At 48.3% G+C, this 140,848-nt stretch overlaps 5 protein-coding genes, 2 non-coding genes and 1 pseudogene across 14 annotated transcripts; 6 read left to right on the top strand and 2 right to left on the bottom strand.

Moving 5' to 3' along the window:
• Positions 1-20,037: 20,037 nt before the first annotated feature.
• Positions 20,038-31,766, bottom strand: Ramp3 (receptor activity modifying protein 3). Its single transcript, XM_090332268.1, has 3 exons — positions 31,686-31,766; positions 23,317-23,449; positions 20,038-21,726 (listed from the first exon to the last, which is right to left on the bottom strand). Exons 1-3 carry the CDS (start codon positions 31,738-31,740, stop codon positions 21,471-21,473), a joined length of 444 nt encoding a protein of 147 aa, XP_090188394.1. The 5' UTR covers positions 31,741-31,766; the 3' UTR covers positions 20,038-21,470.
• Positions 31,767-60,103: 28,337 nt separating this feature from the next.
• Fastkd4 (FASTK mitochondrial RNA regulator 4) lies at positions 60,104-71,143 on the top strand. The gene is made up of 11 exons (XM_090332526.1): positions 60,104-60,274; positions 62,905-63,373; positions 65,994-66,314; positions 66,897-67,068; positions 67,327-67,484; positions 67,921-68,031; positions 68,570-68,714; positions 68,945-69,190; positions 69,289-69,400; positions 69,520-69,634; positions 70,181-71,143. The coding sequence occupies exons 2-11, from the start codon at positions 62,960-62,962 to the stop codon at positions 70,280-70,282; spliced, it is 1,896 nt and encodes a 631-aa protein (XP_090188652.1). The 5' UTR covers positions 60,104-60,274; positions 62,905-62,959; the 3' UTR covers positions 70,283-71,143.
• Positions 66,578-66,712, top strand: LOC150062713 (small nucleolar RNA SNORA5). Its single transcript, XR_016535752.1, has one exon. It is a non-coding gene; the product is annotated as a small nucleolar RNA SNORA5 (small nucleolar RNA).
• Positions 67,103-67,236, top strand: LOC150062712 (small nucleolar RNA SNORA5). Its single transcript, XR_016535751.1, has one exon. It is a non-coding gene; the product is annotated as a small nucleolar RNA SNORA5 (small nucleolar RNA).
• Positions 71,144-76,776: 5,633 nt separating the features above from the next.
• Nacad (NAC alpha domain containing) lies at positions 76,777-84,906 on the top strand. 5 transcript variants are annotated; one of them, XM_090332525.1, is made up of 10 exons: positions 76,777-76,873; positions 77,025-77,201; positions 80,287-80,370; positions 80,722-83,511; positions 83,632-83,744; positions 83,829-83,897; positions 84,087-84,233; positions 84,322-84,465; positions 84,554-84,676; positions 84,804-84,906. In XM_090332525.1, exons 2-10 carry the CDS (start codon positions 77,135-77,137, stop codon positions 84,816-84,818), a joined length of 3,552 nt encoding a protein of 1,183 aa, XP_090188651.1. In that variant the 5' UTR covers positions 76,777-76,873; positions 77,025-77,134; the 3' UTR covers positions 84,819-84,906. The 5 variants fall into 5 exon arrangements, with proteins under 5 accessions (XP_090188651.1, XP_090188650.1, XP_090188648.1 ...); XM_090332524.1 differs by having other exon boundaries at positions 80,287-80,580; XM_090332522.1 differs by having other exon boundaries at positions 80,287-83,511; positions 83,632-83,726.
• A 1,281-nt stretch (positions 84,907-86,187) lies between these two features.
• Ccm2 (CCM2 scaffold protein) lies at positions 86,188-136,987 on the bottom strand. Of its 4 annotated transcripts, none has more exons than XM_090332518.1 (10): positions 136,838-136,987; positions 115,864-116,037; positions 94,541-94,624; positions 93,972-94,155; positions 93,275-93,411; positions 91,681-91,816; positions 89,711-89,768; positions 89,139-89,277; positions 88,157-88,295; positions 86,188-86,779 (listed from the first exon to the last, which is right to left on the bottom strand). In XM_090332518.1, the coding sequence occupies exons 1-10, from the start codon at positions 136,877-136,879 to the stop codon at positions 86,499-86,501; spliced, it is 1,374 nt and encodes a 457-aa protein (XP_090188644.1). In that variant the 5' UTR covers positions 136,880-136,987; the 3' UTR covers positions 86,188-86,498. The 4 variants fall into 4 exon arrangements, with proteins under 4 accessions (XP_090188644.1, XP_090188645.1, XP_090188643.1 ...); XM_090332519.1 differs by lacking the exon at positions 136,838-136,987 and adding an exon at positions 136,368-136,471; XM_090332517.1 differs by lacking the exon at positions 136,838-136,987 and adding an exon at positions 120,827-120,937.
• Positions 98,328-101,806, top strand: LOC150062709 (golgin subfamily A member 2-like). The gene is given in 5 exon segments (XM_090332267.1): positions 98,328-98,857; positions 98,860-98,895; positions 98,898-99,379; positions 99,381-100,200; positions 100,203-101,806. Coding segments are annotated over 5 exon segments (2,694 nt in total). The 5' UTR covers positions 98,328-98,415; the 3' UTR covers positions 101,117-101,806.
• Positions 122,922-123,101, top strand: LOC150062708 (small nucleolar RNA U3; annotated as a pseudogene).
• Positions 136,988-140,848: the final 3,861 nt, after the last annotated feature.

The following is a 140,848-nucleotide window of genomic DNA, read 5'->3' as shown; positions in this document are numbered from 1 at the left end:
GTTCAGGCTTCTGCCAGCCTGTCTCAGAACCATCTGTTGCCATTTCCCCACAATCAATCATGTCTTCAGCTCCCCCTCAGGCCTAAGTAAAACAGGAGGTGTGGCACTGAGACACCCCTGTCCTTACACCATTAAACCTAGCCAGGATGTTTGACACTCAAAGCCAAGCAATGCCTTGCTCACTTGTTTGCTATTCTGACACAGCCACTACCAACCTTCACCCCACAGCCCTCCTATCATGTAGCTTGTTGGGCCTACCAGATTTTCCATGGAGGGGAGGAGCTCAGAATTGAAAAACAGGATGTTGTTAATTAGGTCAGCAAGAAAGGGACAGTGCCGGTGACTCAGGACTGGTTGTTCCTCAATGTCCCCGCTGTACCAAGGAATGGCCCTCAGGTGTCAGGGTTTCTGCTCATTCAAAAGGCTGATGCTGAGTGTCTCAGGATGTGACGGTAGACACGCAAAACAAATTTTTAGACTGTGACGTTCAGGCTTACTGCAGTGGCATTCAATTCAGAAAACATTTAGGCCTCAGGGCTGAGGCAGGGCCAAAAGGCCAGGTCAGAGTGTCATCCCACTTTTCCCTCTGACCTGGTGCCCTCAGCAGGGATGACACACCAGTTGTGTCATCCACAGGCATGCTCCAAAGATGGTCGCTCCCAGGGGACAATGGAGGAAACCCAGTCCCAGTGACCTTCCTCTATGCCAAATCCTAGATAGTACCAGGCATGGGAGGGGCTTTCCGGGCGTCATCCTTTAACCTTAGGGTAAAGCACATGCACTGTAGTCCCAAAGGCAGGCAGAGGAAATCCTGCCAGATATTCTTTGCTGTGTTTTTATACTTCCTGCATCTATTTGGAACTCCAATATCCAAGAGAAGGTCAAGGAGTAGCTACAATTGACCAGCACACTTCATTTCAGAAACACCCTAGACAAAAGGCCAATCATTTCTTGAAAGTCACCAGTCATGCTGGGAGTTTGGCCTAGTGGTTAAAGTGCTTGCCTAGCATGCATGAAGACCCGGGTTCGATTCCTTGGTACCACATACATAGAAAAAAGCCGGAAGTGGTGCTGAGGCTCAAGTGGTAGAGCTCTAGCCTTGAGAAAGTCCAAGGACAGTGCTCAGGCCCTGAGCTCAAGCCCAGGACTGGCAAAAAAAAAAAAGAAGGTCACCAGTCAATTCAAGAATATGACATGAACATTTAACTCCGGGATTTTAGTGCTTTCAATCTCTCTCCTGAGCTCCAGATTCAGGTAAGTATGCTCCATGCGCCCCAAACATAACATGGCTAGAGCTGTACTCATACCGATAGAAGTCAGGAAGACTTCACAGAGAGAACGTCCTTAGATTGGGGTTTGTGTGAGTAAGAGGTGGAAGTAGAAACAAGGAGGGAGAGGAGGTGGGAACCTTTGAGAACAATCTAGATGGTACAATCAATACAGCAGAAATGTCATGATGGAAAGAGATATGACAGAGGAATTCAGTAATACACACATTTTTTTGTATAAATTATCTTGGTCAGGTGCTAGTGGGGAATGCCCTGAACAAAAAAAGATAAGGATATATCAACAGCTCAAAAAATTGAATCACTCCAAAACTAATCTCCAAAGAAACAACCATCCCAAAAAAGATGGGCCTAAAACTTAGAGTCTTCTCTGAAGAAGAAATAAGAATGGCCTATAGACAGGGCCGGGAGTTTGGCCTAGTGGTAGAGTGCTTGCCTAGCATGCACGAAGACCCGGGTTCAATTCCTCGGTACCACATGCATAGAAAAAAGCTGGAAGTGGTGCTGAGGCTCAGGTGGTAGAGCTCTAGCCTTGAGAAAGTCCAAGGACAGTGCTCAGGCCCTGAGCTGAAGCCCAGGACTGGCAAATAAATAAATAAATAAATAAATAATAAATAAATAAATAAATAAAAGAATGGCCTATAGACACATGAAGAAATGCTCAACATCTCTGGCCATAAAAGAAATGCAAATCAAAACAACTCTAAGATTCCACCTCACTCCAGTTAGAATGGCCATGATCAAGAAATCTAATAACAACAGATGCTGGAGGGGATGTGGCCAGGAGGGATCCCTACTACACTGTTGGTGGGAGTGCAAACTCGTTCAATCACTATGGAAAGCAGTATGGCAGTGCCTCAAAAGACTAAACATAGAGCTCCCCTATGACGCAGCAATTCCACTACTTGGCATTTACCCAACTGTCCAGAAACAAGGACATATAAATCCACTAGCACAACGATGTTCATTGCAGCACTATTTGTAACCCTTCTATTGATTACAATAAAAATATTTTTTTTAAAAAAGCTAAGGGACTGAACTCAGGTCCTGTGTTCAAGCACCAGTATCAAAACACACACACGCACACGCACACACATACACATTGATAATTAATTCAAAGACCACAATAGAATATAATATGAAAAAATGAGGCACCTGTCTCACTCACAGCTCTGCACCTGAGATGTCAGGAGAATACACACATTTAATTTGTTTTCAAGCATTTGCTGTTGCAAGTACTGTTGCAAATTTTCAAGAATATTAGGGAGGTCATTTGTAAGGAAATGGAAAGACTTGGAAAAAATCATATTAAGTGAAGTAAGCCAGACACAAAGGAACATAGGCTCAGTGGTTTTCTTCATTTGTAACAATTAGTGGGCATCTAGGATTCTCCTGGCAGAGGATCACAATGGTTCAAAAGCTATGTACATAGGGTCATACAGGGTGAGACTAAACGAAATGAACTCCAGGAGAGGGAAACGAGGTATATCCTTGTGATTGTTGTTCTTAATGTGTTACGTGAACTTATTTCTTTTCTCTTTTTTTCCCCTTATGATTTATCTTATGTTGTTCCTGTATCTGCCTTTGGTGCCTTGTATATTGTATATCTGCTTACTTGTTTATTTGAAATAGGGAAGAGAAGGGGAAAAACAAGATGATTGGGAGGGGGTGGGGAGAGGAAAACTGGGAGAAAAATATGGGAAAGGGTATCAATGTTCAAGAAATAATAAACCCACTACCTGATAACTATAACTATAACTATACATCACCCTGACAATAAAATACAATTTAAAAAAAAAAAAAAGAAATCAAGGAGGTCAGTTTCCTCATGTGAAATTGGTAAGTAAAAGTGACATGTATTTCCAATATTGGCAAGTTGTCCTCTATAAAGACTATTCCAATTCACATCCTAGCAGCAATATCTTTTCATAGTATCTTTTTTATATATTTGTATTATAATTAATAGAAGGGTTACATTATATTCTGTTGGGGGCCAAGTAACGCCATGTCTAATAACTTTCTGCTGAGGCTTGTAGTAGGGATAAAACACGTGGATCTCTTTGTCCTGTCCATCTTGTATACTGATAGGCTCCCTCACCCAATGTAAGAAGGAGGGATTTAGGGAATAGAAAGAGAGAGAGATCTTCCTGCCTTGATGAAGCTGCCTGGCATCTCTGTTCTTCTGTTCGTGCTCCAGGGTAAGAAGGCTGGGTGCGTGAGGACATTGGACCCCTTCCTCTCTCGGCTTGGCCTGGTCGGGGTGTGTTTTCCCCACCCCCCTACTGGTAGAGGGGGACCGGGGACGAAGGATCCCGACAATATTCACCACATTATATTCACATTGATACCCTTTCTCATGTCTTTGTCCCCATTTCCCTCCCTGCACCCCCGCCCCTCCTCTTGTTTTCCCCCCTTCCCTGTCCTATTTCAAATAAACAAATAAGCATATATATCAGATAATAAGGTGAATTACTGTAACAATATGAGATGACCAAGGGACAACAAAAGAGATGAGAGACAACATAGTACATTAAGGACAACAATCACTCATTATATGGCTTTTGTTTCTATATCCTGGAGGTAATTTCATTTAGCATCATACTATATGGCCTTATGTATCAAGGTTTTGCTCTATTGTAAATCTCTGCTAAGAGAGCCCAAGGTTTCTACTGATTATGACAAATGAGGGAAACCACTGAGCCTTTGAGTCTGGCTTACTTCACTTAATATGATTTTTTCTGTGTTTCTATTTCCTTACAAATGGGGCGATGTCATTCTTTCTGACAGCAGCATAGAATTCCATTGTGTATAAATACCATATCTTGTTGATCCACTCATCAACTGAGGGATATCTGGGTTGGTTCCATATCTTTGTTATGGTAAATAGTGCTGCAATGAACATCGTTGTGCTAGTGGATTTAGTATGTCCTTGTTTCTGGACGATTGGGTAAATGCCAAATAGTGGAATTGCTGCGTCATAGGGGAGCTCTATGTTTAGTCTTTTGAGGAACTGCCATACTGCTTTCCATAGTGTTGAACAAGTTTGCACTCCCACCAATAGTGTAGTAGTGATCCCTCCTGGCCACAACCCCTCCAGCATCTGTTATTAGATTTCTTGATCATGGCCATTCTAACTGGAGTGAGATGGAATCTTAGAGTAGTTTTGATTTGCATTTCTTTTATGACATTTCTCCATGTATCTATAGGCCATTCTTATTTCTTCTTCAGAAAAGACTCCCTTTAAGTCTTTGGCCCATCTTTTAATGGGATGGTTGTTTCTTTGGAGATAAGTTTTGGAGTGATTCAATTTTTTGAGCTGTTGATATATTTTAAATATGAGGCCTTTGTCCGTTGTGTGGTTAGTGAAGATCTCCCACTCTGTAGGCTTTCTAGTTAATTTGCTAGCTATGTCCTTCACCATATAAAAGTTCTGAAGTCTAATGCAGTCCCTCTTATCCAGCCTTTCTCTGATTTGTTGTATTTCTGGGTCCTTATTAAGAAAGTTTCGACCTGTGCCGAGAAGACCTAGTTTATCTCCTATTCCTTCTTGTAAAGTTTTCAGTGTATCTGCTTTTACCTCGAGGTCTTTGATCCATTTGGAGTTAAGAAGGATCCAACTTTAGTTTTCTTCAGGTGCTTAACCGATTCTGCCAGCGCCACTGGCAAAGGCCCAGCAGCAATATCTTTTTTTTTTTTTTTTTTTTTTTTTTTTGCCAGTCCTGGGCTTGAGCTCAGGGCCTGAGCACTGTCCTTGGACTTTCTCAAGGCTAGAGCTCTACCACTTGAGCCTCAGTACCACTTCCAGTATTCTGGTAGTTAATTGGAGGTAGGAATCTCACATACTTTCCTACTTGTACTAGCTTTGAACTGTGATTCCCAGATCTTGGCCTTCTCAGTTGCTATGATTACAAGTGTGAATCTCCCCGCCATCATTTGGACTTTTTACCAACCTGGTCAGAGAAGAATGATGGCTTCTTCATATAGTATAATATATATATATGTACATATATATCAAAAGGTATTTTAGAAGGTCCATTTCTTTCATATGCATCAAAGTCATTTTGATGACAGAAAGAAAAGATAAACCAGAACTACTTCTGCTTCTGCCGTAGTCAGTGTGGTGGATAAATGTACCATCTTCTCAATACACAAGAAGAAAGTTCCTTAGTAGAGATATGAGGGACTCGAGAAGAAGAAATTTTAATAATCCACACAAGAAACTACAGTGATTTAAACTATTCCAATAACAGAGGAAGGAGTAAAGCTGTGGAATAAATGAGTGGTTCCAAAACAACGTGGTACCTATATATGATGGAATTTCACACAGCCATTAGAATCATTTGTAGGGAAATGGATGAAACTAGAATAAATCATGTTAAATTAGCAAGCCAAACTCAGAAAAACGAAGCATTTCTGCTCTGCAGAAATTAGATCTAAAAGACAGTGGAATATGATAACTTATGCAGGATTCTAGATACCCACACACAATAAGACCAAAAGAGAATACTCAGGAGAGAAACAAAAAGGTGCAATGTCTACAAGGCTCGTCATATAAATAAGTAAACTCTGGGATATGGAAATAAGAGATCTCTCTTTGTTTTGATTTTGATTTTTTATTTTGGGGGATTCTGTCTTCTTACCTTTCTGTTAGGTATAGGGCTTGAATTCAGAGCCTTTGTGCTGTCCCTGAGCCTCTCTCTGTTCAAGGCTAGAACTCTATCACTCGAGTCACAGTGCCGCTTCTGATTTTTTAGTAGTTTATTGGAGATAAGAATCTCACAGCAACTTTTCTGCCTGGGCTGACATCAAACCATGATCCTGAGTCACTAGGTGTGAGCTACCAACACCTGGCTTGCCTTCTTTTATTGATGTATGGTGAATCCAAGTGTACATCTTCAGAAGGGCTGGGGTAAAGGGCACAGAACTCAAGGGAGAAAGGCAGAAAATATGCAGCAGTGGAGCTCACTGGTCCTAGGTGAAAGTAAGTTATACAACCCATGGGTGAAGATGAGAGGGAGGGACTGGAAGAGATCAAGGGAATAGAAGACACTACATGAAAGGAAATAGACTCATTACCTGACTCACAGGACTAGAGTACCTCTATACATGACCTTTATAGTATAGTCCAGTATATTCTGGAAGTTATGTTCCAGAGACCCCCATGATAGGGAAAATCTACAAAGTAACAGCATTATAGTACATATACGTGTATATAATTTTGTATATATTTTAATATTTTATATTTATAATACAGAAATTTATATATAATTTTTATATATATAAGCCCTTCTTATTTTCCTATAAACCTTTCCCACATGCTTATTCACCTTTCCCACATTCTTTTAAACACTTCATATACTCTTAAACACTTTCCACATAATTTTAACAACATGTGAAATAGATCTATATGGGTTGTCACCACTAAAGTGTACTACAACCTGAACAACGAAGATCATGAATTATGTAGCTGTACAGTGCTGATGGTGATGAAGATGATGCCGATGAAAGAGCATCGCAGCTCTTCTGAAGGCAGCATTTCACCGGCGCTTCATCAGATGGGGCATCCTGGTCTATTAACGTCTATTTGCGCTAAAGGCGTAAGGGTAACGGATCTCTTCCCCTGGTGAAGAACGTAGTTACAGGCACTTGCTGGCGCTGCCTTTTCTTCTGAGTGAGGAGGTCTTAATAAACCTATGAAGTGCAACTAATGAAGCATCTGAGGGTCCCCTTCTTCAGCCACGGGCTGAGGTCCTCCAGCCATTCTGCCCATGGTTGCAAGATGATCCAGTGTTAGGCCAACCTCCTCCTCTTCTCCAACCCATAGCTCATCTTTTTCCTCCTCCTCTTTTTCACTTGCTGACTTCATCTCATTCATGTTAAAAAAGAAATGTCTTCAGGCTTATAGCTCCCTTCTTCAGTGATGGAGTTGAACATGTTCACGTTCTCCTGGGCTCCAACTTGATCCACAGAGGAAGTCTCTCCATGCAGAGAATGCTCTTGAGGCCAAGAAATTTGTCAAACCAGCTCATGCTGGCATGAAAGGAGTTAGGCTGGTGGAAGAAACTACCTGATGGTGCTGCTTCTGTGTCATTATCCTCATCTTCCTCCTCATCACTGCTGCGAATATCCATGCTTTCTGCAAAACTATCATAAAATTGCATTTCCTTCCTTCTTTTTTTTGCCAGTCCTAGGACTTGAACTCAAGGCCTGAGCACTGTCCTTGAATTTTCTCAAGACTAGAGCTTTACCACTTGAGCCACAGCACCACTTCCTGCTTTTTCTATGTATGTGGTACTGAGGAGTCCAACCCGGGTCTTCATGTGTGCTGGGCAAGCACTCTACCCTATCATCCAGACAGGGCTGGTGTCCAGCAAGCATTTATCCACAGAGCCAATGCAGACTCCATCCTCACAATACCCTTATTGCGGGAAGTGACCACCCTCGTTGCAGTCTTGTTAAACGTCACCATAGGCTTAGTAGCCTTCTCGTCTGTGTTTTTGCAGTGATTAGGTGAACTGGTAATGCCCCCCTACAGCTGTGTAGCTTGTGCCTTCCTTTCACGTGTTGAGCAGTTCCACCTTTCCTTTGACGGTAAGCATCTTCTTCTGGTACTTAGGTTCACTGCCAGAAGCCTTAGAAGGCACAAAACATTTGGGCAGCATCGTAAGGCTTGAAATAAACTCATGCTGTGATGAAAATTTTACAGCAACACCACAGAACAACAACGCTACGTGCAGCAAGCAGAGATCCATGTGAAGTGCACAAAGAGAGAGGCTGAATGTTCGGGCACACTGCAGAATAGCAAACAGACTGAATCTGTGGTCACCAAGCTAATCAGCACCCAGGAGGCAGAACCCAGTGCTGTGGTTGGTCTCCTTCCATTCCGTCAGCCAAGAGTGTGCTGTGTACAATCTTAGATGGCAAACTTGCGCACGCAGTTGTGACGTGCTGCGTTTCCACTGTGTACAGTGTGGTATTCATCCGCTGATGAAATGCATACAGTGTTTTATTTCAATTTAATATTCTCTTCACGTGTTTAAATTCGTTTTTTATATTTTCATATGGTTCCAGATGTTTAAGCAAAAATAATTAAAATCATAAGGATTATATAAACACCTATGGACCACAAAAATCTCATGATATAGTGAAAACTGATACAAAATTAGATTTTTTTTTTGTCAGTCATGGGCCTTGAACTCCGCACCTGGGTACTATCCCTGAGCTCTTCAGCTCAAGTTTAGCACCCAAGCACTTTGAGTCACAGCACCACTGCCAGTGTTCTGGTGGTTCATTGGAGATACAAGTCTCATGGACTTTTGTACCCTAGTTGGCTTTGAACCATAATCCTTAAGATCTGAGCCTCCTAAGTAGCTTGGATTACAGGCATGAGCCACCACGCCCAGCTTTAGATATACATTTTTTTAACATGTGATATAGTGAAGCTGCAATAAATGAACCCCAATATAGCAAGGAACTACTGTAACAATAAAGTAAATTCTTTTTTTTTTTTTTTTTGCCAGTCCTGGGCTGGGCACAGGGCCTGAGCATTGTCCTTAGACTTTCTCAAGGCTAGAGCTCTGCCACTTGAGCCTCAGCACCACTTCCGGCTTTTTTCTATGTATGTGGTGCCAAGGAATCGAACCCAGGTCTTCATGCATGCTAGGCAAGCACTCTACCACTAGGCCAAACTCCTGGTCCTGTGTAAATTCATTTTTTTAAGATGCAAGCTGCCCAGTAAATACTGGGAAGATCTGCAGAGCCTGTCTCAAGTAGCACTCTTCTGGAGTCTGCAGCAGTGCTCACTGCATGCATGATCAGAAAAAATTGCATCTGGCACTCCCATCACCAAGGTACCCCAAAGCTGGTAGCAGTGCTTGTGCCCACAGGCAAACTAGAAGATCTCTTAATTCAACTGATTGAGTAAAGTGCTCACAATGGTTCTAACTGCAGTAATGAGAAGTAATGAACCCTAGACTACTACTGTTTAAAGACCAGCCTTTAAACATCCATCTCCAAGAACAAGACGCATAAATATATGAATTCAATTGGGTGCCAGTGGCTCATGCCTGTAATCTAAACACTCAGAAAGCTAATACACGGCAGACCTCAGCTCAATGACAGTCCTGTAAGAAAAGTTCATGAGCTTGAACTCTGGACCTGGGCACTGTCCCTGAGCTCTTCAGCTCAAGGTTACCACCCTACCCTTGAGCCACAGTGCCACTTCCAGTTTACCGATGATTAATTAGAGATAAGAGTCTCAGGGACTTTTTAGGTGCCTGGGCTAGCTTTGAACTGCAATCCTCAGATCTCAGCCTCCGGGGTGGCTAGAATCACTGGCTTTTGTGTAAGAATTTCTACTGATTAACAGTTCCTATTTTACCCCAGCCATTAAAGTCCTGGTGTAACCAGACCCAGTGCAACCTTTCTGGGTTGGCTTAGGGATTTTGCCCGGGAGCATGCCCCAATAAACTTTCCTCTACTTGCAAAGAGGGAGAGAGAGAAAGAGAGAGAGAGAGAGAGAGAGCGAGAGAGAGAGAGAGAGAGAGAGAGAGAGAGAGGAGGGAGGGAGGGAGGGAGGAGAGAGAGGAGAGAGAGAGAGAGAGAATAAGAAAAAGTTTATGAGACTTCATCTCCAATCAATATGAGGCTGTCTAAAATCTCATAGACATTTGGAGTCAAAACCAAGTCATTTTTTTGGTTTTTGGTTTTTTTGGGGTGTGTATGTGTCTGTGTGTCTGTGTGTGTGTGTGTATGTGCGCGCAACACGAGCGCCCACGTTCCAGTCCTGGGACTTAAACTCAGGGCCTGAACACTGTCCTTAGGTTTTCTCAAAGCTAAAGTTCTACCACTAGAGCCACAGCACCACTTTTGGATTTTTCTAAGTATGTGGTACCAAGGAATTGGCTAGGCAAGCACTCTACCATTAGGCCAAACTCACAGCCCAAATCCAAGCTGCTTAAGGGTTCTCCACCATGAACTGTTCTTAGTCTTTTCTTCAAAACAACAGGGGGAAAAATATACATCCATGCCTGGAATCCTAGCTAGTCAGAAGGTCGAGATGTGAGGATTTCAGTTCAAAGCCAGCCCGAGCATGAAAGTCCTTGAAACTCGTTTTTCCAGTTAACTACCAGAAAACCGGAAGAGGCGTTCTGGCTGAAGTGGTAGAGCTCTAGCCTTGAATTGAAGGGCACAGGGACAGCGCCCAGGTCCAGAGTTCAAGCCCCATAACTGACAAAAAATAAAAATAAAAAAACTTGTATCCACCTCAGAGTATATGAGATTACAGGATGTTAGGCTCTTAAGGAGGCAAACACTCCGGAAGACCTTACTATTGTCCACTCCAGGAAGCCAGGACTTTGGTAGCTTTGTTGTCAGGAAAACTCTTCATTTCTGGCTAGAAGAGTGAGTTCTGCCAAGATCAAGTTCCCACAACCAGCTCTACCATACACACACACACTTTTGTCTTTCCTTCTCTGCAGGTCTATGGCTCGATCGGGTCCCTCTCTTAAGTCTCCCCTTTTCCTCCACGTAGGAGAGCTTCTGTGAAAAGCTATCTGCCCAACCCCTTTCCTGATGTCTCTCAAACTCCAATGATTGCACTTTTAAGAAAAGAGCAGAGGCCGGGAGTTTGGCCTAGTGGTGAAAGTGCTTGCCTAGCATGCATGAAGACCCGGGTTCAATTCCTTGGTACCACATACATAGAAAAAGCCGGAAGTGGTGCTGAGGCTCAAGTGGTAGAGCTCTAGCCTTGAGAAAGTCCAAGGACAGTGCTCAGGCCCTGAGCTCAAGCCCAGGACTGGCAAAAAAAAAGAAAAAGAAAGAAAGAAAGGAACAGAGCTAGGCACGGTGGTTCAGGCCTGTAATCCTGGCTACTCAGGAGGCTGAGATCTGAGGATCAAGGTTCAAAACCAGCCTGGGCACTAAAGACCATGAGACTCTTATCTCCAATTAATCACCAGAAATGGTGAATTGGGGCTGAGGCTCCAGGGATAGGACCATATGTAGCCTTAAGCTGAAGAGCTCAGGGACAGCACCCAGGCCCAGAGTTCAAGCGCCATGACTGACAGGAAGAAAGAAAGAAAGAAAGAAAGAAAGAAAGAAAGAAAGAAAGAAAGAAAGAAAGAAAGAAAGAAAGAAAGAAAGAAAGAAAGAAAGAAAGAAAGAAAGAAAGAAAGAAAGAAAGAAACAAAGAAAGAAACAAAGAAAGAAACAAAGAAAGAAACAAAGAAAGAAAGAAAGAAACAAAGAAAGAAACAAAGAAAAAACGAATGAAACAAAGAAAAAACGAATGAAACAAAGAAAAAAAAAAGCAGAGGGGCCTGTAGTGTAGCTTAGTGGTAGAGTGCTTGCCTAGCATACAGGAAGCCCTAGATTCAATTCCTTGGTACCACATTCACAGAAAAAGCCAAAAGCGATGCTGTGGCTCAAGGGTAGAGAAAGGGTTGAGAAAGCTCAAGGACAATGCCTAGGCCCTGAGTTCAAGCCCCAAGACAGACTTAGTAATTAATTAAGTAAATGAAAGGAGCAGAAAGGGATAAGAGGAAGTTTCCAACTCAGCATTTCCTCTACTGCCTAGCATCTCCATCCCCGGCTCCTGAGACCCTTGCAGGGTGTTCTTCTCACCAGGTGGCATCACCTGAAGCTGAACTGGGACTGGAGGAGCCCAGCCACCATTGACCTTATTTCTAACCAATGTGGCAGGTGCTTAGATGTCAGAATTCACTACTGTCCACTCTAGTCTCCAACTATACTTTCTATTTTATTCATTTTCTCTTTCTTAGTTAAAATAATGTTATGAATGTCAGTCTTCTTGCAGCTCCTGAAATTGATCTTCATTGGTTGAGAGGTTCCTATGTTCTCCACAAGCCACCAGGAATAGGGGACATCTCTACAGTTTCAGGGCTCATTACTCCTAGACTTCATTTCCAGCCTCTCTTGCAGCTAGAGCTGGTCTGGTCATGTGACACAGCGTGGCAATCCTTGTAGGAAGCCCTGGACTTCTGGAGGCAAAGGTAGAAACCTAAGAAGAAAATGCTGGGCTAGTGGTAGAGTGCTTGCTTAGCATGCACGAAGACCCAGGTTCGATTCCTTGGTACCACATACATAGCAAAAAGCCAGAAGTGGTGCTGTGGCTCAAGTGGTAGAGCCCTCACCTTGAGAAAAAATCCAGGAACAGTGCACAGGCCCTGAGCCCAAGCCCAGGACTGGCAAAAAAAAAAAAAAAAAAAAAAAGTCCGACAGTCTTAGGCCCTGAGTTCAAGCCCCGGGACTTGTGAAAAAAACAAACAAAAAAAAAATGCTGGGAAGAGAGCAAAAGAATGGGGTGATATTGTCCAAAAACAAATATACTTTTACCTGACTTACCTAGACTATAACCCTCTGTACATCACCTTTATAATAATAATAAAATTATTCAACCTTAAAAACAAAAAAGAAAATGCTTTTGATCATCACTCACCACTCTTTTTCTTCATGCCTAGATGGAAACAGAATGCTTCAGGTGCTAGAGGGACTGGCACACTCAGGAAGTATTGATCACCTTTGAAAATCAAAGTGGTTCAACACTGTAGGGATGTCAAATCTGTACCGGCTACCTAGACTGTTAACTGGCCCTAACTTATCAGTGCTTGGAATTGCCCACAGGGTATCCTCCAATTTAAGATTACAAAGGAGGAGCGGTTATCTTGTTTTAAAAGTAAAAATTGGGCAGGCAAGGCAGCTCACGCCTGTAATCCTAGCTACTCAGGGGGCTAAGATCTGAGGATCTTGGTTCAAAGCCTGCCCAGGCACTAAAGAACATGAGACTTTTATCTCAAATTAACTACTAGAAAACTGGAAGTGGTGCTGTGGCTCAAGGGATAGGGCAGTAGCCTTGAGCTGAAGAGCTCAAGGACAGCGTCCAGGCCCAGAGTTCAAGGCCCATGACCCACAAAAAAAAAAAAAATTGAAGAAGTTTCCAGGGTTTTTTCCTTATGGTTATCATTCTTTCCACTCTTCCTATTCATCTTTGGTCATTTCTTCCTTTCTTTCTCTCTTTCTCTATTTCTTTCTTTCTTTCTTTTTTTGTCAGTCATGAGAGAACTCTGGGTCTGGGCACTCTCCCTGAGCTCTTCAGCTCAAGGCTACTTCTCTACCTCCTTGAGCATCAGCGCCACTTCCAGTTTTCTGATGGTTAATTGGAGATGAGTCTCTCAGACTTATGTGCCGGGGATGGCTTTGAACTGCAATCCTCAGATCTCAGCCTCTTGAGTAGCTAGGATTATAGGCATGAGCCACAGGTTTCATAATTTCTGAATTCTGTTCTTTGGGGGGAATTTCTTTGCTATTTTTAGTAGCCTTTTGCATTGAATGTCTTAATTTTATTTTAGATTTTCATATCTCCCTCTACCAGAGAGAAAGAGAGAGAGAGAATGCATCTAAGGTTAGACCTCATGGAGGGTTTTCAGGAAAGTTCTCCCAAACAGCAACCCCAGCATTTCCTTTGTGTAGCTCACTGGGCTTGGCAATCACAGTCAGTAATAGATAGGGGAATGTCTAAGTGGTTTGTACCAACTTTAAGTCATACAACCCCATATCAGTCATGTGTCTTTAAGTATATCTCAATGTATTTTTGATGTATGGAAGATGTTTACTATTATTCATTTGTAAATAGTTTTTTCCATCTTTACTTCCTCTCAACTCAAAATTATGTCAATGTTTTTCTGCAACTTCCAAGTTAAAAAAATTATTTTACAGGGTTGGGAGTTTGGCCTAGTGGTAGAGTGCTTGCCTAGCATGCACGAAGACCCAGATTCAATTCCTCAGTCCCACATACATAGAAAAAAAAAAAAAAGCCAGAAGTGGTGCTGTGGCTCAAGTGGTAGAGCTCTGGCCTTGAGAAAGCCCAAGGATAGTGCTCAGGCCTTAAGCTCAAGCCCAGGACTGGCAAAAAAAAAAGTTATTTCAGCTGGGTGCCAGTGGCTCACACCAATAATCCTAATCAAGAGGCTGAGATCTGAGGATTAAAGTTTAAAGCCAACTCAGGCAGGAAAGTCCAGAAGGCTCTTATTTATTTATTTATTTATGTGTTTATTTGTGTATTTATTTATTTTTGTAGGTCATAGGGCTTGAACTCAGAGCCTGGGCACTATCCCTGAGCTTTTTTACTCAAGGCTAATACTCTACCACTTTGAGCCACAGCGCCACTTCCCATCTTGGTGGTCCTGGATTTGAACTCATGGCCTTGGGCTCACTAGACAGGCATTCAACTGTTTGAGTCACACCTCCAGTTCAGATCTTTATCTTTAATTAACCATCAAAATGACAGTAGTAGAGTTGTGGCTCAAGTGGCAGAGTAACAAGCTTTAGCACAAAAAGTTCAAGGACAGTGCCCAGGTCCTGAGTTCAAGCCCCAGGATCCACACAAAAATAACAAATAAATTTTATTTACCTTCTAGTCCAAAAAAGGAGCCATTTAGTTTTTATTAATTTCCCACAGATATTGAAAAAGAACAAATATTTTCTCTACAGGAAAGGTAAGTAGGGGGCTGGGAGTTTGGCCTAGTGGTAGAGTGCTTGCCTTGCATGCAGGAAGACCCGGGTTCGATTCCTCAGTACCACATACATAGAAAAAAAAGCTGGAAGTGGTGCTGAAGCTCAAGTGGTAGAGCTCTAGCCTTGAGAAAGTCCAAGGACAGTGCTCAGGCCCTGAGCTGAAGCCCAGGACTGGCAAAAAAAATAAAAAGGAAATAGATAGATAGACAGGGAGACAGACACAGATTCTATCAAGCTGATTAACTTATTCATGATTATTAATCTGCACTTTCCTGCTTTTAGTTGATCTCTTGATTTCTGGAATAGATTTGCTCCAATCTTGCACAGTGATTCTGAACTAGCTGATTTCTCTTTACAGCTAGGGCAATTCAGTTTTGCACCTTCTGAAACATCGATTGTTACATGCAGTGGGGTCCCTGTATATTTAAATCCCATCCATCAACCAAACCCTGGCTGAAACACTACTTGGTCTGGTGCTGAAGTCCAGCCCTCTCCTCTTCACAATCTGCGGACCCCAAATCTCATCCTCAAGGATCCAAGAGGGAAGCCTTGAGAATAAAGATGCTATTGCAGACTCTGTTTAATTAAGGACAGGTAACTGAAAGAACGTCTACTTTTTTGATACCTTTTTTGCCGATACCTTACATTTACTTGGTGTTGATCCATTGACTGAGAACGCAGTGTTCCAAGAGCAGAGCATATGCCATGACAAAGCAGCCTCCATGAATGCACTACAGTGTAAGCAGAGCATGCAAGCACACTGCGGCAATGACACTGCACTTGTTGCATCCTGTTGTGATTGTCTCCACCAGAAATGGGTGCAGCTGTGGAACAAAGGCCCTTTTACAGCCTTCTGGGGTAAAGTACTTGGAAAGAAAACATGGAACACAGAAAAAACAGCTTTCTCCACAATTGGATCCATCCAACATTTACTCATGTTTGACTGGAGGATTTTCTGGAGGGTTTGCTGAAGAGGGGAACTTGTGGGAGAAGCTTAATGCAAGTAAATGCGTGTAAAGTTCTTAGCTGGGTATCTGGCTGGACAGGTAGCTCAGTAGATTTCAGCAGAAATATCCTGAGGAATATGGTAGAGCAATCACCAAGCTTATTTAAGCCCCAGGATCTGATGATGATGATGATGATGATGATGATGATGATGATGATGATGATGATGAAAGACTGATAGACAGACAGACAGATGACAGACAATAAATGACACATACATACATACATACATAATAGATAACAGTAAATAAATGGATAGCTAGATGATAAATAAATGGGCAGATGATAGAGAGAGAGATAATGACAAATGATAGATACATACATGCATATATAGTTAAGATATATATATTACATACATACATACATGTATGACAGATAAAAGTAGATGGATGGATTGACAGGTGCTAGAGATAATGGCAAAAGAGGGAGAGAGGGAATATCCCAGAATGGGGATTCACTTCACTCATTGAAGGACCCAAAAAAAGGTTCTAATCAGCCTAGGACTGGCAGCACCAAATATGAGGTGCATATTGTACAAGCCAAACCATTACCTCCAGGGGGGAGCAGGGCCTAACTCACTTCCCATCCTTGATTCTGAAACCCAAGTTTTGTCTTAGCTAAGGGCAGAAAATATCAAAATGAGGAACGCTGAGTGTGGACATGCCTATGTTCCTGGCTCCTGCCACCCAGAGGTCACCTCTGCCCATGAGCACTGTTTGAGGATATGGCAGCTTCTTGGCAAAGCTTTGTGCTGGTAGCCCACGCCTGTAATCCTAGATATCCATGAGGCTGAATAGCTAGACCTGAGGATCTTGGTTCAAAGCCAACTAAGGCCAGAAAGTCTGTGATGAGAAAACCGGAAGTGGTGCTGTGGCTCAGAATGGGAAAGCACTAGCCTTGAGCAGAAGAGCTCAAAATCCAGGCAAAATAAGGGTGTCCTCTGAGAAAGAATAGCAAGAAAAGCAGTACCCAGGGTCATTTAAGTCCATAAGAGTTACTGTTCAATCAGATGCTAAAGCAAAGCCCAGGCTTGGCCCCCTTAAAGCAGGCACCTTCAGGGGGTTCCAGTGGGCGCTCAGCATGGCGTCATATTACCCAGCTGGTCCTTGTTTAACACTGGAACCCTCCAGAAGGCTTTTCCCAAGAGCCTCTCCTCCCCGTGCCAGCTCACTGAATTCTTTCAGCTACATTTCAATGACTGAAGCCAATTTTAACCTGAATTGTATTTTCAAATAAAAGAACAAGAAGGTGTGTTGAACCATTGACACGCTTCAACCTTGCTTCCTTGGCCACCACCACTGAGGAGGCACCCCTCCAATGTTCCTGCGTATATTGAAGTGCACTCATCTCAAAGCAGCCCTTACCTTACTGTTTTTTTATTTATTTATTTGCCAATTCTCAGGGCCTGGGCACTATCTTGGGCTTTCTCAAGGCTAGAGCTCTACCACTTGAGCCACAGCACCACTTGTGGCATTTTTTTCTAGGTATGTGGGACTGAGGAATGGAACCTGGGTCTTCGTGCATGCTAGGCAAGCACTCTACCACTAGGCCACACTCCCGGCCCCCCTCACTCTACATTTGTGTCCAGTGCCAGGTCTTTTCCACTCTCAGGGATAGCAGCTCCTGTGGAGTCTCAGCGCTAGCAGCCAAGGCACCAGACAATGTCTACCATGCTCAGAGTGAAAAGGTCTCTAGCCAGGAAAGAGATTGGCATCACGGGAGGCACTACCTCTGTGACGCTGAACGTCGCAGAGGAAACCAGAACTGCCCGTGTGGCAGAGGTGGGTAACCACAGGCTTTGGGGTCTGCTAGGAAGGGGTCCTCTCTCCCCAGCCAGCTAACTCTTTCCTTATCAGTGATTCCTGCAGGACCCAGGGGAACCCGCTCTAGAGAATGTCCTCATCCCTGTCCCCTTGCCCTGCTGCCTGTGGTTGAGACAGAGCTGGGCTTCCTTCTGCCTCTGCCCACATGGCCCCTTCATGCCATCTGTACCCTGGGCCCCATGTTTCCAGGATTACCCACTGATTTCTGTTAAGTGTCCTGAGCAGCCTTCACCCTACTCTTCTGCACCCTCCAAGCAGGCCCTGCCACCCCCTCCCCCAGCTGCCCAGCTCATGTCTCCTATGCCTCAGCTCTCATTCTTTCTGGAACTTTCTTTGGGCCTCAGTGGGGCCACAGCTCATCCCCTGTGGTCATGGTCAAGCATCTCCCTCTTGACACCTCAATTCCGCGGGGACATTGGTCAGTGCAACACAGACCTAAGGTAGAGGTTTAGCAGCACTGGAACCCCCGCCCTCCAAAGGAGACAGCTTATCCATTCATGACAGGCACGCCATTAGGAGATGGGGAGTGGAGCCCTTGATTTCCGGGACCAAGTGCTTATGCAGATTTATTCTATTTGCTTTCATAAATATTTCATTTATTGTGTGGCCTAAGGATAATTTCCAGAGACTTTCATCGGTTTAACACATTCACTTATTTATTTAGTTTTATGATTTGCACAAGTTACAACAGGTCAGTCCACAGTGTTTTTTACATCTATTGGAGAAATAGGTCCTTCCATTGTTTTATAGGTCTACAATTTCATTTCCCCGTATACCAGAAGCCGGTTTTTGGCCAAATGGCAAAGAAATTCCATCTGTTGCAAAGTTAAAATTTATTTTATCCATCAGTACTTCCCATCCCGAGCAAGGACTTCAGTGACACCTAGGAGAGCATCAGAGACCATGGCTCCAGCTCGGCCTTAGTGTGGGTTCAAAGCCTGGTCAGAGCCACTGGGACTTCAGAAAGAGGCGAACAGGAGCTGGTGATTTCCTCCTCATTTCACAAAGCTAACGCTTCAGGTACAAGTCTGAGGTCACATTTCCAGCCACTACATAGCCACTTGGCCTGCTGTGCCCCATAATGGCTCCAGAAGCCACCAGCACCTCCCAGAGCGTGCACAGTGTTAGCACAGAGCTTCTGGAATCCAACTGGGGGCTGGAAGAACAGACTTCTCTGGGTGGGTACCAGTGGCTCACACCTGTCATCCATGCTCCTTGGGAGGCTGAGATCTGAGAATCCAGATTTGAAGCCAGCCAGGGCATACAAGGCCAAGTAACTGTTATCGACAATTAACCAGCAAAAAGCCAGAAGCAGACACATGGCTCAAGTGGTAGAGCACAAGCCTTGGTCCAAACAAAAAAAAAAAATCCAATCAAAAGCACCAGGCACCACCAGCCCACAGAAAAGACCTGCCGTTGGTGACCTGTATAATGTGCATTTACGGAGATCTCATCCACAAGCCACCCTGCTCCCTCCTCAAATCCCTCCCTGCCACACTTCCATCCACACTGCCCAAGCTCCCCACACACCACACCTTGCACGTTACCTCTGGGCTTTAGCTCACTGTGCTCCTCTGCACTGGACAACTCCTATTCACCCTTGGAGACTCCACTTCAAAATTTCCCTCCAGACTTTCCTCATTGAAGCTTCCTGAAAGTCCTCAGGCAAAAATCCCCCTCCCCCTCTTCACTGTGCGTTGCATGCTGCACTTGGGGCCAGCGTATCTGGCTCCCTGACGAGCAAAGGGTTGGGGATCTGGACCTCATGCATTCTCCATAGCTCTCAAGGCAGCAGAATATACTGCCTATGTGAAGTAATAGAAAACACATGACCACCACAACAAAATGTAAGAGGTTTTTAGACAAGAAAAATTCCCAGACTGCAAAGCCAGGGGGAGAAAAATGACAAGACTAGAATGGCCCCGTGTCCAGCCCCCACGCGGCCAGCCATGCTTTGTCCCAATAAGGCAGCAGCCCCGGGCCTATCCCAGGGTGCCATGTCCCTCCGGCTTGTCTGCCTAAGTATGATTTTTGTATGCTGTCCTCCATCCCAATATCCTGCCCCTTCTCAGCAGACTCCCACAGGATGTCTCTCTGAGCTTGGATGGTGACTCTGGCTTCTTTCTGAGGCAATTTTGCTGCTGGCAGTGGAGAAGAAGCAGGCTGATCAAAAGGCAGTGCCTGGGAATTTAGAGAAAGTACATCCAAGCTCACCCTCCCCTAGGATGTTGTCAGGAGCCCTCTGTGGAACCCAGAAGGTGACTGCCCACCACCCCACCTGTCCAGGGATGCTGCAATGGTGTGGGCCGTGCCCACACCAGCTGCGTGCACGTGTGTATACATGTGCGCATGCGCACACGTGCACATGGGTACACATGTGTGCGCACACACACACACACACACAATCTCAGGACAGGCAGCCAGCTCCGGTGTTTGGCTCTGTATAAACCAATCTGACCCGGAAGGTGTCTGACCTCTCAAATCCCGCCACAGGACCGTATGAGCCTGCAAATACTATCCATCTCAGAGGTGACCAGCTAAGGCTCCAGTGGCAGGAGATGCCAGGAGGGACCCGGCTGGTTCATGTTCAGATCATGATCTCCCAAATCCTGGCCTCCTTTGAGAAGGAGGGGGTAGCCTTGGATTCTGCCCCCATACTACCCCAGGGCACAGGCTCAGCTGGCCACCCAAACCTTCAATCCTGGGATGCCCACCTCCTGCCTGGCCATGGCTGGCTAAAAGCTTCCAAGGTGTAAGAGCTTAGGGGTCTTCCAACCTCAACCCACAGAATGCTGGAGTCAGCATCCTTGCAGGTCCTCACAGCCTGGACATGAAGCACCATGATCTGCTGTTCAGATGCTCAGGACCAACATCTGCTCCAAATCCCCACAGCCAGGGCCCTGGCAAGCCCAGAGCAGGCTGGAGAGAAAATAGGAAAGCAAAGCGCCTGGTGGACAGCAAGCCTCTCTCCTGTGTGACTGCAGTCCCCTGTGCTGCGGCTCTGAACTCCTGGGCCCTGACATCTTGGGTTAGGGGGGCAACAGAGGCTCTCAGTCTGTCAAATGGGTAAATAAGACTCAGTAGTCCTACGAGCCTGCAACTCACTATGGGGATATCTGGAAATGGAGCAAATATCAGAATGCAGGGAGAATCTTTACTCAGAGGGAGGAAAGACTATCACAGGCAAATCACTTATCAACAGATGCCTGGTCCCCAGGGGGCTCCCTGAGGGAGCAGGACCACATGTCCCCTGCACAGCCTGTCCCTGGGCACGGCTGGCCTGCCTCCACACATACCCTCCAGCCCTAGGAGTTTCAGAATCCTGACAAAGCAGACAGACAAGTCACATGTGACTCCTGTGACCCCCCCCAACTTTTCCCATAATGGATGTCTGGTCTCCCCACCAAAAAGGCTTAGGGTTGCACTACACATCCCACCTCACTTGCCTTCTCCACCTATGTGTGGGGAGGGCCAGCATGGGGCAGGAGATAGAATTGGATTGGAGCTGGAGATAGGTCAAAGCCTGGGCTGGACAAAGAAATAGCTAGACAATAAGAGGCCCAGCTTTAGGGGCGTGATGGGCTCAGTAGTAGGCGCTTTCTTCATTTCTCCCACTGGCCCAAAGGAAGAACAAAAAGCTTGGGTTTGTACAATGAGTCCAAGCCAGGGGGCAGGGGTCACAAAAACCTGGGCAGGGAGAGTATGCCAGGACCAGATGGAATGTGCCAAAAGCAGGCCTGATGGTGGCAACATCTACCAGTTCTCATAGCCCCAGGAAACATTCTTTCAGCCTGCCAGGTTTGGCCTTCCACCAGACAGGTCCTTACAGCAGCTGGTCAGTGCGTTTGCTGCGCCACACCACCAGGCCAGCCATAGCCACGGTCAGCAGGACGGGCACTGCTATGAGTGGGATAAGCACCTCGTCCGGGGGGTCCTCCCAGTGGGGCCTGTCCACGGTGCAATTGGCAAAGAACTGCCGATGGATGCCAGTAATGAAGCCCTGGGCCAGTGGGTTGGGCCAGTAGCAACCCACGATGTTGGTCTCCACTTCAGTGCAATTGGTGAAGCTCTCGTAGTACCTGCAGAGGCAGAAGTGAGACTATGACTCTTTCCCAGGTGCCCTCACACCTTCTCCCATCCCAGGCAGATCTGGAGTCAAAGAGTTCATCTACGCCCAGTCCCATTCAGCCACCTACCCAGAAACACAGTGTTGGATGTCACGTCTATACTTCCTGCCACGTGAGAAATCTGTACCTGTGTGTGACCACTTGTCTGAGTTCCCAGCCTACATCTATGGCTTCAATCTGATCCCCGGGACCCAGGTCTCGGCTCAGTCACCAACCCCAGCAGTATTGCCCAGATCTTGTCTGGAAGTCATGCCAAGTAACAGCAATAGGAACCTGCTAGGAACTCATCCTCCAGATTCAGGATGGCTCGAGAGGCCCTTTATGCCTTGATCTGTGTTCATGGGCCAGCCCAGTGCACCTCCTCCCCCGCTCACTGCCTCGTCTCCCTCTGAGAAGCTGTCTTTCTCTGTCCCATCTGGTGGGATACATGGGGGACTCTGTGTGATCAAATATGGGAAGTGCTCTCAACATCCCACCTGTGATGGGCCTTGTAGGCAATGGATGGTTCTCGAAGCCGGTCAATGGCTACAGCTACCAGGACAACCTGATGTGTATGACAATCTTCCTCTAGCTAACAGGCCAGGACTCGTGGAGCAGCTTCTGAAGACAGTGCTGCCATGGTCTGTGAGTCTGAGGTCCAAAGCCACCCCTCTAAGATGATCTACAGGAAAGCAGGTGACACCTGACATGGCTCCGCAGCTCACACAGAGCTGGCCTTTCCCAAGCCTGTGGTACGGATGCAGGAAAGACACTAGAAGGATCTCCTTCCTTGTGGGGGCAGGCAGGGACCCACAGCCTGCTTCCTGTGCTAAATCCCACAGGAAGTCCCGGCTCATCAACAGGAAGGCCATTCTTCCTCTAAGAAGCATCCTGCACAAAACATCATCTCAATCTGGGATCCCCTACGTAGGATTAAGGACAGGAAATGTGAGGGGATAATCCAAAGCTTTCCTGTGTCAACTGTTCCTGGGCAGGATCAGACACTCAGAAAGGCTCTTAATGCATCCCAGGTCAACCTGCATGATGCTGAAACACAGGGCACATACCTGTGCCCTACCAGTCAGGGAGAGCAAAGGAATCCCGGAAAGCTGTCCGTCATGTGCCTCATCTCTGATGCAGCCCTCGATGTACTCAGGCTTAGGGACCAGCTCAACAGCCGTGTGCATGGGCAAACCCTCTCTTCCCCTACCTGCTTGCCCTGTGCTTCCCCTACCAATCCTTGCCTGACCTGTTGATCTCAGAATCATCTAACACTTTAAAATCCATGTAGGACCAGAAGCACATACTGTAACCTTGACCCCTTGAGCCTCCCAAGCCTTCCAGTAGCCAGAGCCACTACCCATAACTGTCCTCAAGTCTCAGTGTTGCTGAGCCAGAAACCCTTGGACGGATTCATGGAGCTGGGTATGGACAGACAGGTGGAACTATAGGTGGGCTGCAGGTGGGTGTGGGCAGGGTCGTGAGCCAAAAACATGTCTAGGATAGGCTATCTGCAGTGTGGCATCTCTAAGATCAGGTCACAGGGCCCAGAAGGACACTCACACGATGAACTCTGACAGGTTGCACCACTTCCAGACGTCCACCTTGTGCATCATGTCAGCAAAGGCCTTCCCACACATGGGCAACCTCTCCAGCATTCGGGTCTCATTGCAGCCACACACCCGGGCACACCCGCCTGGAGAGAGACCACCATGAGAAGGAATTCAACTGGCTCACCCCAGATGTGCTTCGGGGACTTTGGTAAGCACAGCGCTCTCAGTACTTCCTGTACCCACTGTATCAGAGGGCAGATCTTTGTGAAGTATTTGGTGCACATATTAACTGCTCACTGCTTTCCCCCATGTGAAGGGGAGGCAGTGGCACACATGCCAGGGCGCTGCCATTTGCAGAATATAGTGCCTAGATTCAAGTGATCTATTTAGTACCTGCTCAGTGTCAGGGATACAATAAATCACCTGAATAAGAAAATGAGGAGCTCAGAACTGATTATATTTTAGTACAGGACCCTGTCCTACCCCCTTCAAATTGGTAGTCTTAGTTTAAAAGTTTAAAAGCTTAATGCTAGGTGTCAGTGGCTTTTTTTTTTTCTTCTTTTTTATCAGTCATGGGGCTTGAACTCAGTGCCTGGGCACGGTCTCTGAACTCTTGCTCAAAGCTAGCTCTACCACTTTCAGTTGCAGCACCTCTTCTGGTTTTTCTGGTGGGTAATTGGAGATAAGAGTCTCCCGGACTTTCCTGTCTGAACCGTGATCCTCAGATCCTCTTGAGTAGCTAGGATTATAGGCACAAGCCATCAGCACCAGGCAAGAAAGCAAGCCTGGGCAGCAAAGTCCAATTAATTACCCAAAAAAGCCAGAAGTGTGGGGCCGGGAGTTTGGCCTAGTGGTAGAGTGCTTGCCTAGCATGCACAAAGACCCGGGTTCGATTCCTCAGTACCACATACATAGCAAAAAAAGCCAGAAGTGGTGCTGAGGCTCAAGTGGTAGAGTGCTAGCCTTGAGAAAGGCCAAGGACAGTGCTCAAGCCCAGGACTGGCAAAAAAAAAAAAAAAAAAAGCCAGGGTGGCTTTGAACCGAGATCCTCAGATCTCAGCCTCCTGAGTAGCCAGGATTACAGGAGTGAGCCACCACACCCGGCTTTAGAATGCTAGCTTTAAGTATAAAAGCAGGCCCTGAGTTCAAGCACCAGTACTGGCACACTTACATATACACATAAGCATACACACACACACACACACACACACACACACACACACTTCAGTAGATTGGGGTTCCCTGGAGAGGCCTGGCCCAGTAGAGATCAGACTTCAAATAATACAAAAAATTTTCCAAAAGAAGTCCCAGAAGAAAACAGAACATCTGCCTTCACTTTTTCCTAGTTCCATATCCTAAAATTCTAGTTTCCTCCCCATGTTCCTGGGGCTAGACGCTCTTCTGTGGATGTGATTGGGAATTACAAGTAGTTTAACACCAGATTGTCTATGACTCAACCACTCAGAAGTCACCTTCCAAAACATCTCATTACCATAAGGAGTAAACCACCTCCAAAGCTATGATGCCACAGGTCTTCTCTAATTGGCTAGTTGTACTATGCCTCATTTGCTTAGGGAATAACCAATCAGAATGCAGCCCGGAGTATAAAAACTCCTAAACTCAGCTACATGGGGCAGAGCAACCATGAACTTTGGCTTAGAAACTTTTCTCCTGAATAAAATTCTTCCAATTCACCCTGTGCAACCACTGTTGTCCACGTATTTAAAGAAAGTGGCAACAGCTGGCAGTAAAACTGAGACACTAGAAATCACTACCAGCTGTGGAGTCAGAAGGTTATAATATGAACTCAGCACAAACTCAGCAGAAAAAAATGGTATCACCACCAGACCACATCCACTCCCCCCACCCCCAGTCACCATGGGCTCTCCAGATCCTCATCCAGAAAAGTCCCTGGGAGCCCTGGGTTCACAAACAGGGTCCTGAGGCAACAGCAAGAGTTGAGATGTTGGGTTAATTGTGTTCTAGAAAACAGAGTGCTCATCCTACAGCCCTCCTGGGCATGAACCCTGAAGGCCTGGTTCAGGGAGAGGCCAAGCAGACTCACTCCCCCCACATGTGCAGCTCCAAGAGCAAAATTGTGCTCTCAGGATGTGTTGCTGTCATCTGCAGTTAGTCCTGCAAGGATTCCTGGGTCCAGGCAATGAAGAGCCACGTGGCATGGCCTCTTACCACTTTTTAGTGGCCTTTACCATTTACAGAGAGCTGCGCTACCTTCCTCTGCTCCCACCAGAGACAGGTAACACCAACAAAATGCTGGAAGCAGAGATATGGCTCAAGCAATAGAATGCCAGCCTTGAGAAAAAAAAAAAAAGCCAAATGAGAATGGGTGGCCTTCAGTAAAAAAAAAAAAACCTCTCCAAGTGACTCTAGTATATAACCCAGGCTGAGAACAAGAGATGGGTAACAGACTCCACTCAGACCCACAGGTCCAGCACTCAGAAAACACATGGAGTACAGGCTCAGCTCCAGCACGCCTGCCTGAACTGGCCCCAAGACAAAAACCTCCAACAAACTCCAAGCTACCCCATGCCTGTAGGCCCAAGAACCCTTACTAAGGATAAGGGTAGAAAGGATGGAAGCAGCTGGGCAGTCCCATACAGTTACCTGGACTCCAGAAATTGGCCTTTGTGCACTTGCTCGGGTCTCTCAGCCTCCATGTCTTCACTGGACATGGGACTAGAAAGCCCACATGTTTGTTTCTGTCACCCTTCATCCCTTCCTCAGCACTGGCCAGTTTCCCTCCGTGCCCATTCCAAGTGTGGTCCAACTTTCAGGTGCACAATTGGCCCTGACAAAGCCAGGCACAGTGGCTCACGCCTGTAATCCTAGCTACTCAGGAGACTGAGATCTGAGGATCTCAGCTCAAAGCCAGCCAGGACACTAAAGTCTGTGAGACTCTAATCTCTAGTTAACCACTGGAAAACCGGAAGTGGTGCTGTGGCTAAAGGGGTAGGGCAGTAGCCTTGAGCTGAAGAGCTCAGGGACAGCGCCCAGACCCTGAGTTCTAGCCCCACAATCAACAACAACAACAACAACACTCACCCTCAGGTAACTATCACTGCCTCTGAGCCCTTGGTCACCTCTTACCCCCAGGAAAGCTGATCACAAACAGCACTGACTTCCCTATAACCTAAGCTAAGAAACGCTAGACAGAACATGCATTACCCAGCCCCTCCTCAAGGGCCCCACAAACCTCAGGCAATTGCACCTAGCAACCTAAGAACACATGCTGCCTCACAGCTCTGTCCCGAATCTCTGTACCCGAGTACCTCTTCAAACCCTAATATCTCTATACTCCCAGACATTCCAGACACCCCGAAATCTCCGCACCTGTCCCAGAACCTCTACATAACCCAAAAGCTCTGTGTAGCCCAGAATCTGTGCCTGCTCCCAAATCTCTGGGCACTCTTGTATGTGTATATGGGGACTAGGATTTGAACTCTGGCCCATGAGTTCTCTCTTGGCTTTTTCACAAAAATGCTGGTGCTCTACTACTTGAACCATACCTCTACTTCCAACTTCTTGCTGATTAATTGGAGATAAGAGTCTCACGGGCATATCTGCCCAGGCTGGCTTCGAACTGTGATCCTCAGATGCACTAAACAGGTACTTGTGAAACTCCAAGTGTTCCGCCACAGGAAGTTGGGTCTGAAAATGCTGGGAGCATTTTCAGTGCACAAAAAACTTAAGAGACTCTCAGCAAATCTCACAACCCACCCAGTGTAATAGCAATGGGTTAAAGACACGGATGCCTGGAATACCACAAAAAGTGTGTCACTGCCAATCAAGGCCTGGTTACATTAATAGAACAGTCAGGAACTGAAACAGAAACACATTTTGGTTAGTTCAATCAGAGAGCCAAGAAACATGCTGGCCCATACATCTTTGGTCTCAAGACTTCCAGCTGCTGGGAAATGGTAGTCAAACAAATGAATTTCTCAGAAAAAGACCTTTATGACCAGCTATTTGGGAATGAAATCCAGTGTCCTCGTTCCTCCTCTGGGGAATAATAACCAGACCACACAACAAAGACTATGGTCTCAGGGGGATGTGGTTTCTGGACAGTTCTCCCCCAGCCCCTGTGGTCTCAGCAATTCCCCCACCACACACACACACACACACACACACACACACACACACACACACACACACACACCTCAATTTCCTTATCTGTAAAAGAAAAGGTAGGTCAAGCCAGGCACCAGTGGCTCATGCCTATAATCCTAGCTACTCAGGAGGCTGAGATCTGAGGATCTCAGTTTGAAGCCAGCTCAGGCAGGAAAGTCTGTGAGACTCTTATCTTCCATAAATTACTCAAAAATGGTGCTATGGCTCAAGTGGTAGAGCACTAGCCTTGAGCACAAAAAGTTTCAGTGATAGAGCCAGGCACAGTAGCTCAAGCCTGCAATCCTAGCTATTCAGGAGGCTGAGATCTGAGGATCACAGTTCAAAGCCAGCCGGGCACTAAAGCCCAATTAACCACTTGAAAACTGGAAGTGTCAGTGTGGCTCCAGGGGTAGGACTGTAACCTTGAGCTGAAGAGCTCAGGGGCAGTGCCCAGGCCCAGCGTTCATGTCCCAGGACCGGCCAAAAAAAAAAAAAAGAGTTTTAGTGATAATAGCCAGGCCCTGAGTTCAAGACCCAGGACCAGCAAAATTAAAAAAAAAAATGGGGGGAGAGAGTTTGGCCTAGTGGTAGAGTGCTTGCCTAGCATGTACCAAGACCCAAGTTCAATTCCCTGGTGCCATGTACATAGAAAAAAAACAGAAGTGGTGCTGTGACTCAAAAGTGGTAGAGCACTAGTCTTGAGAAAGCCCAAGGACAGTGCTCAGGCCCTGAATTCAATCTCTAGGACTGGCAAAAAGAAAAAGAAAAAAGAAAGAAAGTCAGATGACCTCCATTGCTAACATCTATGGCCTGTGATTGAAAAACCATCTCCTGCCTAGGAAAATTTGGGAGTCTGACTTTGGGTCCCCTTGCCTCCGCAGAATCACAAGACAACAGGTAATTTATTAGTGCCACTCATGATAAAAATTGTGGCACCCTATTCACACACAGAGCACAGACACAAGCTAGGGTATCTCAGTGTTTAGTTGCTATAATGGAGTCATGAGGCACGGGTATCAGCCAGTCCCCTGGCAGTATGAAGCCGTTAACACCACAGCTTTATGTCTTACACAAGGTAACACTGATTTTTTTTAATTGACATCAATTAGTTGCTTCAGGGAATTTCATTTTAACAAATCCATATATGGACACAATGCTTCTGCACATAACCATCCCTCTTCCATTCTCAACTTCCTTGATCTTCCCAAACCAGTCTTAATGGGTTTCTTTGAGCCATTTCACACATATTATGTCTCTATTTGCCCTCCTTCCCTCTCCCCTTTTGTCTTTCCCTTTCCACTGATGCCCACAGCCCAGACAATTACCATATTTCAACTTCCTAATGTGTGTGTGTGTGTGTGTGTGTGTGTGTGTGTGTGTGTGTGTGTGTCCTGGTACTGGGGCTTGAGCTCAGGGCCCTGCCCTCTCACTTGGCTTTTTCACTCAATATTTGTGTTCTACCACTTGAGCCACACCATCTTTTCTGACTTTTTTGCTGGTTAATGGGAAATGAGTCTCACAGACTTTTCTGCCTGGGCTGGCTTTGAACCAGGATGGACAGATTTCAGCCTCCTGAGTAGCTAGGATGACAGATGTGAGTCACCAGCTCCTATCTTCTGACTACTCTTTTCTGTTAAAGTACCTGTTAATTATCCAAAGAGAGTTTCATCATAGCATCTCACACATGCAGACACCATGCTTTAGTCAGGTTGCATTTATACTCACACACATATGATCCCGCATATATGCATACATATATATATATATCTTTATAACATTTACACATGAGAGAAAACATGTGAGCTTTGTGTGAATTTGGCTTATTTCCCTTAAGAGGATGAACCAAATCTAATCTAATGGGCATTCACAGCAGCCCTCTGCAGACTGCTATAACTGCATCAGTGGGGTAGTTGAGGAAACTGAGGTTAAGAGCCAATAAGTGACTTATGATCCTAAGTTTATGATGAATGATTCTCCCCCACACGTCCAAGCACACGTCAGGAAACGCAGCAGCTTACTGTCCAGTGGGCACCATTAGACTCCCTCCTTCGTCAAGGCTCTGAGCAGAGCCAAATGCTTTCTGAATAATGCTTTAGAATTCTCAAAGAACTCCTGTAAGATAGCACCTTTCATATTTACAAACTTCCAGTCCTGGGGCTTGAACTCAGGGCCTGGGTGTTGTCCCTGAGACTCTTTACGCTCGAAGCTAGTACCTTGCCGACTCTGCTCCCTATGGCAGCCATGCCACTCTGTGAAACTTCCAGACACAGCTTAAGGGCAGCTGAGGACAGGGGAGCTTTACCCTGCATAGCTGGTCATCCCTAGGAGCTGGGAAGCCCTGCTCCTTCCTTCCAGAAGGTTGACTGGGCTCAGACTGTCCTGCCCCCCCCTCTGATAAACTGCATGTAGCCAAAAACAGATTTTCCTTGTCTCTGATTCTTGCTATGGCCAGACTAACACTAGTCTGTATAAAGCTAAATGTATCCCCTCCCTCACTGGGAAGCCTGGCTGGGGCTGAGAGGGGGTAGGAGCAGTGAGGAACACCAAACCTGGACAAGGAGGAGGCCCCACAGAGAACCAGGAGAACTCAGGGATGTTGATGAGAATCTTTGTGCAGCTTCTGCCTGTGGTTTTTCTCAGTTCCCTGATGAAGGCTGTCAGAGGGCCTCAGCTTCCTTTGAAATGAACTCAGAACTTTCCTTCCACTCAAAAGACCAAAATTTCCATCACAGAGGCCTTGTTTTGGGGACTTGCAGAAATCCCAAGTCATTATACTGATTTGCCACCATGCAACCTAGCTCATCAGCACAAAAATTCACTGAGCCAGGCCCTGACAGCTCACACCTGTAATCCTGGTTACTCTGGAGGCCTAGAGACCTAAGGCCCAGGAGACTTAGGGATCCTGGTTCAAAGCCAGATCAGAAAGATAAATCTGAAAGACTCCTATCTTCAATTAACCAACCAAAAGCCAGAAAGAGTGCTCAAATGGTAGGTTTGAGCTAAAAAGCTAAGGGACAGAGCCGAGAGAAAGAAAGAAAGAAAGAAAGAAAGAAAGAAAGAAAGAAAGAAAGAAAGAAAGAAAGAAAGAAAGAAAGAAAGGAAAGAAAGAAAGAAAGAAAGAAAGAAAGAAAGAAAGAGAAAGGAGGAAAAGAGGGAGGGAGGAAGATCCACCCAAAGGCTGAGCCTCTAACATCACTCTGCACATTGAGACCTCTTCAAGAATGGAAGTCACCAAGGAAGCTAGTTCATGGTTTTCTCATTTCCTTTATTGAATGGTCCCTAATCATGCAAACAAGCCCAATTCATCTTCCAGCCAGGAGGAGAAATGAAACACCCTAAAGGATCCCAGAAGTTCGCATCCCTGGAGTGTAGACTCTGAGTCTCTGATTCTGGACCCAGCACAGGATTTGCCTGCGAAGCTTCCAGCTCTGGGCAAGCACTCCTCCCCAGAGCCCTGACAGCCACACAGGAGTACAAGCACACCCATGCACTCGGACCCCTCTGCAAGCACCTCTCACTTGGTCTCAGATAATCCTCTTAGTTGAGATGTTTCTGTACTGAGTGTGCCAGGGTTTGAACACAGGACCTAGGCACTGTCTCATAGCTTTTTTGCTCAAAGCTAGTGCTCTACCTCTTGAGCGACAGCTTCACTTTGGGGTTGTTGTTGGTTCACAGACTGTTGGAACTAGCTTGGAACAGTGATCCTTGTAGCTAGGATTACAGGTGGTGGTGTGAGCCACCAGCGCCTAGCTCTGTTTTAGCTAAGATTTTTTTTTTAATCATGCTTTTCATTGAATCCACTGTCCATTTTGTGAGCAGCGCTTCATTCTGAATGCTGCTTTCTCACTGTTAGGGGATTACTGAGAGGAGGGCTCAGGAAGATCCGTTCCACTGAGTCTCAAGGCAGCCACCCGCCCTCGGTGCCATTTGCACGGACTCAAGGCCCAGATGGTGGGGCTCTGCCTCTCTGGAGACCTCTCCCCACGGAAAGAGCCGGGACCTCAGCCCCCGGACGTCGTAGTCGTGCAGGAGACGCTGCACCTCCCTCCCCGTTGCGCCCAGGAATTCGCCCCCCTCTGCACCGCCCGGCCGGCCGGGTCAGGGGAGCCCGCGCGCAGCCCCCGGCCACGGCGCGGCGGAGCCCGGCGCGGCGGAGCCCGGCACAGCGGAGCCCAGCGAGGGGAGGTAGGGACCTGATGGGTCCCGAGGCCCCGAGGGGTGGGGACGCCCCGGTGCCCGACGCCCCCTTACCGCAGAGCAGCAGCAGCAGCGGCAGCAGATGCGGCGGCCGCGCTCGCGTCTCCATGGCCAGCTTGGCTGTGCAGAGCTGGTGGCACCCGCACCGCCGCAGAGGAGCCCCAGCGGGAGTGGGGCGGGGCCTGGGCGGGGCGTCGCGGTGGGCGGGGCGTCGTCGGGTCCCGCCCCCGGCACGTCGATCTCCTCGGATCTGGAGATGACGAATCCTGGAACCCGCCTGCAGCCACCATCCCTCCGTGGACTGCAATCCTGGAGACAGGCGTGAGCGGGAAATGCAGCAGTGGTACTCACTGGACACATTTGGAAAATGAACTATACAACTGTGGGTGGGCACGGCGGGGAAAAGAAGGAGAGGGAGAGAAAGAGAGGACATTGTCCAAAAAGAAATGGGCTCCACCGCACTGTTGGTGGGAGTGCAAACTCGTTCAACCACCATGGAAAGCAGTATGGCAGTGCCTCAAAAGACTAAACACGAGCTCCCCTATGACCCAGCAATTCCACTACTTGGCATTTACCCAACCACCCAGAAACAAGGACAGACTAAATCCACTAGCACAACAATGTTCATTGCAGCACTATTCACCATAGCAAAGATATGGAACCAACCCAGATGTCCCTCAGTTGATGAGTGGATCAACAAGTTGTGGTATTTGTACACAATGGAATTCTATGCGGCTGTCAGAAAGAATGACATGGCACCAGGAAATGACATCCCCTAAAGAAATAGAAAGACTTGGAAAAAATCATATTACATGAAGTAAGCCAGACCCAAAGGAACATAGGCTCCATGGTGTCCCTCATTTGTCATAATTAGTACACACCTAGGACTCTCCTAGCAGAGGTTTACAATAGCTCAAAACCTAGGTCATAAGGCCATATAGGATGAGACTAAATGAAAGGATCTCTAGGACATGGAAACAAGAGCTTTATCTGTATGATTGTTGTTCTTAATGTACTATGCTTTTTCTCTTCTCTTTTTTTGACCTTTGCTTACCTGGTATATTGTATATACATTTAATAGTAACTGTAAACCCTTTATACATTACCCCAACAAAAAAATTAAATTAAATTTTAAAAGAAGAAAGAAATAGAATAGAACCTCTATATATTAGGTCCTTCTCAGATGTCTAGGGGGGGAGTAAAATGGTAACGGAGCCCACAAATAATCCCGGGAACACAGACTCTGGAGACCAGACTCTCAGTGGCAATCGAACTTTATTTTAGAAAACGTGCTCACTAAAATACATATTGAGCATACCAGCAGCATTTGTTGGGTCTCTCTCGAATGCGACTGTTAGTCAATGGTGTCCTGAGACACTCCCTACTTGCCGGGAGTATCCCGGAGCTCCTGCTCGAGGCCGGAGGGGCCAGGCGCCCTCTGGCTCTGGACTGCTTGTGTCACTGACTGTGCATTCGTGCCTTCGGGCATGGAGTCACGGAAGCACAGGTGGCAACCTGGGCTCCTACACCACTAGCTAGGAGTCCCCACAGTTGCCCCTTCTTCTTTATTTATGGACACTCATAACGGAATGTAGGATAGGGCCCAAAATGGTGCACAAAGACATTAGCATCCAGGCAAGCCTGGATGCTAAACTCAATCAACTTAGCTAAAGCAAATATGGGTCCTGCTGCTGTGGAAATGAGCTTGGTGGGACAAAGAGGACTAGGGCTAGGTGGGTTTCAGATGGGATTGGGGTAAACAGGAATCATAATACCCTGTTAAAGGCACAGTCCCCGTGTCCTCCCCAGCATGCTTTGAGGGAAGATAATCGGGTTGCAGTTCTTATGATTGTATTGTTCATAATCATATCACGGTCCCCTGCTTGGGAGTCAAGTTTATTATTCTGGGCCCCCACACTTCCTGTTTCTTCTGGTTCCCATGCCGGGGTAGACACGGACCATGAGGTAGCTTTGAGGAGAGTGTGGAGACAGTATCTGTGGCATCCATATCAGGCAGAGCATATCCGGGGTGGTTTTTCTGGATAGGTTGGTGTCCGAGGCCATACTGGTGAGGTCGCAAAGGTCGAGGCAGAACTCAGGCCAGCTGGCTGCGGCTGGCAGCGGTGTTGCTGAGAGGCCATTTCATGGTGGCAAGAACTTGTAGATTGCCTGCTCCTGAAATTTCCACCCCTTCTGACGGGCAGTGGCAGGCGCCAGCTCAGCCAGGTGCAGTTCCAAGACCAGGAGGTGAGCACTAGGCCATGAGTTAGGCCTCCTTTTCTACAGCATAGGTTTCCATTTCCCTGATGTGATGAGCTCCACATCTCCCCCTTTTTTGTTTCATTAGCGGGTGCTCGCCTTACTCGAGGGTGTGCCTGTCTTAGGTTGTCCCCCTCTGGGGATCTTACCCGTCACTGACTACCACCCTAGCTCTTCAGGCAATTCACCTGCAGGGTTGGCAGACCCACATGGAGATTTTAAGTAGGGGAGACGGCCGACATCCACAAAGGAAACCCTTCTATCCTCTGGTCTACACCTGTACATCCTGGTGAGGGCCGGGACCAGCCTCATAGGATTCTCAGAACACATCTCGTAGCACATCTCGGACCACCATTAGCTGAAGAGCTTTACCTGATCTCTAAGAACCTGAAGGAGCTTATTGATCACACAAGGTCCTAGTGTGAATATAATGCCCAGTATTTGGTCCTTTTGGGGCCTGTAGGACCAGGGTTTTAAAATCCTTCCAGGTAATCTGACGGGCTTTTTCCTGGCATCCTCGTCATCCAGGGCTGTCCTCAAGATAAGCTCGTTGATGCTTTATTTACATTGAATTTCTAAAATTTCCCTGGGCTGTGTGGGGATGTATATATCGGCCAGAAACCCAGATAGGCTTTTCTGCTCCATCTGGGAAAACACAAGCGAACTCTCACCCCATTGTTAACAGGGGGGGCTGGCTCCTGCCAGGTGTTAGTGATCAGGCCCTTCCATCGGACAAGGGGCAGGGGGGTTGGGTGAGGTAGCATGGTGCCCCAATGCTTATAAGCAGGGGAGAATCCTTTAGAATGGAAATTTAAAAAATTCAATGTAAATAAGGCATCAACGAGCTTATCTTGTTATTTCTCATCTCTTTTTTTTTTGACCTTTGCTTACCTGGTATATTGTATATACATTTATTTGAAATAGGAAAGGAGAAACAAGATGATTGGGAGGGGTAGGGAAGGGAAATAAGGACAAAAACATGAGAAAGGGTATCAAAGTGTGGGAAGAAATGCACCTACTATCTGATGAATGTAACTGTAAACCCTCTATACATTACCCCAACAATAAAAATTAAATTAAATTTTAAAAGAGGAAAGAGAGTAGAACCTCTATAGAAAAAATAATAGAAAGACTATCGTACTGAGACTATTTCGTGAAAAATAAAATGTGAGTGAATAAATCAGTTTGCTTTAAAAGAAAATGTACTCATTACCTAGCTTATGAAACTATAACCCCTGTAACAATTTAAAAATTAAATAGAAAAAAAGAGTGGGGTGCCCGCTGCAGAAAGAAATTAGGGGGTGGGGGTGGGAAATGGGGACAAAAACATGAGAAGGGGGTAGCAATGATTGTTAAGTAATCCACCTTCTATCTGACGAATATAATGTAACCCTTCTATTAATTACAATAAAAAATTATACATCAAAAAAAAGAAATTAGAGAAGGATGCAGGTCAGGCTGGGGGAATAGACTGAGAGGTGGGGTGAGGACTGGTGGAAGGTCGGAAGAGACCGGGGTCCTCAGGCTGAGGGGCGGACAGAGGATAGACTGGGAAGTTTGACTTGGGGGTGCAAGGAGAAGGCCGGCATCAAGTTTGGGGTGAGGCCTCTGGTAGGGAGGGACTGGAGCAGAGACAGATGTGGGGGCTGAGAGTGGGCAGGGATGTGTCATCTTGTGAGCCTGAGATTGTGTGCTTTGGGTGAGTGTGTGAGAGAAGGAGGGGGCGGGTGGGGGCAGGTGTGCACCCTTGAAGGCCCACGCCAAACCAGTCACGGTGCCTCACACCTGTAATCCTAGCCACTCAAGAGGCTGAGATTTGGGGCCGCTTCCTCTGGCACTCTACCACTTGAGCCAGCTTTTTTGCTGGTTAATTGGAGATGAGTCTCTCACATTTTTCTACCTGGCCTGGCTTTGAGCCACAATCCTCATATCTCAAGCTTTTATGTAGGGTAGTGTTACAGGTATGATCCAGTGGCACCTAGCTTGTTTCAGGATTTTCTGTGAGTTACATCATTTATAATTACCTAAAATTAAAAATAATAACTAATATGGACATGATAATGGAAATATAAACATAACTATATAGATATAAAAACCTATGACTCTATAGACATAATGTTTTATTTTCTAAAATTAATATGTTTCTATGACATACAAACCCTTAGCCTAATTTTGATTAAGTTCTAAATACTAAGTCCCAGTGATTGTAAATAGAGATTCTCTTCTTGAACACTCGTTGGTTAAACTTGTCATTTAAAATATGATGTAAAAATCAACGTTAATAAAGAAAAATAATAATAATAATAATAACTAAAAAAATAAGCTGACTCAGCCAGGGGTTTGGCCTAGTGGTAGAGTTGCTTGCATAGCATGCATGAAGAATTGAGTTCAATTCCTTGGTACCATATACATAGAAAAAGCCAGAAGAAAAAAAAAAAGCCAGAAGTGGTGCTGTGGTTCAAGTGGGAGAGTTTTAGCCTTGAGAAAAAGCTCGAGGACAGGGCTCAGGCCCTGAGTTCAAGCTCCAAGACTGGCAAAATAAATAAATAAACTGACTCATCAATCAGTCAGCCTGTCTTCTACACAACAGCATGAGAAGCAGGTTCAGGAACGACTATCAGTGAGATGTTTCTCCAATAAAAATCCAGAAGTAGAGCCAGGGAAGGGGTTACATTGTCAAAAAAAAAAATGTAGTCTTTAGCTTACTGCAGTGGCTCACACCTGTAATCCTAGCTATTCAGGAGGCTGAGATCTGAGGATAGCAGTTCAAAGCCAGCCTGGACTCTAAAGTCCATGAGACTCTTATCTCCAATTAACCACCAGATAACTAGAGGTGGTGCTATGGCTTAAGTGGTGGGGTGACAGCCTTGAGCTAAAGAGCTCAGGGAGAGTACCCAGGCCCAGAGTTCAACTCCATGACTGACAAAAAAAAGAAAAGAAATGTAGTCTTTATCTGGCTTATGTAACTGTAATCCCTCTGTTTAACACCTTTATCATAACAGTTTTAAAATGTTTTAAAGAAACAATTTTAAAACAGTAAACAATAAAAACTTAACAAAAGCCAGGAGTGGAACTGTAGGTCAAGTAGCAGAGCACTAGCTTTAAACAAAAGAAACCCAGGGACAGTGCCCAAGTGCCCAGGCCCTGACTTCAAGTCTAGCACCAAAATAAGAAAAAAGAAAAACAGGAGAAAAAGAAGATGTGGTATAGAAATAGATAAACAGATCAAAATTTTACCCATCTGTCAGAAAGAATGTCATTTGCAGTGAAATAAATGAAGGAATTGAGTAACTCAGGCTTAGAGAGACAAATGGAACATGTTTTCTCTCATATGTGGAAATTGGATCTAAATGATAAACATACCTGAAGCTGGGTGCAGATGGCTCACATTTGTAATCCTGGCTACTCAGGAGGCTGAGAGCTGAGGGTCTCGCGGTTCAAAGCCAGCCAGCCTGGGCACAAAAGTTCATGAGACCCTTATCTCCAATTAACCTCCAGAAAACCAGAAGTGGTGCTATGGCTTAAGTGGTAGAACTCTAGCATTGAGCTCATGGACAGCATACAAGCTCAGAATTCAAGCCAAAAAAAAAAAAAATTTTTTTTTTTCCGCAGTCATGATACTTGAACTCTGGGCCTGGGCTTTGACCCTGAGCTCTTCAGCTCAAGGCTACTGCCCTACCCTTTGAGCAACAGCACCACTTCCGGTTTTCTGGTGGCTAATTGGAAATAAGCAGCTCATGGACTTTAGTGCCTAAGCTGGTTTTGAACCATGATCCTCAGAGCTTAGCCTCCTGAGTAGCTAGGATGACAGGCATAAGTCACTGTGCCAGGCATGAAATTTTTTTTCAAATATTTTTTGCCAGGTACCAGTGGCTCATGCCTGTCTTCCTAGCTACTGAGATTCTTGGCTGAGAACTGAAGATCATGATTTGAAGCCAATCTGGGCAGAAAAGTTCATGAGACTCATCTCCAAATTAATCAACAAAAAGCTGAAATGGAGCTATGTTCATGTGATAATCACCATGGGGAAAAAAAGTCAGGGACAGCACCCATGCCATGAGTTAAAGATCCAGGTCTCTCTCTCTCTCTCTCTCTCTCTCTCTCTCTCTCTCTCTCTCTCTCTCTCTCTCTCTCTCTCTCTCTCTCTGTCTCTGTCTCTCTCTCTCTCTCTCTCTCTCTCTCTCTCTCTCTCACACACACACACACACACACACACACACACACACACACACACACACACACACACACACACACACATATATATGTAGGCGCTTGGCTCCCCCTGGCTGTGAGCTCTTGAATATGGCAGAAATACCAAGGCTAGGACTTAAAGAGTCTGACAGCCCAGTTATTCCTGCTCGGGATTCTAAGGAGCTGACTTCTCCCTAGACAACCAGAGGTCATGAGCAGTGACCTTGGGAATGAGAACTCACCTGTTTTTCCAGCCCCAGCAAGGTCCTGGCCAAGTCCAATATAGGACAACCTCAGCCGGGCCTACTCCATCTTAGGTCAGGACAAGCTCTGGGGTGGGTGGGGAAATCCTGAACTCCACAGGACAGGAAGAACTTTGCAGATTTACTATTTAAGCTACTAGGTTTAAAGGGTGTGTTGACCTCAGGAACAGTCCCAACCATTTGATGACTTGAGAGGGCAAGGTGAGGCAAGAAGGCAGGTGACTGTAACTCTCAGCTTCCTGGGGTGAGGTCCTCCTGCATGTGCCTTCCTGTGTTCTTTAGAGTTCTCTCTACTCCATATGGTTCATAATTGTTTAGACCGTACATTCCAATTCAAGCCACTTCTCAATTCAATCAAATCTTCCTCTTAAATAGATTTTAAAGCCAGGCTCTGGGGACTTGTTTCTTGTAATCAAGAAACTGAGATCCCACAGAAATGGTGATAGAGGGGGCTGAGAATATAGCTTGGTGGTAGAGTGCTTGCCTAGCATGCATGAAATCCTAGGTTCCATGTCTCAGTACCATATACAGAGAAAAAGCCAGGAATGGCACTGTGGCTCCAGTGGTAGAGTGCTAGCCTTGAGCAAAAGGAGCTTAGGGATAGCACCCAGGCCTAGAGTTCAAGGTCTAGAACCAGCAAAAAACATACAAATAAAAAACCTTTTTTTCTTCATCCAACCTCTTCCTTAGGACAGAACCTAGTGACTAAATAATCTCTGGTTTCTATCTTAGAGATACACGCAGCATCTCAGCATGAATGTTCTTTTTTCTACACACATCTGCTGTTCATCCAAACATCCTCACCTCAGCATCAAGGCTGCTGGGGTCTCAAGGAGGCTCTGCTTTTTCTGGGAATAGAATTTGGGAAGGTCTGGCCTGACAGCCACAGCAAGGAATCTGTACCTGGAGTCTTGGCGCCCCCTGGTGGAATGACTGTTAAATAATTACAGTACATCTTGCCATCGCCATCACTCGCTAGCTAAGCCACGACCCAGCAGAGGAGAATATGCCTCCAAAAAGGAGGAGACAGAAGAGATTTCCAGAAGGGGTGTCCTTGATACTCTATGTTTGCCACCCACTCCCACCTCAATGCCTGCTTACCTACTTTTTTAGGATACTCAGGACCTCACCCCGCTACTGAGCTTTTTTTGCTTCTTTCTGTAGGTCATGGGGCTTGAGCTCTAGGCCTGAGCATTGTCCCTGAGCTCTTCAGCTCAAGGCTACTACCCTATCCCTTGAGCCATTTTCCGGTTTTCTGATAGTTAATTGGAGATGAGAGTCTCATGGACTTTGGAGCCTCGGCCGCCTTTGAACCGCCATCCTCAGATCTCAGCCTCCTGAGTAGATATGATTACAGCCAAGAGCCACTGTACCTGCTGCTACCTGCAGTAGCAGCAGCAGCTTTCCTCTCCTCCTTCTCCTTCTCCTTCTCCTTCTTCTTATTCTTTTTTCGGCTTGAACTCAGGCTCTGGCCTTCTCCATGGGCTTTCCTCATGGAGTCAGAACACCACTTGTGGCTTTTTCTATGTACGTGGTACCAAGGAATCAAACTCTGGTCTTCATGCATGCTAGGCAAGCACTCTACCACTAAGCCAAACTCCCAGGCCCATGTGTACTCAGCTTCTTATTTAGCTTTTTTGCTCACGGTTGATGATCTTGTACCACTTGAGCCACACCTCCACTTTTTGCTTGTTACTTGGAGGTAACTCTCAGACTTTTGTGCCTAGGCTAGCTTCAAACCACTATCCTCAAAACTCACCCTCCTGAACAGCTAGTATTCCAGGCTGGAGCTACCTAGTTTAAATACATTTTAACTGATACATAATTATTGCACCTATTTTTAGGTAAATGTATCATGATCAAACTAGAGCAAATGATGAATCCATCGCTTCAGACATTTAATTTCCTTGTGTTTAGAAAATACAAAGTCCCTTTTCTGAGCTGCTTGAAATAGTGAATTCATTATTGTCAATTTTAGACTTCCTGACATGTTATAAAATATTAAAAAGGGGCTGGGATGCAGCTCAGTGGTAAAGCACTTGCCTCCAAGTTCAATCCCCACTACCAAAAAAGAAAAGACAAAAAAATACATATTAGGAAATTTTTCATCTCAACTTCACCCTAGTACAATAATCTTGTAACAATGTACAAACCTTTTAACATTCATCTCTGCTATCTACTATTCTAGTCTCTACTTTTTTTTTCTTTTCTTTTTCTTGCCAGTCCTGGGAATTGAACTCAGGATGTGAGCACTGTCCTTGGGTTTTCTCAAGGCTAGAGCTCTACCACTTGAGCCACAGCACCACTTCTGACTTTTTTTCTATGTATGTGGTATTGAGTAATCAAACCCTGGTCTTCTTCGTGCATGCTAGGCAAGCACTCTACCACCACCAGGCCAAACCCTGGCCCTATTCTCTACTTTTTTTTCTTTTTTTCTTTTCTCTCTCTCTCTCTCTGTATTTGGCTTGAATTCATGGTTGCACTTTTGCTTAGCTTTTTCACATCCCCACTTCCAAATTTTACTGGTTAATTGGAAATAAGTCTCAGACTTACCTGCCCATGTTAGCTTTGAACCTGGATCCTCAGATCCCAGCTCCTTGAGTAGCTAGTATTACAGTCATGAGCCACAAACAACCAGCTTGTTGTCTACTTTTTTCACACCCCTGTTTTAGAGACCACATCGTATTTATTTTTCTGTGCAAGACATAGTTCATTTAATGTATTTTCCTATTCCATGTTACCGCAGTTGAAAATACTTCATTCCTTTTTGCTGAATAATATTCTGCAATGTATGTGTGCCACATTCTCTGTACACATTCATCTGTCAGCAGACATTTAGATCACTTCCATCTCTTGATTGTAGTGAACAGAGCTGCAGGATTTCTTCAGTATACCGATTTCAACCCTTTTGGATTTTTTCTTTTTTTGTCACTTGTGGGGCTTGAACTCTGGGCCTGGGTGCTGTCCCTGAGCTTTTCAGCTCAAGGATACTGCCCTACCCCTTGAGCCACAGCTCCTCTTCTTGTTTTCTGGTGATTACTTGTAGATAATAGTCTCACAGTCCAGACTGGCTTTGAACCTCAATCCTCAGATCTCAGCCTCCTGAGTAGCTACAATTATAGGCATGAGCCACCACACCTGGCTCCCTTTTGGATTTGTATCTAGTAGTGGAATTGCTGGGTCATATGGTAGTTCTGGCTCTAGGTTTTTGGGAAGTGGGGTATTGTTTGAAATATTGGAATTTGAACTCAGGTCTTCCTAGACAGGTACTATACCACTTGAGCCATACCCCTAGCCCTTTTGCCTTTTTCTACCAGTCCTGGAGCTTGAATACTGTTCCTGAGCTTTTTATACTACTTGAGACACAACTCCACTTCCAGCTTCTTATGGTTAATTGAAGAGTCTCATGGACTTTTCTGCCTGGGATGGATTCAAACCATGATCCCAGCTCTAGCCTCCTGCATAGCTAAGATCACAGACATGAGCTACCTGCACCAAGCGGCTTTCATTATCTTTCTTTTTTTCTCTTTCTTTTTTGTGGGTCACGGGGCTTGAATTCTGGGTCTGGGCACTGTCCCTGAGTTCTTCAGCTCAAGGCTACTGCCCTATCCATTGAGCCAAGCCCCACTTCCAGTTTTCTAGAAGTTAATTGGAGAGAAGAGTCTCAGGTCCTCTTGTGCCCGGGCTGGCTTTGAACCTTGATCCTCAGATCTCATCCTCCTGAGTAGCTAGAGTTACAGGCATGAGCCACTGCAACCCACCAGCTTTTGTTATTTATCTAATAGACTCTGTTTTCCTGAACCAGCCTTGATCCATTCATATATTCATATTTCCTGCATAGCTAAGATAACAGTTGACCACCACAGTGTACAACTCTTCTTTCGTTGAAATAGGGGCTCTCCTTTTTTTTGGGGGGGGTGGGTCATGGGGCTTGAACTCTGGGCCTGGGCGCTGTCCCTGAGCTCTTCAGTTCCAGGCTACCTCTTACCCCTATAGCCACAGCCTCAACGTCCATTTTCTAGTCATTAATTGGAGATAAGAGTCTCATGGTCTTCAGTGTCTGGGCTGACTTTGAACCGGGTCTCTCCCTTTTTTGCCCCAGTTCTCCTTAAAGCATAATCCTTCTAATCTCAGCCTCCCTACTAGCCAGGACTATAAATATGAAACCATCATGCCTGTAGTCTATTTCTATTATGAGGAGCCATCACATTGTTTTTCATAATGGCTGTACTCTTTTTTTGTATGTGTGTAGCTGTGCTGGGGCTTGAACTCAGGGCCTAGGCACTATCACCAGCACTCAGCCTATTTGACAGTTTTGTAACTAGTGCATGAGAATTCCTCTCTTCATATCTTCATAAGCATTTGTTCATTTTTGTCCCCATTTATTGAGGGGCAGAAAGAGAGAGGCAGGAACCCCTTTCCTACTTGACACCAGAGCAAGAAAGCTATTTGCTGAGGTCCTGGGCCCCTGATATTATTCCTATGGACTTTCTTGGGAGCAACCAAAAAAAAAAAAAAGCACTTATCTGGGAAAGCTCAGTCTATAGACACTCATTGCTGGTTTGATTTGATGTCATGAGTCATTGAGGAAAACATGAAGCTGTTACCAGAAACCACTGGCTCAATGCCTGTAATCGTAACTATTCAGGAGTGTGAGATCTGAGGATTAAGGCTCAAAGCCAGCCTTGGTAGGAAAGTGCATAAAAGCCTTTTCTCCAGTTAACCAGGAAACAAGCTGAAAGTGGAGATTGACTCCAGTGGAAGAGTGCTAGTCTTGAACAAAAATGCTCAGGGACTAGTTCCTGAGTTCAAGCCATAGTACCCACACAAAGACAAAGAAGAAGAAATGATTAAATTTAGCTAGGTGCTGGTGATTCTGACCTATAATTCTAGCTACTCAGGAGGCTGAGATCTGAGAATCAATGTTCAAAGCCAGCCCTAACAGACACCCCAAGAGACCCCCATGTCCAGTTTAGCCAGCAAATTTTGAGACTGGAGGCATGGTTCAAATGGTAGAGCAACAGCCAAGCAAGCAAGCCAGGTAAGAATGCGCTGCTCTGAATTCAAACCCTCATGTTGAAAAAAATTAAGGTTTGTATCCCCACAAAGAAAAAAACTGTAACTTCTCACATGGATTCTGCTAACCTAAAACAACTGCCTTCCCTCCCTAAGCCCTTCTCATTCAGACTAGTCATTTTCTTTACAACAAATACCAGAGAACAAGGCTGGTAGTTGGGAGCGGGGTCTCTATCTATGGCAGGAGTACAACTGGAGAGGGCTGTGAGGGCAGAAGAGGATGGAGGAAGGCCCACTTGTTCATGGATCAAGATGGAGAAGGCTCCACTGGCTACACCTGCAGGTCTATACTCTGCTCTCCACCCACACTCAGAAGCAACCAAGTTCTTGTCTTCAGCTTCATTGATTAATGAAGCAGGACACAATGGAAGGACAAGACAGCCCTTCCCACCGTGCTCCTGTCCCTGCTTCTCTGGGCATGGGAGTGACATGGGCAGACTTTATGCTAACCACCGCACACAAATATGCTTTGTTCAAAGTCGGCCCAGGCAGGAAAGGTCAGTGAGGTTGTTATTGCCAGTTAACCGCCAAAAAGCCAGCAATGGGGCGTGACTCAAGTGGTAAAAACTCAGGGACAGAATCACACTCTGAATTCAAGCTGCAGGACCGCACAAAAAGGAAGGAAGGAAGGAAGGAAGGAAGGAAGGAAGGAAGGAAGGAAGGAAGGAAGGAAGGAAGGAAGGAAGGAGATGGAAAGGGAAAGGAAGGAAAGGAAAGGAAAAAAGAGAAAAAGTGTAGGAAACTGGGTGCTGGTGGCTCACACCTGTAATCCTAGCCACTCAGGATGCTGAATTTCTAAGGATGGTGGTCAAGCCAGTCCAAAGAAAAGTCTCTGGGTCTCTTATCACCAGAAAGTAGAGCTGGGTTCAAGTGGTAGAGAGTCAGCCTTGAGTGTAAAAGCCAAGGGACAGCCCAGGCCCTGAAATCAAGCCCCAGTGTGCACAGGTGCACACGAACACACACACACACACACACACACACACACACACACACACACACACACACACATACCCCATGTCTTTTGATTATTGAGCAGGGTGAGTAAATAGCATCACCACAGGATATAGAGATCAGACATTCTAACCATCCAGCCCTCTGGATGGTTACACCTCTCCAGACTCCCCAAAACTCCAGCACCCCTGGTACTGCAGAGCATAGCCAGTTTGTAACAACACACCCACAAGTCCAGGGCAATGGGCTCGCAGGTCACCTCTAAAGACTTATTCTGTAGGAGCCTTCTCCACACCGCCAGGCCCCAAGCCCTTTGGTATGCGGAGTTCCAGGAGAGGATGGGGCACTGTAGGCCAGCGGAGGAAAGCTGGCAAGAGGCTAAGTATTGGGAATAGAGAAGATCCAGAGCAGGGGTAAAGGACTCAGGAGGGGAGGGAGGCATGGACCCCCAGGGGGCAGGGGTAAGGGAGTGACCTCTGCCACCACCAACTGGAGCCTCTATACTTGGGAACCAGACAGGAGAATGTTGAGAGGCCTGAGGCCCAGAACAGGGGAACCCAGGAATCAAGGCAAGATGGAGATGAGCCTGGGTGGGGTTCAGAGGCAGCTCCCAGGGCAAGGAGCACATGGACAGACATATACAGTTCCCTCAAAAAAGGTAGGGTAAGGCCGGGCACAGTTGCTAGTTAATTAGAGCTGAGACTCTTGTCACCGGGCATGGTGGCTCATGCCTATAGTCCTAGCTACTCAGGAGGCTGAGATCTAAGGATCATGGTTCAACGCTAGCCAGTGCACTAAAACCGGTGAGGCTCTTTTCTCCAATTAACCACCAGAAAACCAGAAGTAGCACTGTAGCTCAAAGGTTAGAGCGGTAGCCTTGAGCTGAAGAGCTCAGGGACAGCACCGAGGCCCAGAGATCAAGTCTCACAACCAATGGGGGAAAAAAAAAGGTGGGGTAGGGCCGGGAGTTTGGCCTAGTGGTTAAAGTGCTTGCCTAGCATGCACGAAGACCCGGGTTCGATTCCTTGGTACCACATACATAGAAAAAAGCCGGAAGTGGTGCTGAGGCTCAAGTGGTAGAGTTCTAGCTTTGAGAAAGTCCAAGGACAGTGCTCAGGCCCTGAGCTCAAGCCCAGGACTGGCAAAAAAAAAAAAAAAAAAAAAAAGGTGGGGTATACAAGCACTGGAAAGTCCAAGTGCTGCTTAACACCAATGCAAATCTTTGTGTGTGTTTTCCAACAAGTATAGAAGTGAACCACATCATTAAGAGGAAAAATAGCAAATGAAACAGATGCAAATCAACATTGCTTGCAAAGCTATGTTACCAAAATATTTTAATAATTTGCAAAACATGTTTTTGTGTCTCTAAAGGAGTTTCATGTGACATAAGACCTGCTGGGTTTTTTCTACTTCGTTATGATCATTTGGAGAGATGTTAATGTTTTCTATTCAGTTTGTTATGATCATTTTTATAAAAACCTTTTCAAAGTCCATGGTGATTGAAACCAAGAAGCCAAAAATAGCTAGATGCTGGCTCACACCTGTAATGCCAGCTACTCAAGAGACAGAGAATTGAGGCTCACAATTCAAAGCCAAAGCCAGACCAGGCAGGGAAGTCCACTAACTTTTTTTTGCCAATCCTGGGGCTTGAACTCAGGGACTGGGCACTGTCCTTGAACACTTTTTGCTCAAGGCTATCCTTCTGCCACTTGAGCCACAATGCCACTTCCGGCTTTTTCTGTGTATATGGTACTGGACAATTGAACCTAGGATTTTGTGCAAGCTAGGCCATGCTCCCAGCCCAAAGTCTACTAACTCTTGTTCCCAATAAACAGCCAAAAAAAGCTGGAAGTGTCAGTGTGGTTCAAGTAGTAGAGCACCAGTCTTGACCAAAAATCCAAATAAGAATGTGAGACCCTGAGTTTACCTTCCAGTGTGGGCACAAAAAACAGACAGACAGACAGACAGATAGACAGATATTACATCAGAACAAGTCTCATTCAGATCACACATAGAACTGACCCATAGCCTATAGCAACCTATAGCCCAAAATGCAAGTCATCTCTGCAAGAATCAGACCAAATAACTGACAGCTTCCAGAAGGTTGTATCCAGTCCAACTGAATCTGGGTCTTAGGACCAACCAGAGAAAGCCAAATACCCTTCTCTAACCACTCACATTACAGGCCCCACTTCCAGCTTCCCCAGACTCCAGCCATCGCAGTAAGGAGACCTGTCCCCTTGGTGTGGTGGCTCAGGACAAGCACCTGTCCTCACTTGGGTGGGCTTTGTTTATCCTCATACTAGAAAGCTAGACTTCCATGGAAAATCTCCCACTGAAGTCTTTTCCTTTTTCTTTAGGGGCAGGGGGCTGGAGTCATGGGGCTTGAACTCTGGGCCTGGGTGCTGTCCCTGAGCTCTTCAGCTCAAGGCTACCACCCTACTACTGAGCCATAGCACCACTTCTGGTTTTCTAGTGATTAATTGGAGATAAGAGTCTCTTGTTCTTTAGTGCCTGGCTGGCTTTGAACCGTCATCCTCAGATCTCAGCCTCCTGAGTGACTAGGATTACAGGTATGAACCACTGCACCTGGCCCACTGAAGTCTTTTAAAGTCAGCAAAGAAAGTAAGATTTTAAAGTGTCTTGGGCAGTAAGTGGCAGTAAGCGTTATGTCTGAGAATGGTGGGAGCCACTGGCATGCTTTTAGCAGACTGTAGCACTCAGCTGAGTCTCTTCTGCCCCGATGCCTACTCGACCTGCGTGGACCACTGCACCACGTGAGTCAGTTCAGCCCTCTCTCTCTTCAATCAGGAGGAAACTGATTTCTCCCAAGGACCCATGTGCTCTGGCTGCCACCATGGTCTTTTTGACCCCTGAACTCTCTAGCTGCTCTTACCCTTTATAGACAATGCACTCGTGTGTGTGTGTGTGTGTGTGTGTGTGTGTGTGTGTGTGTGTGTGTGTGTGTGTGTGTGTGTGCCAGCACTGGAGCTTGAACTGGGGTCTTACATTCTTGCTTCACTTTTTCACTCAAGGCTAATGCTCTAACACTTGAGCCACACTTCCAATTCTTGCTTTCTGTTAGTTAACTGAAGATAAGAGTCTCTTGGATGTATCTGCCTGTGTTGGCTTCAAACCTCAATCCTCAGACCTCAGCCTCCTGAGAAGCTAGGATTCTAATAGGCCACCAGTACCCAGCTTAGCCGGCTCTTTTGAATGCTTGGGGGCAGCTCCCTCTCAGAATTCTCATAGCTGGTGAAGGGGTCACTGTGGTGGCACACCTGGATTCTTATTCTGTCTACCTGTGCCCCAACATAGAGAAGCATGTGCCAAAGAACCACAAAGGCCACATTCAGCAATACTTCTGCTCCTGTCCCTACGATAGCCCAGGCTAACCTAGTGCCAGCAGCTGGAGGGTCCAAACCTCTTGGAAGTAGTCCAGGGATCATAGAGCCTTTGAAGCAGCAGGTAAGAAGGGGGGAAAGAGCAGTGTCACCCCTGTGGAGCCCAGGAACAAAAGGAGTAGGTGTGTGCAGGAATATGACTTGTGACATGGGGGAAGTGGTGAAACCCTAGAGCAAACCAAGTCTAAAGGTAGGACTTACATGCAAGGAGGTAACAAGAATGAGCCCAGGGAGTTGAAGGCAGGGCTCAAGTGGTAGAGCACCAGCCAATGTGCAAGTGTCAGATACCAAGTTCAAGTCCCAGTCTCAGACAAAAAGAGGAGGGAGGGAAGAGGAGGAGGAGGGGAGAAGGGGGGAGGAAGAGGAGGGGAGGAGGAGGGAGGAGGGGAAGGGGAAGGAAGGGGGCGGGGGAGGAGAAAGGCAGGAAGGAGGGAGGGCATGGGCTGACACCTAGGCTCACAGCCCCAATAACAAGAAGCAGACCCTCAAGCAGAGGTCATTAGCACAAGAACTAGGCATGGAGGTGATGTGGACCAAGGGTCATGACGCTCACAAGAAACAGGAGTACACGTGGCCCAGCCTGAACGCTGCCATCTGCGAGTTTTACAGGAAACTCCAGTCTGCTGGCTCCTGAGACAAGGACCTGGGGCCTCAGTTTCTCCATAGGAGGCACACAGCTGCTGCTGATGGGGCATGGACGTGCCTATACAACTTGGAAAAACATGAGCCAGAACCAGGAAAGCCAGGAAGCAATAAACATCCTATGAGGCACAGAACCCCGTGACCCTCACCATACGGAACTGGCAAGCCTAGAGGAATCTTTCCATTCCCAGAACCTTCTGGCTGATGGCCGCTTTCCCTGCAGGGTCTGAGGGCATCGGTGTGCCTACCCCGAACTTCATATCCAGCCAACAACTCTCAGTCTTCCCTGTATACCCCAGCCTCTCCTGGATGAAACCATCGCTAGACCCCAGGGCCTTGACCTCCCTCAGGTAGTTAAAGCAGGCCTCCATGCTCCCCTCCAATCAGATAGAAACCAGACAGAAGTTCTGCTCCATGTGACACAGTTGCAGGGGGAAGTCGATTTTTCTAGAAACTGAGGAAATGGTTACAGGGTGTTAGCTTGTTATCTGTTCTCAGATCACTGGCAACAGTATTTTCCAGAAATCTCCATGGCACAGAATGTGCTCAGAATATAAACTGACTGCAAACAGAAGTGCAGCCCTGCTCTAACAACACAGGGTTGCCCATATATATGTGCATGTGTGTGGCAAGACATATATAGAAGCTAGGCGCTGGTGGCTCATGCCTGTAATCCTAGCTACTCAGAAGGTTGAGATATGAGGATCAGAGCTCAAAGCCAGCCCAGGCAGGAAAGTCTATGAGACTCTTACCTCCAATTAACCACTAGAAACCCAACGTGGCACTGTGGTTCCGTGGTAGAGCACTAGTTTTGAGCTAAAGAGCTCAGGTATAGCACCTAAGCCCAGAGTTCAAGCCCCACACAACCAACCAAAAAAAGAGTGTGTGTGTGTGTGTATGTGTGTGTGTGTGTGTGTGTGTGTGTGTGTGTGTGTGTGTGTAGGAGTCAAGACATTGCAAGGTATTTCTGAAATACAAATCATGTATTCAAGCCAGGCGCAGGTAACTCATACTTGTAATCCTAGCTACTCGGGAGGCTGAGATCTGAGCACCAGCTTTGAGCTAAAGAGCTCAGGGATAGTGCCCAGGCCCAGAGTTCAAGCCCCACAGCGGAGAAAGGGTGGGGAGCACATGTATTTGTTTGCTTTCCCCTCCATGCTTTTCTAAGTTACTTGGGTTGTGTACAACTTGGACATCTTGTTTTTCTAGTTAGAAAAACTAAAGTAATTAATTGTGTGTGTATGTGTGTGTGTCTGAGGATTCACTGCTATCTCCATATATGCTAACTGCTAGGCAAGTGTTCATACCATTAAGCTACAGCCCAAGCCAAAGATTATCTAATAATCTAAATGCAATGGAAGAAAGCCTTCTAGATCTGAAGATGATTATCAACCACCTCATTTAACCCTCACACCAGCCCAGTGTGATATACTGTTGCTGCATCCAACAGATGGGAGAGCTGAGGCTGTGTAGAAGAAAATGGCTTCTACGAGGCAAAGTGAGAATGAAGGCTAATTCCCAGGGCACTTGGCTTAGGGGACATTGGGAGAGCAGAGAGGCCCCCACATACACGCAAGGAGGGGAAGAGGCAGGGCAGGGAAGCAGTGGCAAACGTCAGACCACAGGAGAAAATGCACATTCCCAGGGAGGGCCAGAACCCTGGCGAAGAAAGGAGGAGGATGGCTCACTCATGAGTGGAAGAAACAGCAGTGAAAGTCATTTTACCTGAAGAATAATTCCAGATCAGGAAATGACCTGGGTTTTCCAAACTCATACAAAAGTATTTGAGGGTTGTCTGGGTGCTGGTGGCTCACACCTGGAATCCTAGATACTGAGGAAGCTGAGATATGAGGATCGTAGTTCAAACCCAACCCAATTCAGGCAGACAAATCCAGGAGACTCTGGTATTCAATTAACCAGCAAAAACCTGAGCTTCGATTAAAAAAAAAAAAAAACCTGACCCAACAGTTCATTTCTGAACTCAAACCCTGCAGAGGCCCTGTCTTCATACACAAAGCCAGATCATCTTTGTAAGCAGACTCAAACACGGCCTAAAATATCCACAAACAAGAAACCAGGACACCCATAAACCCATAAACTCAGTGGAGACCCACCGAGTCATCCAGCCACACACATCCACGTGTCATTAGAAACCAGTCAGCAAGATATCAATTGTGGGAAAGAAAAAGGGTTTAGGGACAATATCTGTGAGTAAAAGAGAATCAACCTGCACACCTGTGCTAGAACATGCTTAAATTACTCTGAAAAGAGGAGGAAACCAAGCTCTAGGAATGCAAACACAGGCTGAGGCCAAAGGGAAACCACTGCCCTTGCAGACTGTGGTTTTCCTCAGAAACAATAGCAATGGAAGTGGGAAAAGGAAGGCCCGGCTTAACAGAAGTTCCCAACACACACACACACACACACACACACACACACACACACACACACACACACACACACACAAACACACACCAGGAGAGAAGCTGTCCCCTGAACCCAGGGAACAGCTGAACATGGAGGGGTTTGCACTGCCTTACTGTTGGCTCACCCTCCTCTAAGATGGGACACTTTGTTTACTGTTGAAAGTGAGGAATGAGGAGCCCTGAGTGTGAGGCAGATCGTGAAAAAGCCCCAAAATGAGAAAGGCTTGCATGACAGACACATTTGAAGGTATTCCCTGGCCAGGCAGAAGGCAGGTAAGGGAAAAAGGAATAGGGCAGGAGCGCCTAGGAGGTCTGAGGACAGAAACATAGACCAAGAGATGCCAAGACAGCCAGAGGGAGCAGGGAGGCTGTAGCAGGTTCTGACAGGGACAGCAGGCCTGACAGGAAGGTCCAGGAGCAAAGAAATTCTGAGAGCCACAGGCACAGCCAAGACAGCCCTAAGATGAAGGCTCTGGGGAGTCTGCTGACATCACACCAGCAATCTGCACTGTCACGTGGGTGTCACCAGATGCCAGCAGTTCCTACCCATAATCCTAGCTGCTCAGGAGGCTTGAATCTGAGGATCAGAATTCAAAGCCAACAAAAAAGTACATGAGACTCATAACCAATTAATCACCAAAAAGCTGGAAGTGGAACAGTGACTCAAGTTATAGAGTACCAACCGTAAGGGAAAAGGCTCAGCAATAGCACCACGCCTTGAGTTCAAGCCCCAGGACTGGGACCAAAAATGCATGCATGCATGCATACATACATACATACATACATACATACATACATACATACATACGACTTCAATCAGCATCTTAAAGAGCTTGACATTTTCGCCTTTGAACTTGTGTCTGAAGTGAGGTCTGACAGGACCAACCAACAGACAAAACAAGATGGAAACAAATGCATGTGAACAGATCCAAGTGCCAGTGACTCATTCCTGTATTCCTAGCTACTCAGGAAGTTGAGATATGAGGATTACAGCAGGAAAGTCCATGAGACTCTTAAATCTAATTGCCCACTAAAAAAGTAGAAGAGGAGCTATGGTTCTAGTGGTAGAGCACTAGCCTTGTGCACAAATGCTCAGAGACAGTGCTCAGGCCCTGAGTTCAAGCTACAATACAGGCACACACACACAAAAAATCCTAGTACAGGGCCAGGAGTTTGGCCTAGTGGTAGAGTGCTTGCCTAGCATGCATGAAGACCCGGGCTCGATTCCTTGGTACCACAGACATAGAAAAAGCTGGAAATGGGGCTGTGACATCAAGTGGTTGAGTTGTAGCCTTGAGAAAGCCCAAGAATGGCACTCAGGCCCTGAATTCACACCCCAGGACTGGCAAAAAAAAAATCCTAGTATACCCATCGGCTTGTTTTCCCCCATTGTTGAACAAAGATCCTTGAGATGTCTAACTAGCCCAACAGAAGCCATGACAAATCGGGACTGCTGGGACAAGGCTAGGGTTGCAGGGCTTTTGGCAGCTGTGGTGGAGAGGCCATGGTCCTGGCACAGGTCAGTTGTGGCATATGTCCTGGTCAGGACCTGTCACTGAGTAATGGTGAACTGCCACCTGTCCCTTCTTTTCCCGAACTCAGCTGCTCCCTGATCTGTTGTAGTCACTTTCCAGGGAGGGTAAATAGCCTGACGGGAACCATCTTGTAGGCATTAAGCCCTGGAGAAGCTCAGAGAGGGGGCCAGTCACCATGGCCAGGAAATCCACACTTGCGCTTTAAAAGCTCACACTGGCCACCTCACAAGGCATGGGTGGAGGGTCACACACAGCCCCATAGTGCACTGGGCATACATTGGAGTGCAGTTCAGAAGAGTATTCTGGGCTGGACTCTCCATGTTTGGTTGCAGGGCCTAACGGCCCCAGGGGATGTTCTCAAGTGGCTCTGCATACAAAGCTGAGAGATCCTAGGCCAACTACAAAGGTCCCTGGCCAGGCAGAGAAGTGTAGCCCATGCCAGGAGCCAACTGGCTGTGATGGAGCACCTGCCACCCTCAGTTCACACACTCCCTTTCTGGCCCAGAGATCAGGGAAGACGGATCCAGGAAACAGCCTCGCAGCAGAAGTGAGACCCTGATGGGCACCCTGCCAACATACCTGAACCTCCTGCTCCTTTGGCACAGAAGAAAGCCCTTCTGTGAAGAAACTTTATTTTGTGTCCTCTGCACAGACAGCCTCTCCTTTGACCCAATGTCCTACATTCTTCACAAGGAAAAAGCAGCTTGTTCCTGTAGAAAATTCAGAAATCACAAAGCCCAAGAAAAATAAGTCACTCTAAGACAGCCCTACTTCCTATTTTGTTTCCGAAGGGACTTCATACAAATCTATCATTTTTTTGTCCCTGAAGGGTCCCCAACATGACTATTTAAGACATCTGTGTAACATCTGTTACCAGACCCTATTTTTTCATTTTTCATACCCCTTATTCTCAGATTAAACATGTATTGCTTTTAAAGATAGGGGAGGAAATGATGAACTTTACAAGAGACTTTTTTGTCTTCAAATCATGATCCCTTTAGTGCTCAGTCATGAGCCAAGCATAGTAGTTTGTGCATGTAATTCCAATCTCATAGGAGACTGAAGTAGGAGGATCTCAAGTTCAAGATCAGCCTGGACAACATAATGAGATCTTGTCTCAAAAAACTCAACTGAAAGCCAGGTGCCATAGCTCACACCTGTAATCCTATTCAGGAGGCTGAGATCTGAGGATGGTGGTTCAAAGCCAGCCCAGGCACTAAAGAACCTGAGACTGTTATCTCCAATTAACCACTAGAAAACGGGAAGTGGGGCTGTGTCTCAGGGGTAAGGTGAGCATTGAGTTTAAGAGCTCCTGGACAGCGCCCAGGCCCAGGGATAGGTCAGTAGACTTGACCTGAAGAGCTCAGGGATAGTGCCCAGCCCCAGAGTTCAAGCCCCATGACCCTCCCACCCCCCCTAAAAAAAAAAAAAACCCTCAACTGAAGTAAAATTAATTTATTCACTAAATAAAATTTTCTGTGGCAGTCATTCCTCCCAGACTGTCCAAGAAGGAAGTACTTCAGTCCAATTGGGGTTGGGCCAGCTTGGGGTCCCCCCACAGTCTTCCTCCTGCTGGTCCTTTAAATTCGCCTGATGTTCAAGGCCACCATCAGTCAGCTGCTTGCCACTGCCACCATGCGCTGCGTCCTTAGCCTTGCCCTTGGCCTGCTCGCCCTGGAGGCTGTCCTCGCTCAGGACCCCAATGCCACTCCAGGTAGGCCTCAGGGGTCCACCCATTCCAGGAAAGGCCTAGGAGGGTCCACAGACTCATCTCTGCTCCTCCGGGGACCTACAGGGCCTAGAGCACTGATGGAGCCCTAAAGCTTGCTTCCTCATTTTAACAGCTGATTTCTTGTGCTTTGACCTGTTCTATCTCAGTTTTAGTAGATTTTTTTTTCCCTCCTCTAAGAAATGGCACTTAGAGACAAGTGTGGTAGTACATGTCTGTAATCCCAAGTACTCAGGAGAAAGAAGTAAAAGGATCATGGTTTGAGCTGGCTCAGGCAAAAAACCAAGACCTACCTAATCTGAAAGAGGGAAACAGAGAGAAAATTAGGAGGCGAGGTGCTAAGGGCTCACACTTGTAATCCTAGCTACTCAGGAGGCTGAGATCTGAGTACTAAGGTTCAAAGCCAGCTTTAGCAGGAAAATATGTGATATTTGTATCTCCAATTAACCACCAGAAAAGTAGAAGTGGTGCTGTGGCTTAAAGTGGTAGACTATTAGCCTTGAGCAAAAGAGCTCAAGGACAACACCCAGGCCCTGAGTTCAAGCCCCACAACTACCCAAAAAGAAAAGTTAGGGGCACAAAGCCCTGAATCCAAATCCCAATCAACTAAAACTAAAAGTAACAAGAACAAAGTAAGAAATGGCATCTTGGGCTATAGAGAATGAGACACCCTGTAGCTTCTATCTGCATCTCCACCTAGCCTTTCTGAAGGGCCCTAGAGGTGAGGATGGGCCTGGGCCTGCACTCACCTGCCTGTCCCCTGTGCAGCTCTGTACTCCTGCCCTGCCATCAACCCAGCAGAAGAAATCCCCTGCACAAGAAGCTGCAACAATAATAATGACTGCATGGAGAACACCATTTGCTGTCCTAGTGTCTGTGGCCGCACCTGTAAAGCTGCAGTCAAAGGTACGTGGGGGGCGGGATGAGAGGAGGCAGGAATAGCATTAGAAAGATTCTGCCAACATGTTCCTATCCATGGGGTCTGTGCGCGCCAGTCATCTGCCAGCCCCATCTCATCCTCTCCCTGGTCCTGAAGATCCCCAGCAACCATGTTTAAGATGGGGCAGGGGGAGTTCAGGAAGCCAGTAAGCTGGGTTCAGCAAGGCAATGTTTATAAAAGAGTTTCAGGTACCAGGGGCTCATGCCTGAAACCCTAGCAATTCAGGAGGCTAAAATCAAAGGATTGTGGTTCAAAGCCAGCCTAAGTAAGGAACTCCGTGGGATTCTTACCTTTAATTAGCTACCAAAAAGCTGAAAGTGGAGCTGTGGCTCAAGTGGTAGAGCACTAACATTGCAGGAAAAAATTAAAGGAGAGCACTTTGGCCCTGAGTTCAAGCCCTTGTACTGACATACACACACACCAAAAAGAAAGAGGAAAGAAAGGCAGGTGTTGGGAATGTGCTTAGTGGTAGAATACTTGCCTAGTATGCATGAAGCCCTGGGTTTGATTACTTCAGTGCCACACAAACAGAAAAAGCTAGAAGTGGCAATGTGACTCTAGTGGTTTAATGCTAGCCTTAAACAAGAGAAGCTCAGGAACAGTGACCAGGCCAGGTTCAAGGAAGGAAGGAAAGAAGCCAGGCACTGATGGCTCATGCCTATAATCCCAGGTATGCAGGAGGTTGAGATCTGAGGATCACATTTCAAAGCCAGCCCAGGCATAAAAGTCTATGACAGTCTTGGAGCCAGGAGTTTGGCCTAGTGGTAGAGTGCTTGCCTAGCATGCATGAAGACCGGGTTCGATTCCTCAGTACCACATACATAGAAAAAAGTGGTGCTGAGGCTCAAGTAGTAGAGCTCTAGCCTTGAGAAAGTCCAAGGACAGGGCTCATGCCCTGAGCTCAAGCCCAGGACTGGCAAAAAAAAAAAAAAAGTCTATGACAGTCTTATCTTTAATTAACCACCAGAAACACTGGAAGTGGCACTACTGCTCAAGTGGTAGAGCACTAGCCTTGAGCTGAAGAGCTCAGGGACAGCATACAGGCCCAGAGTTCATGGCCCCATGACTAACGAGACAGGGAGGAGGGAGTGCAAAGGAAGAAAGAATAAAGGAGAGAGGGAAGGACAGAAGATGAGGAGAGGAGAGGGAAGGGGGAAAGAAAAGAAAACACACAAAGGAAGAAAGGAGAGAGAGGAGGGGGAGAGGGAAGAGAAGAAAGGGCTTCAAGTGATTACAGACTGGCCTTTCTTTCCCCCATTAGTTGAAGTCAAGGCTGGCAGCTGCCCCTGGATATCAGAAATCTCAACCCCTGAACAGTGCCTGATGGAGAACCAGTGTGCCAGGGACGCTGACTGTTCAGGCAACCAAAAGTGCTGCAAAAGAGGATGTGCCATGATGTGTCTGAACCCTGTCCTAGGTACTCTTGGCACCTTCCGTTGGGCCCCTTTCCTCACTTAGCTTCCTCTAGCCAGCCCCATGGTTCTGCAGCCTCAGGGACAAGAGCAGCATGGGGACAGGGCTCCAATGCGCCATCTGCAGGCTTCCCTGGGCACTGGCTGTGAAGGCTTCACAGAGGGCTTGGGGAAGCAAGGAGAGACTGACTGGGCCAGAAACTGGTGGGACTTGGCCCTAGCAGGTCTTTTTATCAGCATGGGCCTTTGCTACTCAAGTCCGGGGGGGGGGGGGGGGGGGGGGAAGGGGAGTAAAGAGAAGAGCTTCAAATCAGGAGCCAACTGGGTGCCAGTGGCTCATGCCTGTCATCCTAGCTACTCAGGAGTCTGAGATTTAGGATCACAGTTTAAAGCCAGCCTGGACAGAAAAGTCTATGACTCTTACCTCCTATTAACCATAAAAATGCCAGAAATGGAACTACAGCTCAAATGGTAGCGTGTTAGCTGAGCTGAAGCCCCAGGACTGACATTTTTAAAAAAAAAGAAGCAGAAGAAAGAAAAGGGGCCCAGGAGTTTGGCCTAATGGTAGAGTGCTTGCCTAGCATGCACAAAGTCCTGGGTTCGACTCCTCGGTACCACATACATAGAAAAAGCCAGAAATGGTGCTAAGGTTCAAGTGGTGGAGCTCTAGCCCTGAGAAAGCCCAAGGAAAGTGCTGAGGTCCTGAGCTCAAGCCCAGGACTGGCCAAAAAAAAAGGCAGGAAGCTGTGTAAGGCAGGTCTAACTCTCCATGCCCACTGGATAATCTGGCTGGCTCGCCAGCACTGAAAGAGAAGTACCTACCCACCAGTTCTGGGGACTGATGTGATGGATACTCATGAAGAGGTGAACAGGTGAACCAAGGCAGAAGTGACCTTTTTCTCTCATCCCCACACGTGTCCCCCTGCAGAAAACAACCATCAGTCAGTAGCCTGTTCCGGGTCCTCTGACTGCTAGGAGTGACCGACCCAAATCTGCTCAGCAAAAGCCTTCCCTCCTGGATCCAGAGTGTGTGACACCTCCTATCTGCTGCTAATAAAAAGAAAAAAAAATCTATTTGGCTTTGTGTCTCTTTATCTGTCCTGGGCTTCTGGAGGAGGGACAAAGCAAATACAGAATTGCCAGAGAAGCTTTGTGGGTCACACAGCGTCACCACAGTAGCAAAAGACCCTCCTAGCACTTAGAAAACAGGGAGAGCAGGGAGATCCCGCCCTCAAACTTTGCTTTACTTTGGCTGAATGGAGATGGAACTAAGGAAGGCTTCTCATGCTCTGCCAGGTGTCAGAGTTGTAACTGTAGTGACTTTCAATGCTCTACAAGACCAGAGCATGGGCTGGAAGGACACAGAAGGCCATCCCAAGGCCTCCAGGTGGCAGGCCCCACTGTGATGTGATGTGATCCCCAATATCTACTTGGTCTTTTCCCCTACAGTGTCTCACACAAAGCCCTTAAAATCACTGGCACAGAGTTCATCTAAACCCACTTGGTATTTGAGGTTCCCAGGCTCTTGAGAAAGACATTCCTAGGTCTTAATTTTTTTTTTTTTTGCCAGTCCTGGGCTTGGGCTCAGGGCCTGAGCACTGTTTGGACTTTCTCAAGGCTAGCACTCTACCACTTGAGCCTCAGCACCATTTTCGGCTTTTTTTTTCTATGTATGTGGTACCGAGGAATCGAACCCGGGTCTTTGTGCCTGCTAGGCAAGCACTCTACCACTAGGCCAAACTCCCGGCCCCTTAATTATTTATTAGTTTACATGAGTTATAAAGAGGGATTATGGACCGGTGCCCAAAAGGTTTTTTGTTGTTGCTGTTGCTTTACTGGAATTTTCTATTTTCTCATATTGTGTGAGAATATGAGGAAGCTAGGACTACTTGCCCAGAAGGGAAAGTAGTTCTGCTAGTCACCTATGGACACAAGTCAGCTGGTACAAAAGCTATCAATCAGGTGGTCTAAGAAGACAGTTGTGTGGGTTGGCTGTTGACAAGAAAACCAGGGTGACTAGCAGTTTTACAAAGCCATAGAGGTATTCTTGTCTTCCCATGTTCCATTCCCCCACTAGCCACATAGGCTCCACTGCCTGCCCTCCACTAGGAAGAAATACTGGGTATTTCTGCTACTGGGTTTTAGCCTGTGCCCTCAAAACCTAAAGCACCATCTGGCTCACTAACCCAGTGCACACAGTTCAGGAAATGGCTGCAGGCTGGCTGGCTAGCTGAGGTAGGATTATGGTAGCTTCAAACTAAATGAGACCAAAGTCAGACCCCACAGTAAGTTTCATCTCCCCCTACTATGGCTCTGGAGAAAAGTTTCCTCAGAGATTTCAAGAAACGGTAAAAGGCCAGTCATGGTGAGCCACATTCAAAGGAGTCACAGCCCCGGGGAGCCTGCAGAAAGCCCACACATACCCAGGAGCTTATAGGTAATGTGACTTTGTGAGATTACTTCCTAATGATCACAAATGTTTGCACAGTTAGTGAAACAGGAGAGAGGCACACTGCTTTTACGTTTCAGGTAGTCTTTTATGTCGGCTGTGAGGCTTGAACCTGGAACCTGGGAACTGTGCTGAGCTTTCAGTTCAAGGCTAGTACTCTACTATCTAGTCACAGCACCACTTCCAGTTTTCTGGTGGCTAACTGGAGATAAGAGCCTCACAGACTTTTGTGCCTCCACAGTAGCTAGGGTTACAGGCCTAAGTCACCTGCGCCCAGCCAAGTTTTTGTTTTGTGATAGGGGCTTCCATGGAACCCGGCTGGTTAAGCACAGTCCTCCTGCCTCAGTCAGGTTCTCGGGTGCTGGTATTATGCCCACATTTCAGGGTCCCCAAAGACCACCAAGGAGCCGAATCCGATGTAAGAACGGGAGAGTCTTTATTGCAAGCTTGAGCCTGGTCTCTGGGAGCCCTGAGTCTAGGGTTACAGCATTTTTATACACTTCTTTGAGATAGGCAGGGACTTCACCTATATCATAGTGACTGTTACATACTGTGGGAAATACATGAAACAACTCTGGTAGGGAGGAACTGTAAAGGGATCCTTGGCCAAGACTCCTGCGGTGTCTGGGGAAGATGTATGCTGACCTGCAGGGTTGTGCCCGGAGCAAACACTGCCTGCGGCACCCTCCTGTCCTGGACACACGCACCTTCTGTCTATCTGCCGGGCACTGTGCCCGGAGTAGCTCAGCGACCTCCTGACGGGCCTGCTGAACCGTAACTCGTGACTGAAGTTCATCCAACTTCAAAAGGAATCTAGGCCTCACACGGGGACTACGCCTGGATCTGGTCATGAGACCCACCGCCCGCGGTTCCTCCGGAAGGCCGTCGACCCGGGCCGCAGCCCTGCGCTCCGGCTCCCATCCCCGCCGGGCCGCAGCCCTGCGCTCCGGCTCCCAGTCCCCGCCGGGCAGCCTCCGCAGCCCAGCCCACTCCGACCGCCTACGAAAGGACCACGCAAACGGGAAGCGCCTGACTCGGGTCGCGCTAACGACTCCGTCTTCTTCCTCTGCTCCCGGTTCCCGCCGGCGGCCAGCAACTGTGCTGCTAAGCGGGGCGCAAGGGCCCATGGGAAGCGGGCGAGGGGGCGAATGGGCGAGCCTTCCTGGGTCGGTGGTGGTGGTGTGTCACTTCCGCCCGCGTCACTTCCGGCGTCGCTCGGGTTACGTCGTCCGCGGCGCGGCGTGGTCTCGGCGACGGCGCGGGTGGATGGAGGTCATCGAAGGTGTCCGCGCCGCGGGCCCCTCGGCAAGAAGACAGAAGACTGTTGAGCGTGGGCACCCAGGGCGCGAAAGTGTGGATGGGGAAGGTAAGGGAGTTCCAGGGTTCGGCAGTCCGCGAGCTCCGGAAACTATAGGAGGGGCGCCGTCCGCCACGAGCCGAGACGCCAGGGCGGAGGAGGCCTCGGACCCTGCGCTAGGGCCCCGTGGGCCCCCAGCTCCCGGAGTCCCCGCCCAGGGCGGGCGACCCCGCCAGCCTCCGGCCCAGCGCAAGCCCGCTACTGCGCACGCGTCTCCTCTGCCCACCGCGTCCGCGCGGTCCGGCCTAACCAGCGCCGCCGGCCTTGACCCCCGGTATCCCAGAGAATCGGGTTTCGTAGCTTCGTTTTAGGACCTAACTCCCGGCCTGCACCCAAGACTGGCCTTCCGACTTAAATATCCTACTCTGAACCTGCTACTAGAGTTGTCTCAAAGATTGGAGCGCAGCCTAATAGTGGAGTGCTCGCCTAGCATGCACGAAGCCCTGGGTTCGATTCTTTGGTACTATCACATACGCAGGAAAAAACCGGAAGTGGCGCTGTGGCTTAAGTGGCAGAGCGAAAACCTTGGGCAAAAGTGCCCAAGGACAGTGCTCAGGCCCTGAGTTCAAGCCCCAGGACTGGTTAAAAAAAAAAAAGTCCGAAAGGTTTTACAACGCTTTCTCATAGTATTCAGGAAGTGGCACATGGCGGTTTAGGGCGTGTGTGTGTGTGTGTGTGTGTGTTTTTTAAAGCAACATCCTAAGCCGCTCAGGAAATTGAGATCAGAGGATCTTGGTTTAAGTCCATCCTGGGCAAGAAAGTCTGTGAGAATACCCAGAAAGGGCCGGAAATGATACTGTGGCCCAAGGGGTAGAGGGCTAATCTTGAGTAAAAGAAGCTCAGGAACAGAACCCAGGCACTGAGTTCAGTCCCCAGGACTGGGGTGGGGGTAGGGGTAGAGGTAATGGCTGAGACATGCTCTTGAAGGAAGTGATGTTTTATTGATCTTGAAAAGACTGACGCCTGTTCTGTTAGGCCCTCTGATCACCTGGTTGGGAGTGGAGCAGCAAGTCCCATAATGTGGCATAAAAATACAAAACCTGATTTGAAGAGTGGGGGGGGGGGTCCTCATGGGAAGGGAGATAAATCCTGTGAGCTTTTTAGCTACAATCAACTACCAAAAGGCTGGAAATTGAGGTGTGGCTAAAGTACGAGCTAACCTTGATTGAAAAAGCTAAGGAGGGGCTGAGAATGTGGCTTAGAGGTAAAGTGCTTGCCTAGCATTCATGAAGCCCTGGGTTCAGCTCAGTACCACATACACAGAGTGCTATTCTTGAGCAACAGAAGCTCAGGGATGATGCCCAGGCCCCTTAGTTCAAGTCCTAGGACTAGCAGGAAAAAGAGGACAGTATGCAGTCCCTGAGTTCAAGCTCCAATATCAGCACACATGCAGGGAACTTGTAGGCCACCTTGGTCTGGAGAAGCTCACTTCCTTATCTAATGTTGAAATAGCTCCACAGAAGCTTTAAAAGTGCCAGTTGGGTACCCTGGTTTTTCTAGGATTTCTCTTATCCTGTTGCTTCTAAGTCAGAATTTTTTGTTGTTGTTGTTGTTTATTTTGCCTGTCCTGGAGCTTGAACTTGGCCTGGACACTGTCCTTGAGCTTTCTCAAGGCTGTTTGCTCTACCACTTAAGCCACAGCACTACTTCATATTTTTCTGTGTGTGTGGTATGAAGGAATTGAATCTAAGGTTTTGTGCATGCTAGGCAAGCACTCTTACCACTGGGCCACGCTCCAGGCCCACTAAGTCAGAATTATTTGTTTGTTTGTTAATTTTGCCAGTCCTGGGGCTTAAACTCAGGGCCTGGGTACTGTCCTTGGACACTTGAATGCTCAAGACTCGCACTCTGACACTTCTGGTTTCTTCTGAGTATGTGGTACCAAGAAATGGAGCCCAGGGCTTCATGCATGCTAGCATTCTACCTCTAGGCTATGATCCTGAGCCCTAAATCAGACATTTTTAATCCTGATTACTCTTGAAATCAAATTAATAATTCAAGCCAGGCTTTGATGGCTCACAGCTGAAATCCTAGGTACTCAAGAGGCTGAGATCTGAGGATCACGGTTCAAAGCCAGCTCAGGCTCGAAAGTCTGTGAGACTTATCTCTAATTAACCACCAGAAAACCTGAGCTGAAGAGCTCAGAGACAGCACCCAGGCCCAGAGTTCAAACCCCATGACCAACAACAACAACGAAGTAATAATTCAGCATTCTATGCCGAATCAAAAATTCTGATAATTTTTGCTTCAGAAAGTAGTACTATCACGTGAATGTTCAGAAAGAATAATTGAGCTGGGTACTGGTATCTCATGCCTCTAATCCTAGCTACTCAGGGGCTTGAGATCAGAGGATCATGGTTCAATAAAGTCCTGGCAAGAAAGTCCATGAGACTCTTACCTCTAGTTTGACACCCAAAAAGCCAGAAATAGAGCTGTGGCTCAAGTGGTAGGGTGCCAGCCTTAAATACAAAAACTCAGGGACAGCACCCAAGCCCTGAGTTCAAACCCCATGTCTGGCACACAGAAAAATTTAGGGTGGTCGTGGAGATGGTGTGGCTGTGATTTCATGTCATTGCTTTTTTTTTAATGTTATGGGTCTGGAATTATTCCTCCACTGCTTCCCTTTCTTTTCTCCTCAGGACTTTACAGGATCACTTGCTAGAAGGTTCTATCTACCTGTTCCTGTGGGTCACCATGGCTGCTCACCTGGTGAAGCGATGTACATGTCTCCTGAGAGAAGTTACCCACCTTATCCCTGCCACTGCTCCAGTCGGCCCACTGAGACTTTCTGGAGTGACCCATAGGACTTTGACCTTTTCGGCCCCCTCACCCACTTCCCACTCCCCAGGCCCCTTGAAGGAACTAGTAGAAAAAGAGCAAGTGTTTAGTCCTTACCCACAGTTGCAAGAGGTAGACTACCTCATTGAGAAGGCCACCAGGCCGGCTCAGCTGCTGGAACTACTAAATGGTAATCACAGCTTACAGCACAACCACCGTGCCCTCATAGTCATCCAGCTCTCTCGCCTCCTGTCTGGAAAGCCAGAAGAGAAGGCCTTGCTTGTACAAGATGTCCGCTTCCAGCAACTTCTCTGTCTGCTGAACAGTCAGGTGAGTGACAAGAGGAGAATGGGCAGGTGCCAACCATGGACTTACACACATACACCAGCATCTTCTGTGGTTTCTTTTTCTAGATTTGTTGAGAGTACCTTCATGTGCTTTCTCCATTTGTCCTCACAAGAACATCATTAATTGTCCTCATCTTACAGACAGGCACCTAGACACCTGATGGCACAAAGGCGGAGATGTGCCTGATTGGTTGGTTGGCTAATTTGGTTTTATTTTGGGGATTTGGAGATCTGTGGTTTGAACTGATGACCTAACACCTACATTTTGGTTGTGGGGGAGGGAGAGAGATATAGTCTGTGTGCATGTGCTTGTGTGCGTGTGCACTCGTGTATTGGCACATGCCCATACTGGTTTTTGAACTCAGGACCCAGCACTATTGCTTGAAGTTTTAGTTTGTTGTTTTGTTGCTGTTCTGCTTAAGGCTGGCACTAAACCATTTGAGTAACACCTCCATTTCTGGCTTTCTGCCTGTTATTTGGAGAAGAATCTCAAATATTTGTCTGCCTGATCTGGGTTTGAACCTTGATCCTCAGATCTCAGCTTCCTGAGTAGCTAGTCTTAGAGGGGTGAGTATCAGTTACGCTTGTTCCTGGAAGGCATATATTGTGACTGATGGAGAATCCAAGAGCTTGAGCTGTGCATTTATATGTTCTATCCATATTCAAGCCCTCTTGGAGAAGTGAGGCCTCTTTGTGTAGCTTTTGGGAACAGCACTCAACTCAGAAGCCAGTATCTTCCTTGTGTGAGAAAAAATAACCTGTCATATAAGTGCTTCTCTGGACTTAAGCAAAAATTTAGCCCTGGCACTGGCCAAACAAGAAGATGCTCTTAGTCCACATTAGAGGTCTTCCGACACGGGAATCTTAGGCTTGGTTGTCAGGTGTGATTAGGAAGGGCTTGTTCTAAGTGTTTTCCAAGCTACAGGTCTTTAAATCTAAGAAATGGAATATGATTTGTGAATGTGGTAGAGCAGCATCGAAAATATACATAGTAAGGCAAGTACTGTCTCTTGAAACTTTTAGTTACAGTTCTTTCAGTTTGCACTGTGAACACTGGGGCACACATTATTTCTTAGTGAGCCTGAGTTCTTGTCCTCTAAGGCTATAATTCTAGTCCCCATTTGTTGAGTATTTTTCCCCCGGTCCTGAAGCTTGAACTCAGAACCTGGACACCATCCTTGAGCTTTTGTGTCAAGAATAGCTCTCTGTTACTTGAGCCACAGCTCCACTTCTGACTTTTTGGGGAGGTGGCTAATTGGTCTCATAGACTTTCTTGCCCGAGATGGCTTCAAACCACATTCTCTCTTGAGAAGCTAAAATTTCAGGCGTGAGCCACCGGCGCCCAGCTTATTGAATGTTTTATACATGACTAAACATCTTGAGCTCTAGGACTAAGCATTGAAGCACAATTGTAAGGCATAGAACTGGAGGCATGGCCCACGTGGTGGCTCTTTGGACCAGATTGTAAGTCAGCTGAGAGGAAACAGTGGCAATGCAAAACATGATCGGACTTACTTTCCTGACATCCAGGACACCCAAGAGATGTAGGCCTTGTGTGGGACTAGGGTAGCTCCAGTGCCTTCCTTCCTGGCCCTTTAGACAACAACTTATGCTCCCAACTCACCAACTTGAGCATGTGGTTTCTCTTCACTTTGACAGATGATGAACCATTACAGGAAGTGACAATCTTATTAACCATCTGCTGTCTTAGACCCTGAGGAAGAGTTGTCGGCTAGGTGACTGTCCTTGGGCCTCATAGTTCTGGGAGACCTGGAGAGCCTTCCCCACAGAACAGAGTTGGCTTCTTCAGAGAAAAGGCAGGCACCTTTTCTCTGAAAAGTGGGGCTGACCCAGAAATGCTCTTAACACTTGGGGACCAACCCTGCTTCTCTCTGTGCATGTATAGCGGGGCTTAGTGACAGAGCCTCACAGGCTGGTAGGGTCTCATGCAGGGAGTGTGGAAAATCTGCTCAGAGGTACTCAATTGGTGTGGGAAATTCTTCCCAGGAATTCTTTGCATTGGGGACAGGCATGGCTTAATGGGACTAGGACTATTTGTTGTGCTCTTGGGTCAAAGGATCCCTGTGGACTTTTGTGTATCAGGGCAGACCTGCCTCTGATAGCAGCACTTGGCTCCTGGCTTGAGACACGTGCCACTGGAGGATGTGTGGAAGCAGTATAAGTTAGTGGCAAAACTGGCCATGGAAAGCTCAGGTATTTCTGCTTGACTCCTTCCTTGCATCTGCTGTCTCTGACCTCCATCTAGACTCGCTTTTGATTTGTGGGCAGCTTGGATGGATTGTACCACATACCTGTTCAGGGACCACGTGACCAGGGACATGTCTGTGACAGATCAAGTCTTGTGTTAGTACACAGCGACTATGTTGAAACTACCTTGAATAAAACATGTGATTTTTTTCATTGGAGGACCGAGCTTAGCTCAGGAAGCAGGTCCAGTGCTCAGCCTGGTAGAGCAGGGCAGGAGCTGTCCTATGTTGGAATTACAGAAAATGCCAGAGAAATAGGTTTACAGAACCAGCTCCAGCCCAGATGGGTGATGGGTGGGCGCCACAAATGACTTACATTATCTCTTTACTGCCCAGATATCCCAGGTGTGGCATGGTACCCTGGTGAAGCTGCTGCGTAGCTTGTATGCACTGCCACTCCCCAAGACTTCCAAGGAGCTGCGGTCAGTGGAGCAGGAGATTCGCTGGCGCCTACGGAGGCTCAAATACAAGCACTTGGCATTCTTGGCTGAGTCCGCCGCCTCTGTGAAGGAGCAGCATTCCCAGGAGCTGCTGACCGAGCTGCTGGTACACTTGGAGAGGCGCTGGACAGAGATTGAAGATGGCCACACTGTGGTAACCATTATGGTGAAAGCAGGGCACCTCTCAGAGTCGCTGATGAACCGCCTAGAAGACAAGGTGTGGAGCCAGGAGGGAGCAGCAGCAGCCTTCTTCCCTCGTTGGGGTGGGGTGGGGAGTTATACTTGTTCCTTGGATTATAATCCTCAGTAGAAATGTTACATGAACTGGGACGGAGCCCTGGGAGATTCTGACAGACTGGGCAGGCAAGTTCTGAAGTTAGCAGAGATCCTGGTCTGGACTGGACCGGCCCCTTCGGGGTCCTGGAAATGTGTGTTCCACACATTGTCCCCTCCCCTCACGCCACAAAATAGTGTTGTTCTTGCAGTCAAGTCAAATTCAACTCCCATCCTGCCGTGGTGGGGGCTGGCCCCAATGACTGCCACAGCAAGCTTGCCGCTCATGGGCCTCAAGTCCCTTGCCTTGGGTCCTGGGGATAAATTTGGCTGCAGACATTGTATTCCAGATCCTGGGGTCCCTGGGACAGATGAGGAGCCAGGCCTGCATAAAGGGGCCTGTGTTGAGTCAGCTCAGGCCCAGTTGCTGTCTCACAGGGGCTGCACTGGATGGGACCCCTGCCCCCCAGCTCGTCCCCACCACTTGAGGCCATCAAGCTGACTCCTGCGCGGCTGTGGTTGACAGTGCCTGGAGCTGATGGAACAGTTGGGCCCTGAAGAAATGAGAAAGGTGTTGCTGTCGCTGGCTGCTCAGAATCGGCGATCCGTGCCCCTGCTGCGGGCCATCTCCTACCACCTGGTACAGAAGCCCTTCCAGCCGACCAAAGGCATGCTCCTGGACGTGGCCTACGCCTATGGTGAGGAAGGAGAAAGTCCTGGCTAGGCAGGTGCTGCAGCTGTGTCAAATTCAGTGCTTGTCCTGCCCATGGCAGGCACTGGCCCAGAAGGCTGCCACAGAAACACTGTGACTCATGGGCCTTGTTCCTCTTGCCTGGGTTCAGGGATAAATTTGGTCACAGACACCAAGCCCCTAGACATCCAAGCTGTGGTGATTTGGGGCAGTGGGTGGCCAGTGACCTTCCTCACTAAGCCCTGTAGTCTGTTCTGTCCCAAAGGTAAACTTGGCTTCCATCAGACCCAAGTGACCCAGCGCCTGGCTGCTGACCTATTGTCCCTCTTGCCCAGCCTGACACCCAGTGAAGTGGCCCACTGTGCCAAGTCCTTTGCCTTGCTGAAGTGGCTCAACCTGCCCCTGTTTGAAGCCTTTGCCCAGGTGAGCTGCGGTCAGCTGGGACTCTCCTGTGTCTGGCCCCAACTGAGAAGCTGCCCACCTGCCTCCGGTGGAAACTGTTGCTATAGGTGGGAAGCAAAGCCAATCTGAAGATATTTGTGGGTGCTAAATGCAGATTTCTTCATTAATTTGGAAAGAGATGCTGTTTTGGGATGGGGAAAGTATAAGCCATTTTCTGTTTCCATTCATCTTGGAGCAGCCATAGCAGGGAGAAAACACCAGGTGAGGCTGGGTCTTCCATCTACTGGCCACCCCACGTGGAATGCAGGACAGGTGGTACTGCCTTGGACATCCTTAAGCGGATGTACACCAAGCGGGGGAGGGAGGACTCTGTCATAGGAAGTTGCTGTTAGACAAGTTGCAGCTTGGCCTGGGAGTGAGGTTTGGAGCTGTCCCCTGCTTCTTTCTGATGGCACAGCACCTCCTGATGAGAGCGCAGCACATCACCCTGCCTCATGTGTGCAACATACTTTTGGCTTTTGCCCGTCTGAACTTCCGTCCAGAAAAAGAGGATCACTTCTTCAACGTGGTATGTTGGGCTCTCGTTCTTTCTCCCCCTCGTTGCTAGCTGCTGGCCTGCCTGGGTTGGCCTGGCATGCGAGTGGGAGATGTTGCCCGTACTTTGCAGGATTGTTTATGCCCTACTGATAGCTCAGAAGCCTCTGGTCCACCGCAGAGATGGCCAAAGGTCCCCGCCAGGTATCCCAGCTGCAGAGGTCTGCAGGAATGAAGGACAGGGCCATCAAAGGAGCCAACAGACATACTGACCCACTAGACTGAGCTCCCCAGGAGCTTTACAGTCAGTGCCAGCTAGCTACTTCCCACTGTGGTCCTCTGATCCTGTGGGACCTGAAACCCTTATGGAAGGGGTCTAGCTTTCGGTCCCTGTTCCTGGGCAGATATGGCTAAGTGCCTCCAGAGGTCACTGTGTGGCAGTGTTAGGGAGAAAGGAAGGGTGGCCTCCCTGGCCGGCATACTACTCTGGCTCTAGGTCATTAGAACTGTGTCTTCTGGGTATTACGGTACCTGGGCAGAGTTTACTTTCTCTTCACCATCTCCTAACCCAGGTGCATGAGAAGCTGGAGCCCGCCTTGACAAGCCTGGAGCCGGCTCTGCAGGTGGACCTAGTATGGGCCCTGTGCGTGCTGCAGCAGGTGCAAGAGGTGGAACTACAAGCTGTCCTCCACCCTGGAGTTTACAAGAAGTTTCTAGGTGAGCACCCTGCCATTGGACAGCTTACTTGGTCTTCTTGCCTGGAGCCAGGGGTAATTGAACCATTAATGGGAGAAGGCTGAGCACCACAACTGCAGGGTTTCACATGGCGTTCCCTGAAATTGACCTGAAGAGCTAAACTGATTCAGAGCTGGGGAGGGAGTGCAGCCTTTCCACCAGCACCTTCATCTCTGTTCTTGTTCTTAACTATCCACTTCCTTGTTTTCCAGAAAGCAAATCTCCAAAGGACCAGAGCACCTTTCAGAAGCTGCTCCACATCAATGCCACTGCCCAACTAGAGCATCCTGAGTACAAGGGGCCCCTCCTGCCAGCCTCTGCTATGGCCCCCAGACCTCTCACCACTGGCAGGAATGTGACTCGCCTGCAGAAGGAGCTGCAGGAGAGGCTGAAGACACTGCTTGGAGAAGCTGACCGGGGCAGCTTTGAGGTGGTCACGCAGTATGGATGGGTGTTAGGTAACAGGATCGTTCTAACCCTGCACTGGAGCAAGGGGGCTGTGAGGCTGTACCTGTGGGCTGGAAGGGACAACATGGGTCTTTGCATCTTCCCCCAGATGCAGAGGTGCTGATGGGCTCTGAGGGCCAGTTTTTGCCCCTGAGGGATTTTGTCTCACCTCACCTTGCCCAGCCACTTGGGAGCCAGCCACTGCCCTCTGGAGCTAAAAGGTGAGTGGTCAGAGGTCCTCTAGTGACAGCACTGCCATCACTCATGCCTCAGGGCTGTCTGCACACCTCGCTCCGGAGGGGTGAGAGGCAGACCCCTGCAACCACCTTTCTCCTGCCAGGCTCGCTTTCCTGTGCTGGGAGTTCCCCAACTTCAACAGCCGGAGCAAAGACTTGCTGGGCCGATTTGCCATGGCTCGGCGCCACCTTTTAGCTGCAGGCTTCTTGATAGTAGATGTGAGTACCTTTTAGGCAGATGGCCACTGCCCAGGGAAATGCCCCCACCCATTTTAGAGGAGCTGAGTCCTGCCCTCTGTGAGGCCTCTGGAAGAGCTTCCAGTTCACAAATGAGGAAATGGAGCCCAGGCGGCTCGCAGTAGGCTGCTGCTCTGCCTCCCTAGTCAGGGCCTGGAAAGCTAAGACTTCTTAGCCACCCATGAAGCTAAAGAAACAGGTGCCCCACTATAGCTAGCCACCCCCCTGGGATCTACTGTATTTTTCTGCCTGGGCTGGCCTGGAACCATGATCCTCCTGATGTAGGTACCTAGGATTACGGGCTTGGGTCACTACCCCAGCCCTGTTGCCACCTTTAGGACTTAGGACCCTGGGGGCCCTGTGCAGTCTAGGACCTTCTAGCTCTAGCAGCATCCCCATTCCCACCCCATCCCCGCTCACTGCAGTAGCTTTCTGGCCTCTTCTGAGGACTTGGAGACCAAGGGATGGATATTGCAAAACTGTCCCTCATAGAGGTTGAGGGCCCCCTAACCTACCACCTCCCTCTAGGTCCCATACTACGAATGGCTGGATCTCAAGTCTGAATGGCAGAAGGACGCCTACCTTAAGGACAAGATGCGCAAAGTGGTTGCTGTGGAGCTGGCCAAGTGAACTGTCATTTGCCCAAGCTTAGAGCTCGTGCCAAGGGACTGGCTGACTTAGGGCCCAGCGGTGTGGGTGCTGGCAGGCAAGGGTGTCACCTAGGAGGATGTGTGAAGGGTGCCAGCAACCCTGAGAGACCATAACAGGATCCTGTCCCGGGTAATAAATGATTTATTTTGGTGTTTAGCACCAAGCAGCTTCCTGGGCCTTGTCACTCTTCCACCCACTTGTCTGCCTCAAGAACCTTTCGGGCTCTGCCCCCTGCCACCCTGTCCACCAACAGAAGACTGACTTGAGGAATAGATTCTCAAGGCCCAGGTGAGAGCTGAGCTGTCTTGTGCCTGTCTCTTGCTTTCCCCTGGGACCTTGCCTGTCCAGTGCACGTCTGTACTGATCAGCCCGACCAGGAGTCAGCTCAGCACTTCCACTCTGCAGTTTGAGCCTCCAGGGCTGAGGCTTCTGGCTGTCAGCTTTCCATGCATGGTGGGCAGGGTCCTAGGCCAGCCATGGTTGGCTACATTGTCCCCCTCTTGAGAGCCTTCTTCCCATCTCTTGTCCACACTGGAGTCCCTAATGGCTGCTACAACAGTAGTGTGTGATGGTGGACCGCTCTGGGAGATGGTGAGGAACTCAGACCATAGAGCTCATGATTTCTTACCAAAGCTTACACTGCAGTCTCAGAACCATCTAAAGGTGCCTCCTTTAGGCTCTCTTGCACATGTACACGGCAAGCAATCCAGATGGTGGGGGCAGAGGAACCTGATGACATCTGACTTCTGCTTCTAGGGGGGGTAGGGCCTTTTGCACTCTTGCCGGCCCCCACCCCATTCCCCATAAGGCCTGTGGCCAGGTACGCAGAACCTGCCCTGTTGGAAGGGGGAGAGTAGTGAACTGGAAGGACCGTGACTGCTTGCAAGGGGACTATAGTATGTAACGTGGGGCCTGTGGAGGAAGAGCTTGTGTCTTAAGAAAATAAAAGTTTTTCCCTGTGCATTGTTAGGGACAACTGACTTTTATTTGAGGTGGGGGAGTCCTACAGTTCAAACATTCAAGTGGCTCCCTCCACAATAGATGACTCAAGGCTGGATGAGCCTTGAGCAGAACTGGAGCTGGAACAGGCCTCAGCATTCATGGGACCACTCTAAGAGCCTTCTCCATTGGTACTTGGTCATGGTAAAAGTGACATGTCCTGGCTCTGTAGTATACATGATAGGAGCTTGCCTAAAGAGCCCTAATCTTTACATTATATGCAAAGTTCAATTGTTGCCTTACAGCCGTTGCTCAAACCATGACATGGCTTTTCACACTACATTCGCCCACTTACCATTGAACTATATCTGATTTGGAACTTTCAGAGCTGGGAATGCAGCCTAGCATTCATGAAGCCCTGGGTTCGATTCCTTGGTACCACACACAGAAAAAGCTCTAAGTAGTGCTGTGGCTCAAGTGGTAGAGGACTAGCCTGGAGGAAAGCTGGAAACCACAGGTTTATGTATCTGGAATACAACTGAGGTTGACTGAAAATTCCTGTCAACAGTTCCAGTTCCTTTGTATCCTGGTCAGTATGTACACTAAATCCTTACAGGTGTATGGTGACAATGATTTTTCAGTTGCTTTTCCCTAGGGACTAGTGATACTAGCTATCTATGGGGTACATTTGATAATCCAATCTGTTGTTGAAATGCCTGGTCTTGTCCGTGTTATAAATTGCCCATTTTTCCATTCCCTAAGGGTGATTATTTTTGCCACTCCTGGGCTTGAACTCAGGGACTGAGTGCTGTTCTTGGGCTTTCTCAAGGCATTTCCAGACCTTTTTTTTTTTTTTGCCAGTCTTGGGCTTGAGCTCAGGACCTGAGCACTGTCCTTGGACTTTATCAAGGCTAGACCTCTACCACTTGAGCCTCAGCACCACTTTTTTTTCTATGTATGTGGTACCAAGGAATCGAACCCAGGGCTTCATGAATGCTAGGGTACATGCATGCTAGTCAAGCATTCTACCAATAGGCCAAACTCCCAGCCCATTTCCAGACTTATTTATATATGTGGTACCAAGGAATTGAACGCAGGTTTTCATGCATACTAGGTAAGTGCTCTACCACTAGGCCAAACTCCAGGCCTGAGTGTTTATTTGTGAGTGAGGTGTTTTTGTTCAGGGGTGAGAGCATAACTGCCAGGGGCCAGGGCTTGAACCCAGTCTGGGCACTTTTTTTTTTTTTCTTTGCCAGTCATGGGGCTTGAACTTGGCTTGGGCACTGTCCCTGAATTTTTAGTCAAGGCTAGCACTCTACTACTTGAGCCACAGCGTTTATATGGTGCTGAGGAATCTAATCCAGGGCTTTATGCATGCTAGACAAGCACTCTACCACTAGGCCACCTTCCCAGCCCTAGACTTCGTTTTGCTTTTTTGCTCAAGGCTATCACTTAAACTACAGTTCCACTTCTAGTTTTCTTGGGTGGTTAATTGTAGATAAGTCTTACACATTTTCCTGCTGGAACTGCTTTAAACTATGATCCTCAGATCTCATCTGCTCTGCCTAGGTATGAGCCACCAGTGCCTGGCATCTTGGTTAAATTGTGCTTCTTGCTGTTCTGGGACCTATTCTCAGGGCTCTGCATGCTAGATAAATAAATGCCATGGCTACCGGGGAGAGCTACACCCTAGCCTAGGATTTGGTTCGGTTTTGTTTTGGGGGGCTTGGTTTTTGTTTTGTGGTGGGTCATGGGCCTTGAACTCTGAGCCTGGGTACTGTCCCTGAGCTCTTCAGCTCCTTGAGCCACAGCGCCACTTTCGTTTTCTGATGGTTAATTGGAGAATACAGTCTTACAGACTTTTTGGTGTCTGGCTGGCTTTGAACTGTAATCTGGAGTTTTTTGTGTGTGTGTGTGTGTGTGTGTGTGTGTGTGTGTGTGTGTATAAATACCACCCTCACTAAAAGCAACCAGAGTTCCTTGAACATGTTTGGTTCCAGGTTTGGGAAGTAAAATGCCTAGAACTTTTTTTTTCCCCTTGCTGGTCCTGGGCCTTGAACTCAGGGCCTGTGCACTGTCCCTGAGTTTTTGCTCAAGGCTAGCACTCTACCACTTGAGCCACAGTGCCACTTTGGTATTTTCTGTGTATATGGTACTGAGGAATGGAACCCAGGATGCTAGGAACCATGCATGCTAGGCAACTACTCCACCACTAGGCCACCTTCCTAGGCCCCCTCCCTCCCCGCCACATGAGACTATTATCTCTAACCACTCAGAAATCAGAAGTGGAACCCAAAGTGGTGGAGCACTAGCTTAGAGCAAAAGAACTCAAGGATAGCACCCAGGCCCTGAGGTCAAGTCCCAGGACTGGAGAGGACACAAGAAAAGTTATTCTTCATATAAACTTTTTTTTTTAATTTTGCCAGTCCTGGGCCTGAGCACTGTCCTTGGGCTAGAGCTCTACCACTTGAGCCTCAGCACCACTTCTGGCTTTTTTTCTATGTATGTGGTACCGAGAAATCAAACCCGGGTCTTCATGCATGCTAGGCAAGCACTTTAACCACTAGGCCAAACTCCCGGCCCCATGAAGAAACATTTGTATAACTGGTGAGACAAAGAATTTGTATGTTTTCTTCCCTACAGATGTCCAGTCACTCCAGAATCCTTCATAGAAGGATTCCTCTCCCACTGACTTGCTTTTGCACTTCTACAAAAAGCAACTTAGGGGCCTGGGGTATAGCCTACTGGTAGAGTGCTGGCCTAGCATGCACAAAGCCAGGGTTTGATTTTTCAGTACCACATACTCAGAAAAGGCCAGAAGTGGTACTGTGGCACAAGTGGTAGAGCACTAGCCTTGTCAATCCTGGAGGTTGAACTCAAGGACTGGGCACTTTTCCTTGGCTTCTTTTGTTCAAACCTAGCATTCTAGGGGCCGGGAGTTTGACCTAGTGGTAGAGTGCTTGCCTAGCATGCATGGAGGCCCTGGTTCAATTCCTCGGTACCACATACATAGAAAAAAAAAAGCCAGAAGTGGTGCTGAGGCTCAAGTGGTAGAGCTCTAGCATTGAGAAAGTCCAAGGACATTGCTCAAGCCCTGAGCTCAAGCCCAGGACTGGCAAAAAAAAAAAAAAAAAAAAAAAAAAGCTAGCACTCTAGCACTTTAGGAATTGAACCCAGAGCTTCATGCATGCTAGGCAAGTACTCAACCACTAAGCCACCTTCCCAGTCCCTATATTTGAATTTTCATGCTATTGATTTGTGTTTTCTGTCCTGCTGGCTGTTACATCTTGGTTGGTTGGTTGGTTGTGGGGCTTAAACTCTGGGCCTAGGCACTGTCCCTAGTTCAGGGACAAGGCTAGTGCTCTCCCACATGAGCCACAGCACCACTTCTGTGTTTCTGGTGGTTAATGGGAGATAAGAGTCTCACGGACTTCCGTGCCCAGACTGGCTTTGAACTGAGATCCTCAGATCTCAGCTTCCTGAGTAGCTAGGATTACAGGTGTGAGCCACCACGCCCGACTCCATTACATCTTAATGTAACTATTCAATAAGCATCAGGCTTGCTATGAGGGACAGTGAGGTACACTGATTCTCAGATATCTGCCTTCTAGGATCTCAGTTATGAGTCACCAGCACTCAGCTCTTTAGCCATTCATTATTATTTTAGCCATTTATTTATTTTAACCAGTCTTGGGCTTGAACTCAGAGCCTGAGCACTGTGTCAGAGCTCTACCACATTGAGCTATAATGCCACTTCCATTTTTCTGGTATTTAATTGGCCACACCTGGCACTGGTGGCTCATGCCTGTAGTCATAGCTACTCAGGAGGCTGAGATCTGAGGACCATGGCTCAAAGCCAGACTAAGCATGACTCATCTACAATTTTGTTGTTTGGAGGGTTTTTTTTGTTTTTTTGTTTTTCTGTTTTTTGCCAGTCCTGTAGCTTGAACTCAGGACCTGAGCGCTGCCCTTGAGCTTTCTCAAGGTCAGCACTCTACTACTTGAGCCACAGCACCACTTCTGGCTTTTCTATGCATGTGATACACCAAGCAATCTAACTCGGGTCTTTATGCATCCTAGCCATGCACTTTACCACTAAGCCAAACTCCTGGCCTCATATCTCCAATTAACCACCAGAAAACCAGAAGAGTTCAGGGACACGGTTCAAGCCCCATAACCACCACCAACAACAAAAAAACAGCCTTTCCTGCCTAGGCTGGCTTTGAACAGGATCCACAGATCTCAGCCTCCTAAGTAAATAAGATTACAGACAAGAGTCACTGATGCCTGGCTCCTGATTCTTTTTTGATGGGAAAAGGACTTTTATGGGTGAGGGTTGTGAAGGGAGGAGAAGGAAGAAGGGAAAGGAAAAGGAGGGGGGGCGTTCTGTTAGGTTTCCTTGCCAGTGTTGCCAGGTTCCATTGGTAGTTAACCTCCATTCTAAACAAAGAAATCGATTTGGTTCTCCTGTTGGTAGACTGGAGTTAGGAAACACCGGGCTTGGGCCCCTCTTTTTGGGAGGGACAACAAAAGATAACTAGTGTTGTGCTGTTCACCCAGCCTTTACCAGCTCCCTGCTTTCTTCTTGACCCTCTCCCTCCCCTTCCTCTACTTACTCCCTGACAAGTGTGTCCAGCCTGGGCAGACAGCACCCACCCTCTTTTGGTTTTCTTTTTTTCCCCTAGATTTACAGTCGTCCTTAGCAGAGAGAAATAGAGATTCAAGCTCATGCTGCCTTCTCAGGACTGGAAGCCCACTGGGCCCCAAGTCCAGCAGACTTGATGTTGACCAGGTGGCAGGAGCTGTGAGCGCAGTGGAGCGAGAATTCAGCTAAAACATCGGACTTCCTGGAGATGACATGAAGGTCCTGAAGTGGAGGCTGGAACGAGCACAGCCCCAAAGGCAGGCTGGAAAGATGCCTAGAAGCGAGCCACAGAGAGACACGGAACCCGGGCATTGCCGCCGCGGGGGATGGGGCGGCCGGAAGACCACTCCGGGAGGGCGCTCGGATCCCGCCGGCGGAGGTGACAGCGTGTCGTTCGTCCGTCCCCGCGCCTGGCACGGGGGGAGGGGGCCGCGGGGAGCCTGGGCGGAGCCGGGGCCGGGAGGAAGCCGTGGCGTTTCAGGAAGGGCCCGAAGGGGTGGCGGAGGCGGCGGCCAGGAGCCGGGGGAAGCGGGTGGCTTCCTTTCTCCGCCTGGAGATGCCAGAGATGGCGCTGGGGGCACCGAGCGCCCTGCCACGGGGAGACCCGAGCGGCCGCGCCGCCACGGAGCTCACCGGGGTTGCCTTCCCCGCCGCGCGCGCGGCCGCTCCGGCTCCGGTCGCCACGGAGACCGGAGGAGGTTGCCATGGAGACCGGCGACGGCGAGGGCCAGCCAATCCCCTCTCTCCTCGGCCGCGGCTCGGGTTCACCTCTCAGGAGGGGGCCGGCGGGGGGATGGGCGGGACCTGACGGGGATGGGCGGGGCCGCGGCGCCCTCCCGCGCCCCGGGCGGCCGGGGGCGCGCGCCGCCACAGCCCCAGACCGCCGCCACATCCCCAGACCGCCGCGCCACGGCTCCCGGGGCCCTGCTCCCCGGCGGGCGGCGCCGCCACCTCCTTCCCCTGAGGGGAGATGCCGCCGATGCGAGGTACCCGGGACCGGCGCGGGCGGGGCGCGGGGCGGGCGGGAGGTGGGGCGGCAGGGCCCCCGCGCCGCAATGCCGGGCGCGCCGGCGCACGCTCGCCGCCCGCTCGCTCGGGGCGGGCAGGGCGCTGACGTCACCCGCGCCCCCCTCCCAGTGGAGGGGCGGCGGCCGCGCAGGCTGCTCGCGGCGGCGGCGGCGTGGACGGACTGACGGACGGACGGAGGAGCCGAGGGAGAGAGGGACGGGCGGGCGCACGTCCAGGCCATGCCCGGGGAGGCCGCCCGCGCGGAGCTGCCGCTGCCCGAGGCCGGGGGCCCTGGGCCCCGCACAGGTGAGGCCGCGGCCGTCCCCTCCCCGGCCCAGCGCTCGCGCTCCTCCCCTCCGCCCCTGTCCCCCTCGCCAGCTCCTCTCCCGTCGGTCCTGCGCTCAGCCCTGCCTTCTGGCCGCCGGAACCCTGCCCCCCGCCCCGCCACACACCCAGCTTTCGGGGAGGGGCGGGAGGGGCGCGGGCAGTGCCCCCTGCCAGCCAGAAGCCCCGCGCGGGCCGTGCCCTTGGCCCTGTGCGGGAGTCGTGGGGCTCCGCAGGCCCCGGGCCCTGGTCCCGCCTGCTCAGGCCGCCGTGCCACATTGCGCCCCATTGTCCGCCAGCTGAGCCTGAAGCCCAGCAGATCCCTGCGGATGGAGAGGGAGCATCGTCCCCAGGGGCCTCCACTGCACCCCAGGCTGCGCAGGGCCGGCAGCTGGCTAGGAGGGAGAAGAAAGAGGACCGGTATATCCCTGAGAGCCCAGAGGCTAGCAGGAGAGAAGGCCGAGTTGAGTCCGGGAGATGAGGGGCCTGGAGGAGGTATCCTAGACATAACCCCTTACACCACCACCACCACCCCAAAAAAATCAGCAACCGCGGAGGTCCCAGAGAGGCTGGATCAGCGAGTGTTGGTGTAGCCAGAAGGGTTGCCAGTCCACTTAGCCTGGGGCATTCAGAGCCTGGATGGTCCCTGTTGGAGGTCCACCAGGGGTGGTTTGGGCAGGGCCAAGGGCACCTTGCTGTCGCCTACCAGAGGTGGCCACCTCTACTCATCATTCACGCCTGGGGTTCTCTACTAGCTCTGTTCTGCCTTGCTTGATGACCTTGAAGGAGACAAAGAAAAAGAAAAAAACCTCTGGCCTTTCTTTCCCTTTCCATTCTGATCTCGGTCTACCTCTGTCCTTCCCTGCCTGGGATTCAGGCTAGGAGTCAGTACAGAGCCAGCAGTGTGACTTTGGGATATCTTAGTGGCACCCCAGTAGCCACACCCACTCTCAGTGTCAGGTGTGCCTCTAGGAACCTGGAGGATACACACACACACACACACACACACACACACACACACACACTGCCTCTCCCACCCACCTCCCCCTGCAGCAAAGTGGCTAAGGGTCTTATACCCTGATGCTGCTAGGAGCAGAGGTTGAGTTCTGTCCAGCAGAGTGGCAGTCCTCAGCTTTACTTCTCAGCCTGGCTCATTCTGCTTTGCAGATGAGAAAGAAAAAACTGAAGTGCTGGTCATGCCGTGCCACCAGCTAGTAACATAGAGCAGTCATCATCACTGGCAGGCAGCTGCGGCCCAGATCACCCCAGAGCCACACTCCTAAGCATGGCCCCTCCCACTCTTGGGCAGGACTTGGCCTGGGCTCTGGGGGCAGTAGGTGGTGAGCTAATGCTTTGAAGAAATTTGTTTTGGGCCCTGGTCCAGGAGAGGGAGGGATGTTACAGAGCCATTCAAAATGAAGCTAGTAAGCAGTTAGAACACACAGAAAACACTGAGATTGTGTGGAGTGAAAACCACCCATGCAAAAGTGTGACTGTGCAAGCTGGTTGCGGTGGCTCATGCCTATAATCCTAGCTACTCAGGAGGCTGAGCTCGGAGAATCAAGCTTCAAAGCCAGCATGGGCACAAAAGGACTTGAGACTTTTATCTCGAATTAACCTCTAGAAGACAGGAAGTGGGGCTTGGCTCAAGGGTAGGGTGGTAGCCTTGAGCTGAAGAGCTCAGGGACAGTGCCCAGGCTGAATTCAAGGCCCATGACGCAAATAAATAAATAAGTGAATGACCTCAACGGTGAGACAAGAAAGCAAACCAGAAGGTGGGTGCTAATGGAGGGGTTGTCTTCCACCTTCCTAAGGCCCGAACTACTTCCTGGCCTGCAGTATTTCATGGTGTGCAAGTGGGCATGGCTTGTCTCCTGGGGTGTGGTAGTGCAGGGATGTTTCCTGAGCACCTGTGGCCTAGGATGTCTTGGGACCCACAGAAGTGCCCTGGGCAGGCCAGGAGGGTCTGGTACTCACCACACAGAATAGCTGCCACTGTGAGAGGGTGTAGCCAGAGGCTACAGCAGTCATTCCACCTTTACCCTTCTGGCCAGATGCTCTAACTCCTCCTCTAGAAACTCAACAATATACAGGGCCCCTGCTTCCTTCTCTCTGGGTCACAGGAGTGGAGCAGAACCCCTCCAAGTAGCAAAGTCCTGGGGGAGATGACCCAGAAAGGTAAGACCCCTGCTTTACAGGAGGCATAAGGGAAACCTGGAATGTTTTGCATGTGCAATTGGGGGCAGAGAAAAAGAAGAGGAGAGAGGAGAGAGACAGGAACTAGATATACTAGATGCAGTGTGTGTGTGTGTGTGTGTGTGTGCGCGCACGCGCGCGCGTGCATGTGCACCACTCCTGGGGTTTGAACTCAAAGCCTTGGTATTACCCTTGAACTTTTATGCTCAAGGGTAGCACTCTACCATTAGAGCCACAGCTCTGGCTTAATTGGAGATAAGAGTCTCACAGGCTTTTCTGCCTGGGCTGGTTTCCAATCCACAATCCTCAAATCCAAGCTTCCCTAGTAGCTAGAATTACAGGTATCTGCCGACACCTAACTGTCCCTGAATTTTTTTATTGCTCCAGACTAGTGCTCTACACTTGAGCCACAACTCCATTTCCTGTTTTTTTTGTTGTTGTTTTGTGTTTTTTTTATTTGTTTGTTTGTTCAGTGGTTCATTGGAGATAAATCTCAGGACTTTCCTGAAAGGAAAGGATCAAACCTTGATCCTCAGATCTCAGCCTCCTGAGTAGCTAGGATTACTGGCGTGAGCCACCAGTGCTCAGTACTGGGTGTACTTTTGCTGAATACCCCCCATCCCCACTGCTTCCCCCTAATCTTAGCTTTCTCCCACAGCCAAAATACCCACAACCTTTCCACAAAGCCACTGTCAGCAGCTCTGCTGGAAGGCCTGGAAATTCCCCATCACATGCACACTGCCATTCTCCTTCCTCCCGTGTACCCCTGAGCAGTCCTCCTCTGGGCTGTCTCCTGTTCTGTGCTCGGCTCCTCTCCTCACCTGGTCTGGTGATGGTCAGGAGTATTTCATGTCCTCCTCTGTCTCCACAGATCTCTCCTGTGATGCAGCTGCTGCCATCCTGAAAGGGGACACCCAAGAGTCCCATGCCCTCACCCCAGGGCCCAGCAAGCCAGGTGCCCGGCCCCAGCCTGAGGGAGCCAGCTGGGATGCAGGGCCGGGTGGGGCCCCCTCAGCCTGGGCAGACCCCACAGAGGGCATCACAAGTCCTGCACTTCTCCCTGAGGGCCTGTCCCTTCCAGCTCTGCCTGACGAGGGCCGGCCCCCTGAGGCTCTGTCCCCCAAGGCCTCGCTGCCCACCACCCTGGAGCCCCGGATCGTGATGGGTGAGGAGACATGCCAGGCCCCCCCATCACCCAGAGCAGCCTGGCCAATGCTCAGGGACCAGGAGGGTGGACACACCCACCAGCACCCGCCCCTCGAGCTGTGTTCTCAGGGTGATCTTCCTGTGCCTTCCCCTCCCCCAGACCTTGATTCCTACTTCACGCCTCCTTCTACCCCTACCAAGACCACCTATGCCCTGCTCCCCTGCCCTGGGACCCCTAGAGACACCTGGAACCCAGAGGCTGAGCTTCTGCATGAGCTGCTGGACTCGGGGCCTACCTCGCCCTCGGGCTCCTACATCACTGCTGATGGGGACAGCTGGGCCTCATCACCATCTTGTTCTCTCAGCCTGTTGGCCCCTACTGAGGGGCTGGACTTTCCCTGTGACTTGGGCCTGTCCCCACTGGGGTCCACGGCAGATGAAGGGGAGCCGAACCCTGCTACACCCCCAGAGCCACCATCCTCTGAGTCCAGCCTCTCCACAGACAGCAGCTCTTCCTGGAGCCAGGAGGGCCACTTCTTTGACCTGGACTTCCTGGCCAATGACCCAATGATCCCAGCGGCCCTCTTGCCCTTTCGGGGCAGCCTCATCTTCCAAGTGGAAGCTGTGGAGGTGACACCACTCTACCCAGAGGCGGAAGAGGAGGAGAAGGAGGAAGAGGAGGAGGAAGAGGAGGAGGAAGAGGAGGAGGAGGAGGAAGAGATGGCAGCTGATGCTCCGATCCCACATGGGGACGTGGCTGGGGATGGTGAGGAGGACAGTGCGTCTACCTCATTCCTGCAGTCCCTGTCTGACCTGTCTATCATTGAGGGCATGGACGAGGCCTTTGCCTTCCGGGATGACACGTCTGAAGCCTCCTCTGATTCTGACTCTGCCTCGTATGCAGGAGCAGATGATGACAGGCTGTACAGCACGGAGCCCCACGCCCAGCCCAGCTCCCTGCTGCAGGACAGTGCCCAGAAGACAGAACAGGAGCATAGAGGTGGGGTCCCAACCTGGGGCCCTGAGGCCTCAGGAACAGTGGCCACCCCTCAGGTCTCAGAGGGAGACGCCCATCTCACACACAGCCAGCAATCCATTGTAGAGAACACCGAAAAGAGCCTCCCTTTAGTCCAGGAGTTCAAGGCTATTGTGGCCCCTCCAGTTCTGCAGGCAACCCAGAACCTCCAGGTGGAGCCAGCTACAAGAGTGATCCCTCCTCAAGCAGGGGACGAGGGAGTTGACTCCTGGGCTAGAGGGGCACCTGCCACCAGGGCACCATCTCAACCCTCCCAGGAGAGGCTAGGTGCTTCGTTAGGCTGGGAGCTCACTGGCAAAGAGTCACCACCAGTTCTGCTTGAAGCTAGCCCTGTCTTGTGCCCAGATGACACAAGTCCTCTTCCTGATGACTTGAAGGAAGGCAGACTGAGCTGTCCCTCAAGCCCAGAACCTGAGGATGTGGCCACATTGGAGCCCCAGCAAGCCGAGGGAGGTGACACAGCACTGCAGGACTCTGCTGCTGCAGCACTTCCAGTCGTAGATGTCACAGCCCAAGAGCCCATGGCTGAGGCCACACTGGGGCCCCAGAAGATGGGAGGTGTCACCCTGCCCCAGGACTCTTCCATGGCAGCACTTCCAAATGAGAATGTCACCTCAGACTCAAAATCTATAACTGTGTCCACAGAGGGGGCCCAGAAAATTGAAAGGAGTATCACCCGGTTTCTGGACTCCCCTATGACTGTACCTCCACTGCTTCAAGACTCCAATTCCACTTTAGGCCCAGAGCCAGGGACTGAGGACACGCTCCAGGGCCTACAACTAACGGCAGGCTGCAGCCCAGGGAAAAAGCTAGAGGCCTCTGTGGCCCAACAAGAGTTAGATATGGCCTTAGGAACAAGGCCAGTATTGGAAGAACAACAGGATGCAGCTCCTTCTGAAGAACCAGAGTCTCCAGCCTTGACTCTAGCTAAACAAAATGGCCCAGAGTCTGCTACAGAGGCTGGGACTCTCAGAGCACCAGAGAAAGAGGCAGGCTCCACCTTAGACATGGAGGCCCCCAGGACCTCTGAGCCTGCCTCTGGAGCCAGAGATGAAGTAGCTGAAAGTCTGTCGGTACCTGGGCAGGAAGCTTGGCTTGAAACCCATAATGGGATCAAGACCCACTTGCTTCCACAGGCGACCGTGGAGTCTAAGAACAAGGGAGGTGAAAGCCCCAAGCCACTATCACAGGAACATGGACCTGGAGCAGGATCAGGGCCCCAAGACTCAAGGGAAGCTCCCAAGGCACATTCTGCTGCCTGCCCTGAATTCAGGCAGGCTCAGAACCTGAGCCCAGCTAGAGAAGGAAGGGGCCTGAGCAGCAAGGCCCTCCATGGAGCCAAACTTCCTATGACCTCCTGCCCAGGATCCCCCACAAGGGTGGCACGCAGGCGCAGCAGGGGTTGCCCAGAAGAGCTTGCCCCCGCCTCTCAGAGACAGGAGCCTGTGCTGGACCTGCATGGGGGGAAACAGCACCAGACCACCTCCAGTGTCCTTGAGTCCTCCCCATCACAGCCCCCAGAAAACCCTGCCAGCAGTCTGCCCAGTGCATCCCAGAGTAAGTCTCTGGCCCCTGATCCATCTGTTCCTGATGGCCTTGCTGAGACAGCTCCCCCAGCTGTGGGACCCCCTGCCCCTGGGGAAGAGGGGATCCCTGCTGCTGCTGCTGCAGCCACTGCCGCCTCAGGAACCACAAAACCTCTGGGGGCCAGACAGCGGATCAGCCTCCGGCCCCATTCAGCCCTCCTCAGTCCTAAGGCGGCCCCCAAGGATGCCAAAGACACAGCCAAGAACCTGGCCCCCTGCATCTCAAGCCCCTGCCAAGTGCCTCCTCCCTTGGGAGCCCAGAGTCCCTCTGGCCGTGGACACTGTCCAGCCCCTGAGCAGCAAGAGGATGAGGACAGCCTGGAGGAGGGTGAGGTGGGGCACAGGGTAAAGCTGGGCTCTTCCGGGGAGGGCAGTGACACCCCAGGGTTGGAGGGTTCTTGGGGGGAGGGGAAGGAAGCCATCCGCCTCACACCATTCCCCCTCTCAGACTCACTGCAGGCCCCAGGCTCGGGCCAGCACTCAGACAGCCATGAGGAGTCATCGGCTGAGCTGGATGAACAGGATACCTCCGCACCTCAGAAGGCACAGTGCCCAGCCCAGGTGCCCAGACCTGGGGGGGAGGGTCAGGCCTCAGGGTGGGTGGGCCCCCACTCTCACAGTGGCTCAGTCCCCACCTTTTCACAGGCTTCAACAGGCAGCAGTGAGGCCATCGCCAAAGCTAAGCAGAGTCGCAGTGAGAAGAAGGCACGAAAGGTAGGGAGGGGTCTTGATAAGACCCAGATGGCCAGTGAAAGCCCATGGGGAGCCTCTGGGTCAACTCTAGTGACCTTCTAAACAGCTAAGGCTGCAGTGTCATTGGTGACCCTTGGGACAGGCTGTGACCACAGGGAAGAGCAGCCACCCCTGGTCCCTGGGGAAGTCTGAGCCTGTCCTCTGCCTCAGGCCATGTCCAAGCTGGGCTTGCGACAGATCCAAGGAGTCACCAGGATCACCATCCAGAAGTCCAAGAACATCTTGTTTGTCATCGCCAAGCCTGATGTCTTCAAGAGCCCCGCCTCAGATACCTATGTGGTCTTCGGAGAGGCTAAGGTCTGAGCTGGGGTGCAGAGAGGTGGCAGGGTCAGGGCAGAGCGGAGGGAGTGGACAGGCTCTGCTGACAGATTGTCCCATGCTATAGATAGAGGACCTGTCCCAGCAAGTGCACAAAGCCGCTGCAGAGAAGTTCAAGGTGCCCTCGGAGGCCTCGGCCTTAGTCCCTGACTCAGCAGCTGGGCCCGGGACAAAGCCAGAGTGTGAGGAGGAAGAAGAGGAGGAGGAAGAGGTAAGGTCTAGGGCCTGGTCCCTGCCTGCGGGTGGGGTCCCTGCCCTAGGGAGTTTAGGCCTGAGGTACCTCACTGTTCCCTCACCAGGTGGATGAGGCTGGGCTGGAGCTGCGCGACATTGAGCTGGTAATGGCCCAAGCCAACGTGTCTAGGGCCAAGGCTGTGCGAGCCCTAAGGGACAACCACAGTGACATCGTCAATGCCATTATGGTAAGCAAGAGTGGCCCCTTCCCTCTCTCCAGATGCCTCAGATGTCAGCTTTAACAGGGAGAACGGCCCTTCCTCCCCCCCCCCCCCCCCCCCCCGTCATTGAGACCCTGTCTACATTTCTCTGCAGGAACTGACTATGTAGCTGCTGGTTGGAAGCTGGTCCATCTTGCCCCTCTCCCAGTTCTGCTTTCCAATAAACCAGTGTCCTACCATCGCCTGGTGATCCCTCAGAGCTTTTCTGTGTCACGCTGCCTGCTGTCATCCATTTAATACCCTCTGGTGTCATCTTACCACTATGTCCCCTGAAGCCCCTCTGTGTATGTGCAGGGGGTGGTGGAGTGCTGAGATATCTGGGCATGAATGGGCTAGGGCAACAGGGGCATGAGCCCAGGGAACAGTCTACGGTTTATCTTGTGTGTGTGTGGGGGGGGGGGGTGGTCATGGGGTTTGAACTCGACCTGAGCTCTTCAGCTCAAGGCTACCACCCTACCCTTGAGCCAAGCCCCACTTCCCATTTTCTAGAGGTTAATTAGAGTCTCATGTCCTTTAGTGCCTGGGCTGGCTTTGAACCACGACTCTCAGATCTCAGCTGTGACTTATCTTCTGCCTCTCCTAATCTCCCAGGATAGCCACATTCATCTAGACAGCATTACCAGTGCCCCAGCCGTCCCTGGCTGGAGGTCAGGTTTGACCAATCACACAGCCCATAACAGGGAAAATTCTCTGTAAAATACTGGATGTGGGCTGGGAATGTGGCTTAGTGGTAGAGTATTTGACTAGCATGCATGAAGCCCTGGATTTGATTCCTCAGTGCCACATAAACAAAAAGCCAAAAGGGACGCTATGGCTCAAGTGGTAGAGTGCTAGCCTTGAGCAAAAGAAGTTCAGGGACCGTGCCCAGGCCCACAGTTCAAGCCCCACAACTGACAAAAACAAAACCCACTGCCCATGACGATGCCCTCTTCTGAAGCTATGAATACAAGGGTCTGCCACCTGCTCAGAGGGGCTCCTGTGGGACCATCTGGATACAACTGGGGTGTCCACGCAGGAGCCTTAGGAGCTTTTCTTCCTCCCGCCCATGACCGCAGAACCAGCCCCTGCCTGATCGGATGTGCGTCCTCAGCCCGGAGCCAGCATGTTTCTGCATATGCTCGCAGGTCATGATGGTGCACAGAGGTCCAGGACACTGGACCTCCGGGCTGTGGAGTCACCTTTCACCTCTCCTCGTGTTTAAGGGGTCTGGAGGGCAAGAGGGCAGAGGGAAGCCAAAGGTCTTGGGGAAGGCACTCGTTAGGGGTGGCGCAGGAATATGGACAATGAGACAAGACACCTCCCACAGTCCACGCATGAGACTCCAGTACACAGGGCCTGCCCCTTCCTCTGCCTGTGCTGCCCCAATCCCTAAGACCCCTGAGCCCAGTTCGGGTGCTTCAGGCAGACAGGACTCCAGGACAGGGACCAGATGCCCAATTTAGAAACATGCCTGGCAACTAGAGATTAAATTATTCACATTGTAGTAAACTTCTTTTTAAGGTCTCTGAGAGTTACAAGAGGAACATCATGTGCAAAATTAACAGCTGTCCAGGGCCAGGTCCACAGGACCGGGCCTCCCCGAGCCCACGGTGCCCAGCACGGCTGAGGGTGCGTGGTGTCCAGAGGCAGCTCCATGCTCCTTCACAGTAGAGGACCCGGTCGCCGGGGGCCTCCCGGGCCTGTAGCACTTCTCCAGCCCTGGCTGGTGGGAAGGGCTGACAGGCAGGGCCGGACAGCTCTTTCCAGGAAGGCCGGGATGGTGTGGAGGTGTACACATTCCCACCGCCCGTCATGCCGAGTCCTGGTCCATGCTGCAGCCCAACGCCTCGATGTCGCTACTGATGTCTGAAATCATGCGGTCCCACTCGTCCCCCTCCGAGGGCACAGAGCGGTCATCGGGGCTGCCCGCGGTCCTGTTCCCGTTGGTGGTGGAGGTGGAGGTGGTACTCAGTGCCCGACGGTGCCTGCCGAAGCTGTCTGTGATGATGCCACGGCCATCCTTCACGCCGATGGTCTCCAGGAAGTTCTCGAAGTGTTGGCTGTCCTTCTCAGGGATGAAAGGCCTCAGACCTGCCAACACAGCACCCGCGGCTTTCAGGCCACAGCTTCCCCTGGGCATAACATCTCATGAGCTGTGCTCCTGCTGCTCCAGTTCTCTGACAAGCGACCCAGCTGTCAACTGCCACCTCCATGGCCACGGTGTGGCACAGGCCTGGGCCCTTCACCTCTTATTTTGAGAGCTCCATTTTACAGGTAAGAAAGCCAAGGCCCAGAGCAACCCCTCCTAACCCTCCACTGCCATCAGCAGCAAGGTACTGTCCTGAGTCAGGGCTGTGAGCTGAGTAATCAGGCAGGGCTCTAAGCAGTAGGGATCCCAGTCTCAGTAACTCCAACCTCCTTCTCTCCCTCTCCATCCTCACCCTCTTTACCACTACTGCAGTTGAATTTAGGGCCTTTTCTTGCTCATGGATGGTACCCTACCACTCGACCACACCTCAAGCACAGCTTTCGCTAGTTCATTGGAGATGGAATCTCACAGACTTTTCTGCCAGGGATGGCCTTGACCTGTGATCCTCCAGCTCTCAGCTTCTTGAGTGGCCAGGATACACCACTGGGCCCCATCTACAACCCCAATCTCCTTCTCAAAAGGAGGTACCCACTTGGGAGCAGTGTGGGGGTTGCTAGAGGCACATTCTAAGCTGGGTGCAGGGTCCTGGGTCAGGGACCTGCTAGATGACTGACTCGTGAGGCCATGGGGAAAAGCGAAGGGCCAGAACGGGCTGCAGCAGGCATCTTCCCTCAACCAGTAAGGAGCCCAGAGCAGGCAGCCAAGGCTCATAAACCCAGCAAGATGGGAAATAAACTCATCTTACCTTGTTCTACTAGGAAACAGTACCCCAACTGGTTACTGCCAACTCAGTGTTCTCAGTATTCACAGAAGGGAAAAACCACAGATGTTCCATGTCACCTCACTGTGTGGGACACAGTTTGTACAGGTACAGCTGCAGAAGTCCGTGGCAGGCCTGCCAACTACTTGCACTAATGCACTGAGTGCCTCAGGACGTTAATGAGGGCTGGTTCTTCCCACCAGCAACCATGTTTCTACCTCCCAACCCAGCAAACTCCTATATCAGAACTCACTCAAGTGTCACTTCCTTGAAAAGCCCCCTGAATCTCCTTCTGGCTTGTTCACCTGGGTTTTAGGGTTCTGCCCAATCCCAGCCCTAGTGTACCCCCCGTTCTGCTCCCGGGCAGGAGCCATCCAGCTCAACTGGGGGTTTGCAGGAGTGGGTTAGTCTTCCTCACTAGGCTCTAAGTAGATCAGCTCTGTGGCCGATCCTGCACCTCAGCCAGGCCTTGTGACTGCCATTCCTGATGGAGCCCCCGTCCCCCGACTGTGCACACATTTCCCCAGTGGGGACCAGGGGTCCCCCAGGCTCAGCTCACCGAGCAGCAGGAACTTGCGGCTGTCTCCATAGAGCTGCCTCAGGCTGATGCAGAACTCGTGGATGGAGGCCCCATTGCGGTATTCATGCAGCAGCGCCGCGAACTGCTGGATCTCCTGCGACGACAGCTTGGTGCGCAGCTAGAAAAGCAGAGTAGGCAGGTGTGGGCACCCAACCTCACCAGAGCCCCCGAAACAGGCGCCACACCGGGTCAGAACATCCACGTGATTCTATTCCTCAGCCTTGGCCTGGGCTCACCAGAAGAATGGAGGCAAGGTCCAGAGGCAGCAAGATGCTCCCAAGCCCACACTTCCTGAGGGGACAGGGGCCAAGGGATGGGAAATGGGGACTCCTTGTGCTCTTGGGGCACAAACCAGCCAAGAGTCTGGGGTTGTGTGATAAGCAGGACTGGGAATGTGGCTTAGTGGCAGAGTGCTTACCTAGCATGCATGAAGCCCTAAGTTCGATTCCAAAGTACCACATACACAGAAAAAGCCAAAAGTGGTGCTGTGGCTCAAGTGGTAGCAGTGTTAGCCTTGGGCACAGAGAGGCTCAGGGACAGAGCCCAGCCCCTGAGTTCAAGCCCCAACATTGGCCAAAATAAATAAATAAATAAATAGTCAGGAGTTTGGCCTAGTGGGAGAGTGCTTGCCGAGCAAGCATGAAGACCCATGTTGGATTCCTCAGTACCACATTCACAGAAAAAGCCGCAAGTGATTCTGTGGCTCAAGTGGTAGGGCTCTATCCTTGAGAAAGCCCAAACACAGTGCTCAGGCCCTAAGTTCAAGGCCCAAGATTGGGAGAAAAAAAAAAAGTAAGGTATTTTTTTAAAAAAGGGTAAGGTGTTTTGTATATCACCTTTATAATAACAGTAAGAAAAAATTTAAAGATTAAAATATTGCTAGAAATAAAATCTGTTATCTATTCTCAACACCAATAAAAGCAACCCAACCGCCCGCCCACTGGCCAGCTCCGCCCGTTACCGTCATCATGTAATCCTGCAGCAGCTCCGTGGCGCTGGTGCTCAGCTCGCTCTCGCTCACTGTCTTGCCATGGGGCGAGGTCTGCATGCAGAAGGACAGGGACGGCAGGCCCCCCCCATCTGCAGAGTCAGGGAAGCAGCTGCAAAGGAACAGAGTGGATGGGCAGGTAGCTTCATCCTCTCAGCATCCCACACCTACTCAGATGCCTGGTCAGGGCTGTGTGGGTGCCAGGCCCACCTCTGGCCACCGCATGAGGAGAACTGGCTGGGCATGGCTGTGTGTGGGTGCTAGGCTTGGTCCTGGGTGCCTGAGGGACTGGCAACAGGCAGTTCAGGGGACAAGGGCCTGAGCAACATTGCAGAGGGGCAAGAAGCGGAGGGGACAGCCTATGTGGCAGAGGTGGGTGCACATGGCAGAACTGCCACAAAGGTGCACAGCAACATGGAAAGTTCTGAAGACTACCATCCACAGTGCTGTGAGGAATAGGCAGAGGCCAGAGTGGTGTCAAGGGCTGAGGTGAGCCTGGGGGACAATGTACCAATGCGGACCCACGGGAGGCCTGGCATACTTACAAAGTGCTGGCCTCTGCATCGTAGGACTCCTTTATGTCCACTTTGGTAGAAGAGTCATCTGTAAGGACAAGCAAGACACAGTGACTTCAGGTGTGGGACAGGCGTTCGTTCCAGTCCAGCACTCAAGAGGCTGTTCGACCCTGATGCTGTGTCTACAGCAGATGACCCCGAATTCCTTTAGTCTGGCATGGACTGTATGCCCACGAGCAGGCCCCCACACTAGAGGACCCTCCTGGGGATCCAATCTAATGCACACCCTGTGGCAAGCTGAGATGGGGTCCAGAGATGACACACATGACCAGGTAAGAATGGCTCCTTGGGCTGGGAATGTGGCTTAGTAGTACCTACCATGCACGAAACCCTAGGTTCCATTCCTCAGTACCACATACACAGAAAAAGGCTGAATTGGTGCTATGGCTCAAGTGCTAGCCTTGACCAAAGAACCCAGGGGACAGTGCCCCCGACCTTGACTTCAAGCCCCACAAATAAAAAAAAAGCCCAGAATTTTAAAAACCTCCTTTGGGGATGTCAGCTATGTGCTAAACTAAATCACAGAGGTCATGCCCCTTGTTCTCAGTTGCACAGCAGAACCAGACAGTCTGACCCCAGCACTGATAGCTCTCAGGCATAAAGGAGTCTCCAAGACTGAAGACACAAAGCAGCTATCTAGGTAATGTCCAACACATGACTGGATGGATGGTACTACGTGGTAAAGACTGTGGTTTGCTGCTCCAAAGCTAAGCAAAATGACATCGCAATGCCAGGGCAGACAGCCAAGTGAGAGCTGTGATGGTGGGGACCCCAGGGGAAGGTAAAACTTTAAATGGGAGCAAAAGGAAGCCAGGAAAAAAGGAAGTGACACTTCTAGCAATAAAAACCATGGAAGGGAAAGATGCTGGGCATAAACTGGCCGCAGCAGTACCCATGTCTCAATCCCCTGAACTATGCTTACTGCCTTACACAGCAAAGCTCAACTGAGATAATAAAAAGAGTAGAGACAGCTGGGCGCAGTGGCTCATATCTTTTAACCCTAGCGAATCAGGAGGCTGAGATCGGAGGATCGTGGTTCAAAGCCAGCCTGGGCACTAAAAAGTCCATGAGACTCTTATCCAATTAACCACCAGAAAACTGGAAGTGGAGCTATGGCTCAGGGGGTAGGGTAGTGTCGGGAGCAAGAGTGGAATCAAACTGTACTTTGATTTGCATCAGATAATTGCTTGACTGTCTCATTGTTTTTTGGCCTTCTCCTGTTCAATTGATCTGAGATTTACCATATGAATGTAACCCCCAACAGTTCCCTGATTAACCATCTGGATGTAACACCTGGCAGTGCCCTGGTCTCAAGAAGGGATATAAACTTTGAGTTGAGAATAAACGGGGCGCTGCAGTTTTTGCCTGGGTTGCAGACCTCCCGGACCCGATGTGTTTGTCTCTCTTCTAATTTTTCCAGTCCCTGCCCCCTATTTCAGGAACCCCAATTTGCTGCCGGTAGGCCCCGGCAGGGTAGTAGCCTGAGCTGAAGGGCTTAGGAACCATGCCCAGGCCCAGAGGTAAAGGGTAGCCTTAACCTGAAGAGCTCAGGGACAGTGGCCAGGCTCAGAGTTCAAGACCCACGACCCCCCCCCCAAAAAAAAAAAAGAAAAGAAAAGAAAAGAAAAGAGGGGTTTCATGGTCTAAAAGGTGCCTGAGTGCAATCTGCCAGCTGTGGTGGAATGCGCAAAGGTGTTCCAGCTGTGACACCTTGAGTTCTTCCCCCACACCCCCTTCAGCCTCAACGTCAACCTCAGAGGCAGCTCCACCAAAGCCACATGGGTTCCAGAAGAAGCCCTGCACTGCCAGCAGCCCAGGCCTGGGTGGCTCAAAGGAGATTTCCTGAGACTGCTCTGACTCCCAGGTTTCCCAGCATGCCCTTGCCAGAAGGAAATGTGTTCAGGGGACCTGACCTTCACGGCCATTCTCACTCAACATACCGCTGTGCAGGGACAGGTGATGGGTGGGTGTGGAGGCCCCATCAAATATTGCCCGGTCCAGAAAGTCGATGGTGGACTCCGTGTAAACGATCTGGAAGACCTGGCTGAGCAGAGAACACAGCTCTTCCGCAGCGACCTGCAGTGAGCAGAGAACAGCAGCTGCTGTGCTTAAGGCCAGGGCCAAGTACTAGACCTCCACATTATAAATGCTAACAGAGAGCAGATACTGAGTCAAAGGCATTCTCAGGGCTGCTGTCAGAAAAGGAGTTATCAGCCAGGCCCGGTGGCTCATGCCTATAACTCAGCTACTCAGTAGGCTGAGATATGAAGATCGAGATTCAAAGCCAGCCAGGCACTAAAGAACAAGAGACTCGTATCTCCAATTAACCACTAAAAAAGTAGAAGTAGTGGTATGGCTCAAGGAATAGGGTAGTAGCCTTGAGCTGAAGAGCTCAGGGACAACGCCCAGGCCCAGAGTTCAAGTCTCAGGACCAAAAAAAAAAAAAAAAGAATGAAAGAAAAAGAAAAGAAAGGGAGTTATCAGTGAGCTGCTCCAGAACTTCCTCTGGGACAAAGTGTCTAGATACCTGGGTTCCCATGTCAGACCCAGGGGTCAACTCCCAGGTCCACCTCTTCTACCACTTAAGTGTCCATCAGCATCCTCCCCCGTCACAGCAAAAGGGAGGGAGGCCACCACCACTGTCAACGCTGTTAAGAATAAGGGACGCCTTGCTATGTGAGGCAGAGGCACTCCCACGGTGACATGGGGAAGCATCTAGGTACAACTTTGGCTGGAGAGGGAGGATCCAAGCTGAGAAACACAAAAGAATACTGGACAGTCACCACTAGCCACTTTACAAATGCCAAAATTAACTTAAAAAGCATGAGAAGAGGCCGGGAGTTTGGCCTAGTGGTTAAAGTGCTCGCCTAGCATGCGTGAAGACCAGGGTTCGATTCCTCGGTACCACATACATAGAAAAAAAAGCCGGAAGTGGTGCTGAGGCTCAAGTGGTAGAGCTCTAGCCTTGAGAAAATCCAAGGACAGTGCTCAGGCCCTGAGCTCAAGCCCAGGACTGGCAAAAAAAAAAAAAAAAAAAAGCATGAGAAGACCCAGTGGCCACTGGTTAAGAGGAGTTGATACCTGAACCCACAGGCCCATCCTAAGCACCTCCTTTGCACCATCTGCCTTCCTACATGGAGGAATGCGCAAGCAGGCAGTGGCAAGCACTGCAGTCAGGGCTGCAGGCCCCAGGCCACCACCAGGAAGTGCCCTGAAGACATCAATGAGCAAATGCCCAGCTGGCCATCTCAGGGCTGGAGAGAGAAGGCAGGAGGGCTGTCTTGGGTCAAGGCCAGGATAAGCACTGGGTAGGTAGGACCCAGGTTAGAATAGGGCAGAGCCTGAGCAGACCTATGGGTAGGGCCTGGTCAGGGATGGCCAGAGTTCAGGGCAGTGCTCAGGTCAGGGCAAGGGAGATGAGAAGGAGGGGCTAGCTGGGGCCACAGGCAGGTGTGGTTAAGGTAGTACCAGCTGTGGGCAGAGCTGGAGGGAGCCAGGGCCTGGATAGCCAGGATGGGCAGAAGGAGGTCTCACCTTGCTCTCCACGGCCAGGATGACCAGGCAGCACGCCTCCACTGGCCCCACTGCGCTCTCCGACAGGGAACCTGCACTGAGGCCCCGGGAGCTTTCTGCACACAGACTCTGGCTGGGGGAGATGCCGGGGTCCTGGGCTGAGAGGAGACGGCACATCAGGTCAGCTCGGATTCGCAGCCAGCATGAGGGCCACCAAGGCACCAGCCTCAAACCATGGGCTCAGTATCCTCCAAAGGACCCACCCACTCATGCAGGACTGAGCACTGAGCTCGTGGGGACAGCTTGCCTTCATAGCACCAGCTCTGGAAGAGCACAGAGCTCAGGGGTGAGCCGGAGTCAGGAATCCTAACCAGGCTTCAGGTCCAACCTTCTCTCCAGGGCTTTGCTATGTGTCACTGACAGCCACAGCATATGGCTGCCTGGGGGTGGAGAGACAGCATAGGAACTGGTGCCAAGGAGTCAGGTGCCAGGACCCCTGGATCCCACAGCTGACCATAAATCCTTCTTCACTCAACTTGGGGAGGGCAGAGCCAGTTCTTAGAACCAGGCAGAAGCAGCATAGAGGTCCGGAAGCTGTCTCCAAGTGTCACGAACGTCCTGACACTTAGCTCAGGGCCCCACTCCTCCCAGTCTCCAACTCAGCACATGGTCCCGATCCAATCCTGTCCACACCTCAGCACACAGCCCCAGTGCGCACCTGTCTTCAGGACCACCAGGTGTGTGGCGTCATCTCGGACATAGGAGACAGCAGCGATGTCGTGGATGGGAACCCTGAGGATGATGTCTTCCCCGTCCCTCCAGGCCAGCTTGACATTGTAGGCAGACAGGCTGAGCACAGCATCGTGCTCCTGGGTCAGGTGTCCAGGCAGCTGGTGGGCTCGCTGGAAAGAAGCACAGGGCTTGAGGAATGGGGGTCCACCACCTCAGGCTCTTCCCCAGCAGCAGTGCTGGCTGAGTCCTACATGTGGCCAGCTCTGAGTGAACAGAGTGCTGCCCAGCCCAGCCCAGCCCAGCCCAGCCCAGCCCAGCCCAGCCCAGCCCAGCCGTGCCACTCCAGGACACCAATGTGCTCAACCCAGACTGCCAGGGCGTGGTCTGGAAGAGCTGGGGACTGGACCAAAACCACATGGAGCAAGTATGAGCACACAGACAGACAGAGACACAGTCCTTATGGCCAAAGCCCAGAGCATCCTGGATGTGAAGGAACTGACCACCTAGCCAGGAGGAGAGCAAGGGCAGGGGCAGGCCCAGGGGCAGGACAGTTACCTTTGCATTGTCTATGAAATGCAGGATTTCAGTCCTACTGGAGGGGTTCAGGTATTCTGGGATGGATGTTAACTGACCTAAATACTGAAAGAGAGAGAAGAGTGTATTGAGAAAAGCAGGGGAGCAGGGAGAGGAATGTGGAGCCAACACCACCACAGTCACGGAAGAATTGACATCAAGGTTCTCAATCTCCAGCCAGAGGAGTGTAGAGCTCCATCTCAGCTCCAGGTGAGTCTCCCCGAGCCTACGATAACCTCCCACAATCCCTACATTCCAGCAGTCAAGGTCTTCACCGCAAGCCCTGAAAGAACAGCCCAACCCATTGTGGTAGAAACTGTTTTTGGTCTGGAACTGAGAGAACCAGAAACAAGAGCACCACAATCGGTTTTCTTATTTTGTTTTTTGCCAGTCCAAGGGATTGAACTCAGGGCCTCAGCACTGTCCTTGGGCTTTATCAAGGCTAGAGAGCTCTACTACTTGATCCACAGTACCACACTGGCTTTTTCTATGAATGTGGAAGTGAGGAATAGAACCTGGGTCTTCATACATGCTAAGCAAACACTTTACCCCTACACCAAACTCCCAGCCAAGAACAGACTTCTTATATTCAACATTGTATCATTCCTTAAATCATACATGTATGCACCACCTGAATTCTGAAATGGTAATCTCTCTGTACCACAACTTAGTAACAACAATACAACTAGATTAAACTGGGCACTAGTGGTTCACTCCTGTAATCCTAGCTACTCAGGGGGTTGAGATCTAAGGATCATGGTTCCAAGTTAGCCCAGGCAGGACAGTCTGTGCAACTTTAATCTCCAAGTAACCATCAGAAAGCTAGAAGTGGAACTGTTGCACAAATGGTAGAGAGCTAGCCATGAGCAAAAAAGTTCACAGTCAATGTCTAGGCCCTGCCTGGTTCAAAACCCAAGACTGTCATTTAAAGGGGAAAAAAAAGCCAAGTACCAGGGGCTCAGGCTCAAACTTGTAACAAGCTGGGCAAAAGCATTCATCCTTGCTCTGCAGAAGGCTAAGGGAGGGAGGGAGACAGACCACAGTGCCAAAAAAGTTTACAAAACCCCATCTCAAAAGAAAAAGTTGGGCTGGACCATGGCTAATGCCTGTAATCATAGCTACTCAAGAGGCTGAGATCTGAGGATCAAGGTTCAAAGCCAGCCTGGGCAGCCAGCCTGAGACTCTAATCTTCAATTAACTTCTAGAAAACAGGAAGTGGGGCTTGGCTCAAGGGGTAGGGTGGTAGCCCCCAGGCCAAGTTCAACGCCACATTATCCCCCCAAAAAACATGAATGAAAATGTAAATTCCACTTTCTTCTCTCATATATAAAGTGGCTTCATCCTTAACACAAGAAAAGCTGACAAATTGAAAATCAGATCCATATACTTCAAGTCTCAGGGAAAACTACTGCTGACTAAACTGGAGAAGACAGACGGGTAGATGCTAAGGATCACAGCTCCCTGGGGACAGAAATCTAGGAGGGAGGACAAGCGCCAGGGATGAAGCCCAGACCTGCTCAGAACACTGAGCCTGGGGGTGAAGTCACAGGGGTTCTCACACTGCCATGGGTTTGCCTGCAGGAACCCTACTGGGTCCTCAGCATTGAAACTATAGAAAAATCTGTGCTTCTGGCAAGGAGAAAGGAAAAGAAACCGATAGAACACCATCATGAGTAGATGACCCCAAGGCTGCTGTGGAGAAAAACCCACCAATGCTCCGGACACCTACCTGAAATCACTCAAATGTACCCATGTCATTGCACAGGAGCACCCATGGCTTAAAGCCCCAGGAACCATGCTACACTACTTTGTCTCTAATACTACAGCTGTTTCATTTTTTTCCCATGACATCTTCCATGCATCATTTCTTTTTCTTTGGCTCAAGGCTAAGCACTCTACTACTTGAGCCACAGTACCAGTTCTGACCTTTTCAATATATATGGTCTGAGGAATCAAACCCAGGGCTTCAAACACGCTAGGCAAGCACTCTACCAATGAGCCACATTCCTAGCCCAACACGCAACATTTCAATAAAATCTAAAACCTTTACTTTATTGCTGTAATTCAGCACCTGGATATTGTGCCGTTTCTCTTTGCTTTTGGACACCATTTCCTTTGTGTGTGTGCTGGTACCAGAGCTTGAACTCAGGACCTCACACTTCTTCTTGGCTTTCTCGTTCACAGCTGGTACTCTACTACCTGAGCAATGCCTCCCAGTCCAGCCATTTGCCTTTTAGGAGGTATATTTTCACAAAATAGATTACGTGTGTGCGTGTGTGCGAAGCTGCCTAAAGCTAGAACTCTACCACTTGAGACATAGCACAATATAAGGCCTTTTCTATGTATACCAAGAAAGTAAACCTAGGACTTCATGCATGCTAGGCAACCATTCTACCACTAGGCCTCGCTCCCAGCACAGATTACGATTTTATTTTCTGACCAGTCCAGGACATTGAATTCAGGACCTGAGCACTGTCCTTGGGCTTTGTCAGGGCTAGAGTTCTACCACTTCGGCCACAGCACAACTTCCAGCTTTTTTCTATGTATATAGTACGGAGGACTCAAACCACAGTCTCCGTGCATGCTAGGTAAGCACTCTACCACTAGCCAAACTAGTGGACCAGATTGATTTTATTAATCCAATGACAATAATTCAGGATAGACCAAAGCTTCTCCACATCAAGTGAGTTGTGTAACACGTAAGTGGGAATTAAAATTTTGATTTTATGATCAGTGTGATCAGGACTTGGGTTCAGTGTTAGGCAAGGGACTGAGCAATCGCCACCACCCCAAGTCCCAGGAACATGCCTTTCACAGTGGGCTTGAGACAATGCTTTAATCCAAAGAAGTGATGTGAGCAGACAGAACCTCATGTTGTACCACTGCAACCAGCATGAACCAATTCTTCATTGGATGGAAAAGCTGGGCACACACAAGGAACTCTCCAATCCCTTCAGCTGATCCCTGGATGACAAGCAGTCACTCCCATGCTGAAATGGATGTTCAGGGGCCCTGGAGTGCTAACAGCCCAGGACCTAAATTCTGGACTAGAGGATATCACGTGTGTGTAGTGACTAGTTAACTGCTCAGGTAAGATCTGTTGTCAGTCACCTGCCAGTTATTCTTTGTGTTGGTTGTGATTTCACATACTCCTGGACAACAGCAGGAATTGATGCCCCCAATCCTCCTATGACTGGGTTTCTCAACCTCAAGATCACCAGCCAAAGTATGTGGAATCTGTGCAGTGCTCTGCAGGGCCTGGGCGTGCTGTGTGCAGCATGGTCAATACTAGAGGAGAGCCCTGGACTGGTGATGTCCCTGAACCTCCAGTACCAGACCAAGTGGGAGAGCAGGGTATATCAGACATTATAAACCTCAGTGGCTCCCTGATCAGAATACAGATATCAGCAAATATGGTCAGAACAATAGAGCTAATTCTGCAGGAAATGAAGACATTGGATGTGGAAGACAGCTGTGTTTCTTGGTGCCGCCTTCACAGGTAAGCCTGATGGAAAGTGGTAACCACAGTTGTATGAGCAGGTGGCATCCTTCCTCCTACCAAAGTGGACAGGGTCAGATTGGGGAAGGGCTTCAGGAGCAGCTTCTCATCACAACCCTACTCATTTTGCCTGAATCACAATATTCTGGCCACACCCTTTCGCTTTCAAGTTTCTGACCAATGGGATATAAGAATGTGGGCCACACCCACATTCCATTCTGTCTCTGTTGGCTCACACCACTACCAGCGGTGTGAGAGAGGTAGAGGTGCTGAGTGGTGAATGAGCGAATCAAAGTAACAGAGTTGGTGAATCAAGGTATATAGAGTTGGTGGTAACGGGATTTCAGAGAGCCTGGGAATGTGGCCCCCACACCTTCGCAGACCCAGTGCTGGGATGTCTGAGCAAACCAGAGGAAAGAAATTAGCTGCAAGAAAGCAACTACTTCGAGAATACCAGCAGAGGAACTGTCTTGATGGACCTGCAGAATCCAAGAAAAAGAAAACTAAAAAGGGAGCTAATCCCAAGACACACACCACTGGGAACTGTCATGCAGTTGAGGATGCAGCCAAAGACCCTGGGCCTCCCCTGCCTTTGGGCACAGTCAGAGCTGTCAGGGTCAAGAGTGTCACAAGTCCTAGCAATACTGAGGACATAGGGAGGCACTGCCAACACCTGCTGCTTACCCTGGACTCCAGCAGAATGCAAAATCAGCAGTTTTGCAGTGAGATCCAACAACTGAAACAGGAAAAGAAAGACCAGCAGGATCAACAGGGGAAGGAGAATGAGAAGATGACCTGTGTGTACAAGCACTGAAAGCAGAGGGGGAGCAGCCCAAGCTATTGATACACTGGTTTCAGAAAAATTGGACTTACAATCTGCCCTGGCCCACATACAGCAGGTGGCTGATGAAAGAGCACTGGAGCAGGAGTGTTTCACCAGCCGCCTGCAGGCTCCAGAACAGCGTGTGACAGAGCTAGAGATGACTTCATCTACAGACTCCACCAAGCAGATGGAGACTGAGAACAACAACCTAGAGCTCCTGAAAGCCCTGAATCGCATAAAGCTGCAGCTCCAGGAAAAGGCCAGAAGCTGTGAAGTCCTGGAAGACGAGAACACCCAGCTGCAGGAGAGACTGCAACTGCTCCTGACACAGAAGGCAGACCTGAAGATCAAAATCCATGAGTGCCAGCAGGCCCTAGAGGAGCGGGAAAGACAACTCAACCACATGAAAGAGGTGGTGACATTAGAGTTGGAGAGGTGCATGGGTGAGGAGGTGCAGCAGCCGGCAGAGCAGGTGAGCCAGCTGAGAGAGGAGAAGGAGCCAGGGACTGGGGCAGGCAGTGGAGCTAGACAGTAAGCTGGTGGAGCTGAGAAAGCAGCTGTCAGAGCTGCAGTCCCTGCAGCCCCCCGCAGGCCCATGTGAGGCTGACAGGCACTTGCAGGCCCAGGCCCTGCAGTGGCAGCAGGAGCTGAAGAACCTGCAGGAGCAGCTTCACATGCAGGTGGAGGAGAACCAGAGCCTAGGTCTCCAGCACCTGGAGCAGCAGCAACAGCGGCTGTGGATCCTGGAGAAGAAGGCAGAAGAGTGGGATCAGCATGCCGAGGATCGGCACAAGATCCTGGAGACGATGGAGAAGGAGCACGAGACCATGAGATGTGCCCTGGTGCTCAAGCGAGAGCTCAAGGAGCAGCTGGGCCAGCTGCAGGAAGCCCTGCTGAGGCTGAGTGCTGAGAAGGAGGAGATGGCCATCCTCTTGCACTTGGAGCAGCAGGTGAAGAAACATCTGCAGGAGAAGGTGGAGCATGGAGAAGAACAGTTAGAAGACTGGAAAGAGGTGGCTGAGATCAAGAGCCAAGCAACCCGGGGGCTGCAGGTGCTGCATGACCAGTCCCTGGCCCAGCTGCAGGAGCTCAGAGCCACCCGTGAACAGCACCTGGCTGCCAATCAGCAGCTGACCTTGGAGAAGGAGGCTCTGCAGCAGCACCTGCTGAGGCACCCCCAGTCGCTGCATCAGCTGAAGCAGGAGCAGGTACAAAGCAAGGTGGAGGAGCAGACAATGTCTCCAAAGTTACAGGATGCACTGAAGTGCCTGCAATTGCCAAGACAGGAGAAGGAGCAGCGTTGGACCCAGCTGAGTTTCCTGGCTTGCCTAGGGAAGATGAGGGCCTGAGCAAAGAAGCCAAGGGTGGGGAGGAGACTCCCCTTGATGTGATTGTCCCAGAGGACATCAACAACCCACTGACCTTGTGGGACTTTTACCTTGCAGCACAAAAAGTGGCCGAATCAAAGAAGGTGCAGCTCAGCCGGCAGCTCCAGGAACAGGAAGCCCGCTGCAGGTGCCTGGCCAACCTGGCAGCCCAGTACCAGAGCAAACTGGAGTACCAGGCCCTCTACCCCAAGGGCTGGAACCACGGCATGTCTGGGGAGAGGACGGGGGACACACGAGCACCCAAGACACTGAAAATCTACTTCACCCACAACCTGACCAACAAAGTGGACCATGAGGATCAAATGCATGACCTCCAACATCGATGCAGCCAGCTGTCAGAGCACGTGACTGCCACTGAAGACTCCATAGTTGTCTGTAAAGAAGAGATGGCAGTCCTGGATGAGCTGTATCAGAAGAAAGACGAGCGTGTCAGCCGGCTGTCCCAGGAAAAGAGGGATAAGAAGAAGGAGTTGCAAGAGCTGCTGTTGCATCTTGCAGGTGCCAGCATAGAGTGCCAGGACAGGACATTGGCAGTGACCCAAACCCCTGCAGCTGAGGCCCCCTCAGACCTCTCGGGCCCCCTGAAGATGAAGGTTACACAGAAGCAGCAAGGGTTGGAGGAGCTGCAACTTGAAGACAACATGGAGACTGCCCAGGGAGAGGATGGGGAGCCTTGTGCCCTGGAGAACCCCGCCACACACCAAATCATGCTGCTGCTGCCTGATCAGCATCAAGAGCCTGCAGGCTTGGGCAATGAGCCCACCTCCCCTTTCTTCTCCAAACTGATGCAGGTGATGTGTCTGACATCACTGGCAGCCACCACCTGGAGAACTGGGCTCTCCTCTTGAGTTTCTTTGGGACGTGGCAGTTGATGGCATTCTCTCAAACCTTGTTATAATGAGTGCTGGGAGAAGGACAACACAAGCCAGACAGGGCAGAGGTTGATGGGAGGTGGTCCAAACTCCAGGAACATCTAATAGCCCACTGGTTGCCAGAATAACGTCCGCATAATGGTTCTTCTAAAGAGTAAATTCTTTATAAAGGAAGACAGTGAATAATGGCATAATTTTAACAGGAAAAGTATATGCCAAAAGGCATACTGTATTAGTAATGTTATTTTATAACTTACTCCTATAGAAGCATACTCATATTACTTTCTGATATATTCTTATGATGACTGATGGAGTACATTTCATAATTCTTTACATTTTAAAGAAAAATTCATATTACTTCCCGCAATTAGTTATTTCATTATTAACAGTGTACTGGTGCATTCATACATTTAAAAAAATCCTACTCCTTAGCAGCAACACTAAATGTTCACATTTATGTTTTAATATACTAAGATGGTAGTGTACTGAAGTGAAAAAGCAGTACACTGTGAAAACGGTTACTAAAACCTGACAGTTTCGAAAAAAGAAATATTAGAACAAATTGAAGAATCCTACAGTGGAAGAATCTACAGCAAAGAAGTGCAGAAATATACTACCAAATAGTATACACTATTACAGAACAGCTATAGAGTGCCATCTCAATTTTTTAACTTATGTTGCAAGTGATGTGGCATACGATTCAATGAATCTAATAAAATATTAAAATTAAAAGAATTGACTGCTACATAATGAAATCCTTTTGGACAAGATATGCAAATTTTACTTATTGTCGTTATTTAGTGGGTCATGGGGCTTGAACTCTCTCTGGGCCTAGCCCCTGTCCTTGAGCCACAGCGCCACTTCCAGTTTTCTGGTGGTTAAACGGACATGAGAGTCTCGCAGATTTTTTAGTGCCTGGCTTTGGAACATGACCCTCAGATGATCTGAGCAGCTAGGGTTACAGGCGGGAGCCCAGTGCCAGGTTATATGCTAATTATTTTTAAAAAGCTGTGCACTGGTGACTCACAACCTATCATCCTAGCTAGAAAAGCAAATCTGAGGATCACGGTTTGAAACCAACCCAGGCAGCAAAGTCCATGAGACTCATCTCTGATTAGCAACCTAAAAACTGGAAGTGGAACTGTGCCTAAAAGTGATAGAACACTAGACGAGTAAAATGCTCAGAGACAATGCATAGGCCCTTAGCTCAAGTCCTACAACAGACCTCCCTCTCCCCCCCCCCAAAAAAAGAAAAAATTGCCTTTTCAGTTTTGTTACTTGTTCAAGTTTGGTATTTTCAAGTGTTGGTCATGCAATCATGAAAGTTGAACTCTTGGCTTGAGTGCTGTGCCTGAGCTGTTTTTGTTTAGGGGATTTTTGTTTTCTATAAAGGTTAGCACTCTACCAGTTAAACCACAGTTCCACTTCCAGATTTTAGGTGGTTAACTGAAGAGGAGTGGGAAGGTGGCTTAATGGTACACGCATGAAGCCCTGGGTTCCATTCCTCAACTCCACATAAATAGAAAAGGCTGAAAGTGGCTCCACGGCTCTAGTACTAACTTTGAGCAATAGAAAGAAGTTCAGGGACACGCCCAGACTCTGAGTTCAAGCCCCACAACTGGCAAAAAAAAAAAAAGTGGCAGAGCAGTAGCCTTGAGTGCAAGCTCATATACCACCAAACGAAAAAGGGAGAGGGAAATTAAATACAATCAAGGGGTTCTCTCCTCTCTTTCCCTCCAGTCCTCAGGATGGCTTCCCCATCTGCCCAGGCCAATCTGGTCTCTGGGGACCCTGAGTAATCCTCACCAATACCCAGTGCCACCTGGGGGCATCCCTACTCAGCCCACATCAACAGGACAGCCACATGAGAGCCAGGTGAGGTCCCAGCTACAAGAGAGCCAGCCAAATGAGAGAGAGCAAGCAGACACTGGGCCCACCAGTCACTGGTTCGTGGGCAGAGACAGCCATGAGATTGAAGGCAACAGTGCCAGCTGGGCTCCTAGACACCCTCCCCACTCCTCCATCCTGTCCACACCCCATGCTGGTCATTTTACCTCAGCTCTCCTGTCTGGAGGATGAGGGAAGAGAACAAGTGAAGTGCTTTCCTTTTGTGTGTGTGTGTGTGAGTTGTGGGGCTTGAACTAGTGACCTGGGTGCTGTCCCTGAGCCTCTGTGCTTAAGGTGACCTCTACCACTTGAGCCTCAGCACCACGTCCAGCTTTTTTGTGTGTGTATGGGTCATGGGGCTTGAACTCTGGGCCTGAGCATTGTCCCCGAGCTCTTCAGCTCAAGACTATCGCCCTACCCCTTGAGCCACAGTGCCACTTCCCTTTTTCTAGTGATTAACTGGAGATGAATCTCACAGGGTGATCCTCTGATCTCAGCCTCCTGTGTAGCTACAGGCATGAGCCATAGATCCACAGGCTTCACAGGGATTTTTCTGCTTGGGCTGGCTTCAAACCACAATCCTCAGATTTTAGCCTCCTGAGTAGCTAGGATTACAGGTGTGAGCCACTGGCAACTGGCTGAAAGTACATTTTTTATGCTGGCCCCCATTCAGCCTCTTCATTGCTTCTACCGATTAGCGCTGACAGGCTTCCACAGCTTCCCTGATGCAGAGCAGACTGCACTGAGATCTGAAATAGGCAGAGCTGTGTCTACACTGGAGAACCTCAGGATGTACTTTTCTGAACAGCGTAGATGCCACCTGAATTATGAATGGAGCCACTCCTCCCGTGGTAGAAGACCGTCCCCAATACTCCTGGTAGGAAATATTGGTTCCCTGTATGCCCCTCTTGGCTGTGCGACCTGTCTGCTGTGTGCTGGTCCACAGGGGAATACTAAGCTGGGTGAGTGTCCACTAAGGGACACTGAGAAGGCCCACAGGACACTCCAATCCACTATGAAGCTCCTTGGAGCACAGCCAGAGTGAAGGCTGGTGCTGGGCAGAGCAAAAGGACAGAGCTGCTGTGGGCACACTATGGATTGCCTGTCAGAAGGCTCAGGGGACACCCTGGTATGGACCTCAAAAATGACAGGACACCCACCAGGGCCTAGTTGCTCAGGAGACCTGATCTATGTTCCAACTCCAAGGGCATTATGGAGTACTTGTGAAGAGCCTGGGTGTGTCTGAGACCTTCTGGGCTGGCCACCCTCTGGCAGAGGAAGCTAATGGTGGAGATCCATATGCAGACTGGGCTCTCCAGGAGAAAGGGAGCCAAGAGAACCCTGGGAAAGCAGAAGCCAGACTGCTGAGTAATTTACAAACAGCAAGCTGGGAATGGCAGCGGGGTACCTTAAGTATAACATTGGAGGCAGCTCATAAAATGTTGGTGTTCCTGATGGCAAGACAAATGGAGCCCACAGAGCACTACCGAACATACAGTTTTTTTGCAGGGGAGGGGTGGGAGGGAGAGGTCAGTAGTGGGGGGCTTGAACTCAGGACCTAGGCACTGTCCTTGAGCTCTTTCCTCAAGGCTAGTGATCTATCACTCTGAGCCACAGCTCTACTTCTGGTTTTTGAGTAAATTGAAGGTATGAGTCTCACTAGGACTTTTCTTCCTGAGGTGGCTTCAAATTGTGACCCTTAGATCTCAGCCTCCTGAGTAGCTAGGATTAAAGGTATATATATACCACCAGCACCCGGCTAGCTAAACATATTTAACAAGATGAAAATAGAATAATCGGCTGGAAATGTGGTTTAGTGGTAGAGTGCTTGCCTACAGCATGCATGAAGCAATGGGTTCAATTCCTCATACCATATAAACAGAAACAAAGCTGGAAGTAGCACTGTGGCTCAAGTGGCAGAATGATAGCTTTGAGACTCTCATCTCCAATTAACCAACAAAAGCTAGAAGCGCAGCTGTGGCTCAAATGGAGTATCACCAGCCTTAAGAGAAACAGTGAAAGGGGGCAGGAAGCATGGCCTAGTAGTAGAGTGCAAAAAGCCCTGGGTTCTATTCCTCAGTACACATGCACAGAAAAGGCTGGAAGTGGTGCCGTGGCTCCAGTGGCAGAGTGCTATCTTGAGAAAGCCCCAGGACTGGCAAAAATAAAGGGCAAGGATAGCATAGATTTGGCTCTGAGATGAAGCTCTGGTATCAATGTGTATACACACATACACACCAGAAGGCTGAGTTTTTGCAATGAAAATACCACTCCCTGACTATTTCTAGATCTGTTGTTGTACAGCACACTAACTACAGTTAATTGTCTTTTTTTCTTTATGGTGCTGATCCTAGGGGTTGAACTCAGAGCCTGGACACTGTCTCTGAGATTTCTTTTCCTTGTTCAAAGCTGTTGCTCTACCAATGGAGCCACAGCTCTATCTCTGGTTTTTTGGTGACTAAATGGAGACAAGAGTCTCACAGACTTCTTGCCCCAGCTAAATTCCTCAGATATCAGCCTTCTGAGCAGTTAGGATTACTGCCAGGAGCCACGGGTGCCCAGAAGCTTAACAGTCATTTACTGTCTATTCCAATAACTATAAGAATGCACAGTTACCAACACGAAGGAATGGTCAATCTGAGGTACCAATCTGCAAACTGTCCTGCTTTGGTCACTAAACAATGAACACTGAAAACCTACAATAATGTAGAAATGTAGTTATTATTTATCCGCTATAACTTTGAAACAGGGCCAGGAATTTGTCCTATTGGTAGAGTGCTTGCCTAGCATGTATGAAGACATGGGTTCGATTCCCCTGTATTACATACATAGAAAAGCCGGAAGTGGTTTTGTGGCTGAAGTGGTAATTCTCTAGCCTTGAGAAATGCATAAGGATAGTGCTCAGGCTCTGAGTTCAAGGCCAGGACTGGCCAAAAGAAGGAAGGAAGGAAGGAAGGAAGGAAGGAAGGAAGGAAGGAAGGAAGGAAGGAAGGAAAGAAAGAAAGAAAGAAAGAAAGAAAGAAAGAAAGAAAGAAAGAAAGAAAGAAAGAAAGAAACCTTTGAAACCATGTGGCACTGGGGCTAAAGGGGTAAAAAAGTAAACTTGACCTAAAGAGCTCAGGGACAACACCCATGCCCAGAGTTCAATTTTCACAACTCACCAAAAAAAAAAAAAGAAAGAAAACTAAAACTTTGAAACTTTTTTTTTTTTGCCAGTCCTTTTGAGCACTGTCCTTGGGATTTCTCAAGGCTAGAGTTCTAGCACTTGAGCCTAAGAACACATCTGGCTCTTTTCTATGTATGTGGTATGCAGGAATTGAACCTAGGTCTTCGTGCATGCTAAGCAAGCACTCTACCACTAGGCAAAATTCCCAGCATGAAACAGTTCTTGAAAAGGTGCAGATCTATTTTTTCAGGTTTTTTTTTTTTTTTCCCAGTCCTGCGGTTGAACTCAGGGCCTGGGCACTGTACTTGGACACTTTTGCTTAAGGCTAGTGCTCTTTGCCACTTGAGCCACAGCACCAGTTCGGGCTTTTTCTGTGGTAGAGGATTGGAATTTAGGACTTCGTGCATGCTAGGCGGGCATTCTACCAATAGGTTACATTCCTAACCCCTCAGTTTACTTTTGATTCTACTGAGTCTTGCCTTTGAGATATTTGTTTTAAAAAATTATAATAAGGTAATTTCCTTGTCCATCATCTATCTATGGAGACTCTGGCTCCGATGTAGAGAAAAGCCGACAGGAGAGGCTGCCCTGGGGACGCAGGAGGAGCGGAGCTGGGGTGTCAGATGAGGAACAGGACTGTCTGGAGGCTGCACAGGAGGTACCCTGCAGGGGCCTCTAAAATGTTCAAGTATGGCACGGACGATTATGATGCTGTGATGGAGGCCAGGAGCCGTTACATGTGGAGATGCAACGCCCCCACCCACATCCATCCCGGCCCGCAAGGTGAGCGAAGTTGGGATCGCAGAGGGAGACTGCACAGGGCTTTCTGCCAGACTCCTTGAAGCTTCCTGCTCCAGGGGGGATGGCCACGCCCCTTCCCTTTCACCTCTCCCCCTGGCCAATGAGTGGGGATGTGCGCTCCATCCAGGAACTCCAGGGCATACCGCCTGCAGGTGTGGCAGGCCATCAGTGATTTCCGGGGTTGTGGTCATGTGACCTCCCCCCACTTTGCATGGTCTCAGCCTGTGGACGTCCACAGAAACCAGACTTAAAATATTGGTTGCAGCCAAGAAAAAGGTGAAAGAATATCAGCAGAAGATCAGTCCTGATGTTACTACAGGAGCAAAGGAAAGAATTAAAAACGGTGGTAACTCCAAGACAACCACTGCTGGTGATTCTAAATTCACCTGCTGCTCCAGCCATCACCTGCTAGTAAACCCCCCTCCCTCCCTCCCCCTGTCCCACACTATCACTAGCATGGTCTAATCTCAGGGCTGAGTCCAACAGCCTGCTACACACTCTTCTGTCAAGGTCTCCACCTACATAAGCAGGGAGGGTCTCCCATCTGCTAACATGAAGGCTCTGGAGCCCCAGACTCCAGCTAACTGATTGAGCAGCAAGATGGAGAACTGACAAAACTGAACCAAGACCAAGCGGAATACTAGCAGAAGATGGTAAGGAGCAGTGAGATCTGAAGAGCTGCAGCTCCACATGAGGGTAATTGGGATTCTAGTGTCTGAGAGAATAGCCTTATACACAGTCCTAGCCCACACATAGCTGGCAACCACACAGAAAACAGACAGAGCATGGCAGAGGTAGATGTGACTCTAACATCTCCACGCAGCAAAAAACAGATGGTGGACTGATACAAAACTGACCAAACACAAAAAAAGCAATGCAGACCTGAAGGTCAACTCCGAACTGGAGGAGAAACCGGCCCTCTTATGGAGAAGGCAATGCAGTTTGGAATGAAGGAGAAACCAAACAAGGCAGAGGTGCTCTTGCTACAATTCTCTAGCATGTCTGAATCCCTGGAGAGCAATGTGCAATCACAAGCCAGTGAAAAGCAACCATAGATGGAGATACAAGAAGAGAAACTGAAGGAGTTGCTGAAAGAACTACAAGTAGAAAGGCTGTGAGTGCCACGTACAAGCAAAAGACAGAGCAAATGTTCGATGAGATTCACAATTGAGAGAGCATACTGTGAGTTACTGAGCTGGAGACTCACTTGACAGAAATGACAGCAGATGGAGGAGCTGCCACCCCCACAGTCCTCAGCAGTGCCACCTGAGGAAAAAGCAGCAGCAGGCAGCAATCCAGCAAGCAGAAGGGGCTGGAGAGCTTGGCACAACAGCTGCATGTCTAGCGAGAGCCTAAGTCGCCTGAACCTAGAGCAGGAGGAACTGCTACTGGTACGGGAGTGGGTGCTGAGATCTGGAACGAGTGACAGGAGATGGCAACATTGTGGAGGCCACGGAGGACAACTGTGCCACCAGTAAATGTGCACTGTACAAATAATAACAAGGAGCAGCCAACCAAGTTGCAGATCAGAGCTGGTTCATCAAGAAGGGGCGGGTTGGGCCGGGAGTTTGGCCTAGTGGTTAAAGTGCTTGCCTAGCATGCATGAAGACCCGGGTTCGATTCCTCGGTACCACATACATAGAAAAAAGCCGGAAGTGGTGCTGAGGCTCAAGTGGTAGAGCTCTAGCCTTGAGAAAATTCCAAGGACAGTGCTCAGGCCCTGAGCTCAAGCCCAGGACTGGCAAAAAAAAAAAAAAAAAAAAAAAAAGAAGGGGCGGGTTACAGGTGCCAGCAGTTAACAGCCTGCCTAAAATCTGAGGATTGAGGTTCAAACTCAGACATGGCCAAAAAAAAAAAAAAAAAAGCCCAGACTTTTATTTGCAACTAACTACCAAAAAAGTAGAAATGGAGCTATGGCTCAAAATGGTAAGAATGCTAGCCTGGAGCACAAAAATTCAGGGACCGTGCCCAGGACCAATACTCTTCTCCCAAAAATGAGCTGGGCCAGCAGCAGGGGATGATGGTAGTGCTAAACAAGACTGAGTTAGAGACAAGCTGGCCTAACTCTGGGAACAGCCAGACCAGTGCCACCTTATTAGCAGCTGACCTGAGAAGAAGAGGGAGGAGATGCTGGAGATGAGGTACTGTGGGGCAACATGGCAGCCAAGACAGTCTAGAGTCTGCAAGGAGTTGAAGCATATCCAGGAGCACCTGGAAGTCACTGAAGTGCAGAACCAGCAGCTGTGGGTCCAGCTATGCCTCCTGGCTCTCCCTGAGGAAGGAGATGGAATAGACAATAAAGGAAAGGAAGAGGAGGCTCCCAAACTCAAGCTGACCATTTCAGAGGACCTAGACAGCCAAGAAGCCACAGTGACATTTTTCAGTGCAGCTCAAGCCATGGCTGAGAAAAAGCAAGCCAAGGGAGCAGAAGCTTAATTGCTGGTACCTAGAACATCTGACAGCTTTGTCCCAAAGTAAGCAGGAACAAGAGATTCTGGTCCCTGGGAGTGAGGGTGAATAGATGTCTCAGTAAATATAGGCTATACAGGAGCCCATGGAGACATTGCAAAGCCACTTCTACAAGGCCACCATGTATGAGATGTTTTTAAAGGAGCAAGTGGAAGACCTAGAACCCTGCTGCATGCAGCTCTCTGGAGAGATAAACACTGCTAGAGACTCTGCTGCCCTCTGCCAATACCAGACCGCAGTGCTGAAAGTGCCAAATGGAGGAGGCTGGCCCAGGGCAAGGAAATGAAGCTGGAGCTGCAGGCTGGATGCTGGGGCTTGTGGGTGAGCAGGGTGGTTATAGAGCCCTGCTGTGGAGCCTACCCTAGGCTCCAGGGCTCCTAGGAAACGGAAGCTACGAGGATGACTTGATGGGAACTGCTATGACGAGGTGGACCAGCCCTGTGCAGCAGAGACTACTGTCATCTCATCCCTCAAGAACCACATAGCACACCACTGCTATCTAAAATCCACAACACTTTCTGCACCCCCCTTCTACAGAGCCAAAGATGACAACAGGATAAAGATCACAATTATCTGTAGGCTTACTGAAGCAGAGTCAGTGCTCTGCTCTATGCCACCTCAGTATCTACCACCCCAGTTCTGCAACCCCACTCTGCCACTGTCACCCCTTCCCAACCTTTTATCTGCACAATAACAAAATTAGAACCCCATCTTAACAGGGGGACACTTTTGAAGACCCTCTGTCAACCCCCCCTTCTTGGTTTTAGGTCCAAGACTGGGACTCAAAACTTGGTACCTGTCACTTTTGCTTACTGGCTAGCACTGTACCAAGAGTCACGCTTCCAACTCCATCCCTCTGCCATCTTACTTTTTGCACTGCTACTCTGCAGGGGGGGTGGGGGGAGCCATTCAGAGATTCCACCTGCCAACTTAGAGAACTAGACAATGGGACATTACTTTTTCCCTCATAGACTCACTATGGGCACAGGCTGGCAGGACAGCCCTACATTCAGCAGTACTCCTATCTTTTTTGTGGGTGTGGTGATGCTACAAGTGAAACCCAAAGCCAGGAAAGTCCCTAGGCCAGCTCCACTGGCAGCTTCCTCAAGGGCTTCTGCACAGGCTACGGGAGGGCAGAACTGGGGGGAGACTTAGGACATCATCCATCCTCACACAGGCACCTTAGGGCAGAGAAACTGGGCAGCATTCTCTCAGGCCTTATGCCAAATGAGGGTTAACAACATGCCAAGCGGAGGAAGAGGCTGATGAGAGGTGGGCCAAAATTATCAAGAATCAAAAGAAGTAGTTGGCATGGGAGGGACATAAAGAAGGGTTATTACAAAAGAGCAAATTATTACAAAGGAACTTGGGATAGTTTTATGCTATATTGTTGTACAGTTACATAAATTTTTTTTTGGGGGGGGGGAAGAATGCGTTCTCATTCCTAGGGTTTGAACGCTGGGCCTGGGCAGTGTCCCTGACCTTTTATGCTAAAGGTTAATGTTCTACTACTTGAACCACTGTTCTAATTCTAGCTTTTTGTGGTTAAGTAGAGATAAGTCTCATGGACCTTCCTACTCAGACTGGTTTCAAACCATGATCCTCAGATCTCAGCCTCTTGAGTAGCTAGGAGCCCCCAGAGCCTGACTGGAGCTCTTGCGTGTGCTCTCTCTCCCCCCATGTGTGTGTGTGTGTGTGTGTATACACACACACACATATATACATGTATATATATACACACACATACACATTATACATACTGAGTAATATATATAGTTTACATAATATACTAAATATAATACTATATATATTTTGTTTTGTTTCAGGCATGGGGCTTAGACTCATGGCCTGGATGCTGTTCCTGAGTTCTTTTGCTTAAGGGTAGTGCTCTACTACTTTGGACTACAGTTCCACTTATGGTTTTCTGGTGGTCAACTGGAAGTAAGAGTCTCACAGACTTTCCTGCCTAAACCAGCTTTGAACTTCAATTCTCAGATCTCAGCCTTCTGAGTAGCTAGGATTTCAGGAGTGTGCCACCAGCACTTAGCTTATATTTTGTTTTACTATAGGTTAGTTTTCAATTATATCCTTAGTTACACTGTATCTTAGTATATGACAGTAAAGTCACAAGTCTGCATTTTCCAAAATGTACTGAACTATAAACTCAGCAATAGTAAATTTTACTATTTACTAAAAAACAATTATTAAAAGTAGTTTTTTTTTTTTACCAAAAAAAAAAAAAGCAAGCTGCAGGTTGAGGGTAAGGGTCACTCATTCACATACTTCATTACTTCATGTTAGCATGAAGTGAGGCTGAGTTTGATCTCCAGCACCACAAAAAATAAAAACTCACAAAACAACAATATGCACTCTGTAGTAATTAGGGAAACATGCATACTATTTGTATAAGGAAACACAAATGATGTCAGGGATTGTTTCCAGACTTATTAGAAGTTACTTAAATATGGGACCAGGAGTTTGGCCTAGTGATAGAGTGCTTGCCTAGCAGGCATGAAGTCCCAGGCTCGATTCCTCGGTACTACATACATAGAAAAAAAGCTGGAAGTGGTGCTGTGGCTCAAAGCTCTCACCTTGAGCAAGCCCAAGAATGGTACTCAGACCCCAAGTTCAAGCACCAGGACTGGCAACAAAGAAAAAAAGTTACTTAAATACAGAGAAAAGAAATAAAAGAAAAAAGGAAAGGAAGTTGGAGTAGTAACAGAATTGAAAGGGGCCTAAAATGATAAACCACACAGCAGCAATTAAAAACCCTTATTTAGGGCCTGGTTTATAGGGCTATCTTGGTAGGACCACAGTGACCAGCTTTTGAATGTATGTACACTTATTATGTTAATAAAATAAAATTTAACAAAATCTACCAGTGACTAGGAAGCATTTATTTCCAAATACTCTGGTGTGCTGTGTGTGTGTGTGTGTGTGTGTGTGTGTTTTAATAAGTACTACTAAAGTTGACAAGAACTTAACAAGAACTCTTGTGGGAAATGCTTACTGCCTGTAGCAGCATCGTGTAGCAGACTTAAGTGCGGTTTAATCCTCACAAAACTTCAGCAAAGTGGAAACATTCTCCTACATTTCCAATCACAGGCTGACATTTGGTCCAGGATGCTGCATGAGTGTGTTAGGCTCCTTGCAGTTTCTTACCAGAGCCTGGTGACTGAACAGGCAGCAGGCCTACTACATGACTTTAATTCTGGGGGAGGGGGTAGGTAATTAATCCTGACTATGATATCAAATCCAAGACGCTTTTGGTTCGATTTGGGGTGGGGGTTTGCATGTGTGTATGCTAGTCTGGGAACTTGGAACTCAGTGACTGGGCAGAGATTCTTTTTGCTCAAGGCTAGCGCTCTACCACTTGAGCCACAGATTCACTTCCAATTTCTGGGGGGTAATCACCTCAAATGATGATCCTCATCTCAGCCTCCCAAGTAGCTCCAGGCATGACCACTGGCACCCAGCTTTTTGTTGGATTATTTCATTACTTATGAAGACAAGATCTTGCTACTTAGCCCAGGCTGGCATCAACCTGAGATTCTCCTGTCTCTGAGTGCTGGGGTTATAGGTATGTACCACCATGCCTATTTTAAGGTCATTGTATATTCACATGCTATTACAAGAAATAACATAGGAAGATGGTTGTATCATTTTAGTCCTTTACCCGGAGTGGTGACATCCTGCAGAAATGCAGCCTGTCATATATAGGAGACAATGACGGTCAAGACTCATCAACGAGGACTCCTAAATCGGAACTGCAGAGACATCCATCACCTCTACCCCAACCAACTCTCATCTTCTGTCAGTAATTGTGCTGTCTCCAGTATGTTATATAAAGGGAACTGCATAATATAGAACCTTTGGAAATAGCTTTTTCCACTCAGCAATCACTCTGGAACTCCATCCAGGTTGTAGTGTGCAGCAGTTCATATCTTTGTATTCTGCAATGTCTTCTGTGGGACAAAATGTCATTTTTTAAATTTTTTTTTTGGTTTTCTTTTTTTTTATTGTAATTAGTAAAAGGGTTACATGATATTTGCCAGACAGAAGGTGCATTAATTCACATACATTGATACCCTTTCACATGTCTTGGTACCCGTTTCCCTCCCCCCCCACCCCCCATTTTTTAAATTTTTAATTGTATTTTATTGTTGACGTATAGAGAGGTTACAGTTACATTTGTCAGCAAGTGGGTACATTACTCTTGAACACTGATACCCCCTTCCTTCCTTTTTTCTTATTTTTTTTTTCAGTCCTGGGGCTTCAACTCAGGACCAGAGCACTGTTCTTGGGCTTTCTCATGGGCTCTACTACTTGAGCCACAATACCACTTCAAGCTTTTCTCTTTTCTCTGGGAGGGGGAGGGGGTTATGGGACTTGAACTCTGGGCCTGGGCTTCGTCCATGAGCTCTTCAGCTCCAGGCTACCACTCCTACCCCTGGAGCCACAGCCCCATTTCTTGTTTTCTAGTGATTAATTGGAGAAGAGTCTCTAGGTCTTTAGTACCTGGGGTTGGCTTTGAACCATGATCCTCAGGATCTCAGCCGCCTGAGTAGCTAGGATTATAGGCATGAGCCACCGCACTGGCTCACTTCTGGCTTTTTGGAGTTTGGCCTAGTGGTAGAGTGCTTGCCTAGCATGTACTAAGACCCAGGTTCAATTCCTCAGTACTACATACATAGAAGAAAGCTGGAAGTGGTGCAGTGGCTCAAGTAGTAGAGCCCTAGCCCTAGCCCTAGCACCTGGCTACTTTTTCTTTAAAAACAGAACCTTGTTTCATGTTTTTATTATTTTGTCCATCTTTTCAAGAGTATCAGATACTGCCATGCCCCATACACCAGTGATTTGACCAAGGCTGGATTACATTCATTTCTGTGGCCTGATACAACTATGGGGGAGCTACAAACCTACTGCCTAGCAATTCTGTGTTCTCCAAACACTACAGTGCAACACAATTTTCAGGCTGTGGTGATACTGGAGTAGGTAAGCCTTCTGCACTGCCAGTCAAGTAATGTAAAAGTATCACACACACACACAAGGTCTAGTATGGGATTCCTAATAAGTGTAATAAATGACTGTGGCTGATTTATGGATTTACTATTTAGTATGCTACATTGTTTACAGGTCAAATATACTTTAAAAACCCAGTTTAGTGCAAAAGGAACAGGAAGTGTTTTTCCCTCCCCCCACCCTCCCTCTCTCTCTTCTGCCAGTTCTAGGGCTTGAACTTAGGACCTGAGCACATCCTTGGGCTTTTTTCTCAAGGCCAGCACTCTACCACTTGAGCCTCAACTCCACTTCCAGCTTTTCCACATATGTGTTACCAAGGAATGGAACCCAGGTCTTCACACATGCTCGGCAAGCACTCTACCACTAGGCTAAACTCCCGGCCCCCACTTTCTCATTTCCATTTCATCTTATTTTGCTGATGGATGGTAGCCGTGTTCGTCCCGTCTGCTGTGTGTCTTGGTTCCACTAGGAGGCCATGATGAATGACTTGCCCGCACTGCTCTAGGTTTGTGTAAGGACACTCTGATGTTCACAGTAACAAGCTGCCAGACAACACCGTTCTCAATATAACCTCAAATACTAAGGGATATGTGACTGTATTTTAAAATGTCTGTCCTTGGCTACCCTACGTTTAAAATGAGGCTCTGGAAAGCTGCTAGAAGCTAGTGGGAGCAGGACACTGACTCCCAAGGCCAGTATGGGTCTCCCCACAGCTTCCCCATGGGAGAGAGATCTGACTGCAGGATTTCTGGAAGCCTGACAAAGGAGCTAGAGATTCTCATTCCTAAGAGGCTTGGCCTGGGTCTCGGTCCTCCCTGTGTCAAGTGTCCACAATCTAAAGTTCAGACAGCCCAGGCTTCTCCTGAGCTCCTAGACTGTTCTCTGCAGGCACCTCAGTGGGATGGTATGGGCTAACTTGTAATCTCACCTTCCTCATGTTCATGTGAGGCCCTTGAAATATTCTGCTCCTTTGCTCTTGTAGCTATCATTTTAAGGAATGTCACACAGCTTATATCATCTCTTGGGCAAGGACCTTTCAAACACAATGAGCCTCAAGCATATGGTGGGAGGACTCTTGCCCTGGACTAGTGCCCACAACACTGGCAATGTCCCCAGGGCCTTGAGCAAGGGGCTCTTGCCATCTCCAAGCTGGAGGAGATGTGTTTTTCTCCCAGCTCTACAACTTTCTTTTGGTGGGCAGACACACTGACCACATAATTAGGTCTTTGAGAAAGTGGTGGCAGCATGCTACTGTGAAAAGAGCCAGAACCTGCGTTTGGAGGAACTGTATCAGAAGAGGTAAGGCAGTGGTGGGCACAGGCGAAGGTGTTTATGTGGAAATGCCACACAAGTCGGCCTTTGGCAGCCTATGACTTACCTTCACCTCCTTCTCAATATAGTCGCTCAGCAGTCTGTCGGGCTCGACGCGCTCGGGCAATGACAACACCACAGTGTGCAGAGGGCGCCTCTCTGTCACCTTCTCATGGGCTTTCTTATCTCTATTCTTTTCACCTTTTAGGAATACTCGTTTAAATGGTGACACAATTCCAGGCTGCAGGCAGAAATGATTGGAGTTCATTATTCACATGTTTTGCATTGTACCTACAGCTAACAAACAAAAGCAGCCAAAACCACTACCAAAGTCCCCATGCAAACAGGGATGGCGACACCAGATTGGTGAGGAAAGACCAAGAGCACACAAGCCTAAGGGAGAGGGCTCTAAGGCCAGCTCTCAAGCCCGTTTCCCTGCTCCAAAGATACCTGGAAATAACTCTGGCTAGCAAGAAGAGGACAGCTAAGGGAAAGAGGCCCCAGAAGACAAAACAACACAGCTTCAAGCTCCCTCCAGCTCTTCATGGCCACTTGACTTCAGAGACCCCTGAGAAGGTAAGTGGGAAGCAGAGGCAGGGTAGCCACCAACAAGGAAGTTCCCTTAGAGAAGAGCTTCTCAGAATTCTGTCCCTCTGACAGGGCCCAGGCACCAGAGAAGGTTAGAATAGAATGCTAATCTCCCACACAGACCAACAGCCAGCCAGCTCCTAACACCCTCCTTGGAATCTCACAATGTTCATCCAAAGTGAGAGGGCCCAGGTTGCCAGGAAACTCCAGGGTGGCCTCATCAGTGCTGCTGCGGAAAAGCAATCCCAAGTGCCGTTGAGAGATGGCGCTGTAGTCCCTGCTTTGTCACCCAAAGGAACACCCAGAGAGGAGACACTACGGTTGCTGCAACCTCAGCAACAACCCACAGACACTGGTGGAGACCGAGGCTGTGAGCTACACAGGGGAGATATAACGTCTCTGCTATTTTCTCTGGGGCTCAACAGATAATACAAAGAAGATGCCAATACTGCTAAAGCTCGCCTACCTGACTAGGTGGCCTGGTATCTAGAGAGCAGCTGGGACCTTCCTTCTCCCTAGTGACAAACAAAAAGTTCCTATGAGACCATCAGCAGATGCTCACTTTAAAAGCTCTCATTTCTGTCTCTCCCCACATATTGAAAATCTAGCCACTCACCGAATCCCATACAAAATGGTGTCACGGGGCCTGTGGATGCAAAAGATGCCACCCTATCCAATTCCAATTTCATGGAAGAATGTCACATTCAAGGGTAGGGTAGAGTTCAGTAAGCCGCTGATGACAGCATGATTCAATAACCCCACAGCTGCCAGGTCTACTGAGGTTAGACACTCACCAGCAGGGACTCATCCCCCACCAATACACTAGCTCTCCAGAACTAGGGAGAAGACAATGAATAATCAAAGTACCCTCCACCTCTCAACAACTCCCCTCACAACTCCCAGGCCTACCACCAAATGTCCACAAAGACAGCTTCACTGTGAGCCTTCAAATCTCTGGCTCCTGACGAGATACAAATTATTCTTCAAACACTGGCTCTTCACTTGTTTTCCCCTCCTAGTCCTTAGAATTATACAAGGCCCAACACTGCAGCTTATGAAAGGCACACAGACACAAGGCTGGCCCTCAAGAAATCTTCCCTACAGACATGACTTCCCATGGGCCAGAGGAAACTCTGTCCCCAACTGATTCTTCCTGAAGACTCGTGGACAGTGACTAATGCTGGCTCTGACGGGTGTGTAGCTCAGCTCAGTCTGTCTGCCCTTCCAGAAGCCTCCTGCTAGCCAAACTCATTACTAAACTACACACGGGAGCAACAGGAAACCAAGTCTGAGGCCAGAGATTTGCCAAGATCAACTTCCAACATAGAAGCCCACACCAAATCAACAGGCCCACAAACCACAGGCAATTTATGTTGCTGTTGTAACGGTGATGCAACAGCTCATAAAGTTAAGAGTGTGCATACCCAATTACAGTCTGTGCTGGGAAGAAGCGAGGGCCTTGTCCTGTTAGCCACCTTGAACAAGGACCCTCTGCCCATGTGCAGAGGGTAAAATAAGTCAGATGGCATCTATTCCAACTCCTATGAGACAAAGACAGTAGGAAAGCCCCTGCAGATACCTTGTACATACACTTCTAGTCACTCACTCTCTGAGGGTCTGATCTTTCCAGTTGTATCTCTCTGACTCTGGCTTTGTATGAGTGGATGTATATACAGTATTGGGGGGTCAAACCCTGAGCCTGGAGCATGTCAGACAAGCAGAGCTGCACCACCAGCCTTACCTATGGCTTTTGAGTCACCAGGTACCCATCACAGAACCTGCACAGGGCTGTGGAGCATAAACATCAGTACCAGTTTTTCATTCAGTGACTGGGTCAAGCAGCAAGGATGGAAAAGAGTCTCTCCCCCAAGAACGTCCCATCAAGCAGGAGAAATGAGATGAGAGTACAAGAACAGGAATTAAGTTCACGATGCAAACAGCCAGCTGATATCACTGAAGACAGCAGGCCCCACAAGTGTAATTAGTGCTAAACTGCCCTGAGCACCAAAAGACAAGGACAAGTGGTGAACAGGTCACAGCCCTCTGACTATGCAGTGACAGAACACTGAGCACAGGTCACAGGGAGTGTGTGTCAAAGCACCTGTCCCTCTGATGTAGTCTTTCAAATTTAACTAAAAACAGACTTGGGAGATTGTGGCAATTCTGCTTATCTATGGTACTACTCCTGAGGATTCAGTTAACCATAGGCTAGAAAATATTAAGCAGGAAATTCCAGAAATAAACATGTCATGAATGTTAACTAACCTTTACCATAGTAAACTGCTTTCCTTTTTTGCCAGTCCTGGGGAACTCAGGGCCTAGGCACTATCCTTGGGCTTTCTCAAGGCTAGAGCCCTACCACTTGAGCCACAGCACAGTTCCGGCTTGTTCTGTGTATGTGGTACCAAGGAATCAAACCTAGGGTTCATGCATGCCAGGCAAGCACTCTACCACCAGCCCATGCTCCAGGTCTACTAAACTGTTAAATCTCCCCCCTCCCCCTCTCCCCTCCTTTCTCTCTCTCCCTCTCTTTCCCCCTCCCCTCTTTCTCTCTCTCATAGGGCTTGAACTCTGGGCCTATATCTGTCCCTGAGCTCTTCAACTCAATACTACCACTTTGAGCCACAGAGCCACTTCCAGTTTTTGGTGGTTAACTGGAGATAAGAGTCTCATGGACTTTTATGCCCAGGCTGGCTTTGAACTGTGATCCTCAGATCTCAATCTGTTGAGTGGCTAGGATTACAGGTGTGAGCTACCAATGCCCAGCTATAGCTATTAGTCTCACTACGCCTCATTTATGCAACTTACCGCAAATATGCAGAGAAAACTTCTGCATGAATTCAGTACTATCCCAGAGTATGTACCCATGTACTTGAGGTAGAGGGGGCAAGTTACTGTACTTAGAAGCAGGTATGTCACTCTGGCCTTCAACCTTAGCCTTGGATATAGTAACAAAGTATCAGGCATAAGGCATACATCTTTTTTTTTTTTTTTTTTTTTGCAAGTCCTGGGCTTGAGCTCAGGGCCTCAGCACTGTCCTTGGACTTTCTCAAGGCTAGAGCTCTACCACTTGAGCCTCAGCACCACTTCTGGCTTTTTTCTGTGTATGTGGTACGGAGGAGTCGAACCCGGGTCCTTGAGCATGCTAGGCAAGCACTCTACCACTAGGCCAAACTCCTGGCCCTCCTGAGTTTCTTTCAATCAAGGTAAGCATTCTACCTCTTAAGCCAGAGCTCCACTTCCAGCTTCTTCTGAGTAGTTTACTGGAGGTAAGGGTCCACGAATTCCCCTTATCAAGTTGTCTTCAAACTGCAATCCTCAGATCTAGGCCTCCTGAGTAGCTAAGATTATAGGCTGGTGGTTCTACCAGTGCACAGTTTTGTTATTGTTTGGTCAGCTGGGGCTTGAACTCAGCACCTGGGCACTGTCCCTAAGCTTCTTTTCCTCAGGACTAGCACTCTACCACTTGACTTCCAGTGCAGAACTAAGAATTACTGCTGCTCTAGGATCAAGACAAGCAGCACTTTCATGCCCAGGGCCAATCAATGGAATAAGAACCTCTCCTGGGTGTCACTGAGGACTAAAGAGCTTGACAGAGCTTGTATGTCCCCATCTTATGTGGAGAGTTTTGAGGGGAACCACATCTCTGCCCACTGCTGCATATTTGCTCTGGTGACAAATGCACAAAGACCTTAATGTCAACAGAAGGCCATCCTGGGAGTGAGTTGGAGCCCAAACCCAGCATACAACACCCCTTATATTATCACACACAGATCCACGGACAAAACCCCAGGAATAAGTTTTCTGGTACAAATTCTGAGTATTATTTTCCTGTGTGTGTGTACTAGGTACTGTCTTCTTAGTTTTTGTACACAAGACTAGCATTCTACCACTTAAGCCACAGTTCAACTTCTGGCTTTTTGCTGGGTTAATTAGAGATCAAAGTCTCATAGACTTTCCTGTCCAGGCTGGCTTCTAACTGTGATCCTCAGATCTCAGCCTCTTGAGAAGCTAGGACTACAGGCATGAGCCACCAGAACTTGGTTTTCCCTTGATTTCTTGATCTTCTTCCTTGCACTATTTTCAGCAAAGATCTTTGAGCTCAACTGACTACAAATGCACCAGAAACTATTTTTCCTTGAAAAACACAAACTCAAGGCCTCTAATCCCTTGAATCCAGATGGACAAGTGTGACGATGTTTAACGGGAGCTGGATGAGACAGCTCCTCACCTACATCGAGGAAGTCCACCTCGTGTGCGCTCCAGCACACCAGCCTCCTCAGCCCAAAGAGTGGATGACTGAACCTGCTATCTATTACTCCGGAGCAGGGGTCAGAGGATGGGCAAGGGTAGCACACAATAAGCCACAGGAAGCAAGAGAACCGTCACGCACCAGACCCGATTGTTCTAGATGGCTCTTTTCACACAGGACTTGAACCTACCTCATTCTCCATGGAACATCCCACTGGACACCCAGTCTGGGAAATCTCTTTGGAGGAATTCTGGTTCCTACCCCTCTGTTGACAGTTGCTGTGCATTTTCTATTCCCTTCTGAACTTGTTGAAAAATACGGTCAGATGTTAGCCCTCCCAATTGAAAAAAACAACATGAGTGAGCAGGAAGACCAAAAACCACAGCTTCCTTCTGTGAAGCTGGCCGAAGTTGTTTACAGTTTTTAGAAAGCTTTAAAAACAGCAGTACCCAGAAACTGTTGGCAAAATCCAAGCAGGCTGCATGCACAAGGATACAAAGTGAGCCAGTCAATATTTTCTACCAAATCTCAGCACTGGAACACCATAGGCAGCCTCCCTGAATATCTGTCTGAACCTGTGCAGATACTAAAGGGTGTTATTTTGCTAGTCTAACCATTCAGCAAGTTCATGCGCCAAAACTAAACAAGCAGAGCAGACACTGCAGGGGATGCATGTTCCACGTGAAGACCCAATTGTCCTTAGCTACCGGCGGAGAGAAGACAAAGACGCTATTCCCAAAATGCTTGAGGCAGCAAGACCTTCTCTGGACAGGTATATTTTCAGATGGGGCTTTGACCTGGAATACCGGTTTCTAAGATGCTTATCCCACAACTGTCTTCCTGACAGCAGGATACCCCAGCCTGAGTTACCAACTTGAAACTAAAAAGCTTTTTTCCCCCTTTTTTTTTAAATGTGCAACTAGGCTGGGAATGTGGCTTAGTGGAAGTGTTCACCTAGCATGCATGAAGCCCTTACCCATAAACAGAAAATCCCAGAACTGGCACTGTGGTTCTAGTGGTAAAGTGCTAGCTTTGAGCAAAAGAAGCTCAGGGACAGTGCCCAGGTCCTGAGTTCAAGGCCAGGATTGGGGGAAAAAAACCAAACACACATAAACACCTTTGTTCTAATTTAGTAAAGTTATATATATATATATATATATATATATTCTAATTTAGTAAAGTTAGATTTATTGCTGGTGCCAACTTTCAAATAGTCTAGAATTGCTTACAAACAGGAAAAGCTACTTAATGTTCTGGATAATTAGAAAAACTCTATATGCCTGCAGATCAAATGGAGTGGTAGAGTGCTTGCCCGGTATGCACAAAGCCCTGGGTTCGATTCTTCAGTACCACATACTCAGAAAAGGCCAGAAATGATGCTGTGGCTCAAGTGGTAGAGCACTAGCCTTGAGCAAAAAGTGTTCAAGGACAGTGCCCAGGCCCTGAGTTTAAGCCCCATGACTGGGGGAGGGAGGATGAAGGGACGGAAAGGGAAGGGAAGGAATGCAGATGCTCCTCAACCTATGATGGGAATTAAGCCCTGTGAACTCGCCATCATAAGCTGAAAATACCTTATCTAAAAATGCATTTAAGGCCGGAGTTTGGCCTAGTGGTAGAGTTCTTGCCTAGCATGCATGAAGAATCGGGTTCTATTCCTCAGTACCATATACATAGAAAAAGATGGAAGAGGTGCTGTGGCTCAAGTGGTATAGCTCTAGCCTTAAGAAAGCCCAAGGACAGTGCTCAGGCTCGACGTTCAAGCCCTAGGACTGGCAAAAAAAGAAAAGAAAAAAAATGCGTTTAAGCCAGGTGTTTCTGGCTCACACGTACAATCCTAGTTATTCAGGAGCCTGGAATCCCCATTCCTCCCTTAAACACACTCAAAACACATACATCAGTTAGACTCATCTGACTCAAAGCTGGTTTTTAAATTGGGCATGAGTGGCTCACAGCTATCATCTTAAACTACTCAGGAGGCTGAGATCTGAGGATTGAGGTTTAAAACCAACCCAGACAGAAATATCCGTGAGACACTCATCTCCAATTTACCACTAAATAGCTGGAAAGTGTTGTGGCTCAAAGTGGAAGAACACTAGCCATGAGCACAAGGGCTCAGAGACAATGTCCAGGCCTGAGTTCAAACCCCCAAACCAGCACAAAAAAAAAAGTCAATTTGATAATGAAGTGGTGACTATCTCATGTAATTTACTTAATACTTCTCTAAGATTGTAAAACAAGGATTGGATAGGTATACTTTCTGACCATTATAAAGTCAAAAACCATTCAAGACTATACTTTCAGGGATCATTTCTATAGTTTGTTAACAGAGAAACTCCACTGATGACATAGGGTAAGAGAAGGCTGTTGAGGCTCTGACCTGCAACAGGAAGCACTTGAAAATAGGGGTTTTTTTGTTGTTGGTGGTTTTTGCCAGTTCTGGGGCTGGAACTCAGGGTCTGGGCACTGTCCTTGGGCTTTCTCAAGGCTAGTGCTCTACCACTTGAGTCACAGCACCACTCCTGGCTTTTTCTGTGTATGTGGTGCTGAGGAATTAAACCCAGAACTTCGTGCATGCTAGGCAAATACTCTACCATTAGGCCACATTCCCAGCCCAGAAATAGGGTTTTTAAGAGGTAATTAAAGTTAAAAGAAGTTGTCAGGATAAGACTCTGATTAATAGGATTAGTAGCTTTTAAAAAAGACACACACACCCCTCCCACTGGGCCAGGAATTTGACCTAGTGGTAGAGTGCTTGCCTACCAAGCATGAAGACCCCAGTTCTATTCCTCAGTACCACATACATAGAAAAATCCAGAAACAGTGTTGTGGCTCAAGTGGTAGAGCTCTAGCCTTGAGAAAGCCCAAGGACAGTGCTCAGACCTTGAGTTCAAGCCCCAAGACTGGGGAAAAAAAAAAAGAAAGAAGAAAAAAGAAAGACGACCCCCTTTATATAGGAGTACAATGAAAATGGGAACTTGTTTAGGCGCAACCTTCACCAGAACCCAACTGTGCTAGCATGGCAATATCACTTCCAGCCTCTAGCATTATGAGAAATAGTTATGTCATATAAACAGCTCAATTGTGGTATTTAGTTATTGCTGCCCATGTAGACTGACGGATCCATCATCTTTTAAATTACTGCCCAGGCACCTTGACAGAATTCAGTACTATCTCTCAGCACTTGTGCACCTTCTAAATGCCTGCTTCTTCTCTACATAACTACATTATTTTAATCATTCTTAAGATGAAGAATGTTTATTTGCCCTACAATATGAATAAAAGATTAATTTTTTATCGGAGGCGGGGCAGTACTGGGGCTTAAACTCTGAGCCTCATGTTCTCCCTCAACTTTTTCCAAGGTTGACACTCTACCAATTGAGTCAACTCCATTTCTGGGTTTTTGTTAGTTAACTGGAAACAAGCCTCATAGACTTGAAGCCTAGGATGGATTCAAAACATAATCCTCAGATTCAAGTCTCCCAAGTGGTTAGGATAATAAGTATGATCCATTGGTACCCAACTTAAAACATTACTTTTTCAAACAAAAAGAAAATCTGCTACAGTATTTAAATATCTGAAGAATTATTTGTTATCTACAGAAATTGTTACTATAATGAGAAGACTATTATAAAAACTTCAGCCAGTGCTGTGCGGTGGCTCATGCCTGAAATACTAGCTACTCAGGAGGCTGAGGTCTGAGGATCAAGGTTCAAAGCCAGCCCAGGCACAAAAGGACCTGAGACTATCTCCAATTAACCTCTAGAAAACAGGAAGTGGGACTTGGCTCAAGGGTAGCGCAGTAGCCTTGAGCTGAAGAGCTCAGGCATAGAGCCCAGGCCAAGTTCAAGCCCCATGACCCACCAAAAAAAAAAAAAAAAACCTGCAATCCAGGGCCAGGAGTGTGGCCTAGTGGTACCACAAAGCACAAATGCCAGAAGTGGTGCTGTGGCTCAAGAAGTAGAGTGCTAGCCTTGAGAAATCTCAAGAACAGTGCCCATGGGGCTGGGAGTTTGGCCTAGTGGCAGAGTATTTGCCTAGCATGCAAAGACCCAGGTTTGATTCCTCAGTACCACATACATAGAAAAAAAGCTGGAAATGGTGCTGTGGCTCCAGTGGTAGAACTCTAGCCTTGAGAAAAGCCGAAGGACAGTGCTCAGGCCGAGTTCAAGGCCCAGGACTGGTCCCCCCCCCAAAAAAAAAACTATATTTTAATAAAATTGTTCATTAAAAAAATTCAGGAGTTTGGCCTAGTGCTTGCCTAGCATGCACAAAGACCAGTGTTCGATTCTCTGTACCACATACAAAGAAAAAGCTGGAAGTGGTACTATGGCTCAAGTGGTAGAGCTCTAGCCTTGAGAAAGCACAAGGATAATGCTCAGGCCCTGAGTTCAAGCCCCCCGGACTAGCAAACAAAAAAAAAAAATTCAGTCAAAGGATCATTTTGCATTTATTAATTCTGGGCTGAATCAAATCTAAGGCTGACTTTTAACCATGCTTTGTCTATAAAAATGACAACTTCACATGGTTCAACTTCATTACGCTTTAACAAAGCTTAATATTTCTGCTCAGAATAGTTTTATGCCTCAATTCCTCTCCTGTCTGCTACAAATTTGGAAAGCACAATAAAGCAGGGAAAACTAGATTAATGTGAATACCTGCTACTGACTGACTGGTCTGACTTTGCCTCTTTAAAACAAAGCAGTCACGCCTCAGGTCTTTTCCTTTCTAAATGCTGCCTCTGTAAAGCACAATTACAGAATGCCAAACTCTAGGACATGCTTGAAGGAAGAAGGAAGCTAGGTGACACTAAAGACAGCAAAGCCACCCTACTTTGACCACAGGTGCCCCCTTCCTCCTAGTAAAACAGACACTACCAACAAGGAAATCCAAACACCATTCCACTAAGTGACACTATTCTTTCTTTACAGGGGATTCCATGACTGGCATCAACACTTGATGAACAGAGACAAGTCAGGGAGGGAGAGACATTAAAGAATTGTATTCTTAAAATATCAAGAATGTAGCCTCGTGGGAGAGTGCTTGCCTAACATGCATGAAGCCCTGGGTTCAAGTCCTCAGTATCACATAAACAGAAAAAACCAAAAGTGGCACTGTAGCTCAAATGGTAGAGTGCTAGCCTTGAGGAAAAAGTAGCTCAGGGACAGTGCCCAGGCTCCCCCAGTTCAAGCCCCAGGAATGACAAAAACAAATTAAAAAACACCACAGCCAACAGTTATGAAGAGAGACAGTAAGTAACAGGTAAGGCTTCCTAGAAGTTACAAATGTGATGGCCAAAACCAAAGTTCACTAGAACACAGTCAATAGAGCAAAGAGCAAAAGGACAGAGCTGGGCTGGCCAGTGCCTGCCTGTTGTTTAGGGCCCACAACCACAAAAGCTTTTTGCATGTGTAGGACTTAGGACTGAATCCAGAACACTATGGATGCTAATAAGCACATGCTCTACAGTGACTGCATCTCCAGACTCACTAGGAACTTTTTTTTTTTTGGTTTGGTCTGTCATGGGACTTGAAATCTGGGTCCAAGCCCTGTCCCTAAGCTCTTCAACTCAAGGCTACCACACTACCCCTTAAGCCATAGAGACACTCCTGGTTTTCTAGTGATTAATTGGAGATAAGGCTCATGTTCTTTAGTGCCAGGCTGGCTTTTGGCTTTAAACTATAATCCTCAGATCTCTCAGCCTCCTGAGTAGCTAGGATTACAGGCATGAGCCACCACACCTCCTTCACTGGGAACACTTTTACAAATGATGGATTTTTTCATTTGAAAAAGGGGAGCTCTAAATTTTGAATCCTAATTAAGCAGAATGGCAAGGCTCCAGTGGTTCCTAACTATAATCCTAGCTACTCAGGAGGCTGCAATCTGAAGATCACAGTTCAAAACCAGTAAACCAGTCCAGGCAGAAAAGTTCCCATGAGACTTTTCTCTCCAATTAACCACTCAAAAACCAGAAGTGGGGCTGTGGCTCAAGTGATAGAGTACTAGCCATAAGCCAAAAGAGGCTCAAGGACAGTGCCTAGGCCTGCCAAGCTCCACAATTGCCAAAAAAAAAAAAAAAAAAAAAAAAAAAACTCAATAGAATCACATTGAAACACATTTAATTAGTGTACTTTGAATTTAAAGATTTTGTGAAAATTTGTTTCCATTATGTAAGAACTTACTTAATAGCCTTAATTTTGTCTCCTGGCCCAGAAGCCTAACATACTTTCTGAGTTTTTTTTTTTTCCAAGTCCTGGGGCTTGAACTCAGGGCCTGAGCACTGTCCTTGGGCTTTCTTAAGGTTAGAGCTCTACTACTTGAGCCACAGTGCCACCTCCGACTTTTTCTATGTTTGTGGGACTGAGGAATCCAACTGGGGTCTTAGTGCATGTTAGGCCAGGACTCTACCAGTAGGCTAAACTCCCCGCCCTAAAATACTTTCTATCTGGCCCTTTATACCAAGTATGGCTATGACAAAACTGTCCTAGAACATAAAGGAAAAGGAAAAAAAATTGTCAGTTGTGGGACTTGAACTGACATTCTGGGCACTGTCCCTGAGTTTTGTTTTTTGTCGGTCATGGGGCTTGAACTCAGCCTACACGCTGTCCCTGAGCTCTTCAGCTCAAGACTACTGCCCTACCCTTGAGCCAAGCCCCACTTTTCTAGAGGTTTGGAGATAAAAGTCTCAGGGTCTTTGTGCCAGGGCTGGCTTTGAATCTTGATCCTCAGATCTCAGCCTCCAGAGTAGCTAGGATTACAGACCAGAGCCACCATGCCCAGCCCCTGAGCTTTTTTTTGCTCATAGTGCTCCACCACTTTGAGCCACCACTTTACTTTGTTTTTAGGTGGTTCACTGGAGGTAAGAGTCTCACAGACTTTCCTACCTAGGCTGGCTTTAAACCCCTATGATCAGACCTAAGCCCCCTGAATAGTTAGGTTTACAGGTATGAGCAACCAACTCTGGCTGCCTGTGTATTAAATCCAGCTTTCCACCCACCCTGCCCCACCCCTCACCCCAGTGCCAAGGACTGAACCTAGGACTTGAGGCATACTAGACAAGCAATCTACCACTGAGCTTGAACCCACCCTAAACCTAAAAATTAAGGCAAACAATCAAGTTGAAGACAAACAGTTATTTTCAAACCTGCAGTGCCTTGTGATCTTTATATCTTAGAAACACTAATTGAAAAACTGACTAAGGATATATGTCAAGTGAAGTAAGACAGGATCAGACAAAGAAAAAATGCTTGTTTTCTGATATGTGAAAGTTAGATCTAACTTGTGAATACATATCTGTAAACATATATAGGATCATATTTATATATACATAAATGTAGTAACTAAAGTATGGTATAAAAAAGCCATTCTATCATACAGAGAAAGGGGAAAATGGTGTATGTATAATGAAAAATACCCAAAAAGTATTTCCAAGAAAAATAAACCAGGGGCTAGAAGCTTGGCCTAGTGATAGAGTGTTCATCTAGCATGCACAAAGCCCTAGGGTGATTCCTTGGTACCACACACACACAGAAAAACCTGGAAGTGGTGCTGTGGCTCAAGTGGTAGAGCACTAATCTTAATGGACAGTGCCCAGGTTCTGAGTCTGCCCCAAGACTGGCCAAAAAAAAAAAAAAAAAAATTCCTATTCCTTTAATAGAGGAATAGGGTATATTTATACAAATGCTCAATGACTGTGATTATAAACTCTAGCTACAACATGATGTCCTTCTGAAGGTATTGCAGATAACAAGATATAAAAGCCAATGGGGGGCCGGGAGTTTGGCCTAGTGGTAGAGTGCTTGCCTAGCATGCATGAAGACTCAGGTTCGATTTCTAGGTACCACATACATAGAAAAAAGCCGGAAATGGTGCTGAGGCTCAAGTGGTAGAGCTCTAGCCTTGAGAAAGTCCAAGGACAGTGCTCATGCCCTGAGTTCAAGCCCAGGACTGGCAAAAAAAAAAAAAAAATTGGTACTGGATCAGATAGCTACTTTTCTAACACAATCATAAAAAGTAAACAAAAAAAAAAAAAGGGGGGGGGAGTTTGGCCTAGTGGTTAAAGTGCTTGCCTAGCATGCATGAAGACCCGGGTTTGATTCTCGGTACCACATATAGAAAAAAAGCCGGAAGTGGTGCTGAGGCTCAAGTGGTAGAGGTCTAGCCTTGAGAAAGTCCAAGGACAGCGCTAAGGTCCTGAGCTCAAGCCCAGGACTGGCAAAAAAAAAAAAAAAAAAGCCAATGGGAATTTTCTTGACCCTTGGAAGAAAAGCACATGACAAAGCAAGCCCCATCTCTGTACATATTTATCCCCAAGTGCTCCTTGGTACTAGAAGTGGAAGGAAAATAAAAAGCCAAAATTTATATTACCCTGAAAGATTAAAACTGATGAATGAAACTGCCCAAGCAGTTGAAAACAGAGGGAGAAATCCAGGAAAAGAGGAGGCTAAAATTTGGGTAAAAACTCCCCACAAATCTTCAAGTAACCCTATGTGTACATGTGGGGGTAAGACACTGAACAGTCCAGAAAGAACACAATAGCTGAACAGTGATTTCAGCTGCTCTCAACCACAGTAGACACCATTAGAGCACAATGAGCCTGATAAATACCTCAGGCTGTTCACAAAGGTCACAGATTTAGAATAAAAGTGTGTCCCAGGAATAAGTGCTACAAACAGCATCAGGCTCCATTGGTGGTGGTGGTGGTAGCAGAAGCTGAGATAACAAGGAAGGTGAATAAAAATGAATATGGTTAAACTAGTTTGTCTTCATACATGAAAACAGAACAATGAACCTGTTGAAATTGTTTAAGGAAGAGGAGGGGGGAGGTAGTAGAGGGGGTGAGGCTGAGTGGAATACACTGTATACATGAGGGGAAATGTAACAATGAAATCTGCTCCTATGTAACTAATGTATGCTAATTTTTTTAAAAAATGGATGTGCCAATACAAAGTGTAAAACCAAGCCTCAAATTTCAGCAGGGCTGGGTGTAATTCAGTAACTGAGCACTTAACTAGCATGCACAGGTCCCTGAATTTAATCCCCAGCACCCCCCCCCCCACACACACACACATCCAGAGGCACAAAAGTCAAAAGGTTGTAAGTACTTAAAATTTCCTAGCATTATCCAGGCACTGGTGGGAGGGGGGAATTCCTAGTATTTGCCTATTGACCAGATCTGTTTCTAAATACCACCTCCACTAAAAGCAACCAGAGTTCCTTGGACGCTTTGGTTCCAGGCTTGGGAAGTAAAATGCCTAGAACTTTTTTTCTTTCCTGCTGTTCCTTGGTTTGAACTCAGGGCCTGGGCTGTCCCTAAGCCTCTTTGTGCTCAAGGCTAGTGCTCTACCATTTAAGCCATAGCACTACAGGCTTTTTTGAGAAATTTATTGGAGATAAGAGTCTCATGGGGACTTTTTTGCCCAGGGCTCGCTTTGAACCACGATCCTCAGATCTCAGTCTCCTCATGCTTAGGATTACAGACATGAGCCACTGGCATCCAGCAGCACACCTTGTTTTTTTTTTTTTTTTGCCAGTCCTGGGCTTGAACTCAGGGCCTGAGCACTGTCTTTGGACTTTCTCAAGGCTAGGGCTCTACCACTTGAGCCTCAGCATCACTTCTGGCTTTTTTCTGTGTACGTGGTACCGAAGAATCAAACCCGGGTCTTCATGCATGCTAGGCAAGCACTCTACCACCAGGCCAAACTCCCGGCCCCATCACACCGAGCACTAAAAAATGTGAGACTCTTATCCCCAATTAACCACTAGCAAATGGGAAGTGGTGCTGTGGCTCAAGGGGATAGGGCAGTACCCTTGAGCTGAAGAGCTCAGGGCCAATGCCCAGGCCCAGGGATATGGTGGTAGCCTTGAGCTGAAGAGCTCAGAGACAGCGCCCAGGCCTAGAGTTCAAGTCCTGTGACTGACCAAAATAATAATAATAATAATTAGTATAGACACTGAGAGGTAGAATTTTATAGATTTTAATATACAGTCTCCATATAATTCAGCAATCTCATTATTAAGTGTTTACGAAAGAGAAGCAAACACACATCTACACAATAGCTTGTTCATGAATGTTTACAGCAGGTAAGAATGCAGCTCAGTGGCAGAGCAATTAGCTAACATGCACATCCCAGTACAACACAGCTAATGCTCTGCACTTGGGAGGCCAAGGAAGAAACAGTTAAGAAGCCAATCGGTGCTATACAGCAAATTTCAGGCCCGTCTCAAAATGAGAAAGGAAAAAAAAAAGAAAAGAAAAAGAAAGCCAGGCACTGGTGGCTCACATCTATAATCCTAACTATTCAGGAGGTTGAGATTTCAATGCCAGCCCAGGCAGGAAAGTCCATTAGACTCTTACCTCCAATTAACCACCCAAAAAAGCCAAAAGTAGAGCTGCAGCTCAACAGAGCTGCAGCTAACAGTAGAACTAGTCTTGAGCACAAAAGCTTAGAAACAGAGAGAAGGCCCTGAGTTCAAGCCCTTGGACCAGCACGTGTGTACAAACATGTACACACAAAAGAACAACAACAAAAAAATACAGTAACAACACAGGTTTAGGCTGTCCAGTTCATTTACTACTTTCAAAATCAAACTACTCTTTCCAGCTTCCTGGGTTACCTAGGTAAGCTGCAAACAAAAGCCAAAGTCTATCTTTCTACTAAACTTATTAAAGAGGATTATTCTCACTGCACACGCCTAATGTCTGTGATCAAATGCCCTAATTCTTAACACAATCCAAGCAAAAAACTGCTACCTACCAGGCACACTAGGGAGGAAAATAAGTGTCACATTTTTGGCACAGTCACCGAGCTTAGAAAGATTTCCTATTTCTACTGAGATCTTAGGCTAGCAATGTAACTCAAGACAATCACTTGCCTTGTGCCCTGGATTTGATACTTAGCAGCAAACACTCCACAAAACCAAATACCTACTGACAAATTCGAATTACTGCACAGTCATAAAAGGGCTGCTTTTCTCAGACTGTGGGATAAGAAAGTCAAGCAGCGGGAAAGTGTAACAACACAGATCTACCTTCATGAAAACGGCGTCATGACTTTCCCAGAGGACATAGCTGGATCCACTCCCTCAGCTGTAGAACGCTGAAGACAAAGACTGACACTCACAGTATCCAGACCTTAATTTCCCAATGCATCTTCCTGATGGTCCTTCGGATACAAAACTGGCCAGTTCCTCAGAACCTGCCCCAGGACCCTTGCATTCCTATCTTCAGAGAGGCAAACTGAACTCAAGAATCTGACTCAACCCACAAGATCATGAGGGTGACCTGACAGCACTTAGCACAGACCCATGTACACAGCCTGATTTCAGCCACAGAAGCTTTCTCCCAGTCCAGGAAACTGCAAGTTTAAGATGAAGGTGAAGGCACTTAATCTTGGCTGTTTAATTACACTGTAAAGTGACAAAGAGGGGACACAGCTGACAAATACAGATACCAAACTTTAAAAGGTGTGGTTCTGGGGCCTGGAGTTTTGCCTAGTGGTAGAGTGCTTGGCTCACATGCATGAAGACCGGGGTTCAACTCTTCGGTAACACATATATAGAAAAGTCAGAAGTGGTACTGTGGCTCAAGTGGTAGAGCACTAGCCTGGAGGAAAACTCAAGGACAGTGCTCAGGCACTGAGTTCAGTGCCCAGAACTGGCAAAATAATAATAATAAAATAATAATAGGCGTAGTTCTATCCCAGCTCTCTTCAGGCACTGACCTAAGTGGGACCGGGTAGGAATATACACTGACAGCCCACAGCCACAACCTAGGGAATACACGCTTTGTCATTACAGAAGTCTCCAATATTCCAAAGTATCCAGAATAAGGTATGCCTGGTACCTAAAAGTTGATGGGTTGGGAAGCAACACAAGTGTTGGGAGGTAGACCTTGAAGAGGTGACAGATCACAAGGGCCAAGCACTCAGGGATAATGTCTGTATCTCAAGAGATTATTAACGTGACAGTGAATTCTTCAAAAGCCAATTCACAGTGGCTCATGCCTCCATATCTCAGGAGACAGAGATCTGAGAATCGCAGTTCAAAGCTAGCCCAGACAGAAAAAGTCTGAAAGACTCTTTATCTTCAATTAGGCGCCAAAAAGAAAAACCAGAAGTAGAGCTGTGGCTCAAAATGGAAGAGCACAAGCCTTGAGCAAGAACAGTTGAAGGACAGGACCCAGGCCTTGAGTTCAAGCCCCTCCACTAACAACAACCAATCCAGAGGCTGGGGATGTAGCTTGGTAATGACATGGATAAAGTCTTGGGTTTATATATCAAAAAAACAAAGTCTTGGGTTTATCCCCAGGACCAAACAAATGAAATGGGAACCTCTGTCTCACTTTCTTTGCCCTTGTACCATGAGATGATAAAGGCCCTCACCAGATACAGCCCCCAAATCTGGGACTTCCCAGCCTCAAGAAATAAATCTGTTCTTTATAAACTACAGAGTTTAGGGGCCAAGAGTGTAGCCCATTGGTAGAGTGCTTGCCTAGCATACATGAAACTTGAGTTCGATTTCTTGATACCACATTCACAGAAGTGGTGCTGTTGCTCAAGAGTAGAGTGCTAGCCTTGAGAAAATTCAAGGACCATGCCCAGACCTTGAGTCCAAACCCCAGGATTGGCAAATTAATTACCTAGTTTCAGGTTATAGCAGTACAAAACAGACTAAAGCCAGGTGCAAGTGGCTCACACCACTTTGGTTCAAAGCCAGCCTGGGTATGTAAGTCCATCAGACTGTTATCGCCAATTAACCAGCAGAAAACCGGAAGTGGTGCTATGACTCAAGTGGTAGAGCGCTAGCCTTAAGCTGAAGAGCTGTGCACAGGCCCAGAGTTCAAGAACCACAATCTACACACACACACACACACACACACACACACACACGCCTCTCCCCTCCCCCAGCCAAAAAAAAAAAAAGACTAAAATATAAGGCATGCAGCAATTCCCTCTCCTTTTCCTCCTTAGTTTAAATGAATCAAATCTCAAAAATAGTATTCCACCTATAGAAATGTCACTGTATATAGGCCTTTCAAATCAAAATTTAACAACACACAATACAAATACCACATCCAACAAGATAGTCATAATTACTTTATCACTTAATATTCATACATAAGTTTATAAAAAGTTTATAAAAAGTTTATAAAAAACTAAGAGTCATTGACTTTACTATCCAGGCTGGCTTTGAATCTTAATCCTTAGATCTCAGCATCCTGAGTAGCTAGGATTATAGGCATGAGTCACCAAAGCCTGCCTGCAATAACTGTTGGATATGACACCAAGACAAATATCAGAGGAAAGCCTGTCAATCCTCTTTAAAGGTTTAAATCTTGTCTTTTTTTAAAGAGCTAACTAAAAATGATTTTAAATGTCAGCCAGTGGCTCTTGCCTACAATTCAGCTACTCAGGAGGCTGAGATCTGAGAATTGCAGTTTGAAGCCAGCCCAGACAGAAAAGTCTGTAAGACACACATGTCTAGTTAAATCACAGAAAAGGCCAGAAGTGGAGCTGTAGCCAAGTGGTAGAGGCTAGCCTTGGGCCAAAATGAGCTCAATGGCAGCACACAAGCCCAGAGTTCAGGCCTTAGGACCAAAAAAAAAAAAAATATATATATATATATATATATACACACACATATATATTTATTTATATATATGTGTGTGTGTGTGTGTGTGTGATGTCCAAGTTTTAATTTTGTTCCACCTATTAAGCCAGAATTTGTGAAAAAGTTTATAACACACTTCTCTCTGGTTGACCACAATAATAAAGACTTAAACTCATGAATTGGAGATAACATCTCACAGAATGAAGGAACAGAAGAGGAAGGTTCTGCCAGCCTGAGCTCAGCAGAGGAAATCAAGTAAACAGTTAAGTCAGGACCTGGACAAGAATCCATGCCCCAAGGCTGAATGGCTCTCCTGCCTGCAGGGAATGAGCCAATGTATAAAACATTCAACTCCAGGCTTAGGTAATGACATCTCAACTGGTTATCTCCTCTACCACTGAGGGGGGGAACACTAGACTTAACTTGGCCCAGAGTTTGTTTTTTTTTGGTCAGTCCTGGGCTTCAGCTCAGGGCGTGAGCACTGTCCTTGGACATTCTCAAGGCTAGAGCTCTACCACTTGAGCCTCAGCACCACTTCCAGCTTTTTTTTATGTATGTGGTACCGAGGAATCAAACCCGGGTCTTCACACATGCAAGGCAAGCACTCTACCACTAGGCCAAACTCCTGTCCCCGCCCTTTTTTTTTTAAAGTTGAAAGTAGAGCTATGGCTCAAGGAGTTTAGTACCAGCACAGAGAGAAAAAACTAAGGAATACCAGCCAAGCCTCGAGCTCAAAAATAAACAGACTAAATTTTTTTTCCTTTTCCTTTATGTTCTAGGACAGATTTGTCGTAGTCATATTTGGTATAAAGGGCCAGACAGAAAGTATTTTAGGGCCGGGAGTTTGACCTAGTAGTAGAGTACTTGCCTAGCATGAAGACTGGGGTTCAATTCCTTGGTACCACATACCTAGAAAAAGCAGGAAGTGGTGCTGTGGCTCAAGTGGTACATCTCTAGCCTTGAGAAAACCCAAGGACAGTGCTCCGGTCCTGAGTTCAAGCCCCAAGATTGGAAAAAAGTAAACAAAACTGTACTAGAACAACAGCACCACAGACAGGATTCCAGAAGGCCACCTGGCTACTTTCAATTTCAAGTAAGAGTTTTTAAATGGAGTCATTGGTACGTTGGGCACCTACAGGTGTCCTAGCTATTCAGGACCATAATGGTTTAAAAGCAGCCCTGACAGTGAAATTCTTGTCACCAATTAACCATCCAAAAGCTGGAAGTGGAGCTATGGCTCAAATGTAGAGTCACAAAAGCTCTCAGGCCAAGTTCAAGACCCAGGACTGGAGAGTACATGCACGTGTGCACGTGTACACGTACGTACACAAAGGGAAACACTCCATAAAATGACGAGGAGCATCCATTAGAGTAGTCTCTATGGAGAGGTGAGTGGTAACACAGGACATCAAGGTTGTTCTAAACATGTCTGTAAAAGTGAACACACGTTTACCAGAATGAAAATGATAGGCAAGACATGATTATAAAGCATTTATTTGAAAAGGATACATTTTATTAAAACCCATCTTCCACTTTAATGGTAGCTTGTCCCACATGGTTTTTCCAGTCTCCTTAAAATGTTCGTTATCAACTACTCAAGCCTGTAATTAAAGCCACATTTTTAACTACATACACTAAGGATCCTCTTGATCTACGTCCTAATTCCCACTGCCGAAGACAACGTCACTGAAATCTCTCTAGGTAGTAGGTGCGAGCGACCCCCGAGCAGCGAGCGGGCCGGGTCGCGAGCCCGTCTTCGCTCCCGCCAGACATCCCCAGCCCAGCCGGGCGTCCAGCCCCGGACTCCTCCAGGCCTCTCCAGGCCCACTTCCTCCCCGGCCCCAGCCCGGCGCGCGGGAAAGGCCCATCGCAGCCCCTCCGGAACCAGCCCGGAGCGAGCCGCTGCCGGGACGCCCGAGAGCGCGGGGCGTCCGGCTGGCGACCACAGGCCACCTGACCATTGTCCCGCGGCCAGGCCCGGCCCGCCCTCCGGCGCGCAGCCCCCGTCCGCACCGCCGCCCAGCCCCGCGGGACCCCCCGCCCGCCCCGCCCCCGGTGCAGGCGCCCGAGCCTAGGCACCCCCTCCCCGACCCCCACGGCAGGACGCGCCAGCCAACGCTCACCTTCTTGCCCTTCTTGCCCTCCTCCTCCATGTCGCCGCGTGCGGCCCCCGCGGCCCGCCCCGGGAGCCCCGCCGCGAGTGGCCGCTACATGCTCGCCCCCAGCCCACCGCCCCCACGCTCCCGGCGCAGCCCGCCCGCCCGCTCGCAGTCTCCGCCCCGGCCGCGCCCCGCACCCACACTTCCGGGCCCCAAGGCGTTGGTCCGCCCCGCGCAGGCCCCGCCCCCAGCCGAGCCACGCCCCCGGCCACCACCAACCGCACTTCCGGGTCTCAGGGAGGCGGCCCTCCCTCAGTGAAGCCCCACCCCTAGGTGCTCCTATTCGCACTTCTGGACCCAAGGGGACCGGCCCCGCCCAGCGCGCAAATCCCGCGGCTTTTGGGGGCGGGGCGCGCAGTTCCCGCTCCTCGGGAAGGCCACACCTATCTACCAGGAGGTCTGGAAGGCCAGGAGTGCTCCCAGCCCCAACTCGCCTTTTCTAGGCCGTCCCGCCCTCTTTGCCGGCTGCTTGCCATGCGCCCTAAGGAGGGCACGAGTTTAGATCCCAACGTTTCAATTCTGCCGCCATCTTTAGGGCGCCCGATTTCCCAGCCTGCCACGGGCCCGCGGAGGCCGCCTCCGGCCCGGGGGGCGGGGCCTGCTGGGGGCGGGGCCTGCTGGGGGGCGGGGCCTGCTGGGGGGCGGGGCCGGCGGGAGCCGCGCCTGGGCGGTGGGCCGCAGAACGCCTGCGTTTGGATTGGAGCTGGCTTCTCCGAGCTCAGCCTCCTGAATTCATTACCCCGGATCCTGGGCGTGAGCCACCTGCGCGTGGCTAGGCGTGACTATTTCATGTTGACGCAACCTTACTCGTCCCACGTGGACGTCCGTGACCATTAACTGGTCTTCCAACGCCCACGTCATTTTCTAGTGATCCTACATCTGTGGGCAACCAGAATGCCGCCCCAAAACGCGCTTCATTGGCACGAGGATTATCTTGAGCTGATTATTTCAGAAATATCACAAGCTATGAAAGCAACATAGACACCTGTAATTCCAGCCACGCAGGAGGTGAGATCTGGGGATGGCGGTGTGAAGCTCACCAAGCCAGAAATGCCCGGAGACTTTATCTTTGGCCAGTCCTGGGCTTGAGCTCAGAGCCTGGGCACTGTCCTGGGGTCTTCTCAAGGCTAGTGCTCTACCCTTAGGCCACAGCACCACTTCCTGGCTCTTTCTGGTATGTGGTACCGAGCACTCAAGCCCAGGGCCTCGTGCATGCTAGGTGAACACTCTACCACTAGGCCACATTTCCAGCCCACCTTCCCCCCTCTTAATTAATAATCACTAAATAAAATACCGCGCCTTGAGCTGAAAAGCTAGCGATGATTCAATATTTGGGTACCCACGGTTATGGACATGGTCTTTTTTTTTTTTTTTTTTTTTTTTGCCAGTCCTGGGCTTGAGCTCAGGGCCTGAGCACTGTCCTTGGACTTTCTCAAGGCTAGAGCTCTACCACTTGAGCCTATGTATGTGGTACCGAGGAATCGAACCCGGGTCTTCGTGCATGCTAGGCCAGCACTTTAACCACTAGGTCAGACTCCTGGCCTGGACATGGTCTTGGAGATATAAACATAACTACATATGTTGTGCCCAGAGGAGGGGTCCCCCAAAGAAGACCACCGAGATGGAGATGGAGGAAGCGTCGGAAATGCAACAGCAAGGTTTTATTGCGGGATACATTCCGCAGGCACTGGGCAGTGAGGCTGGCAGGAGTTGATAGTCAGGTTTTACAGTCTTATATTAAAGGCAAAAATCACAAACAGTTGCTAGGCAAGTGGGGGGGAGCATTCTACAGTTGCAAAAACCACAAACAACTGTTAATTGTGGTCCAGAGGTTCCTATCAGATAAGGTGACTTATTAACTGTTCTTTCCTGTTTATGTATCCTCTGGGTTCGAAACTCTTATCTATGAGGCAAGCTGAGTTTCTATTCTGCCTAGTGGAATGGGAATAATTTTGAGTCTGGGGGTAATTATTTTTCATCCCCTACACATAGACGTGAAAATATATGATAAGATATTTACTCTATAGACATAATGTTATGTTGTATAGATTGATATGTATCTATGATATACAAACCCTCAGTTTATTTTAATTATGTTCTAAAAATCTATGTGCCAGTGATTGTATATAGAGTATCCCTTCTTGAATATTTGTTTGTTAAACATGAAATTTGAAATATGATGTAAAAATCAATGTTAATAAAATCTTTAAAAAAAAACACAAAAGTGTAGCTGTGGCTTAGTGGTGAGTGCTATTCTTGAGCAGAAGAGCTCAAAAGCACTCAGGCCCTGAGTTCAAGCCCTATAACCAGTCAGGAAAAAAAAAATCCCAAATGCTACACTGGTGGGAGGAAAATTTACTCCACACCAGAAAAATAATGATTAAATCACTAGAAATTCTTCGGCAAGAGTAGACCTAGATTTAAATCTGCAAAACCTCATTCTACTTTGAGCTTTTCCTGGTCACCTTTCCACAACTAGCAGCTCCTCCCCATGTCCTGAATTTAGAATGATTTCATAAATCTGCATTTTTAAATCCTTAGGCATCGATTTTCTTCATTTTCTATGTACACTTTTATGGTTTTTCTATCATTAATATTTAAGGGTCTTGTATGAGAATTTGTCAGTTGTGGGGCTTGAACTTGAAATGTCCCAGCCATCTTGAGGGGCTCTGCACCCCCTCAGCAATTAAGCCACCATCACTTAGGGAACCAAGCTAGTAGTCAACTTAATGGCAGCACAGAGGCTACTCTCTACCTTCAGGCTGATAGAGAGCAGCCCTGACCTTCTGTGGGGCTGAGCTTTTAAAGGTAAACACCACACACAGGTGGTAATCACCTTATGATGTTACCTTACAATGCTCATAGTCAATAGTCACCTTAGAGTGCTCACAATCAACCAGCAGGATAAAACCACACACAAGTAGTCATAGGCACTCACAGGTGCTCAAGCAAGTTAAGCATTTTTACAAAAATAAAAAAATTAGCAGCTAAGCCTGCCAGGTTATTACATCCCAACTCCTTTGTAAATAATCAAATCTTTTGCTAGAAGACCAGGTCACAGCTTTAGTGACTCAAGGCTTCCACAAAAATGAAGACTCATGCCAATTGTCATTTTGTTTCCTCTCATATTTTTCCTTTACTCTATCCTACCTCTTTTTTTTTTTTTTTTGGGTGGGTCATGGGACTTGAACTCAGGGTACTGTCCCTGAGCTCTTCAGTTCAAGGCTACCACCCTACCCCTTGAGCCACTTCTCGTTTTCTAATGGTTAATTGAAGATGAGAGTCTCAAGTTCTTTAGTGCCAGGGGCCAGCTTTGAATCTCGATCCTCAGATCTCAACCTCTTGAGTAGCCAGGATTACAGGAGTGAGCCACCAGGCCCAGCGTCTACCTCATTTTTAAAAAATGCCTTTAGCTCCTTCTTTGTGGGTTGATGGGCAAAGATTCATCTTCTGTAACTTCTTTGAGTCGACTCAAGGGTGTTGACCCTCCCTAGCCAGAAACCTATAGCCTTAAGTCTACTTTTGCTAATCATTGCATTAACACTTTTTTACACTTCATCTTTTATTTTCATTTGAAGCCTTGAAGCACTAGACACAACCCATTGCCTTGGGGGGTGGGGTGTCACCTGGTCACCTATTTTAAAATAGCCAATTTTTTCTTTCAGTCTTGAGTTTAACTCTTAGAGAAACTTTGAATTCAAGTGACAGATTTTTTTTTCCTTAATGCAAGAATTACAAGCAATATTAATGTACCAAGAATTCTAGATTTGCATATGCCTTCTTTTAAAGAAATACCTCTTAAAAAAAAAAAAACAGAAATACATTCAATTACAAAATGGTATTGAGACCAAATTACATCACAGAGATAAACTTTTTTTTAACCAGTCCTGGGGCATGTACTCAGGGCCTGAACACTGTCCTTGGGCTTTCCGAAGGCTAAAGATACACCACTTGAGCCACGGCACTATTTCCAGCTTTTGTCTATGTATGTGGTACCAAGGAATCGAACCTGGGTCTTCCTGCATGCTAGCCAAACTCCCAGCCCCCAAACAGAAAAACTTTTAACCCTCTAAAAGCTTCCCTAAGGGCCCTAAGGGACAATTTTAGAAATGCCTATCATCATCCACATAGGATTTCCAGTGTCAGTCTGCAAGGAAAAGAGTATAAAGTTATTCCACTCGGTCCCTCCAACTAGGTTTAGATGAATGTCTTCATGTCAGCTTGTTTTCTTCCACCATGTGTGGACTTACCTTTCTCTTGGTACTTAAAATGCCAAAGCAGTTTTAGAGGGACAGAACAAAGCTTCTGATACTAATAGACCTTCATATTTAAATTTCTAATACTGAAGGATAGACCACACACACACACACCCTGTTTCCCCTGTACACACATCATTTTCCCAGGTGCATACAGATATCAGGCAAGCCACCAAAGTGCAGACTGCT

The sequence above is a fragment of the Megascapheus bottae genome, chromosome 5 (genome assembly GCF_031878675.1).
Source record: "Megascapheus bottae isolate mThoBot1 chromosome 5, mThoBot2.hap1, whole genome shotgun sequence".
NCBI classification, from domain to species: Eukaryota; Metazoa; Chordata; class Mammalia; order Rodentia; family Geomyidae; genus Megascapheus; species Megascapheus bottae.
The sequence above is the reverse complement of the archived record's forward strand: the minus strand, read 5'-3'. Positions and strand labels throughout refer to the sequence as shown.

What these genes read in the sequence shown, in the direction of transcription:
- Nacad (XM_090332521.1), top strand. Translation starts at nt 77,135, where the DNA reads ATGCCCGGGGAGGCCGCCCGCGCGGAGCTGCCGCTGCCCGAGGCCGGG. An exon ending in GTGAGAAGAAGGCACGAAAG is followed by an intron (nt 83,898 to 84,086) that starts GTAGGGAGGGGT and finishes CCTCTGCCTCAG; the next exon opens with GCCATGTCCAAGCTGGGCTT. An exon ending in AAGAAGAGGAGGAGGAAGAG is followed by an intron (nt 84,466 to 84,553) that starts GTAAGGTCTAGG and finishes TTCCCTCACCAG; the next exon opens with GTGGATGAGGCTGGGCTGGA.
- Fastkd4 (XM_090332526.1), top strand. Translation starts at nt 62,960, where the DNA reads ATGGCTGCTCACCTGGTGAAGCGATGTACATGTCTCCTGAGAGAAGTT. An exon ending in AGGATCACTTCTTCAACGTG is followed by an intron (nt 68,032 to 68,569) that starts GTATGTTGGGCT and finishes CTCCTAACCCAG; the next exon opens with GTGCATGAGAAGCTGGAGCC. An exon ending in CTGCCCTCTGGAGCTAAAAG is followed by an intron (nt 69,401 to 69,519) that starts GTGAGTGGTCAG and finishes TTCTCCTGCCAG; the next exon opens with GCTCGCTTTCCTGTGCTGGG.
- Ramp3 (XM_090332268.1), bottom strand. Translation starts at nt 31,740, where the DNA reads ATGGAGACGCGAGCGCGGCCGCCGCATCTGCTGCCGCTGCTGCTGCTG. An exon ending in GCTGCTGCTGCTGCTCTGCG is followed by an intron (nt 23,450 to 31,685) that starts GTAAGGGGGCGT and finishes GTCTCTCTCCAG; the next exon opens with GCGGGTGTGCCCGGGTGTGT. An exon ending in AACCTGTCAGAGTTCATCGT is followed by an intron (nt 21,727 to 23,316) that starts GTGAGTGTCCTT and finishes CTGCCTCTGCAG; the next exon opens with GTACTACGAGAGCTTCACCA.
- Ccm2 (XM_090332517.1), bottom strand. Translation starts at nt 120,922, where the DNA reads ATGCACAGCAACTGTCAACAGAGGGGTAGGAACCAGAATTCCTCCAAA. An exon ending in CCTGGTGGTCCTGAAGACAG is followed by an intron (nt 93,412 to 93,971) that starts GTGCGCACTGGG and finishes GTCTCCTCTCAG; the next exon opens with CCCAGGACCCCGGCATCTCC. An exon ending in GATGCAGAGGCCAGCACTTT is followed by an intron (nt 89,278 to 89,710) that starts GTAAGTATGCCA and finishes GTTCCTTTGCAG; the next exon opens with CTGCTTCCCTGACTCTGCAG.